A 113,092-nucleotide genomic window follows, 5' to 3' on the forward strand; every position below is an offset into this window, starting at 1 on the left:
GGGCCGAGGAGCAGGTGGGTGGAGAAGGTGGGCTCTGAGCTAGATCCCCAGGTGACTGGCTCTGGGCCAGAACCTTCCCTTGAGAACAGGTGTAGGTGTGTGTGTGTGTGTGTGTGTGTGTGTGTGTGTGTGTGTGTGTGTGTGTGTGTGTGTGTGTGTGTGTGTGTGTGTGTGTGTGTGTGTGTGTGTGTGTGTGTGTAGGTGATGGGAAAAAAACAAGAAAGGGATGATATTTGACCATGAACGAGATATGGAAACTTAGAAGAATCCACACTGAACCCCGGGGATGGGGAAAGATGGCTCCCCGTGGTTCTTTTAAAGAAGCAGGTGCTTTAGTGACACTGGTCTCCAGAGGCATCGCAGACATCCAGAATCAAGCTGCTGACCCGGTCACCTGTCCTCTGTCACAGATGGACAGACAGACACTTGAATGGGGGCTCTCCATCCTGAGACGAGCCCCTGGAGGCCCAGCACAGAGTCCCGAGCCTCCTCCATCACAGGCCACCCCTGGGCCACGCGAGGTACTGGCCCACATTGCGTGGGCACCTACGAATGGAGGGACCTTCTTTCCATCACACAGAGGATGAAGTGGGGGGCAGGGGGCCTTGAGGGTGGAGGGGAGGGCTCTGCAGAGAGGAGGGAGAGGACCCAGGACCCCTGTTCTAACCAAGGCTAGTCCCAGGTCACTTTGGGGAAGTTTGCAAGAGCAGACGGGAGACAGGACCAGGAGAGGTTGGCTGATGCCTGGGTGCTTGATTAAGAGCTCAAACCTACTAGCAGGAGGCCAGGAATGGAGTACCAGGAAGAAAGAAAGCTCAAGGCTACTGTCATGCTTGGCCTGGGAGGGCGCTGCTCTCAACACAAAGGGCTTCCCACTTCCCGATCTCTACCAGGAGAAAAGGAAATGTCAACAGTGTCTCCTGCTGGAAAGCTCTGGCATTACACTACTCACATTTTAAAACGACAAGAAAGGGAAATAGATTCTAGAATATCCAGAATATTCTAGAATAACACACTTCAACAATGCCTACTGTTTTTGATCCTGATTTAATCTTTTTTGTATGTGGCAGTATTTGCTCTTGAACTCAGGGCCTCATGTCCTTCCTTGACTTTTTCTGCTAAAGGCTGGTGCTCTATCACTTGAGTCTGCTACCTACTTTCCTGTTGTTGCTTTCATCGATTGAACGCTTATTATGGACCTGGTACTGTGCTTAGCATTTTTTAAAACTGTTTGCTAAGTACTTTCTCTAAGAATCTCATTTACTCATAGTTCCTATGAAATAGGAACTATTGTTAATTCACTTTTCCAAGTGGAAAAACAGAGGCAGGGAGATACATTTTTCTAAGGTTTGAGTTATTTGGTATCTAGTTTGACTTTCCAGACAAATCTCTCTGATTCAAAAGCCCATGTTCTAACCACATTCTTGGGGGGTGGGCATCATGTCCAGGGATGAAGGGGTTGCTTTCATGGTTTGTTGTTGTTGCTGTTGTCTTGTTTTTGTTTTTGTTTTTAATCTCCTGTATTTGGCTAGTGGAAAGTACCTAGAGCTCTGGGCTGAGAAAGATCCTGAGTGCTGTAATGAATTAGTGATGTCTGCCTGGAGCAGTATAAGGGTTGTGCATGTGTTTATGTCAAGTTAGGGGTGTTTGTTTGTTTGTTTTAAAATCTCTGGTCTAGTCAGATCTTTTGAACTTTACAAGAACAATCTATAATCTTTTTTTAAGTCAATCTATAATCTTTATAAGACCCTGAGAAAGGAATCAAGGCTCAATCTTCTAAGCTCTGTCTTTACTCATTCACTCAGTGACCTAAAAGGCATCTCCAGTTTATCATGTTCAGATATAAACTCTTCTTGACTGCACTCCCAAACCCATCTTCTCCACTAAGCCAGAGGCTCTCCTGGTCTTGTAGCTAGATAAAGGTTGTAAGTCTCATCTTCAACCCTCTCTTCTCAACACCCCACATCCAGTCTTGGTTCTACTTTTGAAATCATAGGCAGAACTCAACCACTTCTTATCATGGCTGCCACCTTATCGTCTTCTCTGTCACTACAGCAGGATGGGAAATTGTTACTCCCATTCTGCAAATGAGAAAAACTGAGGTTCACAATGGTACTGTCTATGATTGGGCCAAAGACACACAACAGAGCAGCTCTTTCCAAGCGGCACCCTGCCTTTGTCCTTCCCAACATACCCCTCAGATTCCCAGAGTTTCCCTCCCAGGCACAGATGAGGGCCAGGTAAGAAATGTGTCAATAGGCTGGGAAGGTGGCTCAGTGGTAGAGTGCTTGCCTTGCATGCATGAGACCCTGGATTCGATTCCTCAGCACCACGTAAGCAGAATAAGCCAGAAGTGGCGTTGTGGCTCAAGTGGTGGGACACTAGCCTTGAGCTGAAGAGCTCAGGGACAGCGCCCAGACCCAGAGTTCAGGCCCCTAACCAACAAAGACAAAAGAAAGAAAGGGGGGAGGGGGAGAAGGAGAAAGAAAGAAAGAAAGAAAGAAAGAAAGAAAGAAAGAAAGAAAGAAAGAAAGAAAGAAAGAAAGAAAGGAAGGAAGGAAGAAAGAAAGAAAGAAAGAAAGGAAAGAAAGAAAAGAAAGAAAGAAAGAAAAGAAAAGAAAGAGAGAGATGTGTCAAGGAAGCGGAAGAGGTGGTCTTCAAAGCCCTTTGGAAGACTCTCCAAAGACTAACCTGGTCCTATGGTCTCAGCCTGGATCACTTTCCCTCGGTATGTGGTTCCCCCTGGTGCTCAGCTTAGGTAATGCAGTTTGTGATCTAAGCTTTCTTTGAGAATGGTGGGTGGTGCTGGGACCTCTAGTGACCACCCGCTGGGTTGGACCCGCCCATTCCAGCTCTTGTACCCATTGGAGACAGGAGCTGCATCTGGTCAGGCCAGGCCTATGCTAATCCCTTCAGTTCACCCCTTCTTGTGGGAATCTAAATGGTTGCAGACTTCTTGAAAGCCTTCCTTACTAAAAACAAAAACAAAACAAATCAAGCCAGGAGCTGCTGGCTTACACCTATAATCTTAGCCACTCAGGAAGCTGAGATATAAGGAACTTGGTTCAAAACCAGCCCAGACAGATAAATCAGAGAGACTATTGTCTCCAATTAACCATCATAAAGCTGAAAGTGGAGGTGCAGTTCAAGAGATACAGTGCCAGCCTTGAGCAAAAAAAGCCAAGCAAGTCTGGTGCCAGTGAGTCATGCTTGTAATCCTAGCTACTCAGGAGACTGAGATCTGAGGGTAGCAGTTCAAAGCCAACCTGGGCAGGAAAGTCTATGAGATTCACCTCCAGTAAACTGCTCAAAAAAGCCAGAAGTGGCACTGTGATTCAAGTGGTAGAGTGGCAGCATTGAGGACAACGAAGCTCAGGAAGAGTTCCCAGGCCCAGAGTTCAAGCCCCAGGTCTGGCTCAAGAAAGAAAGAAAGGAAGAAAGGAAGAAAGAAAGAAAGAAAGAAAGAAAGAAAGAAAGAAAGAAAGAAAGAAAGAAAGAAAGAAAAAGAAAGGAAGGAAGGAAGGGAGAGAGAGAGAAAGAAAGAAAGAAAGAAGGAAGGAAGGAAAGAAAGAAAGAAAGAAAGCAGAGAAAGAAAGAAGGAAGGAAGGATAAGAAAGAAAAGCCAAACAAAAGCATGAGGGCCTGAATTCAATCCCCCACAGCTACAGGAACTGTCATAAAATACTCTTACCCATCTTTCAAGATGAGCCCACATATAGTAACAGGAAATCTCTCTGGAAAATGAGAATATGCTTTATTTTTATCCTTCATGGGATTTTTTCCTATATTTTCCAAATTTTCTACAGCATGTTTCACTTTTTCCACTGTAGTTTTATAAAGGAAAACATCATCATGAGACCCTTTCTATTGGATGTCCTGGCCCTTGTTATCCACCATGACGTGGTCTCTGTGTGACCCTGGTGCGTGTAAGAGTTGCCCACTGGTGTGCAGGTGTCCGCCGGAAGGCAGGGAGCTTCTGGACACTTGCTTTACCTAAGTGCTCAATAAAAGGGAGAGGGAGAGCAACACAGACACCTTTAGGAGTAGGAAGAGAGAAACCCCAAAGAAAGTGTGTAACCAAGATTCTTAGGCGGAGAGATCACACTTAAAATTTACCCAGGATCATGAGCCAGGTGCTGGTGGCTCACGCCTGTAATCCTAGCTACACAGGAGGCTGAGTTCTGAGCATAGCTGACCCAGGAAACTCCATGAGACTTTTTTTTTTTTTTTTTGTCAGTCATGGGTTGTGAATTCTTGGCCTGGGCTCTGTCCCTCAGCTCTTCAGCTCAAAAGGTAGGGCTCTACCACTTGAGCCACAGCATCATTTCCAGTTTTCTGGTGGTTTATGGGAGATAAGAGTCTCACAGACTTCCCTGCCTGGGCTGGCTTTGAACCGCAATCCTCAGATCTCAGCTTCCTGAGTAGCTAGCATGACAGGTGGGAGCCACCAATATCAGGCTTCCATGAGCCTCTTATCTTCAATAGACTACTCAAAAAAGCCAGAAGTAGAGCTGTGGCTCAAAGTGGTAGAGTGCACAGGCCCAGAGCTCAAGCACCATGACACATGCACAAACAAAAGTGGTAGAGCACTCACCTTGAGCAAAAGAAGCTCAGGGAAAATGCCCAGGCCCAGAGTTCAAGCCCCAGGACTGGCAAAATAAAAGAGAGAATGTGTTGAGGCCATACAGCAGATAGAACCCAATTCCTGGTTCTCACCATACATTGGCCAACCCAGAACTTCCAGAAAACATTCATTGAAATATAAATTAACACAACAGTGAGAAACCTCTATTGGTAAAACGTTTTTAAACTTGATGAGAGCAAAGGTTGAAGAGGCCCTTGGAAAAAGGATATTGTCCTGGGTTCCTGACCCGTCCAGCAGGCCAGGTAATTTGGTGGGGGATCCGAGGGGGCACCTCCTGAAAGAACCAAGGGGGGCGAGAGAGGATCGAGACCAAGCGCATTAAGAAAGACAGAGCCACTCTGAGTCGCGTCAAGGTCTGCTTTATTAAAGTGAGGCAGGGTTTATATACCCGAAGGGACAGGGGAAGGGAAAGAATGAAAAAAACTTTGCAGAAGCAAGGGTGAGGAGTCCCCGGGTCAGGGATGGGTCGTGCTTATCCTTTTGGCCGTTGTGCTCATCTTAAAGGTATCTCCTGTGATTTCTTTTATGGTTAGCCAGGCACCGTTTGCTTAGGGCTGGAGATAAGAGAAGTTTTATGGCTAGCCAGATGTAGTTTGTTATAGGAAGTTATCTAAATGTGCACCTGGGAATTTCCGAGAACGGCTACTTGTCAATTAGGTGTTTGAAAGAGGCCAGAGCATTCTCAGGCAGGTTTCGGGTCTCCAACAGGTTCCCCCAATGGAAATCCGGTAGGTGGGAAGTAAGTTGCAGGGTTTGTTAAATTTTAAAATGAATATGCCCTCTGACCTCACAGACACACATTTCTGTCTTATCTGCCCCAGAGAAACACACACCCAAGGATCAGATACTTTCTTCCTAGGGCATCTAACCAAGCTGAGAAACTGAAGACATTCTCCAACGTTAGTTGGAGAAGGATGAAGTAAAATGGGGTACATGGGAACCCCATGAACAGTGAAAAGTGCAGCCTCTGGGGCTGACCGGGGAAGTTCCATGTTTGTTGACTATAAGTAGGCAGCAGAGAATGATCAGCACACACACCTGGGGGGCCGGTTTCATCCCCAGCAGCAGCAAAATTACAGTCAGGAAGAGAGACGATGGCAGGATTTTCATAAAAACCCACACACAGACACTTACAGTATCATGTGTTTCCTGTGAACCAGAAATATCTTAATGTGTTGAACGGAAAATGTATTCATATGTTGCTTGTGCAATTAAAAAAGACATAAAAAGAAACAAGAGGAAGAGAAAAAAGAGAAGGGAGGAAGAGCTCATCACACAGTAGGTCCACAGCGCATAGTAGGTCCTCAAGAACAGAAGATCCAGCTTCTCTGAGATGCAGGCTTGAAGCAGGCAGCAGGGCCCCAGCTCCCGGGCAGCCAAGCCCAAGGTTTCCTGATAGCCTCTGCTTTCCCAGAAGGGCCCGTCTTGGGCTGGGCTGAGTCTGTCCCTGCATGCCTGCCCGACAACCAGAGCACCTGGAAACCACTGTCAAGTGCCTGGGGGCCTTCCCAGGCCATGGAGGAACAGATAAGGGTTTGGAAAGACTGCAGCTGTTCTGATGGGAAAGGGGGAGGAAGGGTTCCCGATGAGAATGGCCCTTCCCCTCCACTCCCACCAACTCTTCGCCATAATTGGAGTCCTCTACTCCAGGGCCTGCAAAGAATGGCCCACTCCACCCCACAGCCAACAGGCTGAGGACAGAAGCTGGCCCAAGGTCAGGGGATGAGCCAAGATAGGAAACCACCAGCTCTTTCCCAGATGGCCAGGGGCCTCTGAGCTCAAGTCCCAGCTTTCCCGTTCTCAAACTATGTGCCCTTAAGATCCCCTCTTGAATTGCTATTGAATTTACATGCCATAAAAGTCTCCTTTGGTGTGTAGGTGTTAGGTCTTGAACTCAGGGCCTCAGGCTCTCTCAGCATTTTCCACCACCAATGGTGTTCTATCACTTGAGCCACACCTCTATTTCTAGCTTTTTGCTGGTTAATAGGAGATAAAAGTCTCTTGGGTTTGTCCTCTAAGGCTAGTTTCAAACTGCAATCCTCCGATCTCAGCCTCCTGAGTAACTAGTAAGTAGGCATGAGCCACCGGTGGTTGGGCATTGTTCTGGCTTTTTTTATTTATGTTTATATTTTTGTGCCCGTCCTGGAGCTTGAATTTAGACCCTCATGTTCTTGCTCAGGTGTGGTTTGCTGTTGTTGTTTTGCTCAAGGCTGGCACTTTATCACTTGAGCTATCCCTACCTCTGCTTCCACAGTCCCCAACCTTTTAGAATCCATTTCTTCCATTCCTTTTCCTTCACCATCTCATATCCAAAGCAGCTGATTCCTAAATGGGTTTCTTCTCAAAATGCCCCAAACCTTTTCAGTCCTAGTTTCCTTCGGTGTTTACCTGTTTCCCTCGTCTCCTGCCTCTTTCAATGCCCATCCTCCAACCCTGCCGTACCCTTTGCCATCCAGGCATAGTCTTGCCCCTAACCAACGTTTGGCAGAGCTGGGGATCCAGCCCAGGGCCATACAATGCGAGGCAAGCTGTCTGTGGCTGTGCCATACCACCAGTAGACACGCATCACATTGCAGGCAGGAGAGAAGAAGCTGGGGGTCTTGTCCAGTAATGTAGTTCTAGTTCCCCTTAGACAGTACTCTGAAGTATTATTCTTTGGGTCAGCGAGAGACTGTAAAATCTTAGCCACGAAGAGAAAGCAGTACAGTGAAGTCATACTTTCAGAACAGATATTAAGATATTTAACTATGAGTCATATGCCAGGTGCAATTCAGTAAACGCTGAATTGTGGCTACTGTTGGAAAATGGAGAACAGAAAAGGAATAGGCCAGACTCGATCGTCAACAGGCATGCCAGCTAAGAGCCAGGGATAGAGCTGAGTTGTTTGAGATCTATGAGAATTGTTTGACTGAACCCCAGACATGAGAAGTTTGCTTTCAGACTAACATTTACTATATTTCAGTTCCTCAGGTATTAAAACTATATCAAAGAAGAAGGCAATTATGTGTCCAAAATTATTTCTAATTGTGATTAAGGACCACCAAAGAAGCTATTATACCAGGATACTTTATACTCCCCAAGTTCACATACTGGTAATTCCATCCTCAATACAACAGGGTTGGGTTTTTGTAAAATGTTATTGTTATTATAAAGGTGATGTACAGAGTTCTGGGTTACAGTTATATAAGTCAGGTCAAGAGTACATTTCTTTTTGGACAATGTCATCCCTTCCTTTGCTCTCTCCCAGTTTTTCCCTCCCATCCCTACCCACAAGTTGTTATCATTCATTTTCAACATACTGTCCAGTGAGAACCACCGCTGCATATGTTCACTCTGTCCCTCCACTTTGCCCCCTTTACCATCAAAAGACAGATAAATGCACAAACAAGACAAAAACAAAAATGACAGCAAAGAAAAAACTTCTTGTTTCCATTTCCTGGAGTTCATTTCAATAAGTATTGTTTTATGTGATCAGAGGCACACAGGTAATGTGCCTTTGTGTTCCTCTCCTAAGAGTATTCTCCTTTAATCTCGCTGTGAATGCCTAGAGTCCTGTATGATTTATCAAGTCTGAGTATATTTTAGATCTAGCTTCCTTATATGAGAAAAAACATGCACCATTTGTCTCTCTGAGCTTGGCTTACGTCACTTAACACGATTGGTTCTAGGTCCACCCATTCCCTGCAAATGATATAATATTCTTTCTAATGGCGGTGTAAAATTCTATTGTGTATAGACATCACATTTTTTTTGATCCACTCACCTATTACAGGGCATCTGGGCTGTTTTCATAAGTTGGCTATTGTAAGAAATGTAGCAATAAACATGGATGTGCAAGTAAGTATCCGGGCTTGTGATGTTTACAACAGTTTTTGAGATGCCTAATGGGAGACATTCGGGTTATAAGAGCTCTAGAGGGCTCAGAGTTCATCAGGAAAGGTTCGGCGCCACTTGAAAGAAAAGATTGAGCTTAATTAATCTTTTTTTTTGGGGGGGGGGTCCGGTTGTGGGGCCTGAACTCTGGGCCTGGGAGCTGTCCCTCAGCTCTTCAGCTCAAGGCTAGTGCTCTACCACTTGAGCCACAGCGCCACTTCCGGCTTTTTTCTTTTCTTTTCTTTTCTTTTCTTTTTTTGTTTATGTGGTGCTGAGGAATCTAATCCAGGGCCTCAAGCATGCAAGGCAAGCGCTGTACCACTGAGCCACCTTCCCAGCCCTAGCTTAATTAATCTTAGACTTTCCAGCCTCTACAACTGTGAGCAATATCCTTCCGTTGTCCATAAACTATTTAGTCTAAGTTATTCTGTTTCTTGAAGTACAAAACAGACTAACACAGAGATACACCTGGACATTGGAAGCAAGCCAAAGTCAAAGTCAAGGTTAAAGAAGCTTCCCGGGGAAAGTACTTAAGATCTGAGACATGAAGCAAAAAACAGGCCTTAGCTACAAGACTCAAGGGAAGGGAACTCCTGCTAGAGAGACCAGTGTTGGAAAAGGCATGGGGCAGGAGAAAGAACTGGAGCAGCTGCAGGACTCAGTATGGCTCAGCCCAGAGGCAGAGGGGAGCTGCGATGGGAGATGCTGGGAAGTGATCTGGAGCCTCACTGTGAGCAGAGCCTTTCATCCTAAGCCCCATTGGCCTTCAGAGGTTGGGATGCGGTTTATTCTAAATGGAAAATCTCAGCGATGGCAACAACAGATGTGAGTTCTCTGCTAGTGAAGGAAGGGGGTCCCCCTGCCCCTCCACTTACATACTTCTCAGCACCATTTACTTCTGCCTGACATCCCCACCTAAATGGAGGCAAGTGCTCCAGTGTTCAGGTGCTGGAGGTCTTTGTGTATCAGGGGGACCTCGAGATGGGGAATTTTCCTCTGCTTTGCCCTCAAACCATCTGGAGACTGAGTAGCAGAAGTCTTAAAACCACAAGCTTAGAGGACAGACAGAGCAGGGTCTAAAATGTCTACAGTCACTAAAACTACGTGTGTTACTTAAGGAAACTATAACTTCTGGGTTTCATCTGCTAAAAAGAAATAATATCCTATGCACAGAGTGATTATAAGGATTAAGGCCTGTAATTATGAGCTGCACTGTATTGTAATACACAGTATGATACATTGCCATCTTCTCTTTTTTTCCGTATTTATTTATTTATTTATTTGTGCCAGTCTAGGCACTGTCCCTGAGCTTTTTTGCTCACCGCTAGTGCTCTACTACTTGAGCCAAGCCCCTCTTCCAGCTTTTTTGGTGCTTAATTGGAGATAGAAGTCTCATGGACTTTCCTGCCTGCCTGGCTTTGAACTATGATCCTAGCTACTCAGCTAGGATTATAGGTGTGAGCTACCTGGTACCCAGCTCATATTGACTATTTTCAAGAAAGAGATACCAGCAGGCCAGGCACCAATGGCTCTGAAGAGTTGAAGTAACTCCATTTTGAGGCAGCGGCCATTCTGTCATTTATGTTAAATTATGAGTGACCCAAAGCAATCATAAATTCCAGGAACTGATCTATCTGTGTTGAAGTTAACCAGAGCTCGCATAAATCCCAAGGACAGAGTTATCTGTGGCCACAAACTCCCCTCACTTCACTGATAACCCTCTGCTGCCCTTTATTGCCCTAGCCCAAACCATCTGCTAACCTCCTGCCCTTCATTGCCCTGGCCCAAATGGTCTGATAACCCCCTATCATCCCTTATCGCCCTAGAATGTCCTGTTAACACATCTGGTTGCTGTAACTTTGTAGTTTTTGCCTTTATAAACCCTGTGAAATTTCAGCTCGGGGCTTCCTCCTAAGCTCCACTGAGTCGGTGTGTAGGAGGAGGCCCGAGCTGCAGCCCGCCTGAATAAAGCCTTGCTTTTGAAAGCCTTGCTATTGCATTTCGGAACCTCTGACTCTCGGTGGTGGTCTTGGTGGGGGTCCTGCAACGGGGGTACAACAGCTCATGCCTGTAATCCTAGCTACTCAGGAGGCCGCGATCTGAGGATTGCAGTACAAAGCCAGCCCAGACAGGAAAGTCCATGAGACTCTTAGCTCCATTAACCATCAGAAAACCTGAAATGGTGCTTGGCTCAAGTGGTAGAGCACTAGCCTTGAGCTGAAGAGCTCAGGGACAGTATCAGGCCCAGAGTTCAAGCCCCACAACTGACAAAAAAAAGGGGGGGGGCTGGGAAAGTGGCTCAGTGGTAGAGCGCTTGCCTTGCATGCCAGAGTCCCTGGGTTCAATTCCTCAGCACCACATAAGCAAAAAGAAAAAAGCCGGAGGTGGTGCTGTGGCTCAAGTGGTAGAGCTCTAGCCTTGAGCTGAAGAGCTGAGGGACAGTGCCCAGGCCCAGAGTTCAGGCCCCACAACCGGACCCAAAAAAAAAAAAAAGATACCTGCAGAGATCCGGTCATTTTTTTCCAGAATGGATTTCTCTTTTTTTTTGGTCGTGGGGTCTGAACTCTGGGCTGGGTGCTGTCCCTCAGTTCTTCAGCTCAAGGCTAGTGCTCTACCACCTGAGCCACAGCGTCACTTCCGGCTTTTTCTGCTTATGTGGTGCTGAGGAATCGAACCCAGGGCCTCATGCATGCAAAGCAAACATTCTACCACTGAGCCACCTTCCCAGCCCCCAGAATGGATTTCTTTTCAGTATTTCGGATGTCTGAAAGAAATTGGGGCCTTTGGCTGGAGACCTAAGTAGAGACTTGGCTGTGGTAGCGAGCTGTGACTTTTAAACTTGCTTTAATAAGCAAATTCTTCTAAAGGGTTTGCGAGGTTCAGCATGCCCAAGCGTGAAGTCTCAAAATGTCTTCTCAAGGCTGTTAACACCTGGACATACAGTTTCCTAACTTGGAATTAGGGGGTGAGGGAAGGGAGCAAGGTTGGAAAGCAAACAGGGCAGATTTTGTAAAATGGAGCCAGCTGCTGAGGTACAACCCACTGAGGTGAAGAGCTCTCTATCCCAACGGCCAAAGCATCCTGCCCCAGCTCCATGGGATTCCAAGTCTGAAAGAGATGCAGTTGCTGGCTGGTGAAAATTCAAATTTCCAGGGAGATCTCAAGACCTTAGCTTGACATCTCCCCACTAAGGCCTCATTCATTTTTCCTGGTTCTAAGAGAGCCTCTGGGAAGATATACTGGTTAGTTTGAAGGGACAGCACAAATTCCAAACCAGCCAGACATTTCCAGATATCTGGGCAAACTGAGAACAACGTTTAGATCCACTGCAGCTCTATAAAATGCTTCTTCGGGTTGTATAATAAATCGTCAGGAGTAGGGATGGGGAAAGTAGAGTAAATGAGGGCACCGATGTGATTAGAGTGCCTAGAGCATTGAGCAACCCCAAGGCTAGTTCCCTTTAACAACAGACACAGAGGGGCTGGGAAGGTGGCTCAGTGGTAGAGCGCTTGCCTTGCATGCCTGAGGCCCTGGGTTCGATTCCTCAGCACCACATAAGCAAAAAGAAAAAAGCTGGAAGTGTCGCTGTGGCTCAAGTGGTAGAGCGCTAGCCTTGAGCTGAAGAGCTGAGGGACAGCGCCCAGGCCCAGAGTTCAGCGAAGGCCTTGTCGGGATGTGGGAACTAGTAAGGGGCAGGGGAGGGAACCTGTGGTCAAAACACCCCCCTGGAAGGGGCTGGGAAGGTGGCTCAGTGGTAGAGTGCTTGCCTCACATGGGTGAGGCCTCAGGTTCGATTCCTCAGCACCACACAAACAGAAAAAGTCAGAAGTGGCGCTGTGGTCCAAGTGGTAGAGCGCTAGCCTTGAGCTGAAGAGCTGAGGGACAGTGCCCAGGCCCAGAGTTTAAGCCCCACGACTGGACCCAAAAACAAAACAAAAAAACCTTCCTGGACAAGTGTGAAAATAGAATACTGAGGCTTGCTGAGCTTGGTGAGGGAGAGTGATGGAGGAGGGGGGGCTAGTCCAGGTCCATTATGTGGACACATCAGTATGAAAGACCCTTGTACAACTCATCAATGCTGAAGAGAAAAAAGAAAAAAATGAGAGAAAGGAAGGGAGAAAGAGAATGAGAGGAAGGAAGGAAGAAAAGAGAAAAGAAAATAGCCAGGCACCAGTGGCTCACTCCTGTAATCCTAGCTACTCAAGAGGCTGAAATCTGAGGGTCACGGTTCAAAGCCAGCCCAGCAGGAAAGTCTATGAGACTCTTATCTCCAATAAACCACCAGAAAACCCGAAGTGGCCCTGTATTTCAAGTGGTAGAGCCCTATCTTTGAGCTGAAGAGCTCAGGGACAGTGGCCAAGCCCAGAGTCCAAGCCCCATGATGGAAAGAAAGAAAGAATGAGAGAGGGGGGGAGGGAGAGGGAGAGAGAGAGAGGGAGAGAAAAGGAGGGAGGGAGAGGGAGAGAGGGAAAGGGAGAGGAAGAGGCAAAGGAAGGAAGGAAGGAAGGAAGGAAGGAAGGAAGGAAGGAAGGAAGGAAGGAAGGAAGGAAGGAAGGAAGGAAAGGAGAAAAGACTTGCCTAAGAACAGATGGGATCTGAGCTGAGAAACTGCATTTTTAACAGGGTGAGGGGTCAACAGTCCCCATGCTAGGTGTCTTCCTCCTCCAAGGTCATGGTCACATCTGATAGTTAAGGACACCAGTGTGGCCCTGGTGTCAGATAGGCCAGGGTCTGAGACAGCTGGGCCAGCTCTGTCCATTGGCTGAGTTCCAGGCAGCAGTGTCTGTATCATAGAGGGGAGGCACACTTCCTCCAAGACCTACATAACTACCTAAAACAGAACTCAGCAATGGCAGCTGATGAAAGTAAATTGTCTGTGACAGATGTAATAGGTGAAGGGGAAAAAGAGGAAATGGAAGTCAGAATGACCTCAGGCGAAACTAACAGGACTGGTTCACCTTCCTGGATGTCTAAGAAAGACATGCATTACTTACCAGTATACTTTCAAGACTATTAACCCCAAAGAAGCCAGAAGCAATACACTCTAAGAGACTGCCCTGAGATCCAAAGGCTGCCTAATTTTATCAGAGGCCACCATAGGTGTGATGTCTACAGCTAATACTTTCCCTCACCAAATTTTCATTGTTAAAAAAAAATACTTAGCTTTGGGCCTTTCTCCACTCCTGAAACCTGCTCCCTTTTCTAGCTAGCATCCATAAAGGCTAAATAAGGCGCTGAGTCGCAGACCTCTCAGTCTTTACAGTCTGGGAAGTCCTGCATACATCATTTTAGAATAAAAATGGCTTTTCTCGTTGGAAAAGCAGTATGTATTCATGACTGAAACCCTTGGAAACCAAACGGAACCAATTGAGCCACCACTCTATTTCTGGCTTTTGTTGTTGTTGTTGTTGGTCATGGGACTTGAACTCTGGGCCTGGGCGCTGTCCCTCAGCTCTTCAAGCTCTACCCCTTGAGCCACAGCGCCTCTCCTGGTGTTCTGGTGGTTCATTGGAGATAAGAGTCTCACGGACCTTCCTGCCCGGGCTGGCTTTGAACCTCGATCCTCAGATCTCAGGATCTGAGTGTCTAGGATTACAGGCGTGAGCCACCGCGCCCGGTGGGTGTACACAGCCTTTTCACCGATTGGCGTACATTGTGCGCTGTGTGCAGCTTTGCGAGGAGCTTCAGGCTGGAGGGGGGGGACCGGAGGGAGCGGAGGAGCGGGGGCGAAGTCGGGGAGGAGGGAGGGGAGAAATCGGGCGGCCCCCCCCCCAAGTCAGCGAGAGGAGAAGTGAGGGGACAGAGGTCGGGGAGGAGGGGAGGGAAGGAGAAGAGCCAGGCAGCCCCCCCGCCCGCCCCCGCCGGGTTCTCGCGGGAACTGGAGGAGCCGGGAGGAGCCGGGAGGAGCGCGCGGCGCTCGGCTGGGGCCGGGCGCGGGCACCCGGGCGCGCGGGCGCCCAGCTCGCGTCCTCGCCCGGCCTGCGTCCAGGCCGCCCCTTCGTCCGGGAACACGCCGCTTTCCTGCTCCGCGTTACGGGCAAGCTCACGGGTCCCCCGCACCGGGCTAAACCCGACGGCGCGGGCCCCGCCCCGCTCGCGCCCCGCCCGCCCGGCCCCTCCGCCCCGAGCGCCGCCTCCCGGCCCGCGGGTGGCCCGAGCCGCCGCCGCCGGGGACCAGCGCCGGGCCGGGCGGGCTCCCCCCGGGGCTGAGATGTTGGGGCCCGGCCGCTGGGCGCCCCTGCTCCTGTGCCTGCTGCGGGCCACCGCAGGTGAGCGCGCGCCGCGGGGAGGGGAGGGCCGGGCCGGGGGACGCGGGCCGGGGGCCGGGGCCGGGGCGGACACGGGGACGGCGCCCGGCACCCAGGGAGCCCCGGCCCGCCCGCCCGGGCCCCGGGTCTGACCAGCCCACAGGGGGAGCGCATCCTTCCCGGGAGGCGGGCCCTGCGCCCCCCTTTCCGGGAATCGCGCCTAGCTCCGGACTCCAGGCCCGCCGAGGGGGCGCGGCCGTTCCCCAGGTGTCCCCAGCTCCGGCCTCGCAGGCCGAGGGATGGAGCCCGGCCGAGCCCCGACTCAGGCCCGAACTTAGTATCTCCAGTGGAGACCCTTCCCCTACCGCGGTCACCAATCCGGGGAGGAGCGGCCCCGGCCAAGCCGCGGGGGTCATCTTTCTTCCTGGTCTGAAAGAGCTGGAAACTTAGTTGGAGCAACCAAGGAAGGATCGGATCCCACACTTTGGAATCACTTCTTTGCGTCGGGAATCAGGGGCTGTGAAAGCTTTGCAGCCTAGCTATCCTGGGAGGTAGAGAGGCTCCTTTTTCAAAGGGGGAAACGGAGTCACAGACCATTGAAGGAGAGCTCAAGGAAAATAGCAGCGATGAGACGTCCGAGGAAGCAGGGCAACATGCTTGTGTCCAGGGTGCCTCCTGGGACCACGGTCTCCCTTAGCTCAGGACACAGAGCGTGTTCCTTTTCCAACCCCCTGGCACACGGTGGTCCACAGATGCTGTGGCCTAAAGTGACAAAAGAATGAGACTGAGCCGGCCCTGGAAAACTGACAGGAGGAAGGGGAGTAAAATGCTCAGAATTGGCAAGGCCCGGCCTGGATCTGAATTCTGAGTTTAGGATTCATTGGCTGAGAAGGGCCTCAGGATCTCTGGACCAGCCCTGAGTTCCAGCCTCATGATCTCTTCTTCCTCACAGGCAGTCCCCATCTAGCCCCTCCGCGGAACGTCACCCTGTTCTCCCAGGACTTCGGTGTGTACCTGACGTGGCTCCCAGGGCTTGGCAACCCCCAGAATGTGACCTATTTTGTGACCTTCCGAGGGTAAGGGGAGCCTCTGAGCTGGTGGGTGAGAGATGGAAGAAGTGGGGGTGGGGAGTGGAGGAGTGTGTTCAGGTGGCTAGCCTCCAGTGCTTCTCTGGGCCTATGCCAGGTGTGTAGAGAGAGGCTTCAGATAAAGGTTGGAGGTAGTGGGATCGATGTGGAGGAGTGTTGCAACCTGTTGCAACCTGGGACAGGGCAGTAATGGAGCCTGGATGGTGGAATTGAGATTTGGGGTGCCAGGGGACCTGTAGCCCTCCACCAGCTTCAGATCCCAAGGTTCCATTAACCAGGGTTTTTATTGCATTTCATATAGGGAAGTATGTGCAGACAGAAAGGCATAAGCAACCACATGTGACAGTATTTTGTATAAAAGTTACTTCCACATCCCAGAACTAGAGCTGCATAAACCTTAGTCTGCAGGTTCCCCAGGCAGTTTAGGGTAGAATTAGCCCACACCCAGGATTGAAATCTGAATTCCTGTTAAACCAGGACTGATTGACCTTCTCTGGAAACTCTTGGCATTCTGAGAGTGTGTTAGAAGGCCTTCCAAACCCCCAAGCCTTTCAGGTCTCACAGCTTGGCTTTTTGGGCGCTCACAGAGGAGACCACTCAGTGGTCTGCCAGGGATGGAGAAGCATTGGAGTGGGGCTTAGAAGGAACTGCAAGGAAATGCAAGACTTGAGTGCCCAGATGAAGTACTTGAAGTTGTTCCAGCCGATGCGTGAGAGCAGACATACAGCCAGGAGCTGGTACTTCCTCCTGCAGAGCCTGGAGACCTAGGCATGCTCCCATCATCCGGCTTTCCTTGGGGAGCTGGACAGGGTGTTGGGGGGGGGTCCTTCCCATTTAAGCCCAAGCAGTCGATAAATACTAGCCCAGAGAAATCTGAAATTGGTAGTACATGCTCCATCTTTCAAACATAGACGGGAATGGCCTAGAGTTCTTCAATAGAAAGGCAAGAGAACTGAGGCCAAAAGCTGGGAGGATCAACCTGGAGTTGGTGAAGGTAGGAACAGGAAGTGGGGTTAGAGCTCTCATGCTCTCAGACCTACCCGGGCCCAGGCACGTGCTGTGTCTGCCTCATTTCAGAGGGGAGGAAACAAGCCAGGCTTGACTTGTCCAAGAAAGCTAGTGATCGAGCCAGAAGAAGAACCCAAGTCTCTCTGATCCCAGCGTTTGTGCCCTTCCTGCCTGTAGGGTAAATTAAATAGGGAGGTTTAATTAGGTAGCTGATGAAAAGAACACCATGACGACATACTCAGGCAGGAAAAGAAGTTTATTTACCAAACTGCTGCCCCACTGTGCAAGGTGGAGAGCACCAGAAGGGACAACCCATTCCCAGGCCAGGACTTATCTAGGCCAGGGGTGTGAAGAGGTGTGGCCAGGTAGGGGATGTGATCTCAGAGCCTAGGGCCCTCCCCTGGTCTAATGGGAGGTGTGAAGGCCCAGGATGTGACCTTGGAGGAGGGGAAGGTGACTGCTTCTAGATATGCCAATTACCTAGGTAACTCAGATATTTGGCAGAGACTTATACAGGAGGAAGGGAGGCCAGGGCTCCTATGGCCCGTGGCAGACCTTACACTGCCTTACAATCAGGGAGATGACCAGAAAGATAGCTGCAGATACAGATTAGCAGATCTGCCGATGTGAGGTCTGGGCCCTGGCTCAGGAGAGCATTGCAAAGCAAGAACTGTATCCGGAGACAGCACATACCCATCATGAGTAGTCTTTAGTATTCTGTTCTCTTGCTTCCATTTTCTTCTTCAGCGACTCCCATCGTTTATATTGTTGTAAGGTGAGAAGCCATATTTTGAGAGGTTGAATCTTAGAGTCTTTATTAAAAGGCCGGCAACTTCATGGTAGACTCCTGTCTCAAAGACCAGCAGCCAGCAAATACACTTAACACTTACAAAACTATGCCCTGAAGGCCAGAGAGAAAGGAAAGAACAAAAGCAATACCAACAAACCAATTCAGCTCCAATGGAGAGTTGAATTGGGACATCATGGTGACTGGAGAAGAGACAGGTGACAGCAGACAGGACATGAACATGGCATAGCTTAATGACACCTGAGCTGGTCTGGGTCTAAATAGGGTCAGGTCAGGAGGCAGGGTCACAGGAAACTCCCAGTCCCAGGCACTGGACCACTGGACTGACAGGTTTAGTAACCTATCAGCCTAGTACCCATCCCTTCCTCCAGGGATTCAGGCACGTCCATCACGTGGGAGGGGGCTTTGCTTTCCCCCACCATGAAGACAAGATGCCAGACCCTCCCATTCACCAAGAGGCCAAGATGGCACTGGCCAGACCTGAACTCCCTGTTTTAATATCCTCTTTTTCTGTGTTCAATATTTGTCTTCCTCTCTCAAATCCCAGTTATGTATTTATTGTTTTATAAATGGAGTAGATTCCACTTTTGATTAAAAAAAAATTTCAGTGTTCAAGATTATTCAACATCCCCCTTAAAGTCTTTCTCTTGTGGTCATGGTTTGACTATGAACACACACATACACACACACACACACACACACACAACTCAAATGCAGAGACTCGGTGTGTTGTATATGCACTTGGTCACCATCTGGTAGCACTGTTTTGGGAGGTTCTAGAAACTTTAGGAGGTAACACCTAGCTGAAGGACGTAGGTCACTAGGGGGTGGGTCCTTGAGGGTATCTTGTCCCTGGCCATTTCCTGTCTCCCTCTATTTCCTGTCTTCATTGATAGTGGCAAAGCTCTTGCAGCCTGCCATACGATCCACTGCCATGATGCTCTGCCTCACAATAGGCCTAGAATTATTGAGCCAAGTGGCCATGGACTGCGCTCTCTGAAACAGTGGTCTGTAATAAATCCTTCTTCCTTTTTAGTTGATACAGTCAGATATCTGGTCACAGCGATGGGAAAGTAATCCAGTTATATGTTTTCCTTAATAGCTAGTCATTTCTAGCTGACAAGTTTACAACTGAGAAGGCCTACATTAAAATAGTAATAATAAGCTCCTTATTTACTTCAATTGTCCTGTTAAAAATCAACATTACTGGAAGGTGCCAGTGACTCATGGCTATAATCCCAGCTACTCAAGAGGCTGAGATCTGAGGATTTCAGTTCGAAGCTAGCCCAGGCAGGAAGATCCATGAGATTCTTATCTGCAGTTAACCACCAGAAAACCAGAAGTGCTGTTGTGGCTCAAAGTGGTAGAGCACTACTCTTTTTTTTTTTTTAGTTTTTATTTATTTTTTATTGTGAAAATACTGTACAGAGGGGTTACAATTACATGGGCAAGATAATGAGTACATTTCTTATCAAACATTGTAGCCTCCTCCTTTGTTTCCCCTTCTCATCCCTTCCCATCCTCCCTCCGCCCCCTACCTAATCCTCCCCGCCCCCCCCCCCCCCACCAAAGTTGTAAAGTTCCTTTTGGACATAAAGACTTGTACTTCTCATTGTTACAACAGGTCTCCCTGTATCCTTATTTAAACGACTTGTTTTTCCCCTTCCCCTCCACAAATTATACTGACTTGTTTTTCCCCTTCTCCTCCACAAATTATACCGACATCAAATACAGTGAAAGCAGGGGTTATACTGTGGGGGAGGGACATACAAAGCAACAAAGAAATAATCTTATAAATGCGTTAGAAACAATCTCATGAAAGATAGAGCACTACTCTTAAACACAAAAGCTTAGGGACAGTGCGCAGGCCCTGAGTTCAAGCTCCATGACAAGCAAAAAATCAACAGCCAAACAACAACAGAAATCAACATTACTAAGTTAAACTTCACATGGGGCAAAGTACTCCATTTCAGTCGTAAGAGATGAGTTTGGACAAGTGTATACAGCCATATAACCACCACCGTTATTAAAGTACAAAATATCTCCATTATGCTCGAAACTTCTTTCAGGCCAGTTTGTATTCAATCTCCTGATAGATCTAGACAGCCTTAGATCTGCTTTTTGACTGTTCCAGAATTTCATACAAATAGTACCCTTCATGTCTGGCTTCTTTCACTCACCTTGTGTTTCTGATATTTATTCACTTTGCTGTGAATTAGTTGTTTATTTTTGTTACTGAGTAGTATTTTATTGTATGACTAGATATACTATTATTTTATGTATTTTCCCATCATGGCTGTTTGGGTTGCTCTGAGTTTGTGTGTGTGTTTGTGTGTGTGTGTGTGTGTGTATGTGTGTGTGTTGGTTTGCTAGGGCTGTCATAAGCACTCTCTTCAAGACATGAATCTAAATGCAAATATATTCACCTTTCTCTCAACAGCTGCAAAGTTCTTAGCGCATTCCAGCTCTGACTCCTAAGTCCAAAGTCTCATCTAAATATTATCTACCAAGTGTGGGTGTAATTAGAGGTGTGACTCATCCTGAGGGAAAAATTATTCTTTATCAATGAATCCAAGAAACCAGACAAGGTTATGGTAGACATTCCTAGTTCCAAAAGGGGAAAACAGGAAAGAAGGAAAGAGAGGCAGGTTCCCAGGTCAATTCCAATCCTAACAAGGCAAATTCTGTTAGGTTTTAGGCAGAAGAATAGTCCTCTTGGCCAGATGTAGTGGGTCACACTTGTAATCCCCATACTTGGGAGAATGAGGCAAAAGGATCAAGAGTTTCAGGCCAGCTAGAGCTGAAATACTAAGCAAAACAAACAAACAAACAAACAAACCAAGAATAATCTTGTTTTGCTTACTCCTCTGTTCCCTGGGGTCATGAGGTAGCAGCCTGCCTACCCCTTTAACCTTTCTTTTTTTTCCAGTCTTGGGGTTTGACCTCATGGCCTGGGCACTGTCCCTGAACTTCTTTTGCTCAAGGCTAGCGCTCTGCCATTTGAACCACAGCACCACTTCTGGCTTTTTCTGCTTATGTGGTGCTGAGGAATTGAACCCAGGGCCTCATGCATGCAAGGCAAGCACTCTACCACTAAGCCGCATTCCCAGCCCTACCCTATGCTTAAGACACTGGGTAGCAGCAGCCAGGCTTTGGGTGACAGCAGTAACTGCTGATTTCTGAATCATCTTGGTGTCATTTTTACCTTTTTTTTGGGGGGGGGGCCGTCAGTTATGGGGCTTGAACTCAGGGCCTGGACACTGTCCCCAAGCTTTTTTGCTCAAGGCTAGTGCTCTACCACTTGAGCTACAGTACCACTTCTGGCCTTTTCTGAGTAGTTTATTGGCTCACTGACTTTCCTACTCCAGGCTGGCTTTGAACTGGGATCCTCAGACTCCAGCCTCCTTAGTAGTTAGGATTACAGGCGTGAGCCACCAGTGTCCACCCATTTTTACCTTTTTTTGAAGGACAGTGAATATTTCATAGCCAAATAGCTGTTGTGCCCTCTAACAGCTTTCCTTCCTTTTCTCTGGTCACCAGCCACTTTAGTCAATGCTGGAGGTGTTCCATCTTTAAGCTGGGCACCAGTGGCTCACACCTGTGATTCTAGCTACTCAGGAGGCTGAGAGCTAAGGTTTGTGGTTCAAAGCCAACCCAGGCAGGAAAGTCTGTGAGACTTTTTTTTTAATTAACCACACAAAAAAAAAAAAAAAAGAAAAGAAAAAAAATAAGGAAGTGGAACTGTAGAAGAAGCACCACTTTTGCATGAAAATGCTAAGAGACAGCAACCCAGGTCCTGAGTTCAGGCATGAGTAGAGGCACAAAAAAAGAAAAAAACAAAAAAAAAGTCATCTCTAGGGCTGGGAATGTGGCTTAGTGGTAGAGTGCTTGCCTAGCATGCATGAAGCCCTGGGTTCAATTCCTCAGTACCACATACACAAAAAAAGCTGGAAGTGGCACTGTGGTTCAAGTGGTAAAATGCTAGCCTTGAGCAAAAGAAGCTCAGGGACAGTACACAGGCCCTGAGTTCAAGCTTTAGGACTAGCAAAAAAAAAGAAAAGAAAGACAAGTAGGCGGGGAAGGAAGAAGGAAGGAAGGAAGAAAGAGAGGAAGGAAAGAAGGAAGGAAGGAAAAGGGAGAAGGGCATGGAATGTGGTTCAATTATAGAGTGCTTGCTTTGCATGCATGAAGCCCCAGGTTTGATTCCTTAGCACTATATAAGCAGAAAAAGCCGAAGTGGTGCTGTGGCTCAAGTGGTAGAGCGCTAGCCTTGAGCTGAAGAGCTGAGGGACAGCACTCAGGCCCAGAGTTCAGGCCCCACAACTGACAGAAAAAAAGGAAAGAAAGAAAGATAGATCTCATTTATTTAAAAAAAAAAAACAAAAAACTTCGTCTCTAGTTTCTATTGACATGACTGAATCCACGAGTTGCATCCAGGATATCTTTATCAAATGGTCTTCCAGCCATCGCCTTGCTGTTCTCTCCAGAGCACATTTCCCATTTTCTAAATTGTTTAATTTTGTTTTCAATTTAGATACACTAAGAGTATCCCAAATCTGGCAGGGCACTGGTGGCTCACACCTCTAATTCTAGCTACACAGGCGGCTGAGATCTAAGGATCACAGTTCAAAGCCAACCTAGGCAGGAAAGTCCATAAGACACTTTTTTTTTTTGGTCTGGTCGTAAGACACTTTTTTTTTTTTTGGTCTGGTCGTGGGGCCTGAACTCTGGGCCTGGGCATTGTCCCTCAACTCTTCAGCTCAAGGCTAGTGTTCTGCCACTTGAGCCACAGCACCACTTCTGGTTTTCTGGTGGTCATTTGGAGATAAGAATCTCATGGACTTTCCTGCCCGGGCTGGCTTTGAACCTTGATCCTCAGATCTCAGCCTCCTGATTAACTGGGATTACAGGCATGAGCCACTGGTACCTGCTTGGAAATGATCTGTGTTTCAATCTCTCTGAGCCATTTTTTTATTCCAGTCAACAATGTATAAGAGTTCTGGTTATCCCATCTACTCACCAACCTTTAATATTGTCAGTCCTTTGGGTTTTTTTATCCTTTCTAGTGAGTGTGTACTAGTATTTCATCATAGCTGTAGTTTGCCTTTCCAAAATGATCGATGGTGTTGAATATCTTCCTATGTGTTCATCTGCCATTCATGTGTCTGCTTTTGTTAAGTGGCTATGCTCATATTTTTTTCCACTCACTAAGTAGTTTTCTCATGATTGAATTGTAAGAGTTCTCTGTTTATTTTAGATACCAGTCCTTTAACAATGGATACATTGTGATGGTTAATCTTGATTGTCAACTTGATTCAATTGAGAGACACCCAGGAGATTAGTAAAGCACTTCTGTCTGAGAGGGCATTTCTGGAGAGGATAAGCCTGCTCTGAATGTGGGCAGCACCCTCTCCTGGGCTGGACAAGGCTAGACAGCACAGCTCCTCTGTTTCTCTGTCTTTCTCTTCTCTTCCTGTCCACCATGATGTGAGCTGCTCTGAACCTTTCTCTCTCTCTCTCTCTCTCTCTCTCTCTCTCATCTTCCTGACCACTGTGACATGAGCTATTCTCTACTGCTATGCCCTCCCCATCATGATAGACTGAAACTATGAACCGAATAAACCCTTCCTACTTGGAATCGTTTCAGAATTTATTTAGCTACATAAACTGAAAACCCAGTTGCAGTCGACACACATCTCACATAGTTGTTTTTTGATGGCACTGGCATTTGTACTCTGGGCCTTGCCCCTTGGCACTGGCATTTGTACTCTGGGCCTTGCCCCTTGCTAGGTAAGCACTCTTGCGTGAGCCATGCCTCCAGCCTTTTTTGCTTTAGGTTATGTTCTAAGTAGGATCCTTTTTTTGATTATGGACCTTGATCCTCCTGCCTGTCTCTTGCATAACTGAGATTATAGGTATGAGTCACATTCCTCAGTCATTGTGTGAAGTATCTTAAAATTTTCTCATTGTAGCTGGGTGCCAGTAGCTCATGCCTGTCAGTCTAGCTACTCAGGAGGCTGAGATCTGAGGATCGCAGTTCAAGGCCAGCCTGGGCAAGAAAGTCCGTGAGACTCTTATCTCCAATAAAAACCACCAAAAAACCAGAAGTAGTGCTGTGGCTCGAGCGGTACAGCACTTGCCTTGAGCTGAAGAACTGAGGGACAGCACCCAGGCCCAGAGTTCAAGACCAAAATAATTCTCATTATAATTGTGAATGTTTATTCCTGTAGTTTTCCTATATTTACTTTAGGAAGTAAGACCTGTTAAGGAAGCACATGCAAGTTAGAATTTTTCTATTCCTGTTGAATAGAACATCTTTAATATTGCTTTGGACTTTGAGGTCTATATTTTGTCTCTTGTTAATGTAACTACAGTTCCTTTTTTCTTTTTTTTTCTTTTTTTGGGGGGGGTCCAGTTGTGGGGCCTGAACTCTGGGCCTGGGCGCTGTCCCTCAGCTCATCAGCTCAAGGATAGCGCTCTACCACTTGAGCCACAGCGCCATTTCCGGCTTTTTTCTTTTTGTTTATGTGGTGCTGAGGAATCGAACCCAGGGCCTCAGGCATGCAAGGCAAGCGCTCTACCACTGAGCTACTTTCCCAGCCACTGGGGTGAATTTTACCAGCTCCTGAGTTGATCTAGTTGCTATGACTACTGCCTCTGGGCTCCTCCCATCAGGTCTAAGTTCCTGGGAGGCGGAGGTGGGGTGGGACCATAGCTGTCATGGATTGCTGATTCAAGGCTGACCAGATTTCATCAGGGATTGAAGTCATTGATCTGCATGGTCCGCTCCAGCAGCCACACAGTGCTCAGCATGGTACCTGGCGTACAGTAGGGGCCTTATCGATGCCTGAATGAGTAAACATATTGAAAATACTCACTGGAATAGTCGTGGCAGCTACCACTATAGAGGCCTCAGAGAGAGGCATTGAGCAAATGAGGGACAGAGCTAGGACTTCCAGACACATCTGTCTAGTTGTAAAACTGAGTTCCTGGCCAGCCATATTTTGCCACAGCGGATGTTTGGACTGGGGAGTGGGGGGCAGATGGACAGATGGACAGTGGGCTGGAGGAATGAGTGACCACATGTTTGGTAAATTCCTCTTCAATCCAGAAGTTGCATTCACAGTCCCCTGTTTTCCTGTCTCTCCCCCACCCCAGCCTCCTGACCCCCAAACGGTGGCGGAAAGTAGAGAGGTGCACGGGAACCAGGGGACTGCTGTGTCCCCTGATGTGCCTGAAGAGGCAGGACCTGTACAACAAGTTCAAGGGACGTGTGCAGGCTGTGTCTGCCAATGCCAAGTCTCCAAAAGTCGAGTCCAAGTACCTGGACTACCTGTTTGAAGGTAGGTATCTGTGGGGCAGGGACTGACAGAACCGCTCCTTACCCAGCAACTCTGCAAGGTGAGGCAGGGGCCTTCAGAGGAAAGAACAACAGGATCTAAACAAGAGATCCATTCAGTTGTCTTGCGTGTCCACAGAAACTGGAAAATTCCACACTTGCTGTCTGTCCAGAGTTGGGAGCCAGGGAAACTAGTAGCTGCTCAGTCCAAGAAGCAGGAGGCCTCAGAATGAGACATACAACAGACAGAGACAGAGATAGAATCGAAGAACAGGGGGAGGGGGGGAGGGAAGAAAGAAGGACGGGAGACTAGAGAGGCAGAGATCTGACATTAAAGGGCCTAAAAGTTTTCCGGAAAACCACAGTACAAGTTCAAGTTCTGAGGCAAAGGAACCTGCAGCAAATGCACCTGCTCAGGAACAGAGACCGAGAGTCGAAGAGCAAGTTTCCCTTTCTGCTTTCTCATCCATCTGGTCTCCGTCGCATGCTAGGGGTTCTCCACACACCGGTGCCCAGAGACGGGCTCACAGACTCGCTGTCCATGTCCCACTTCCCCAAAGCAGAGAGCACCTGTCCAGTGCAGCCCGGGCCCTCCCACCAGCCTCGGTGAGAAGGAACCAGGGACCAGCCACAGTCTGGAGCCAGATCTGCACAGCCCCTGACTTCACTCAGGGAGGATGAGGACTTCTAGTTCATAGAGGAAATGCAACAGAACCTCCTCCTGATAACAATTACCGTGTTCTGCTGAGCCCTTGCCATGACCCAGTGCTGTCCCAGTACCTCTTTTTTTGTTAGTATTATTTTGTGCCAGTATTTGGGCTTGGACCCAGGGCCTCACATTCTTGTTTAGCTTTTTTGTTTGAGGCTAACACTCTACCACTTGAGCCATGCCTCCACTTTTGGCTTTTTGGCAGTTAATTGGAGATGAGTTTCTTGGACTTTCCTGCCTGGGCTGACTTTGAACCTTTATCTTCAATTCTCAGTCTTCTGAGTAGCTAGGATTATAAGCGTGAGTCACTCGTGCCCAGCTCTCACATACATTTTGTTATTGTTGTTGTTGTTGTTATTGTTATTTATGCTGGTTCTGAGGCTTGAACTTTGGGCCTGGGCACTGTCTCTGAGCTTTTGTGCTCAAGGCTAACTCTACCACTTGGTTTTAGAGCCATTTCTGGCTTTCTGGTAGTAGTTGGACATAAGAGCTTCATGGACTTTCCTGCCTGGGTTGGCTTTGAACTATTATCAGATCTCAGCCTCCTGAATAGCTAGGACTACAGGTGTGAGCCACTGATGTCTGGCTACATACATATTCCTATATTTGTTAGAAATATTTTTCACTATACACTGTAGAAATTTGGGGAATAGGAGAAGGTAAAATTAAAGAGGGAAAAATATTGCCCAGGCCTACCTAGAAATAACATGTATAACCACTGGATGGGGATGGAGGTGTTTTATTTCTTAGCCTCACAGGGAATTTCTGAAGTTCATTTTGATCAACTCACTTGAAAAAACTAAAAAAAAATAAAGCAAGCCGGGCACCGGTGCTACTCAGAAGGCTGAAATCTAAGGATTGCAGTTCAAAGCTAGCCCAGACAGAAAAAGTCCCATGAGACTCTTATCTCCAATTAACCACCAGAAAACTGGAAGTGGCCCAAGAGAGTGCTAGCCTTGAACACAGAGTGGCTCAAGGACAGCACCCAGGCCCTGAGTTCTAGCACCACAACTGACCCCAAAATAAAAAGCAAAACTCACAGAAGCTTAGTAATGTGCCAGGATATACCATTAGTAAGTAATTGATGGGGGTAGTATGTGAGTCTGGGTCCTTCTGCGCTTAGGCTAGGCCAAGCAAGGAAAGGGTGGTCTGTAGGGGAGGATGAATAGTCAGTTGCCGACATAAAGGCTTAGCTCTATTACTGGCTGTCCAGGATTCTCTAAAATGTTTAAGGGTTTTTCCTTTTCTAAAGTGGGAATTGTGTGAGACTTACAGAAAATAGGTCCTTGGTTGCTCAGTAGGTGTTTGACAAATGCCAGCAATGCCTTCTCCCTTTTGAGAAAGCTGGGCAGAGGCAGGCAATGGAGACAGGGAGCTGACAGGTCCTGGTTCTGTTTCTATCAGTGGAGCTGGCTCCACCCACCCTTGTGTTCACCCGGATTGAGAAGATCCTGGTTGTCAACGCCACCTACCAGCTGCCCCCCTGCATGCCCCCCGTTGACCTGAAGTATGAGGTGGAATTCTGGGCAGAGGGCACCATAAACAAGGTAAGAAGCCCCTTTCCTGACCCCAGGCTCCGCCCCTTCTCCCCACCACTCTACCAAACCCCAGCACTCCTCACCTTCCCATGCATCCTACGTCCCATCTCCTGGCAGTCAACCCCTGATTATGCTCAATGAGACTGGCCTGTGAATCCCCCTTCCCCCGCATTCAACCAGAGACCAAACTCTGGACAGGTGGAAGCCATCCCACTTTATTTAAATATTATTGTTGGCCTCTTCTCATCCACTCAAATTTGTCTGAAATAATGTATGATAAGGTGCAAGAGACTGAGTTACCAGGTCACCAGGTTCATTACAGGAACCCCCAAAATACATACAAAGGCTTAGAAGCAAACCAAAAGAACCGAGAGATAAACAAATAACTTTCCATCCAGTTTCAGACCTGTTTCCAGTGTCACCTGTGTATGTGCCCGGATCTGTTTAAGGCAAAGGTTAGCTTACTCTTTCTCTGCAGTACTGGACAGCAGATGAACCAGACTTTTGACTCTGCTGTTGCATCACAAAGTGAGCCACAGAAGCCAGGCACCAGTGGCTCATTCCTATAATTCTAACTACTCAGAGTCTGAGATCTGAGGGTCCCAGTTCATAGCCAGCTCAGGCAGAAAAGTTCATGAGACTCCTATCTCCAGTAAACTACCAAAAAATCTGGACTCTGGCTTAAGAGGTTGAGAGCTAACCGTGAACAAAAGAAACTCAGGGACAGCACCCAGGTCCTGAGTTCAAACCCCAGGACCAACACACACACACACACACGCACGCACGCACGCACGCACGCACGCACACACGCACGCCACAAAAAATGTAGAAACCCACGGGCATCCCCAGATTGTTGCACAAAGTCAAGAGACAGGCCAGGTTCCATCCAGGGCTGTAGTTTACTAACCTCTACTACTGTTCTCATTCCTCCTTGAGCCCAACTTCCATACCCTGTGTTCCAATGTGGCTCCTGCTTTCCAGAACCTCCCACATACACGGAAACATCTTATGAAGCTTTATAACTATAAACCATTTTACAAATCAGTTAAAAATCAATTCTTAAAAAAGTACTTCACAAACACTTTAGACTATCACTGGCCAATATAAATAACTGATGAGCCCCCTATGTCATTTTAAATGCCTAAGTTTAACTGCTTAAAAGAGAACAGGTCAGCTGGATGCCATTGGTTCATACCTGTAATCTTAGCTACTCAGGAGGCTGAGATCTAAGGATCATAGTTCAAAGCCAACCTGAGCAGTTGAAAGTCCATGAGACTCTTACCTCCAACTAACCAGCAGAACAGTTGGAAATGGAGCTGTGGCTCAAGTGGTAGAGCACCAGGCTTGGGCAGAAAAGGTTAAGGGACAGTACCTAGGCTCTGAGAGCCAGTGTTCTTCCATCAAACAGAGCCCGTTTCTTTCTCCAGACCCTGTTCCCTGCCACCCTCTATGGCCAGCCAGTCCATATCCCTCTGAAGCCTACCTCTGGCAGACGCCACTGCCTCAGGGCCAGAACCATCTACACCACCAGTTCCAAGTACAGCCGCTTCTCTGAGACCCGCTGCCTCCTCCCGGAAGCCCCCGGTAGGTGCAGAGCGGAAGTGCTGCAGGCACTTCCCACAGACCACACAAGTCTCGTGAGGCAAAGGTTATAAGCAAGGTCACCGGTGGTCATGGCCTATAATCCTCACTACTCAGGAGGCTGAGATCTGAGGATCCCAGTTCAAAGCCAGCCTAGGTAGGAAATTCTATGAGACCTTTATGTCCGATTAACCACCGAAATGCCAGAGTAGAGCTGTGGCTCAAGTAGTAGAGTACTAGCCTTAAGGGCAAAAGCTAATGGACAGTGCCCAGGCCCTGAATGCAAGCCCAGTACTAGGGGAAAAAAGGGGAAAAGAACTGAATATAGAACTCTCACCTGGCTGAAAAATCCCATTTTTCCTCACTCACTGTGTGTTTTCAGAGTTTCATAACTTCTCTGAGCCTTGTTTTCCACAGTCTATAGGGTGGGCTTGTTTGTTTTGTTTTGTTTTGGGGCTTAACTCTGGGCCTGGGTGCTGTGCCTGAGCTCTTTTGCTCAAGGCTAGCACTCTACCACTTGAGTCACAGTGTCAGTTCCAACTTTTTCTGTGATTGATTGGCGATAAGTTCCTCATAGACTTTCCTGCTCAGGGTGGCTTTGAGCCACGATCCTCAAACTCAGCCTCCTGAGTAGCTGGGATTATAGGCATGAGCCACAGGCACCTGGCTGGATGGGCTTGTTCTTAAGTGGACCGAATAGGCGGATATCTTGGGAGCACTCAGTGCAGGATGACCGGGTACCATCACTACACCTACTGTGTCTGTCATCACTGTCCTCTTCTCTTCCCCAGGGATCGCCTGGGCAGTCCTGGGGCTGCCCTCACTCCTGCCTCTGCTGCTGCTAATTGCCATCGGGGGTATGATCTGGAGGAACGTCAAGGGGAACCCCTGGTTTAAGCAGGCGAGGATGCCTATGGCCCTGGTACGGCAAGTCAGAGGGAAAGGTGGGGAGGGGCAGATGGCAGGAAGTGGGACTGACTATCAAGTAGATGACCCAGATTGGATTATCACTTATCTTTTTTTTTTTTTTTTTTTTTTGGTCGGTCATGGGGCCTGAACTCTGGGTCTGGGCGCTGTCCCTCAGCTCTTCAGCTCAAGGCTAGCGCTCTACCACTTGAGCCACAGAGCCACTTCCGGCTTTTTTCTGCTTATGTGGTGCTGAGGAATCGAACCCAGGGTCTCATGCACGCAAGGCAAGTGCTCTACCACTGAGCCACCTTCCCAGCCCCCTATCACTTACCTTTGAGTCAAGATTTCCACCATTAGCAAAACAAAAGAAAAAAAATGAATCTGTCCCTGACTGACAAATGCCTTTACTTTCTGGTAATGATTTGTCACTGCCCCCAAGCGCAGGCCCAGGGCTGGGGCCCCAAGAGAGATGGCCAGAGGGGTGGAGGAGAGGTCTGGAGGGATGTTACTCTTTAACCGAGGCTGAGCCTTGCCCAGGGTAGCCTCCGGACAGCATGGCTCCCGTAGGATGGGGTCCAGCTGGGGGGAAGGAGTCCCAGCCACTGCGATGGGGCCCTGTCTTGGTGAGGACTTGGCACTGACACCTTCCCTTTCACCCCTCAGTGATGGTCCAAGGGCTTGGGGCTGGCTGGAGCCCCCCCTTTCCCCCCACCCCCTTGCAGTGGGCCAGCTCTGAAGTGCATGTATATAGTGGGTCCCTGGGTCCCCAGCAGGTCTACTCCCTTATTTGTGCTTTGGGGGTACGGGTAGGGGGTTGGGACACACATCCCAAAGAAACAGCTTACGCCTGAACCCTGTCTCAGGTCTGTTTCCAGGGAGCCCCTGACTCAAGGCATCAAGCACAGGAAGCCTGAACCCTCTCTGTTCTTCCCTTCCCTCCCCAAATCAGGACTTCTTGCGATACAGACACCCTGTGGTAACCTATCAGCCCAGTGAAGCAGAGTCACTGGATGACTTAATCCTCTGTCCCCCAAAGGAGCAGCTCAGGAGAGCCAAGCTGGCCCCTCCAGTCACAGCCCCCCACACCAGACAGGCAGGCTCAGGAGACAGCTCTGAGGACGAGGACACGGACGACAGTGACAGCTTCCATGCCTACCTTTCCTCACCCCTCTTCCTGGCCCAGAAGCTCCAGCCAGCAGGACCCTCAGTGGGGACCCGGACACCCCCAGCCCCAGGATCTCCTGCCCGGGATTCCTCACACGGGAGCAGCCCCAGCACTGGGGACTCCTCATTCTGGGAAGAGGCTGGGTCCTCCAGCTATCTGGCCAAGAAGGAGTCAGGCCAGGGGCTGGGTGGGGACAGGCATCAGGACTCATCGGAGGATTCTGGCTCTCCCAAAGAACCCCAGAAGGATGGCTTCTCCTGGTGGGCCACCTGGGGCTCCCCAGCCCCACAGCAGAGTCTGGTTCCTGGGGAGCCCCCGGTTTCTCTTCAGACATTCACCTTCTGCTGGGACAGTGGCCCCGAGATGGAAGAAGAGTGGGAAGAGGAGGAGGAAGAGGAGAGTGAGAGGGGATCAGAACCTGAAGACGGCAGCATGGAGGCCGAGCGCCTGCAGAGAGCCCAGCTCAAGAGAGGGGTGCCGGGGCATTACCTGGCCAGGTGAGCTAGCCATGGCCTCCTTCCTGATCTGGTGCTGCTGCCACACACACAGCCATACCCTCCACCGAGGCCTCGGAGGGTTTGTACAGCTCCCTGGCATTCTGCCTGGAGGCCGCAGAGCAGGAAAATGCCACTGGTTCCTGCGGCCAGTCCGTCCCCTTAGAAGCTGCAAGAAAGCTGTAGGTATGGATGGGCCCAAGTCAGCCCAGTGTCCCCGTGGTGACAGGTGAGGTCGGGCTCCTGGGAGGAGCTCCCGCAGGGGGCATGTCTGGGGCGGCAGGGCCTCATCTTCCCACTGAGCTCTCTGCCTCCTGGCTGAGTGATTGTAGACAGGCCCCAGAGGTGGAAGATAGGATAGAAAGCACTGTTTTTAATTCCAGACAAACCCAGGTTCAAACCCCAGCTCGGCTATTTCCCCTTCCTCGTTCTGTCGCTGTTTTGGTGCCTGCAGCTGCTGTGAGCGTCTTGGGTGTGAGCAGCACAGGCCTGCTGTGTCAGTGGGGCTGTCTGTGCGGTGGCTGGCAAGATCCCCCATCCATCCATACCCCACCTGTGACCCCTAAACCCAGAGTGGCTGAAAGCCCCCCCTTTGCTTCCACCCACCCACAGTGGGCTGAGCTGGGAAGCCAGAGTCCCCGCAAGGACAGCTTGGCCCCTCTCCTCCCACCCCCATGGGGCCCACCCCTCAAGGGGCTCACTTACTGATCCCCACAGGATCAGACTGCAGGGCCTGGCCTCCCTTTTGCATGGCACCTGGGGGTGCTTTGTTGATTGTTGAGCAGCATCTTTGGGGAGAGGTGACTGTGCTTTGCTCAGAGCACAGTGACTCACTCTCGGCCTCCACTGGCTTGCTTGGCTGCACAGTAGCAGAGCTGAGCTGTCACCCTCAGGCCTGAGGATTTTATCCTGAACAGTTGTAAGGGCCCTGCCCTTTACCCTGCCAGGACTTTGCTCTGCTATGCAGAAAATTAAAAAGGATCTTCACAGCCATTTCCTTCCAATAGTGTAGTTTTGAGGCTGAGCAGACAGCAAGACCCAATGCCTGTGGAGAAGTTTCTTAAGGATATCTGGTCCAAAAGTCCTCCAACCTGTTCCCAAAGGCCTCCGGTTTTGGTTGTGGGGTTGGGGCAAGGGGCATAGGGCCCTACCCCCCTCAGTCAGAGCCGCCTCACCCCAGCCTGCTCCATGCTCAGGGCCTTGCAGGTAAGATGCATTCCACTGCTAAAGAAGAAGCTAGCAGACTGCTTTAGTACTTGAACACCTGGCTCTTTTGTTTCAAGCGAAGAGGCTGAGGTTCAGAGTGACAAAGCCCTTCTCAAGGCCACCCAGCAACGCTGCCTTACTATGTGTCCCCAAGGGTGCACTTTGACCTCTGCTTAGCCAGGCCAACTCCTCCTGACCCTCTGGCCTCAACAACAAAGTCTGTAGGTGTCACCCAGGATTTCCAAGAGTCACTAAACTGGCAGGTGATCTTAACCACTACATCTGGAGTTCATGCTCACACAAGTACAGGTATACACGCTTCATGCACACAGGCATGCGCAATATAATAATGTATACCCTGACTGCTGAGCCCAGAGGAAGAAGAACAAGGGGAAAATGTGGCTGAGGAAGAAGAGGGCTGTGGCTCAGGGGTAGCTCTGGAAAATGTCCCCAAGCCCATTGTCCTTTCTAAGACCCAACCAAGCTGCTTGGGAAGGTGCTTTCTAAATGAAAAGTCACGGCTCTTAATTGCCACCCTGTTGTCTCGGGACTGAATACTCACTTCCTTTCTAATCTCTGCCTTATTATTTTTAAAGTATTTTTTTTGTACAAAATTTTTCTACTCTGAGCTTTTTAGCAATTTTCACTAATTCTATTTTTTTAAAGTGTGAAGTATGAGGGAAAAGGCCTGAAAATCAATCCAGTCTTTGCTCTTGTTTTCCCAGTGTTTACAAAGCCTTCTCCGTCTGCAGCAACTGGAACTGGGCGGGGGAGGGGGGGGGCGGAGAGGGTGCAAATGGAAGAACAGTGGATGAAAGTGACGGTGCCTTAGGTGGCATGTGTCCTCCAGAGTGCTGAGATTATATATTGTTCTTATATGCCTATATTTATGTCTGATCCTGCCATGTCATATTTATCATAAATATCGTATTTATCGGTACCCTAACACCTGTCTGTATGTTGGTCCAAAGTTGAAATAAAGAGCTCTATTTTTGTATAAAAAAAGGAAAACTAATGGAAACATGTATGCATTTGTCTTTTTAAAATCTCATCACCACACAGCTTAAGGCTGTCATAGTTTCAGGTGTTGGGAAAACAATGGAAGATGACACTGATCCAGATGCATTGTACACATTGTCATAAATATGTTCTCCAGGAACCACTTAATTCATGACCATAGACATGACGATAAAGAATTGTTTCAGCAAGGCAAAATTTACTTTTGTGAGGAAGGGCACACCATCCACCACAATCTGGCAAGCAAGCACACAGAGCAGGGGGGCTGCTCCCTTATTTCCTCTGCTCAGATTGGTTGAGCTCAGGTCCATAGCCTGCTCATGACTAGCTAGTTTGAATAGGGTAAAATGTAACATGATTTTGAAATAAGATTAACAGTTCACAGGTCATCTCAAAATATACCCACACCCTCCACTCTTTTTTGAACAGTCTGGGGCGTGTGGTAACTCCATCTTAAAAAGAAATCAGTCTGAGACAAAACCTTACATTTCAAGAATTCTTTCTTATCCCAAAGCAGTAATAAGAGCCATGCCACTGGGCCAAAACAGGAACTTTTTAAAAATTTTTTAATATATTTTTATTGTGAAAATACTGTACAGAGGGGTTACAATTACATGGGTAAGATAATGAGCACATTTCTTATCAAACATTGTAGCCTCCTGCTTTGTTTCCCCTTCCGGTCCCTTCGCATCCCCCCCCCCCATCCTCCCCCACCAAAGTTGGTTTTTCGACATAACGACTTGTACATATTGTTGCAATGGATCCTCCTGTATCCCTGTTTACAATTTGTTTTTTTCCAAAAAAAAATTGTTTTTTCCCTTCCCCTCCACATATACCAACATCATATATAGTGAAAGCAGAGGTTGTACCATGGGGGAGGGACATACAAGGCAACAAAGACATAATCTTATAAATATGTTAGAAACAATCGCATGAAAGATCTCTCTCTCTCTCTCTCTCTCTCTCTCTCTCTCTCTCTCTCTCTCTCTCTCTCTCTCTCTCTCTCTCTCTCTCTCTCTCTCTCTTTTTGTCAGTCGTGGGCTTGAGCTCTAGGCCTGGGAGCTGTCCCTCAGCTCTTCAGCTCAAGGCTCATGCTCTACCACTTGAGCCATCGCGTCACTTATAGGTTTCTGATGCTTTTTTTTTTTTTTCCAAAACAGGAACTTTTACGCAATACACTTTCGTAGAAAAGAGTTTTTCTCACAACATAAAAGGTTAAACTGAAACCTCTTTGTACAACTATTTAAAGATTTAAAGAAATAGGCAGGCACTGATGGCTCATGTCTGAAATCCTAGCTATTCAGAAGGCTGAGATCTGAGCCAGTCCAGGTAGCAAAGTCTACGACACTCTTATCTCCAATCGACTTTTTGGTAAAAAAAAAAAAAAAAAAAAAAAAGCCAGAAGTAGAGCTGTGGCTCAAATGGGAGAGCACTATCTTTGAGCAAAAAAGCAAAAGAAGCTTAGGGACAGTGCACAGGGCCTGAGTTCAAGTCCCAGGACCTATACAATTTAAAAAATTTTTAATGTTATTATAATAGTGATGTACAGAGGGGTTACTATTTCATAAGTCAGACCATGTGCACATTTCTCTTTGGACAATGTCACGCCTTTTTCATTCTCTTCCAGTTTTTATCTTCTACCCCCCACCCCCCACCCCCACCCATAAATTAATAGGTTCAACTGCTGCATTTGTTCACCTTTACCCCTCCCCCAAGACAGAAAAACAAGACAAAAAGAAAAAAAAAACAGCAACAAAGAAAAAGACCTCTTTTTTTAGACTTCTTTTTTCCATTTCCTGGAATTCATATTGATAAACATTATTTTATATGCTCAGAGGCACAGAAGCATTCCACCTTTGTGTTCTTCCCCTGAGACTATTCACCTTTGGTCTCGCTGGGTATGAATGCCTAGAGTCCTGTATAATTTATCATGTCCTGGTGTATTTAAATCTACCTTCTGAATGTGAGAGAAAGCATGTGCCATTGGTCTCTCTGAACTTGACTTACCTTACTTAACATTTGTCCTAGGTCCGTTCAAAAAAAAATTGTTTTGAACATGCAATAAATCCATGAATAAGGTGAGCTTACTGTACCTGCAGCTGAAATCAATCAAGCTGAATACACAAGAAAGGTGAGTGCCATGGGACCAGGCCTCCAGCATTATGCGGAAGGGAGACCAGCCCTGGCAATTCACTCAGTGGTAGTTATGGTCCACCGAAGCCCCTGAGTGGCTGGTCTTGTGACCCAGTCCTGTTCTACCAGCTCCCTCCTGGCAAATGACTTCCGGGCTCCAGCAGCATGTCCAGGAATACATGGTGACTGTCCAGGGCCTGAAATGGTCACCATTTGCAAATCCCTTTCCTTCCCTTCAGAAGTCTTCCCTTCTGGCTGAGTCCGGAACCAGGGCCTTTCTGCCTGTGATAGCATGTGGGTTATCTCCCAGCCTGGGGAACAGGATGGCCCAGTCTGCAGATGAGACAGGAACAGAGCCACTGCATGATGGGAAAAGGTAAGCCAGAAGCATCTCTCTGGTTTCCCTGCATGCTAGGTTTAAACCAGTGCTTTTGATTACTCAGAACCACTTCATAACCTCCAGTTCACAAGACAAAGAGAGCAAATGTTGCTGTTTGTGGCCAGGTTCAAGCATCTGCCACCTTGACCCAATATGCAGTAGGGCCTTTCCAGAAACCAGCGGAACTTACTCTCCTGGTGACCACCCCCTCCCACCTCACCTTTCATGCAGCCCAGCCTGTGCTCTGCCACCTGCTGGACAGAAGTGGAATGGCAGCACTGTTCTCTCAGCAGTCTTGCTGAGGGACTGGTTAAGTTCCGAAAGAGAACACCTCTTGTTTTTCCAGCTGGCTCCAGTACCTGGGCACTGGGAGGAAGTTTGGTATTGAACAAATGAACGAAGGAATGAGTGAATTGCATGAGCCAGTGGGCAGCTAGCTGCTGCTGACTTACACGCTGCATGATTGGAGACCCCAAATTCCTGTCTGACAGGGGTGATTTTCCTATATCACAGCATCTGCTCTGAGGGCAAATCCATGCTGCTCCATGGGCAAAACAGCAGGACAGGAAGAGGGAGACAACACAGAACTTTCATCCTGCCTTGTGATTGGATGTCCTGTGGTTTATCATTGCTGACATGATCCAGGACTGGCTTGGCCCATGGCTACTGTCTGGATCTTCCTTGAGCCCAGTCCTTTTGTGTACAAAGTGGAGATACTGTGATGAGGGTCAGGGTGCTTGTTTTGTTTATTTTAGAAAAGCAGACGATAGCTAGGCACCCGGTGGCTCATGACTGTAATCCTAGCTACTCAGGAGGCTGAGATCTGAAGATCACAGTTCAAAGCCAGCCTGGACAGAAACAGGAAGTGATGCTGTAACTCAAGGTAGTAGAGCACTAGCTTTGAGTGAAAGAGCTCAGGGACAGCACCCAGGCCTTGAGTTCAAGCCTCACAACCGACACAAAGAAAAAAAGAAAAGCAGACAAGAAGCTCTGTCTATATCTAAATGAATGACTTATTCCATGAGTCAGTTACGTAAAGATGCTACAGCTGAGGACGCTTCACCACTTGGCATGGGGCGAGAGCTTCACATAAATTGTCAAGAGTCAGCCTTGGGTTGTTTGGTGCTTTTTCTTTTTTCAATTTTTTTCTTACTGCTTCTTTAAATGGGTTAGGAGGAAAAGAGGTAGAATCACCAGGTTGGAACTCTTTTTTTCATGCCAGTTTGAACTCAAGGCCTAAAAATTGTCCCTGGGATTTTTTGCTCAAGGCTAGCACTCTACCATTTGAGCCACAGTGCTACTTCCACCTTTTTTGGTAACTAATTGGAGATAACTAATTAGTGAGAGTGCTTGCTTAGCATGCTTGAAGCCCTGGGTGCGATTCCTCAGTACAACATACACAGAAAAACCAGAAATGTTGCTGTGGCTCAAGTGGTAGAGAACTAGCCTTGAGCAAAAGAAGCTTGGGGACAGTGCCCAGGCCCTGAGTTCAAGTCTCAGGACTAGCAAAAAAAAATCTCATGGAATTTCCTACCCAGGATGGCTTCAACCCACAATCCTCAGATCTCAGCCTCCTGAGTAACTAGGATTACAGGCGTGAGCCACTGGCATTCAGCTAGAACTCTATCTTGATGGGCAAAATAGGATGAGGATAGACCACTTGCTCAAAGCCTCAGTTTTTTTAGACACTAAATGGACCAGTGGGGTGGCCAGATTCCAACAGGAGCTTAGAGCGCCCACACGCCCATCTCTGAGCCCCAGACCCCTCCATTACACACACACACACACACACACACACACACACACACACACACACACACACACACACGACCACCATCACCACTAATTCTAATCTACCCCGAGGTCTAGCTTGCAGGAGGCCATGTGCTACTTCTCATCCCCGGAATTTAGCTTCAGAAACCACTGTCAACTCTAGCTTCTAAGACAGGGGGAAAGACCTACTCAGGCCACCAGGAGTCAGATGCAAGGACTCACCTAGGCTTCTAAGCTGGCACCTGATTAACAGCTCAGGTCACTTAATCAGATGGCCGTTGGGTCAGATTCCAAAATGTCAGGTTCTCTGTGGTTGGCTAAAGATTCATCCTTGTTTCTCCCATGAGGAATGATCAAGGACTCCTCCAGCCTCGCCCACTGCTGGGAGGCCGTCCACAGACAGCCCTTCAGAGAACACCCCACTGCCTTCTGAGGTTCTTGCTTCTCCAGAGAAGGCTCTAGCATCCCTAGGTGTCCAGAGAAGGGGTCAGAACAGGTCCCCTTCCATAGATGGGGGATGATGTTTCCTCTGGGACTTCGGGCTTAGCCAGCTTCCCCAGCAACGCTCAGTCAGTCAGCAAATGCTGACGTGTTACTGAGCCAGAGGGCGGCTCACCGAAGACTTTCCTGAAGTGATTTTGAGGAGAGATCTGAAGAACGAGCTATACAGGAAAAGAGAATGGAACAGCTCATGCAAAGGCTCAGAGGTAAGCTAATATGTGTTGGATAGAATGATCCAATACCAAAATAAGAGCTTTTCCTGGCAGCCCAAGCTAGAATCAGGAAAGGATTCTGCCACTGTCCAGGCTCAGGCCACTTTCTCCCTGCTGAGACAAGAACATCACTTTTTTGGGGGGGGGAGGGGGGGCTGTCATGAGACTTGAACTCTAGGCCTGGGCGCTGTCTCTGTGTTCTTCAGCTCAAAACAAACACTCTACCACTTGAGCCACAGCACCACTTCCGGTTTTCTGGTGGTTAATTGGAAATAAGAATCTCATGGACTTTCCTGCCTGGGCTGGCTTTGAACTACGATCCTCAGATCTCAGCTTCCTGAGTAGCTAAGATCACAGGCGTGAGCCACCAGCACCCAGCAGAGCATCACTTTTTAGAGACCAGAGAATCTCCGCCACCAGTCACAGCCTCACGTTGAATCCCTCCAGCAATAGAGAGCTTCCTAAAGCCAAACCCGTCCTTGTGGGGAAAGCCATCTCCTCAAAGCAGAAATCTCTGCCCCCCCTTCCCCTCCTAACATTCCCCCTCCCCCGTGCTTCCACACAGCCCCTCCCCTACCCAGGATTTTGGCGTCTAGGGTGGCAATGCAGAAAGGGTCTAGGTTCTTCTCCATATAACAGCCTTCCAATTTTTCTCTCTACCTCAACCCAGATCTTTGGCCTTAAGCACCAGCAGAATTATCTTGGATGACATCAAGTGTGGGGCTGGATTTTAAAATGAGACTCTTAGGGGCTGTAGCTGTCAAGAGTGTGCATATTGTGGGAAGGAACCATGGCAGACGGCTCTGAAGGAGAGAGGGGTTGGCTATGGGAGCGGTAATGGCACTCCATGCGGGTGACAGGCTGTGCACCTCAGGAAAGGGCCCTTCTTGAATGTCTGTTTGATCAGTAATCTTGTATTTCCTCAATATAAAGTATTTCCTTTTTTTTTTTTTTTTCCTGTCCTGGGACTTGAACTCTGAGTCTAGGTGTTGTCCCTAAACTCCTTTTGCTCAAGGCTAGCACTCTACCACTTAAGCCACAGCACTACTTCTGGCTTTTTTTGTGGTTATTTGGAAATAAGAGACTTGTGGACTTTTCCTGCCTGTGCTGGCTTTGAACCACAATCCTCAGATCTCAGCCTCCTGAGTAGCTAGGATTACAGGCTGGAGCCACAGGCAACTGGCTTAAAGTATTTCTTGTAAGATGTCACAAAATGCAGATAAGCCAAGGGGAGAAAATAAACACCTGTAATTCAAACTGCCTCCCATCAGTGTTTTCGGAAACATCCTTGAGACTTTCTCTGCGTGGGTCGGTCGGTGTTTGCCGGAGCAGGCTTGGACAGCATGTGTGTGTGTGTGTGTGTGTGTGTGTGTGTGTGTGTGTGTGTGTGTGTGTGTGTGTGTGTGTGTGTGTGTGCGTGCGTGTGTGTGTGTGTGTGTGTGTGTGTGTGTGTGCGTGTGTGTGTGTGTGTCATCAGCTCCTGTTCCTTCCTTGTCCTTTTCTTCTTTTCTTAGCCCTGGGATTGAACACAGTGCTTCACACAAGCTAGGCAGGCGCTCTACTGGCTGAGCCACACCCCTCCCCAACCTTACCATAGATCATAAACTATGTTTCACCATCATTATTTTGAAACCTGCCTTTGTCTTGCTTTGGGTGAATATAATGTTATTTACTTAACCAAATTCTGTTGTTAGATTGCAACCTCTCCCAGATGCTAGGGAGGGAGGGAGATACAGATAGATAATGAATAATAGGTAGACTCATGGTAGATAACAGATAGGTAGGTAGGAAGGCTGGTCGACAGGCAGGCAGGCAGGCAGACAGACAGACAGACAGACAGGTAGGCAGATAGATAGATAGATAGATAGATAGATAGATAGATAGATAGATAGATAGATAGATAGATAGATAGATAGATAGATAGATAGATAGATAGATAGATAGATAGATAAGTAGATAGATAGATAGATAGATAGATAGATAGATAGATAGATAGATAGATAGATAGATAGATAGATAGATAGATAGATAAATTATAGATTATAGGTAAGTAGATAATAGATAATGATTGGTAGATGATAGGTAGGTAGTTCATAGATAGATGATAGGTAGGTAGACAGATACATAGATAATAGGTAGATAGACAGATGATAGATAATGGATAGATATATGACAAACAATGGATGGAAGGACAGACAGATGGGACTATTAAAAATTACTCTGGCACAGGCGGGGCAGGGGTTATAGCTCAAATGATAGAGCACTGGCCTAACAAGCATGAGGCCCTGAATCCAAATCCCAGTATCTCCACACACACAAAAGCAATGGATCAGATGTCTCCAAGTGGCAGCTCATGTCCGCACTTCCTTCATAAACTTAGGCCCTCATAGTAATTGTATGTCTACATCTTCCATCTTGTTCCTTCCTAGTGTCTCCCAGAAACCTAAGAATGGCTTCACTGTTCCACTGGTCCAGCTGGGTGGCAGCTGGCCCTCCTGGGCCAGCCACCCTGGTCCAGAGCTGGCTCCTCTCCCTGTATCTCCCTCCTTAGCGTTTTGTTACATGTAGTCTCCCTTTACCACCATGTCGTCTCCCTTTACCACCATGTCTCTAAACTCATCAAAGACCCTCTATCCCTCAGTGTCCATTCAGGAGCCCAGAAGTCTTCCCAGGCAAGGGACTTTAACACCTAAGAGTGGTTATGGGGATCCAGTGGGAACAAGGGGACATCCAGAGATTCTCCATAGCAGGAAGCTGTGCTCTCCTTCCAGAACTGGACACCTGACAGGACCAGGAAGATATTGGGGTACCTAGCAGAGGGGCCTCCAGCAGGAGGAGAGCCCCAAAGGAAGCCAAGCCTACACCCAAAGTGTAGAAAGGAGGTGAGAAATGCCTGCCTTCTCCAGCTCTCTGCCTCCAGGGTCCCAAGGCCCAACCTCTCAGGAAGCAACTGACAAAGGAGTCTGGGAGTTGTAGTTTTCTACATTATAGGAACTGCCTGGCATAGGCCCTACCCCAACTCCCCACCACCACCACTATCAGTAGTTTAGAGTTGGCCATTTGGTCAAATAAATTTTAGCAATGGCTCATTCCTGATAACACACTATTACAACACAGAAAGGAAAAATTTACACATGGATTCCGAGATATCATAGTCATCCAATAAACAACAACAACAACAAAAACAGCTGGGAATGGAACTTGATACAACCCACTTAGCAAGCAGGAACAGCGTTAGCCTGCTGTTGTACAGTAGAACCCTCCAAATGCATCCAAGGGCAGAGGGGGAAAACACAAACAGACAAAGTCAAGCACTGGTGGCTCACGCCTATTATCCTAGCAACTCAGGAGGCTGAGATCTGAGAATCAGTTCAAAGCCAGCCTGGACAGAAAAGTCTGTGAGACTCTTATCTCCAATTAACCAACAAAAAGCCAGAGGTAGAGGTGTGGTTCAAGTGGTAGAGTGCTAGCCTTGAACAAAAAAAAGCGAAGTGAAAGTGTGAGGCCCTAATACTAGGACAGAAAAAGAGAAAGAGAGAGGAAGGAAAGAAGAAAGGACCCCTGAAATTTGAGGTCCTTTTGCAGATCCCACCCCCAAGGCACAAGGTAAGAGTGACTGGATTTCTAATCTAGCAGGAGGGAGCTGTTTCCAAGTCCACTGTCTGGCCTGGGAGAGACAGTATCTGGGTACAAAGAGAAGTATCAGATACCCCATACGCCAAGATACACTCCAGCTTGTGACGCTCCCTTCCCTTGTCCATCCTAGTCCAGGGTAAATCCCCTGGGAATAGAACTCTTCAAGCAATCGCTGTGCACCTGCTGCAGGCCTTGATTTGGAGCCAGCTGCTCTCTGATAAGACTGTACATCATGGATGATTTCTGCCTTTTCTCCCTCTCAGCAAGCGCCTGGATCAACCACCCAAGAGTCTTGGGATGAATCAGTCACCAGAACCAGATAAACAAGCCAGCCTCCCTACCGCCACACACACACATACACACACCCCGCAATCCTGTTCGGCACCCAGGAAGGGAACTCCCTTGGATCCCACCCAGGACCTGGAATTCAGCACAGGGCCAGGCACCTTTGCACCCCTGCCCCCACGGGCCCAGGCCCTCCCAGCTCCTCCTTTCCCCCCCGCCCTGAGCCGGGTGGAGCCAGCTCCCAAGGCGGCAAGACTTGGCTCCACTCAGCACCAGGGGGGCCCAGAGCGGAGGCCCCAAGGGGCCCTGGAAGGAGCCAATGAGGACGCTACTGGCCATCCTGGCTGTGGGAACCCTGGCGGGTGAGTGTCCCCCAACTCCCCACGGTCAGACCTCACCACCCCAGGACCAGGGCTGTCTTCTCGCACCCCGGGCAGCCTCAGTTTCATTTTCTGCCCTGCACTGCTTGGACTAAGCTGGTTTATTTTGGAAGCAAAGATGGCTCAGTAGCTGGGGAGGAGGTGAGGGTGACTCGAACCCTGGTCTTCTCTCCACATCTGGTGTGTGTATGGCAGGGCGGAGATGTGGCCGGCGCTTTCATCTGGGTGCCAGATTGACACACCCCGGTGGGTAGAGAGGCTTCGCTCCCGGGAAGATGCACATCCTTTGCCCCTCCAAACCCTGATGATTCCAGCTGTACCCCATCTTCCGGTGCTTCTGATGGGAAGCAGGGGACGGGCTGGACGAAGCACCTCTGGAGGTCTCTGCAAGGATGGTGGGAAACTTTTCTTCCCAGAGCAGCCAGGGGCTCTGTGCTAATAACTCTGCGGTACCAGGGCCCTTCCCTGAACAGGATAAGGAGCATGGCTGTCAAATGTAGGAAGGGGGGCTTTGCTGGGCTTTATGTGAGACCCCAGTTACATCCCTGTGGTCTTGAGAAGTTGCTCAGGGAAACTCTCAGGAAGTCAGAGCACAGAGAAGGGGAGGCCCAGCCTCCACAGAGCTCTGGCCCCAGCGCAGGTGGAGGCCCATGTAGGGGCAGAGCTGCCCCTCTGCCGCTGTCCCCAACCAGTGCTGACTGGATCTTTCATATCCCTGAACACACATCATTCCCTGTGAAGGGCTGAAGCCCTCAGGGGCTGGTGCTGTGGGGAAGTCCCATAGCTCCTGGCCCTTAAGACCAGGGGGTTCAGGTTGCGGGGGCGCTGCACAGGAGGGGAGGCGGGAGGCTAAGGGTGGCTAACGGCTCCTACTCAGGCTCCGCCAGTGCGAGGCTGGGTGCCCAGCGCGCTGGCTTGTTTGTTTGCGTCTTTTTTTTTCCCTTCGCTTTCCTTGAGGGCTGATACATGGCTTTTCCAAGCAAATGTGAAACCTTGCCTTTTGCCATTTGTGAGTCGGCCAGACAGCCTGTCTGCCCAACAGCCTCTCGATTTCACAATGTAGACTTTCAACCAGGAAGTGCAGCAGTGAGACGCGGGAGACAGGGGAAGGGATGGATTTGGCAAGGGCAAGAAAGGAGGACTCCTGAGCCCCCATTACCCCTAAAAGAGGATAGACAGCCAGACAGCCAGGGGCTACCCACCCCACTTCCAAAAAGGCAAATGCAGCTCCTTCTTGTCTCCTCTTAATTCCTTTACTAGCCCCCCCCAAGCCTCAGCCCCTGCGCGTCCCCCCACCCAGCCTCCTCAGCCTGCCTACGACACTAGCCCCAGCTGGCTGCAGCCTGTAACCCACCCCAGAGCCCCCAGCCCACCCAGGACAGAGCCTTCTCTCAACCTCATCCTCTCTCCCACCCTCAAAGCCACCATTCAGGTATGCTGCCCACTGGTCTTGCTTCCTCAGATACAGACCCCATCCAGTACCTCAGACCTCTCCTCCACCCAGGCCTGCAGCCCAGGATCCACACGTGGTGGCAGTGAGCTCTCGGGGCTCAGCAACACAGCTGTCTCCTTGGGTAGAGGTAGTGAGAGACCCCCACGCTGTCCCCAATGCTCCCCTCAGGAGGCTCCAGGAATCCTAGATGTTAGATTTCCCAACCTGCCTGGCTAGACTGACCCAGATTCAGAGAAGGGGGTAGCCGTCAGTGTAGCCAGGGACTTGCTGCAGGGTTGGGGTGTTCCTGTATTCTGCCCAACCTCAGAGGTGCCCACCCAAGCCTAGGGACACACCCCCTGGTGCAGATACCAGTGATGAATGATAACGTGGTCCAGCCCCCTGCACCTGGCCTGCTGGGTGGTCGTGGCCTCTCTGGGGAGTATGCATGCATCAGGGGCACATGTACACACGAGGCCTCCAGGCCTTGATGTCACCGCATCTGCACCTGCTCCTTTCCCACGCCTGCCAGCCAGGCCGTTCAGAGCATGCTCAGAGCCAGCGGCAGCTCTGGCCACCATTTCCCTGCACAAGCCAAGCTGGGAGAGCAGAGGGAGGGCCTGCCAGAAGCCTGGGCCTCCGCTTCTCCTTCCTCCTCATAAGCTGTAGTAGATGGCAAAGGCCTAGGCCGGAGGAAGTAGCATGGACTGGCATGTGTTTTGTTTTGTTGTTTCTCTTTTTTGTTGGGTTTTTGGTCCTAGGGGTTGAATGCAGGGCCTCATGCAAGCTAAGCGCATGCTTTTCCACTGAGCTGCACCCCAGACTCTGTTGTTGTAAACTCCTAAAGGGCCATCTTCCCCTTCCCTTCTGAACCCTGTATCCCACCACCATCACCACCACCACTCCAGAGCTGCCCCCAAATCCTGCCCAGGCTAGAATCCAAACAGGATCCATCCTCCCTAAACAGAGACTCAGATCACTTGCATAAAGATGGTGGGGCTGGAGCTGGGGGGGGGGGGAGGGGGGGAGCAGCTCCCCTCCCACACAGTGGGCAGGGCAGAGACAACGTGTGTAGAGGACCTGTGACAGGCCGGGACCCTTCCCAGATGCTGCGTCCCTCCCCATAGCCCAGCAGGCACTGTGATGAACACTGCGGACCCTGTCCCAAGCCATCCCAGACAACAGGGCCTCCTGTGGACCTGTTTTCCCTAGCCATAAAACGGGAGCAACAGCAACCACATCTCATCAGGGGGTTAGGAGCCGTCAATGAGGTGGGAGGCTAGGGTCAGCTGATGCCTTTCCAAAGAGACAGCTACTGCTGCTCTTATGGTCTGTGGCCAGGTAAATCAAAGAACTCCAATGTCAGAGTGAGGACATTGAGCCAGGCACCACGGTGGCTCACACCTGGTATCCTAGCTACTCAGGAGGCTGAGATCTGAGGGCTTGTTGTTCAAAGCCAGCCTGGACAGGAAAGTCCATGAGACTCTTATCTCCAGTTAACTACCAAAAAGCCAGAAGTAGAACTGTAGCTCAAGTGGTAAAGCGCTAGCCTTGATCAAAAATGTTAAGGGACAGCACCCAGGCCCTGAGTTCAAGCCCCAGAACCAGCATGAGAATGAGAGAGAGAGAGACAGAGACAGAGACAGAGAGACAGAGAGAGAAGAATGAAGAGCTGTCTTCTTAAACAATTTCCACAAGGCTGCCTTGCCCATCTGTTGGCATCCTGCACCACCATGTGAACAGGTGCCCTGGCCTTCTGGAAAGACGTGGAGGAGGGCAAGCAGCAGCCCAGAGAGAGCTCACCAATGCATCTCTGCCAAAGTCCTTGACTTTGGGTTCCTTCTTAGACATTTCACTTGAAGATCTCAGATTCAGGATTCTAACCTCAGTGTTAAAAAGCAAACTAGAAAGCCAGCTGCCCGTGGTTCACGCCTGTAATCCCAGCTACTCAGAAGGCTGAGATATGAGGATCTAGGTTCATACCCAACCCAGCAGGAGAGTCCATGAGAATCTCATCTCCAATTAGCCAACACAAAGAGCTGGAGGTAGAAGTGTGGCTCAAAGGGTACAGCACCAGCTTAGGAAGAGCTCAAGTCCCTGAGTTCAAGCCCCAGTACTGGCCCAGAAAACAAAGTGATTGAGAGATAGATAACTCGTGAAGACAAGGAATTGAAATGTTTGGACCCCCACCCAAACACTGCTGGGGGAGTTTAAGACAGTGCAGCCATGTTGGGAAATAATTTGACAGTTTTTCAAAAAACTGAACATAAAGGATTGAGGCTACAGCCTGGGGATAGAGGCAGAAGAATCCCTCCCCAGCACTGTACCCAGTCAAGCTAAACACAGAGGTAACTGTACTCCGTCTGATCTAGACACACACCTAAGGAAAAGGGAAACGTGTTTTTCCCCTGCAAACTTTCTTCTCCACAGCGTTACAGATTTACTCACCATAGCAAAAAAATAAAATAAAATAAATGCAGAGACAACCCAAATGTCCACCAACTGATGGATAGATGCACATGAGATATCAATACAGTGGAATGTAATTCAGCCACGCAGAGGAGCTAGGTGTTGATCCTGCTACCCGTATGTATGAAGCTTGAAAACCTTACATGGAGTAAAAGAAGCCAACCCCAGAAGGAAGTCCACACTACGCAAATACCAAGTCCAGAATAGGCAAATCCGTAGAGACAGCTGGGGGCAGGAAGGGGTCTCCGAATGACCATGAGGTTTTGGGGGTGGTATGGATCTAATTCATGGGGGTTCAGGGGGGTGGCTGACAAGTGTGCGGGCAGCGAGCCCCGGAACCGACGCGTGGAGACCGTGACCTTCCTGCGTGTAACTGCAGCGCTAGTGCGTGTACCCCGCTCTAGTTGGCGGCTAAGGGCCGTGTCTGGGGCACATCTGCTGAGCACGCTCCCACCCTCCCGCAGCCCCCGGCACTGAAGACGGCCCGGCTCTCCTTCAGTACGTGAAATTCCAGTCCAGCAACTTTGAAAACATCCTAACGTGGGACAGCGGCCCGGAGACCCCCCCAGACACGACCTACAGCGTGGAATACAAGACGTAGGCTCCCGCCCCGCCCCGCCCTCCTGGCCCCGCCCCTCCCGGTCCCTCTCAATCTTCCAGGCCCCGCCCCTCCCAGCCACACCACGCCCCCTGGCCACGCCCTGCCCTCATGGCCACGCCCCTCCTGGCCACGCACAACCCTTCCTGTCTCCCTCCATCTTCCCGGCCCCGCCCCTCACGGCCCCGCCCCACCATCTAGGCCCCGCCCCCACAGGCCCCGCCCCACCCTCCTGGTGCTCCTCTCCAGCCCCAAAAAACCCCATACCCTCTGGCCGGCCCAGGCTACACAGCCCCTTCCAGGGGCAGTTTTGCCTCTCCTTTTTGGGTACCAGGGGGAGATAAAATCAGGATCTCTACCAGCAGCTGCCTGGGGCCCCACCTATCTAACCTGGGGCATTCAGGGAATCTCCTCAAGCCTCAATTTCCCCAGGTATAACACAAGGGAGTTTCCACATCCCAGAGTGGTCAAGTGAATTAAATGAGATGTAGTCAGTCTTTGAACAGAAAGCCCAACAAGAGCGAGAGGCCCGGAGTTCAAGCCCCAGTACCAACACACACACACACACTCACCACACGCACCTATGTTGAGTGCTAGTGGCGCACACCTGTAATCCTACCCACTCAGGAAGCTGAGATCTGAGGTTCAAAGTTCTAAGCCAGCCCAAGGCAAGCAAGTCAGTGAGACTCCTATCTCCAGTTAACCACAAAAAGCCAGAAGTGGAACAGTGGCTCAAGTGGTAGAGTTCCAGCCTTGAGCAAAGAAAAGGCTGAGCCATGCCCAGGGGTTGGAGGAGTGGCTCAGAGGGTAGACCACTAGTCAGTGAGCGAAAGTAGTCGTATGTACCTAGTTCAAGTCCTGGTCACCACCCTAGAAAAAAAAGACACAAGGCCGAGTTCAAGCCCCAGGTCTGGACCCAGGAGGCAGAACATTTAATATTAGTTGTGTGATCATCGTAATAAGACACAGGTCTGGCCCAGCTATTAATAATGGGGTGTGCTCCTCCCACTTGGCCTGCAGGTACGGAGAAAGCATGTGGCTGGCAAAGAAGGGGTGCCAGGGCATCACCCGCAAGTCCTGCAACCTGACCATGGAGACAGGCAACCTCACGGAGCTCTACTACGCCAAGGTGACAGCCGTGCGTCCTGGAGGTCAGCCAGCCACCAAGATCTCAGAGAGGTTCAGTTCCCTGCAGCACAGTGAGTGGGGAAGGGGAGAGGAAAGCTGTGTGTGTGTGTGTGTGTGTGTGTGTGTGTGTGTGTGTGTGTGTGTGTGTGTGTGTGTGTGTGTGTGTGTTTCTCCATCTTCACTCCAACCTCCCCAGTACAGACCATCTTCATCTGACCACATCCATCCTCCTAGCTCGGTGCCCCTCCCCCACGTATCCCTCCCCCTATAGCTCCCCCCCACTCCTGCTTACTTCCCTGAGGAAGCACCCCAGGGCTCTTCTCAACCTTCTCTTTCCTTGCTTGAAACTCCCCAGCACTTAAGCTCTCGAGTCTGACAAAGAAGATCCAACTCTGGGCCATGCCTGCCTGACCACTTCAGCAGGACACAGCCTATGTTCTACCCGGCACATTCAGCCTTCCTATCCCTGGGTCCTACCACCACCCTTTCAAAGAAATGTGGATGTGCACTATTTTTTAAAAATGGTGGGAAGCAGGGACTCACATCCTGCCATCCTAGCTACTCAGGAGGCAGAGACCTAGAGGATCAGCGTTTGAAGCCAGCCCCAGCAGAAAAGTTCAAGAGACTCCATCTCCAATTAAGCAGCAAAAAGTTGGGCTGGAGCCATAGCTCAAGTGGTAGAGCATCAGCTGTGAGCAAGAAAGCCAAAGGAGATTGAGAGGCCTTGGCTGAGTTGTTTTAAGTCCTGGAGGGTAGTGGGCTCTTGGGGGACTTTTAAAAGTTAGAAGCAGGGTGAGTGGGGTGTATGAAATTGAAATATTGAAATATTAAAATTGGATGTGAAAGCCGGGCGCTGGTGGCTCACGCCTGTAATCCTAGCTACTCAGGAGGCTGAGATCTGAGGATCGTGGTTCAAAGCCAGCCCGGGCAGGAGAGACCGTGAGACTCCTATCTCCAATAAACCATCAGAAAACCAGAAGTGGTGCTGTAGCTCAAGTGGTAGAGCACTCGCCTTGAGCTGAAGAGCTGAGGGACAGCGCCCAGGCCCAGAGTTCAAGCCCCACGACCGACAAAAAAATAAAAAATAAAATAAAATAAAATTGGATGTGAGGTTTAACTACATGTACTAAAACAGCCATCTCTCTCTCTCTCTCTCTCTCTCTCTCTCTCTCTCTCTCTCTCTCTCTCTCTCTCTCTCTCTCTCTCTCTCTCTCTCTCTCTCTCTCTCTTTTGGCCAGTGGTGGAACTCTGGGCCTGGGTGCTGTCCCTCAGCTCTTCAGCTCAAGGTTAGCGCTCTAAGCGCTTGAGCCACAGCACCACTTCCAGTTTTCTACTGGTTTATTGGAGATAAGAGTCTCATGGACTTTCCTGCCTGTACTGGCTTTGAACCGTGATCCTCAGATCTCAGCCTCCTGAGTAGCTAGGATTACAGGTGTGAGCCACTGGTGCCTGGCTTAACAGCCATCTCTTAATGCAAACTGAGACCAGGAAAGGTCACTTGGCTATTTGGAAAAGGCAGATTTTTTATGTTTTTGTTGTCGTTGTTGTTGCTGCTGCTGTTGTTGTTTCTAATACTGGAGCTTGAATTCAGTGCCTTACTCTCCTGCTTAGCTTATTTACTCATGGCTGGTGCCCTACCACTTAACCCATGCTTCTAGTCCAGCTTTTTGCTGGACTGAACCACCAGCACCTGGCTCTATTCTTTGTTTTCAAGACAGGATTGGCTTTGAACTGGTGATCCTCCTGCCTCTGCCTTTCGAGTGCTGGGATTATAGATGCTCACCAGTCTCGCTTCTGGGTGTTATTCAGGATCAGTAACCATCATTGACACCCCTAGAGCTGTCATTGCCAATAGACTAGCAGAGGGTTTTCCAGGGAATCCCAAGGTGGGGTGCAGGGACTGGGCAAGGCCAAGGTCATTACCAAGCAGGACACCTCCCCGGGCACCTCCCATCCACCATGCCTGCGGACCCCATGCAACATGACCGGTTGGCTGGAGCTGGCATTTGCAGGAGCAGGAGGAGGTAGAGGAGGAATCACCGCTGTCCAGCCAGCCAGCCTCAGGCCCATTCTGACTTTTTCTTCTCTCCTTTCTCTCTCTCTCTACCCACCCCCCCTTCCCAGCGACCATCAAACCACCAGATGTAACCTGTGTCCCCAAAGTGAGATCCATTCAGATGATCATCCACCCGACACCCACACCCATCCTGGCAGGAGATGGCCACCGCTTCACCCTAGAGGAGATCTTCCAGGACCTGTTCTACCGCCTGGAGCTCCGCGTCAACCACACCTACCAAATGGTAAATGTATGTTCTTTCCTCATCGGGGAAATCCCTTCCCTCTCAGATGGATCTGTGTTGCTTTAGAGAGGCCATGTGTTATTCTAACTAGAGCGTGTTCCTTGAAGGAAAGAGGGACTCAAACTCAACCTCCCTGTTCTAGGTTCACAGACATGGTAGTATACCAAAGGCTCTAACAAGTCCCACAAAGCCAAGGCTCCAACCAGTTTGATTTGTTTAATATAACTTTCTCAAATCTGTTTGGATAAAAGACCCCTTTTTGTGCCTAGTCTAACATCCTAGAGCTGCCTTTGATCATATCCTCAGGTATACACTTTAGAAAATGTTGGAATCTGTTTCTGTGAATGCAGTTCTGTTTGCTGGTTCTCCACTGTTTATGGGAACTGTCCACAGGGAGGATCTTAAGGTTTGGTAGGTGGTAATGAAGGGTGTAAGGCAAGAAAATACAATGGAATGATTTGCAAATTATATCTGTGACCTGGGAAAGTCAGTAGGATTCCCACCATTGATCCACAGTTCATTGTATGAATAGTGATTTGCTCCAGGAGCTTATAATCTAATGTTGGGGGGGGGGAATCAAAGCAAGAATTCAAAAAGCTAAGCTGGGCACCTGTGACTCACACCTGTAATCCTAGTTACTCAGGAGGCTGAGATCTGAGGACTTTCCTAGGCAGGAAAGTCCATGAAACTCTTATCTCCAATAAACCACCAGAAAATCAGAAGTGGCACTGTGGCTCAAGTGGTAGAGCGCTCGCCTTGAGCTGAAGAGCTGAGGGACAGGGCCCAGGCCCAGAGTTCAAGCCCCATGACCAACAAAAAAAAAGAAAAAGAAAAAGAATTCAAACAGCTAAAGGGAGAGGACAGTAAAGATTTTGTGAGGTAGGGGCTGGGCGCTTGTGGCTACTGCCTGCAATCCTAGCTTCTCAGGAGGATGAGGTTTGAGGATCACAGTTTCAGGCTAACCTGGGCAATGAAGTCTGTGAGACTCTTTTTATTTTTATTTTTATTTTTTTTGGGTCTGGTTGTGGGCCTGAACTCTGGGCCTGGGCGCTGTCCCTCAGCATTTCAGCTCAAGGCTAGCGCTCTACCACTTGAGCCACAGCGCCACTTCCGGCTTTTTTTTTCTGCTTATGTGGTGCTGAGGAATCAAACCCAGTCCCTCATGCATGCAAGGCAAGCGCTCTACCACTGAGCCACCTTCCCAGCCCTCTGTGAGATTCTTATCTCCAATTAACTGCCAAAAAGCCAGAAGTGGAGGCCATGGTTCAAGTAGCAGAGCACTAAAGTTGAATGAAAAAGCTAAGGAAGAGCGTGAGGCACTGAGTTCAAGCCCCAGTGCTGGTGCTCGCATGCGCGCGTGCACACACACACACACACACACACACACGCACACACACGCACACACACACACACACACACACACACAGATTTTCTTTTTTTTTTTTTTTTTGGGGGGGGGGTTCCGGTCGTGGGCCTGAACTCTGGGCCTGGGCGCTGTCCCTCAGCTCTTCAGCTCAAGGCTAGTGCTCTACCACTTGAGCCACAGCGCCACTTCCGGCTTTTTTCTTTTTGCTTATGTGGTGCTGAGGAATCGAACCCAGGGCCTCAGGCATGCAAGGCAAGCGCTCTACCACTGAGCCACCTTCCCAGCCCACAGATTTTCTTAAGATAGCACAAGTTGTCAGTTGAGCAAGAGCTAAAAGACTTGTAGAAAACTTTTGGGTACCAATCTCCACTTCTGAGGCATGCCAGGTAACATGTTATATCATATAACTCCTGTTATATCATTGCATCTTCTTTCTGCTATGAGGCAGGAGCTATCATCCCCATTTTCCAGATAAGAAATTAGAGGCACAGAGATGTTACTGACATTGTTCAGCAAATAATAGCCTAGACACAATTCAAATCTAGTTCTTTTCCTCCTCCACATAGGCTTACATTGTTCACTGTTGTAGTACCATGATATGAGAAAGAGAGAGAGAGAGAGAGAGAGAGAGAGAGAGAGAGAGAGAGAGAGAGAGAGAGAGAGAGAGAGAGAAAGAGAGAGATTGGGAAGGAGGAAGGAAAGGAAGAAAATCGAGGGTGATTTGGGGAAGCAAACTTTCCTACTTAGCTGGAACATGGAGCCACGGAAGGTAATTGTTTACAGGGTTTCAGACCACTGGTGCCAGAATGTACTGCTGAGACACCTATTTCAGACCCTGGGCTATCACATGTGTCCCCAGATACCAGACAGAAACCGCATAAAAGAAGGAGGGCTTACTTGGAAGTCATTGAGGGATTCCTAAAGAATATTTTAAAGCAGAGTAGCTTACATCATGGCAGCCAGGAAGCAGAAAAAAAGGAGACAGGAAGTGGCCAGGCCAAGGACATGCCCCCAGTGACCTATTTCTTCAACCAGGCCTTACCGCTTTGCGGTACTATCATCATACTATCACTCTTTCAGGGATTCATCCATTTATCACATCAGAATCCTCCCATCTAATAGTCCCTAGAAAACCCCATTCAGGCTCCAGGCACACCCAGAGGTACCCTGTACTAATCATCTCCAGGGTGTTTCTCAGCCCAATCAAGCTGGCAGTGAAGATGAACCACCACAGGCCCCTTCCAATCTACTCAGTTATATGTTGGGGGTGTGAGCTTGCGTTGTCTGATTGGTTTGATGGTACTGGAGATTGAACCCAGGGCCTCATACTTACAAGGCAAGTATTACATCACTTGAGCCACACATTGTCCCTAAATTTTAGTGAGCAACTTCAGGTCTTCTCATTCATGGTGAAGTTTGAAAAGGTCCCTTATAGAGGGGCTGGGGGAGACCAGCCTGCCAGAGACTGCATTGTAGAGCCACAGGTGGTGGACAGGAGAATTTTTATCTAATTCTGCGGTCATGGGGAGCGACTGGACAATGCTGAACAGGAAGCAGCCTTATCACAGCCACTTTGGGTAAATATTTTGTTTTTGATTATATATTTTATTAGTGACAATTTCTAATTTAACTCAGTTTGTAATCAGAGAGCATGCACCGCATGGTTTTCAACCTATTGAGTTTTGTTTTATGGCCCATATGGCCAGCCTGGGAGCGGGATCCATGGGTACTTGAAAGCACGTGTATTAGATGGTACTTGCTGAAGTACTCTATAAAGGTCAGTTTGGTAATAGTGGTTAACTGAGCTATTCTGACTTCCATGTCTTTCCTGATTTGATGGAGAGGCCTGTTGCTCTTTTAGCTTATGAGAGTTTTAAACTTTCCAACTACAATTGTGGATTTGCCTGTTCTCCCCTCCCCTTAATTCTGCCCATCTCCCTCCCTCCCTTCCTTCCTTCTTTCCTTCCTTTCTCTCTTCCTTCCTTCCCTCCTTCCCTCCCTTTTTCTTCCTTCCTTCCTTCCTTCCTTCCTTCCTTCCTTTCTTTCTTTCTTTCTTTCTTTCTTTCTTTCTTTCTCTCATTTCCTCCTTCCTTCCTTCCTTCCTTCCTTCTTTCCTTCCTTCCTTCCTTCCTCCCTTTACTCCTTTATTTTTGTGTGCTAGTACTGGGACTTGAACTCAGGACCACTCACGCTCACTTTGAATGAAAAAATTCAAGGCTGGAGATTTACCATTTAACCACACCTCCATTTCCAACTTCTGGGCCTGGGCACTGTCCCTCAGCAGTTCAGCTTAAGGCAAGCGCTCTACCACCTGAGCCACAGCACCACTTCCAGTTTTCTGATGGTTTATTGGAGATAAGAGTGTCATGGACTTTCCTGCCCTGGCTGGCTTTGAATGTGAGCCTCAGATCTCAGCCTCCTGAGTAGCTAGGATTACAGGTGTGAGCCACCAGCACCTGGCCACTTTAACTTCTTGAGGGTTCGTTCATTGGAGATAAGAGTCTCCAGATCTATCTGCTGGGACTAGTTTCAAACTTCAGTCCTCAGTTCATGAACTCCTGAGTAGCTAGGATTGCAGGCTTGGTGAGACTTCCAAACTTTCTAACTACAATTATGGTTTTGTCACTTTTTTCCTCCCTTAATTGTGTGCACTTTCATGCATTTTGAAAACTCTTCTTAAATATATGAATTTAAGATTGTATTGATTCCTGATAATTAGCCTTTGTTGAGCACAAAATGTCCCCTTTTTAAAGCTCTAATAATACTTTTCATATTGAAATCTACTTTATCTGATAATAACACAACTACTAAAGATTGTAAATGTTGTGGTATATTCTTATATCCATCTATTTTCAGTATCTGTCTTTATATGTTCAAATACATCTATGAAGACAATATTCTGATAGGATTTGCCCATTTTATTGAGAAATAATTCACATATTAGAAATTCACATATCCTTGTTTTTCTTTGGTTTTTGTTATGGAATGGATCAAACCCAGGGCTCACATGCTGGTCTACCAGCACTCTCCACCCACTGAGCTACACCCCAGCCTGAAATCATCTTTGCGTGTGTGTGTGTGTGTGTGCCAGTCCTGGGGCTTAAACTCACAGCCTAGGCACTGCCCCTCAATTTTTTTTCTTAAAACTAGTCTCTGCCACTTGAGCTGCAGCTCCACTTTCAGCTATATTGATGGTTAATTGGAGATAAGAGTCTCACAGACTTTCCTGACAAGGCCCTTGTTCAATCTCTACTACCACCACACAAAAAAGAAAGAAAGAAGGCAGGAAGGAAGGAAGGAAAGAAAAAGAGAGCGAGAAAGAAAGAGAAAAGAGTTTTGCTTGTCTTTTTGTGGTGTCTTAGCAGGCAATGAACTTGGTTGGTTGAACTCCTTTTGTTTTGTTTCACTTAGTATTGCTTTGGTTTTGTCTTTTGAAGCAGAGTCTTGCTATGTAGCCCAGGCTGGCCTCAAACTCACAATCCTCTTGCCTCAGCTACCCAAGTGCTGGGATTACATAGAGGTGCTACCATACCCAACTATGTCTTTTAAAGCTGTACCCAGACTGCTTGGAGACTGCCCAGCTCGTGCATACTTCAGCAGCCAGTCAGGGGTCTGGTCAGGGTTTAGCCCTAGAACGTGGGCCTCCATCTCTGTAGATCACTCCTGCCTCTGCTTTGCCCCTCATTTTCCTCCAGATTCTGTCCTCTGGTTAGTGAAGACATGGAAATTTCAGGGCTTCTCACTCAGCGTTAGCCTCCAACAAGGTATGAACTGGGGTCTGATTCAGGATAAAAAATGAAGTGAAACTGGTAGCTCACACCTGTAATCCTAGCTACTCAGGAGGCTGACGGTTCAAAGCCAGCCTGGGCAGGAAAGTCTGTGAGACTCTTATCTCCACTAAACCATCAGAAAACTGCAAGTGGCACTGTGACTCAAGTGATAGAGTGCTAGCTTTGAGCTGAAGAGCTGAGGCCCCGGGCCCAGAGTTCAAGCCCCACAACCAACAACAACAACAAAAAAAGATAAAGCAGGCTGCCTATTGCCGCTCCTTCCCTCTTGTCTCCCATCTGCCCACATCTTTGACTTTAATACTTTTAGGCAGTTGTTTTCTATCTGGCCACAGTTGGTAGCCATTCTTTGGGAGAGGGCTAGTCCAGAAGCTGAATGATGGAGCATCAGTTCTGGAAGGGAGGGAAGAGAGAGCAGGATGGGAAGTTGGGAGTGACCACATGGGATAACAAGATGGCGGCAGGAAAGCTTGGGGACAGGATTCTGACGCCTGGGTATCTCTCTTGAAATTCCATCACATGCTATTTGCCATGTGCAGTTTTGCTCATGTGACTCCCACCAAACAGTAAGCTGTAAAATCTATTCATAAGCTGTCTTTTTACAAAGTGTAGGAAGATGGGAGGAGGAGCAGGGAGCTCCTGGGGCTCGGTGGAGATCAGTACGTGAGAGGAAATTCTCTGGGTTCTCTGTTCCAATTCAGCACCTTGGAGGACAGCAGAGAGAGTATGAGTTCCTTGGCCTGACCCCTGAAACGGAGTTTCTCGGGACCATCATGATTTTGGTTCCCACCTGGTCCAAGGAGAGCGCCCCCTATGTGTGCAGAGTGAAGACACTGCCTGGTGAGTCGGCTGACTTTTCCTCCCAGGGACCACGGGGACACTTGTCAGCACTCAGAAAAGCCACGGAAGGGCGATCGGGTGTATCATTAAGGTCCACTGAGTTATCAGATTGATTTGGTGGAGTCCTCACCCTCTGGCCCAAGTATGAATTTTCCCTTCTCATCAGCTTTGTATCTTCCCTGGCAAATGCACCTTCATATTAACCCAAGAGATTCATCTTGGGCATTAATGCTTCAGTATCTTCTAAAGCCGAGGGAGATTAAGAACCATGGTAGGAATGGGAAAGTTCTGCAGCACTAAGCACTGTCTCATTTTGCAGAATAGGAGGCCCAGGTTCACAGTAGTTAAGGAACTGGCCCACAGTCACACAGAGGGTGTGGAATGGGGAGCGTGTTCCCTGCACTATGCTGCTATAGAATAGTTCCACCTGCTGGGGGAGACGTGCCACTGCTTCCTCTCTGTTAGTGATGGGGAGGCCAAAGCCATAGGAGGCAGCAGTGGTGGGGAGGGTGGGGGATGGAGGGAGAAGCAGTCCCCAGCTGGACCGCATGCTCACGCTCATGTCCACAGGTAGCACCTGTTCCAACCAGGCCACGTTTAGGACAGAGGTGACTTCGGGAGCTGGCTACTACGGGTGACCCTCAGGGACAAAGGGTTCCATCCATCAGCTATATTCAGAAACTCAATTCATCCGTTTCCCTGAGTCGGGAGGGCACTGGGTTCTTTGCCTGATTCCCAGGGCAGGCCTTGGCAGAGGAGCCCTGCCTGAGGGACACCGGGCCTGCCCTTCCCAGAGACGGGAACAGAACCTGGCAAGAGCGGTACCAGGGAAAGAAGCTGGCTCCGTGGGCAGTGAGCTGGAGCTGTACCTAGTCCTTGACTCTCTCCCTCGCCTGTACTAGACAAATCTTACCCTTCCCTGCCCATCCCTGCTCTGTCCTGTGTGGCAACCAGCAGGCAATTCCACGTTCTTCCCTCTAGTGGCATCTCTTCTGCTGTGAAGACGGGAATCTTTCTATGTAGTCCAGGCTGATCTCAAACTCATATTCCTCCTGCTGGGATTGTAGGTGTGTGCAACCATACCCGGCAAAACACTGTTTTTCCTTCTAAGATTGTAGCTATTTCTACATGAAGAACACTTCTTGATGAGTATTTCTTGCTGACATAAAGAAGGTACTTTATCCTTAAAAAAACAAAACATATTTAAAACAATTCCTACCACTTATTAAGTATTACTCTACTGCCAAGAAGCTAGGGGACAGCATCCAGTCTCTGAGTTCAAGCCCCAGGACTAGCTTGCACATGTACACACCTGCATACATGCATACACACACACACATACACACAACACACACACACAAAAGACAAAAGGTAGAGCAGAGAGGATCCTTAGGAGGGAGCATGCCTAGCACCTCTAATATTTCATACTCCTTACTCCTCTGCTGGCAATTTTTATGACGCCATCTTGCCTTCCCCTGGGTGAATGTAGAAGATCTATCAGGCTGAGGAATGTCTACGTTTCTGTCTTGTTCTGGTACAAGGAGTGGTGGTCCTCCACTAATGACATGCTTCTCCCAGGGGATCATGTGACAGGGGACAGGACATTGCCCAGCCTGGGAAGTTGACCTAGAGAGACTGAGGCAGGGGGCTCAAGGTGGGGGCTCTCAGATGCCCAGGGCTTGCTGGGTGGCTGCACACACTGGAGCTGGTGACAAAGTCCCCACACTGAGGCCACACGTGTTAAGAAGAGACTTGGAGGCTGAATCCCAAGGAGTGCAAACTCACTTTACCCAAGTCTGGAACCACATCTTCTTCCCCAAGCCCTTCACAAGTCTCAGTGGACTGCTGAGAGCATTCTACCAAGAACTGACTTCCCCTGACCCAGAGGTGCCACAGCAGGAGAAGTGTCATACCAAAGACCGACTTCCCTGTCCCAGAGATGCCAACCACAGATGCCTGGTCACTGAAGCTCTAGTCTCTAGTCTCCCCCTCCCTCACTGTTAGGAAGATGTCACCTTCCCAGACTCCTTTACTCCTGACACCCAGCCCCTGGCCTGGGTGGTAGAGAGGAAGGACAAGCCCTCACTTTGAACCCCTCCCCTCCCCCACCTCTGTCCCTGAAACAAGCAGGGACAGAGACCCCCAATCTTGTGCTCCCTGGCCATGCCCCTACCCCAGGAGATGGACAGATCCATCTCCATCCCATGTCTCGAATTCTTTGCCCCATTCTGAGTACCAGGACCCCGAAATTCCTTGGCTATGTAACCTGAGCCTACTTCCCACCCAGGCAGCCTTCTCTCTTGGTCCTTCCTTCTAAGGGTTGCAGTGGCTGTGTGTAAATCCTCAGCCCATAGTGAGACCCACCTGTGGCTGTTTGTGAGCGTGTGTCTATATGGACTAGGATAGCATGGTCATGGGCAGGGAGGGAGGGAGGCTGCAAGGCTAAGGGGCTATGAGGGTTTTCAGTGAACCTCTCTATTAAGTGTAGCCCAAGAGTGTCCATTACTGGGACAAAGCCCAGCATTGCCAGCCTCGTGTGTCCCTCTCTGGTCTCTTCCTTCCTTACTAGACTGGACTTGGACCTACTCCTTCTCGGGCGCCATCCTCTTCTCCATGGGCTTCCTCGTGGCTGTGCTCTGCTACCTGAGCTACAGATACGTTACCAAGCCACCTGCGCCTCCCAGCTCCCTGGTGAGTCACCTACCTGGAGTAGGAACAGGGCAGGGCCCCGAAGTTCCAGAGGATCTGAGGACCCCTGGGTCTCCAGATAAAAGGCTGCAACAGGCTGGGGTTGCACCATCCTTGCATTTCTTTCAGAGAAGTCAGAATTTCAGATTGTCATGTGAAAGCTCCCAGTTTCCAAACATTGGCAATTTGTGGTCAAACTCCTGTGTGAGCCATGCAATCCTATGGTATCCCCCTCTCCTAGACCCCACTCCATGACAGGTCAGTGCTGCCCACTTCTCTCCTAAAGCAGCCCAGGCCCCCTGAGCCCATGAGGCTCAGGTACTAGCAGCTCAATGTCAGTGATGGTGTCCAAGTCCACAGGAGCACAGTTGGGAAGGAGGGTCTTAAAGTTCTCTCTGCTTCCCCATGGAGGATGCCCCCTCCTATGTCAGCCTCAGAGAGCTTAGGACATGCCTTAAGGGGAGGACTATCACTGTCCCCACAGGATGTCCAGCGAGTCCTGACCTTCCAGCCTCTGCGCTTCATCCAGGAGCACGTGCTGATCCCTATCTCTGACCTCAGTGGCCCCAGCAGCCTGGTCCAGCCCATCCAGTACTCCCAGGTCATGGTCTCTGGCCCCAGGGAGCCCTCAGGAGCGACACAACTGCGTGGCCTGCCTGAGATGGCCTACTTGGGGCAGCCAGATGTCCCCATCCTCCGGCCTTCCAACCTCCCCTCTCCTCCAACATCCTCCCCTCCTCCATACACCCCAAAGGATACCCCTGAGGTCAGCCCCCCGTCCTATGCACCTCAGACCACCCCTGAAGCTAAAGCCCCTTTCTATGTTTCACAGCCCATCTCCAAGGTCCAGGCTCCCTCTTACACCCCCCAGGCCACTCTGGACCACTGGCCTGCCTCCTATGGGGTATGTGTGGGAGAGTCTGGCAATGACTCCCCCACTCGGACCCTTTCTAGTCCCAAGGCCAGAAAGATCAAACTGAAAGATCCACTCCAAAGAGAGATGCTGACAGGTAGCTGCCTGTCAGGAGACTTGTCTCTACAGGAAGTGACTTCCTTGGCCATGGAGGAACCCCAAGAAGTGAAATCACTTCCTCAGACTCTGGGGCTTTGCACGGACAGAGTCCCTGACCTGGATATGTTACACAGTGGGGATCCAGGGACATCCCCCTACCTAAAGGACCCGCTCTCCCTCCTCTCCTCAGTCCAGATCGAAGGCCACCCTGTCTCCCTCCCTTTGCACTCCCCTCCCCTCTCATGTTCCTCCTTGCACCAGGGCATAAGTCTGCTAGAGTCCCTGGTGTGCTCCAAGGAGGAGGGAGCAGCAGCCGAGGCCGGGGCCACGTGCCCTGGGGTCTCAGGGCTGGAGCAGCCCTTGGAGGTAGACTCACTTTTCAAAGATCTAGCCTTGACTGTGCAATGGGAGTCCTGAGGGTGGATGGGCCTTGGCTCCCTCTTGCCACCCCTGGCAGGCTCTCCTTGGCTGCCAGCCCCATGCCCAGCCATGGCACATGTGCTGTAGTCCAGCTCAGGAGAAAGCAGAGGAAGAGGACACAGGACCTGCCAGCGTACATTCCCAGGGATCTACAAGCATCAAGAGGATGCTAGTGGAGGAGCTGCATACCTGCATGTGCAAATGGCCTGGGCCAAAGAACCTGGCAGGGAATGGCAGACAGAGAGCAAGGAGAAATGCAGGGAACCCGTTGGAAAACCGAGAATGGCTCACCCCATGCCTGGTAATCTGGCTCAACTGAGAATTAGTGTTTCCCTCCTCTGGAGAAAGGAGGCTGAGCAGAACCAGGCCAAGCTGTGTGTCTGCCAAGGTGGGAAGTGGCACTGTGGCTGGCCTATAGGCAGGGACACCGCCAGCAGCTCACTCCCCATCAGAAATGAACCTGTGCCACGGTCCAGTGTCCCTCCTAGGCTGGAGGCTTCGCCCCACAACCAAGCCACAGACTGTGCAAGTTCTGCAGACAGGGCTGATGTCTCAGACCTATCCTGAGACTGGGATTTGAAAGGAACCCAGAGCCACGGAAGCCAAAGGAGGAGAGGTACGCACCTGGCAACTTGGGAAACAGCCTTAGTTAGGCTCAGTCCATCGGGGTTCAAATTCCAGCCTTGCCCCGTGCCAGCTGTGTGACTTCAAGCAAGGAAACCACTGCTCAGAGCCTCAGTGTCCACATCTGCCTGCTGGACCGCACAGGGGTCATGTGCAGAGGAGATTCGCGTCTGCGAACTACTTGTGCTGGGCAGATCCCAATAAATAGTAGCTGTTCGCTGTTGGGATTTTGTAATGTAACTAGGGGATAACCGGGGACATAAGGAGGGAAGGGCTTCTTATGGGGGGGGGGGAGTCCCTGGGTGGTGGATACCCTTGGTTGGGCACCCTCTGATCTCCCCCTTCCCCACCCCACACCTTCCCCACCCCGATATCTGAGAAATAGAATCACACTCGCGCTGCCTTGGTGTGAGGCTTCTGGGAACGCACAGCTCTTTCTTCCACACCCAGCTTCCACTTCCCCTTCTTTTCCCCTCCCTGGTCCCTTCCTGATGACAGGTGTTGGGTTCTTATCTGCGCGTAATTAATATTTAACGTCTCTTCAGGGTCACTGGCCTGCTTGCCCCGCCCACACACTGCAAGCAAGAGTACTCCCTGTCCCTTGGGGCACCCTTGGCCAAAGGTCAACTGTCTTCACCCTGTTGATCAGTGAGTGAGGAGCACACAGCAGCTGGGTAGATCCCCAGCCAGCCAGACCAGGGACTGCAGAGGTGCTCCGCCCGGCCATAAATGTCTCCTCCATTTCCGCAGGAGCGCACGGGGAGGGGGGCAGTTCTCAGAGGGCGGAGTCTGAATGTCTAAGGAGAGAGGGGGATGGCGCTGAGCCTGTGGCCCTCCTCACACTGGCCCTGGCACCTCAGAGGGGCTTCAAATCCCCCTTGAGGTTCCTCAGTCACCCCCTCACCAGTCACTACAGGCCTGCAGAAGGGCAGAGTCCAGCTAGAGAGCAAGCGTCCAAGTTTCCCCAGGGAGCCAGCTGGGGCTTTAACATTCCTGAGAGTCCTAGGCTCTGACTCCATTACCAGGAAGGCCCAAAGCCCTGCCCTGCCCCATCCCATCTAGAGAAAGGTCCATCTCCAAGGGGGCACCTGCCTGCCAGGATCGGGACCCCTTTAAACTCCGGGACCCCTAGTGAGTCCCTAGGTAACTAAACTAATTACATTTACTTTAACTCATTACATTTGTTTTAATTAATTCATCACTTTTATTTGAATCATTGAATTTATTTTGATTAAGTGAGTTTATTTTAACCAATTGATTTTCTTTCTTTCTTTCTTTTTGTCAACCATGGGGCTTGAACTCAGGGCCTAAGCACTGTCCTTGTGCTCTTTTGCTCAAGGCTAGCGCTCTACCACTTTGAGCCACAGTGCCACTTCCCATTTCCCAGTGGTTAATTGGAGATAAAAGTCTCACAGATTTTCCTGCCCGGGCTGGCTTTGAACCACAATCCTCAGATCTCAGCCTCCTGAGTAGCTAGGATTACAGGCATGAGCCACCAGTGCCTGGCCTAATCGATTTTATTTTCATTGACTGAATACATTTCTCATAATGGATCGATTAAAGCAACCCCTGGGAGAGACTAACAATAATAATAACAAAACGATTAATGATCACAGTATTAAGTAAAATGAGGGTTGCAGTGTGAGTGTAGATCTGATCACCCACAGCTACCATGTGACTGACGGGGTGGGTAACATATTCAGCCCAGATACACTGGCCAACAAGGTGACTGCATCTGGAGCTGGATGGAGCAACATGGTATGAATTTTTATCACACTACTCAGAACAGCACGCAACTTCCAGCTTATGAATTGCTTCCTTCTGGAATATTCCACTACATAATTTTGGAATGTCATTGGCTGAAGGTAGTGGAAAAGCAAAACAGTGACTAAGAAGGGGCCACTGTCGGTGTGTGTCAAGGGGTAGTAGTGTCGAGGGGCAGCCCCGGCTCCTGGTGGCTGGCCTCACCTTCCTTCCATCCATGTGAGGTCTTACTGTTGGTATTTCTCAAGGAAGGAAACTGTGGCTTGGAAAAGCCATGTACTGTCCTGGTGAAACTTGTCCCAGCATGAAAATCCCCTGGGGAGCTTCTGAACCTGTACCTTCCGGAACCCCAGCTAGCCCTGAGAAGCCTGTGGCTCCTGCAGCACCCATGCGTCTAACAAGCTCATTAAAAAAGCATCGCTATCTTTAGTTGTACAAACGAATTGGCATTCACCAAAGTAGTTTATGAATACAGTGTTTCTTGACCAATGCCGCCCCTTTCAAGCTCTTTTAGGGTTCCTCTCCAGCAAATGGAGGAAACACCACCTTCAAAGCAAGTGCCTCCCTCCACCGCCCCAACTCACATCTGTAGTGTGACCCCAGCACACCCCCTGGATGCCAAGGCTGGGGTGCCTGAGAATCTTGCCCTCCCGTGTCCAGGGCTCCAGGCACATACAGAGGGCTCCATCTGGAGCTGGACGGAGCAACATGGCGTGAGAGTTTATCACACTACTCAGAACAACATGCGACTTCCAGCTTATGAATTGCTTCCTTCTGGAATAGTCCATTGCATATTTTTGGAATGTGGTTGGCTGAAAGTAGTGGGGACCACATGGGAGAGCTAGACAGTGGGTAAGAAGGGACTGCACATTTCCACCCAGAGAATGGAGGCTAACTCCCGCAGGTTCTACCAGGCTAGAATCTTCTCTGTCCCTACCAAGTCTATGTACCAACTGGACAAGGGAACTATGACCCCTGTCTCCCTAGAGACTTGTCCCTGCTGCTTTCTCCACCCTGCCTCCTAGACAGTGGGGGTGGGGTGGGGGTGGAATAAACACTGAGACAGGGATGACCAAGGAGAGAAACAGCCATGCTTTCCCACCAGTGCTGACGCAAGGAGGGTGGGGTCACAGCTCTGAGATCTCAGCCCAGGGCTCTGCCCCTGTTTGAATTCAGGTTCCCCTCCCACCCATGGGACACAGAGGCAAGGGAAGCCTCGACCTGCAGGCATGAAGACAACAGCCCCTGGAATTAACTGGAGTATGAGAGCAGAAAACAACACTGAGCCAGGTCATTCTCCATTGCAGCCATCAGGGGGAGCTATTGGCAATGGACAGTTTGGTTGCTCTATGGAATAATGGCATGGAGGCTGGGTAGTTGTGGCCAAGCAAATCTGAAGAAAAAAAAAAAAAAGAGAGAGAGAGGAAAGGAAGAAAGAAGGAATTATAAACTGGGTACCTTGCCAGGATTTTTACACACTTTGACCACATTTGAATCCCACAAGCATTCTGCCAGTCAGATGGCTATGGCCTGAATGTTGGTGTCACTCCATTCTCCAGAATTGTGGGGAATCATTTTGTATTTTTACCTTTCCTGCTCCAGGCTAGTGCTCTACCACTTGAGTCAACCTCTACTTTCAGCTTTATGATGGTTAATTGGAGATAAGAACTAATTCTCGTAAGTAGCTAGGATTACAGGCATGAGTCACTGACACCCAGCCAGGCTAAGGTGCTTTGTTGGGGCAGCCAGAACAGAATAAAACCGTATTGATCCACCCATTCACTTATTTTCAAACAGAACCTAAATTGGGAATTCAGCTGTATGCCGGGGCCTATTCTTGGGGCTAGGAATCAAGGGAACAAGACAGGCAAGAAAGTTTCCTACTGTCTAAAAACTTGTCTCCAATTTACAGAAACTGAAACCCAGAAAGGATGTCAAGTTCCCTTCTCAGTCGTGAGTAGAGGAGCCAAGGTTGGAATCTAGGCCAAAGTTTTTATAACTCCAGGTCACCTCCCTCTGCTCAACTCTATGACGGAGGACTGAGGAACACAGGGAGCACCAAAGCTAAGAGGATGGGGTGAGAGGAGACCCTCAGTATTCCCAGAGTTGGGGAGTTACTACAAGAGTTCTCACTGAGCAAATATTTCCTATGTGAGAAGCTGTTTCTTCTATGGGGAGAATGCTGGGATTAAAGCCAGAGCCTTATACTTGCTTAGCAGATGCTCTATCACTTGAACTGTGCCTCCAGCCCTGTCTGCTTTTAGGTTGTTTTTTTTTCTTTCTTTCAAATAAGATCTTGCATTTTTGCCCAGGGATCCTTTCTCCTATCTATGCTACCTGTATGGCTGGAATGACCGGCATAAGCCAACCCACCCAGTCTGTTTGTCAAGATGGAGTCTCACTAACTTCTCCTCCCCAGGTTGGCCTTCAACTTTGATCCTCCTATCACTACCTCCCAAATAGCTGAAGTTAAAAGGGTGAGCCACCACGCCCAGCCTGGGAAGCTGAATGGCTTTTATTTGGATCTTTTCAATCTGACCATGAGGCAGACATTATTGCCCTCCGTGGACCGTACAGATCCTGAAACCAGAATGGTTAAGTGAGGTTGCTCTCGGTCATACAGCTAAGAGATGGTGAGACAGAGATGGAAGCCCTGGACAGTCTCATTTGACGATTCTTCTGTGCCATGTTGTTTATTATCCCCCCCCCCAGGCTGCCTCAGAGGGGTGGGGCCACAGGTCTGTTTAAATAGTTGGGGGGGCGGTTGGGAAGGTGGCTTAGTGGAAGAGTGCTTGCCTTGCATGCATGAGGCCCTGGGTTCAATTCCTCAGCACCACATAAGCAGAAAAAGCCAGAAGTGGCGCTGTGGCTCAAGTGGTAGAGCTCTAGCCTTGAGCTGAAGAGCTGAGGGACAGCGCCCAGGCCCAGAGTTCAGGCCCCCAATCAGCAAAAAAATAAATGAATATAAATAAATAAATAAATAAATAAATAAATATATAGTCAGGGGAGGGGGGAATGGAGCTCCCTTTATGTACAGACTCCCACCTAGCCCTCACAGTGAGTGTGTGAGTCCTAGGTAACTCTGCCCAGATGGGCCGATAGAAGATGGCAGGGGAGAGGGGCTGGGGGAGGGCAGGCTCACTGAGCTTCTGCCCCAAAGTGTGGCTAAGGGAGAGACAGAATCGTGGGCAGGAGCCTGAGCTTTGGGGTGAAGTGCTTGCTGGTGCTCACGCCTTCTCTTCAGGTACTGGGAAGAACAAGAACCAGAGGTGGCCGTCCCTGTGGCTCCAGGAGGAGCAGGTGAAGCAGCCACGCTCTCTGGACTAGAGCTGGGATAGCCTGGCACAGACCCCACTCATTCTCTGAGACCGAGCCTGGCATTCTTTCCTGATAGCTCCTCAACTCTTCTCTTGATCCTGTCCCAACATACAAAGCCATGGTAGGCTGGATGGCACAGGAACTGTTGGGGCGGTGGAGAGCAAACAAGCCAGCAATGGCCTGTGAGCACCAGAGGCTTATTTCCCGGCCACCATCTTCACAAAGGATCTGGAGCTGGAGAAGTCTATCACCTATCCCAGGGTGCCCAGCAGTGGGAGGGAGAGCTCAGACCAGAAATCCCACTGGAAAAGCCACCCGTGCCCACCTTGCACACACATTGCCTGAGGCGGAGCATTGGAGCTGGAGTCCGGTGCAAGGCTGGAACTGGGGGAGGAGCAGCCGCGGGGGTGGGGGCCGCTCCACCTGTCACTGCTGCCGGCCAGGACGGGACAGCACCCCCCCCCCCCAGCCATAGTTCCCATCCATTGTCACCACACTGTCTTGGCGTTGCTATATTTAAGACGGTGAAGCAGGCTCCAGGATCACATTCTTCACCCAGTCCTCACTGAGCAGGGAGCAGGAAGAGTCAGAGGACCCCTTCATTCTAGAAGCCTCTTCTCCTTTCTTCTCCGAGACACTTGAGTGGATCCAGCTGCTTTTGTGAGTCACCTTCAGGGATTGGGGTGAGGAGGGAAAGCTCAGAAAGCGAAATCTCAGCTTTCTGTGTGTGTGTGTGTGTGTGTGTGAGAGAGAGAGAGAGAGAGAGAGAGAGAGAGAGAGAGAGAGAGAGAGAGAGAGAGAGAGAGAGAGAGAGAGAGCCCAATCTTCATTGTGTTCCTGGGTTATCTGAGCTGAATCCTGTGTGATATGAAATTTCACCAAAAAAAAATGGCCCTTGGGGACATGCTACCACTGGCATTTCTGCCATCACCGGGCAGCCATCAGCAGGACTAGGGTGAGCTGGCAAGTCGAGCAGACTTGCAGCAAGCTGGGTAAGCCCTGCTTGGCCAACCTACTGTCCTGGGATTCTGAGGACTTCCCCAGCCCAGAGATTGACTGGCAGGAAACAGAAGCTCCACTGGGAAACTGAGGCTCTGCCTCACCTACCAGGGTCATGTCACCCTAGCCCCCAGGGTGCCAGGGAGCCACAGCTTGTTCTGGGCTACGTGGGATGCACCCGGGCTGCGGCCACCCTTCACAGCGACCCTGCCATCGACTCTTTGTAGGACTTGGCTGGCCACGACTCTCGATCTCCAGAAAAGGGGGAGAGGACTTCCTAGGGTGGGGGGAGAGGACTTCCTAGGGTGGGGGGCTTAGCAAAGGCTGGGGTGCTGACCCCCCCTCTTGGCAGGCCCACATGGAAACCTCAGCCTGTGGGAAAAGGGCAACAGAGGCCGCAAACTTGTCCTTGCTTAATCCCACACGCCAACTGGTGCTTTAAAAAGCATTGATGGCTCACCCTCTAAAGTGGGGGTCTGGCTGCTCCCAGCCTTGAGGCTGGGGACAAGCGCCAGGCAGCTCCGTTGTGCTAATCAGGATGGAGCACCCAGGGGCAGGGAGCCAGCACGGATGCCAGCCAATGCCAGCCAACGGCCAGCCTGGCTGCGGGAGCCACTGTGTCCCAGGACAGCAGAGCCTCGCCCTGCTCCAGCGAGGATGGAACCCACAAAGCCCTGTGCCATGAGGAGGAGAGGATGCAATGGGCGGGGCTGGCTATTCCTCAGGGTGTAGACGTAGCCTCTTCCATTGGGCAGCGTCAGAGTAAAGCTGGAGGGGTGACCGTTAGTGTCGCTGAGAGTCGGAAGAAACCCACAGAATCGGGGGCAGCCCTTGGTGTCCACTACTCTGTAGCAACCCACTCTCCTTCCTGTTGTTCTGAGTGGATGCCCAAAGGGATCCAACTTTCAGGACTCGGAAGGAATGAATGACCAGTAGTTTGGCCTCTAGCAGCCTGAGTCCCAAAAGCCCTATAACAGCCCTTCTGGGGACCAGAGGGCTCCCCACCTCACCATGGGCTTACAGAGAATTCCCCAAGGTGCTGCATTCCAAAGACAGTCTACATGTGTGCATAAACATACAGGTGCACACACACACATGCACACATATACGTATGTGCAAAACGTGTACATGTGTACAAGCACAGGTACACACATACATATGCACATACACATATACACATGTGTATATGTGTATGTGTATATGTATGGGTATACATGCAAGCTCACACATGTTTGCACATTCATGTGCAGCTATACACACCCGTGTGTATGTGCACCCAACATGCATATACGTGTGCACATGTATATACTCACATGTATGCACACTCGCATGTGTGTACACATGCATATACAGGCACACATGCACACATGCACACGCACATGCACACGCACATGCACACACCGCCACCTCTGGAGAGGCAGAGGTGTCATCTCTCCTCCTCTGTGCTCTCCCAGGCAGGAAGTCTGCCAGCCAGAATCCCCCACTAGAGGAGGTGAAAGCTATTTCGGGAACCCACCAAGTGTCCTGCAGCTTTGTCATCAGAAAGGGCACCCCCAAACCCAGCAGTGGCACTGAGGCCCCGGTCTCAGAAAGAACTGAGTGCAAACCCCACACACAGCCGCAAGCCCAGAGCCTCCCACACCCTCTGCTGGCCTCTCTGTCTCTGTAGTTCTCTCTGCCCCAGGTTGTGGGTCAACCTGGTCCAAGTCTCCTGGGCGTCTCAAGAAGCTCAGACCTGAGATTCAGGAATACAAAGGAGTGACTTGTGCTTCCATTAAAGAAAGTTCATGTGGCCCACTGTGTCCCCAACCCTGCCTGGCCTTGAGTAGGCACTTGACCTAGAGGTCAACAGAGCTGGGAGCTGAGTACAGCTCCCAGCCTATCATCCTAACTACACATCACAGTTCAAAGCCAGCCCAGGTAGGAAAGTCCATGAGACTCTTGTCTCCAATTAATCACCAGAAAACCAGAAGTGACACTGTGGCTCAAGTGGTAGAGCACTAGCCTTGAGCTGAAGAGCTGAGGGACAGCGCCCAGGCCCAGAATTCAAGCCCCACAAATGACAAAAACTAAAACAAACAAAAAAAGCAAAAGGGAGTGGAGGTGTGGCTTAAATAGCAAAGTGCCAGCCTTAAGCAAAAAAAATTCCAAAAAACAAGATCCTGAAGCCCTAAGTTCAAACCTAATATTGGGATAGATAGATAGATAGATAGATAGATAGATAGATAGATAGATAGATAGATAGATAGATAGGTAGATAGGTAGATAGATAGAAAAATAGGTGGATGGGTGGGTGGGTGGGTGGATGGATAGACAGATAAATAGTTGGCTGGGAGCATGGCTCAGTCTTAAAGCTTCTTCCTGGCATGCACAACCCTAGGTTCTATCCCAAGTACTGGGGGGAAAAGTCACATCTATCACATGCAAAGATCTGAAATAACTAGTAAGGGGAGGGTTTTTTGTTTCCGGAGTTCTTGTTTTTGTTTTTTGAATTTTGCTTGTTTGGTGCAGGTTTGGGGAACTGAACTCCGGGCCCAGGCACTGTCCCTGAGCTTTGTTGCTCAAGTTTGCATCTATCACTTTGAGCCACAGCACCTCTTCTGGCTTTTTTGGTACTTAATTGGAGATTAATTGGAGATTAATTAATTAATTAATTAATTAATTGGACTTCCCTGCCTGGGTTGGCTTCAAACTGTGAGCTTCAATCTCAGCCTCCTGCGTAGCTAGGATTGCAGGTACAGCAGCACACGGAGGGGTTTTCTGCACTTGTAAAGTGCAGATGAGAAGCATGCAAGGATCAGAGGAGAGAACGTTCTAGAGGAGCTGTCCCTCTTCATCTCCACCCTCTTAGGGAAATAATGCAGATGTCTGACACTTGTGTGCTACTTCGTAAGCACCAGGAGCTCACCTAACCTTTACGGCTGCCCTGGGCGGATAGCAGACTCATTTTACAGAGGAGAAAACCAGGTCCTGGAATCCAGGATCATACTCCTGTAAGCTAGGACGAAAGTGAGGCTGATGGATTCCATTTGCGGGACCAGCCCTGCGTCTCCACGCGTAACCCTGAACTCTCGAGCTAACTAATGTAGCATCCTCAGGTGGGGCTTGAAAGCGTAGCTGCAGTTAAGTGGCAGGGGCGGGGAGAGGCCCTGCCAGGAATGAAGCCCGGGGTGCAGGTCGGGGTCAGGGGTCGGCATATGCAAAGGAGAGTCCACCCTTGGACATCAGTGCTCAGTGCCTGGAAGCTAAGGCCAGGAGGGGATGGCCACACCCCAGACAGCATGGCCTGGCCAGGCTGGCTGCTGCCAGCAGTGGCTGGCAGGAAGGATCTGCTCCTGAACAGGGAGGGGGAAGGGGGGGTCACTTCCTTAGATGCAGAGGCACTGGGGAGGGGGTGGAGAAGCCAGGCTCAGCACAGACAGGTGTTCTCTCTCTCCAGCCTCGGCTTCTCTGTGTGCTCCCTAGAGAGAACCCCTCCCCTCAAAACCCTCCCAGAGACAGCGTGGGAGAGGCACCCGATGGGATGACCGTGTACCCTGGTCTTGCCAGGTTGTTGTCTTGCAGCCATGACTCTGCCCCACGGCCCTGGAAGCGCTGGGGAGTCCCAGGCCCCCCAGACCATGCAGGTCTACAGGCTGGAACACCGGCAGGAGGAAGAGCAGAAGGAGGAGCGGCAGCAGAGCCTGCACATGGGCTCCTCTGTGCGGAGGAGGACCTTCCGAAGCAGGTGGGAGCACGGAGGGCCCCCTCCTTCGTGCCCCATTGTGTGGGAGGAGGCCCAGCTCAGCCCTCTGGAGACCCCTGTCTGACGGGGAGGAATCACCCCCAGCCTCAGGAGGGAGGCACGGGTTTGCTCCCTGGAGGCCTCAGTTTGAGGCCTCCGGTTCCCTGTCAAGCAGCGCAGCCCTATAATCTCAGCCAGACCCCCTCTACCCGCCATAACAACCCCTTCTCTTGAGCAGTGAGGAAGAACATCAGTTCAGTGCCGCCGACTACGCCCTGGCCGCCGCCCTGGCCCTCACAGCCTCCTCTGAGAGGTCCTGGTAAGTCATCTGGCCGACTCAGGAGGAGGCCCCTTCCTGCCTCACAGCTGGGCTCCCATGGGAGCTTAAAGAACTTGCTGGAAGTTACACATGGAGGGAAAGTAGTCAGGTAGGAGTGTAAGCCCAGAACTGTCTCCCCGCAAAGCTTACACACCCGTCCTCTGGGAGCATTGTCCCCAAGGGGCCAACACCATCAGCCATGCAGGAAGGGCTGGAGGAGAGAGGAAGCCAGAAGCAGGCCACAGAGACAGGACTTCTGAGTAGGGCTCCAGAGAGACCGTGGCTGGATGTAGGAAAGACCCTGGGTTGGGGTCCCTGAATCAGGGTCCTGTGACAAGTCAGTCGTGATATGAGTCACTGAGCCTCAGTTCCCTGCCTGACCACTTCTTGTTGTTGTTGTTTGTAGTAGGGCTTGAACTCAGGACTTGGGCGCTGTCCCTGAGCTCTTTTGCTCAAGGCTAGTGTTCTACCACTTAAGCCACAGCACCACTTGCAGTTTTCTGGGGTTAATTGGAGGTAAGAGTCTCATGGATGGGCTGGGAAGGTGGCTCAGTGGTAGAGCGCTTGCCTTGCATGCATGAGGCCCTGGGTTCGATTCCTCACACCACATAAGCAAAAAGAAAAAAGCCAGAAGTGGCGCTGTGGCTCAAGTGGTAGAGCGCTAGCCTTCAGCTGAAGAGCTGAGGGACAGCGCCCAGGCCCAGAGTTCAGGCCCCATGACTAGAACCAAAATAAATAAATAAATAAATAGATAAAATAAAAAAATCTCACGGACTTTCCTGCCCAGGCTGGCTTCAAATAGCAATCCTCAGATCTCAGCCTCCTGAGTAGCTAGGATTACAGGTGTGAGCCACTGGTGCCTGGTGCCTGACCACTTTCATAAGAAAACAGGCCCCCAAAGGCTGGCAGAGGAGCCCTGCAAATTCTCCCAATAACCAAGCCTATGTTAGGCACCCACTGTAGGCAGACCCTTTCCAGGTACCTGGACACAAATCAGTGTTTATCCTCAGAAAGTGTAGGGCACCAGTGGCTCACACCTGTAATCCTAGCTACTCGGGAGCCTGAGATGGGAGGATTGTGGTTCAAAGCCAACCCCCAGAGTAGGAAAGTTTGTGAGATTCTTCAATTAACCAACAAAAAGCTAGAAATGAAGCTGTGGTTCAAGTGGTAGAGTGCCAATCTTGTACAGAAAAAGCTAAGAGAACCAGGCACTGGTGGCTCTTGTCTATAATCCTAGCTACGCAAGAGGCTGAGATCTGAGAATCATGGTTCAAAGCCCTCCCAGGCAGGAACGTCTGGGAGGCTTTTATCTCCAATAAAGCACTCCGAAAACTGGAAGTGGCACTGTGGCTCAAGTGGTAGAGCGCTCGCCTTGAGCTGAAGAGCTGAGGGACAGCGCCCAGGCAGAGTTGGGCATGGGATGGAGGTGGCCAGGCCACCCCAGGCCATGTTGGAATTCCCGTGGCCTCTGCTGTGGCAGGGAAGGTCAACTGAGGCGGGAAGCTGTGGATCTAGAGGAGCGCGGACAGAAGCGGATAGGCTTTGGCAACGACCTGGAGAGGACGGAGGTCAGCTGCCTGCGGACCCAGCGGCTGCTGCGCCAGAGCCGGGACTGGAAGGCACTGCGGAGGCAGGTGGGTGCGCCGGGGAGCCCCCACAGCCCCCTTCCCCAGGGGCATCCAGGAAAGGACCTGGGCTCTGTGAGTGAATCCTGGCACCCTGACCCTTTCTAGCTGTGTGAGCTGGGCCAGGTGACTCGCTGTTCCTGAGCTTTAGCTTCAACCAATCTGTCACTCAGATTGGTGGTCACAGCTCTCAGGGGAGGTGGAGGCTATTCCTGCTGACCATTGCAAATCTCAAGTCAGACCTCTCCCCCTCCCCCAGATCCTACTTCCCTGGGTGTTTCAATAAGTATTTCCCACATTTCTCAATACTGATCATTCTCATCACAACCCGATGGGAGTGAAGCAATCACTATCATCATCCCCATCTTCCAGGTAAGAACACTGAGGCTCTCCTTTGATCCCACAGCCAGCTAATAAGTAGCTGAGCCAGACCTGACTCCTAGGCCAGAGCCTGAGTCCTAGAGCCTATGCTCTGTCCACTTGGCCACACTGTCTCCCAGCCAGTGAGGACAGGCCCACACAGTCTGACTCCAGAGTCTCCGTCTTAGAGCTAAGGCAGGAAGAGGAGGTCCTGGCTCATAGGCTGTTCCTGCCTCCAGACAGAGGAGAAGGTTCGGGAGGCCAAGGAGCTGATCGAGCTGTGTTCTGGCCGGGGCCCCTGGTTCTGGATCCCGCTGCGCTCACACGCTGTCTGGGAGCACACCACAGTCCTGCTGACCTGCACCGTGCAGGGCTCTCCGCCACCCCAGGCCACCTGGTAAGATGCTCAGTGGGAGGCAGGGTCCCAGCCCTGCCCCTGGTGCTCCACATCTGAGTTCCTTACAGCACAGTAAAGTCACAGGCCCACAGACCCTAAACTGCGCCTACCCCACCCCCAGCCCCATAGAGCAACAGCTGCCGGGGAGCCTCAGGCCCTGGGTTATTCTTAGCCACCTCCCTGCCAGCTTGGGGCTGGAAGACAGAGCCAGCCCTTGTTTAAAAAACAGCATGCCGCTGGCAGGAGAAGCAGCTGCTGTGAGCTGCGCCTCTCTGGAGTCAGGGGATGCTGGCAGAGGCAGGACGGGGGCCACGGGATGGGAGAGGAGGTGGAGAGCATGGAGCCCCACTGGAAGAAGGGGCTAGGGCAAAGAGCCTGTGTCTCAGGCCTCGCTTGCTTTCCACTAACTCAACCCATGGTCTCAGGCGGGAGTCTGAACTGGTCCTGCCTCAGTTTCCTATTCTGTAGAATGAATGAGTCCAGGACCTTCTATTCAGGTTGCAGGGGATTAGGATTTAACTTCAAAATGACAGGCTCTCAGAACTTGTGCTGGGAAAGAACCAGGTATAGAGGTACATGCCTGTAATCCCAGCACCTGAGAGGTTGAGGTAGGAGAATTTATACATTAAGGTCAGCCTGGACTACAGAATGAAGCTGTGACTCAAATAAGATAAGAGGGAGGGAGGGAGGGAGAGGGATGGAGGAGGGCAGGTGGGCAGGCAGGCAAGCAGATGGCCTCTCCTGGTATGTGTCTACAGCAGAGCCCTAGACTTTCCTAGCTCTAGCTGGGGGCGCCCCTGAGCAGGTGTGGTAGAGAGGGGCGTGGCCACACCCTGATGGAGACTATTCTCCTCTTAGTAGAACCAGTGTTGGCCAATCTCCCCTGGCCTAGGGCCCATTGCCTGGCACCTTGAGGAAGGAGGAAGGGGTTCCCACAAATATTTACTAGGAGTGTCACCAGCCTAGCCCTTGACTCAGGCACTAGAGATGCGGGAATGAAGCAAACAAGGAGAAGCCTGGAGAAGCATGGACACAGAGAAAGATATTCACAGTCACGTATTTAAAATCAAAGAGGAGATAGAGGGAAGGAAGTGGAGGATCCAGGGAGGCTTCTTGGAGGAAGTGACACCACAGGAGTCAGATCTTGATGGTGAGCAGCCCATTCATGGTCTTAACAGGAACGAGAAAACAAGTGCACAGGTAGGTAAGAACACAGAGGGGAAAGCGGCTCTCGGACTTGGACCTGGACCACTTGTCCCTTATGAGCCTCTGGGCCACTTACGAAAGGAGACTCTTAGCCCCATTTCACAGGTGGGACTACCGAGGCTCAGGGAGCTTGTATGGTTTGTCTAAGGTCACCCAGCCCATGGGAACCAGGATTTAAAAACTCAGGGTTCCTGCCTCCAAGCCCACAGTGCTTCACTGGCCCAAAGAGCAGAAAGTGACTGGCACTGGTGTTTGTTCACGGAAGTGAGCCTGGCACCATGTAGGGTTCTGGGTTTCCGTGGGGACCAAGGCAGTCCCTACATATAAGTGGCCCAGTGGGAAGACAGCTTCCAACACGGGCCAGGGCTAAGTGGGAGTCAAAGGCTCAGCTGTCCAGCCCTGCGGCCAAGCCCAGCCAGCCCTGGCACAGACACCCACATCTAAATCACTCATGGAAGTCTCCTGGGAAGGGCACTGGTTTTCACCTCTGCCAACATCGACGAGATCACGTCAATGAAGCCAAGCGTTCCTGAAGCAGGGGGAAGCCAAGGCCAGGCCCCTCCAACCCCAGCCACTCAGGTAGCACCCTGCTCCCCAGCTTGGGACTGGCTTCCTACCACCACCTGCAGCAGGGCCAGGCAGCGTCCTGGGTTTGGATTCCAGATAGAGATGAAGCGCTAGGTCCAGAGGAAGATCCCAGATTCCCAAACCGAGTGTGCTCAGGTAGCAACTATTGAGCACTTACTGGATGCAGTCCTCTCAGCACACAGACCTCACTGCAGCTAGGCGAAGTGGAAGTGCTCGGCTGGATCACTGGGGATTGGAGACACTGAGAGGGACCCAGAGAGAGGCTCAGAGTTGGGGCCCAGCTGGATGGAAGGAGCTGGCAGCACCCCTGCCTGGTCCAGGGTCAGAAGCAAGGTAAAGTTTCCCAGGCACATCCAAGGTGGCCCCTGGGAAATTGGTCTGTAAGAAATCCCAGTCTGCAGGGGCTCCGCCCAGCCCCAGGCCTCACAAGGGAGGGTCACTGTGTAGCCACATAAATGGCCACAAATCTAACTGACACCTATTAGAAGCTACCTCTCAGCCAACCACCCTTAAAAAATAAAAAGTATAATATCATCGGGCACTAGTGGCTCACCTTATAATCCTAACTAATCAGGAAGCTGAGATCTGAGGATTGTGGATCAAAGCCAGCCTGAGAAGGAAACTCCCTAAGACTCTAATCTCCAATAAACTACAAAAAAGCCGCAAGTGGAGCTGTGGCTTAAGTGACAGAGCCCCAGCCTTGAGAAAAAAAAAAAATGCTCAGGGACACAGCCCAGGCCCTGAGTTCAATCCGTAGGACTGGCACAAAAATAAACTCAAACCTCAAAAATATATGCGAGAGACTGGGAAGGTAGCTCAGTGGTAGAGCGCTTGCCTTGCATGCATGAGGCCCTGGGTTCGATTCCTCAGCACCACATAAGCAAAAAGAAAAAAGCCGGAAGTGGAGCTGTGGCTTAAGTGGTAGAGCGCTAGCCTTGAGCAAAAAAAAACAAAAACAAAAACAAAAAAATGTTCAGGGACACAGCCCAGGCCCCGAGTTCAAGCCCTAGGACTGGCACAAAAATAAACATCAAAAATATATGCGAGGAGGTGAGGGGTAGACTGAGATAAATTTAGCTAAATAATCTTAAAACCTCCCTTCCGTGATTTTTATAGGGCCTCTCTGAGCCAGGTTCCACCCCTTCCCAACCACTCCAGTTGTCTTCTTGAATGTTCTATTACGGGATGTGCTCAGGACTTTCCAGCCACATATGGGCTGACCGCAGACAGGAGCTGAGGCCCTGTCTGCAGGGCAGGATGAGGCTGGAGGCTCGGTGGGAGGTCCCGCCCAGGCCAGCCTAGGGTGTCTGGAATGTTCTTGACAGGTGTAGGATGAGGGCCCTATCCCTGTCCCTCCCCAGACCTAGGTGAGCTGGAAAGATGGGGTGCCCATTTGGGGCACTGCCCTCCCCACAAGCAACTCAGGGCCCCTTGGGCTGTGTGGGTGTGGCCCTGTTTGGTAACCCTGGAGACAAACAGGGAGCAGAGGATCCAGATCCAAGGATGGAAGCGCCCTGACACTGGAGCACCCTCTACTGGCAATGGAAGGTATACCCGGCTCTCCAGCCTCAACCACGAGCACTGGGGCAGAGAGACATACTCTCAAAGTCACTTTCTTTTTTTTTTTTTTTTAGTCCAGTCGTGGGCCTGAACTCTGGGCCAGGATGCTGTCCCTCAGCTCTTCAGCTCAAAGCTAGTGCTCTACCACTTGAGCCACAGCGCCACTTCCAGGTTGTTTTTTTTTTGCTTATGTGGTGCTGAGGAATCGAACCCATGGCCTCAAGCATGCAAGGCAATCGCTCTACCATTGAGCCACCTTCCCAGCCCTCAAAGTCACTTTCTGAGACTCCCTTCCATGGTCTCCAGCTGCAGGGTGGGGTCCCAGCCTGCCTCTGGACAGGGGCAACATGCAAATGAGTCAGCATAGCAGCCAGATGACGCCCACCCTGTGTGCTGCCGACAGTGCTTAGTGGGCTCCAGCCTGGGGAAGAGCAGGCAAGCTGAGGCTGGAATCCAGGCCCGAGACTCCACACCCTTCCTGCTCAGCCGCTGACCGCCATAGCCGTGTGTCTCCACAGGTACAAGGATGATGTGCGGATTGACCTTCGCCTCTTCCCCCCTGGAAAGTTCCGGATCATCAACAACTATGGATTGCTGACACTGGAGATTAGGAGGTGAGGCTGGGAAGCAGAAGGGAATCAGGACCACCAGGCCAGCACCCCCAGATCAGAGTGGACCCTGAACTCTTCCGCCCTTCCTCCAAGCTATTCCCTTAAGTGAATCTGAGTGGGACCCAGGAAATGCTGTTACACACACACACACACACACACACACACACAGCCTTGAAATACATGATTAGAAATTGGAACTCAGACTAGCAGGAAGGATAGAATGCTGAGCAAGGCATGCTGGGAAAGAGAAGAGCCACACAAGGCATGCTGGGAAAGAGAAGAGCCACACACTTATACACATGGTGAGTACATGCATGTACCCGCACACACAAGGGAAGCTGGTGGCAGGGACAGTTCTCTCTTTCAGGAGATGGTGTGAGTCTTGGTGGGGATTTGGAAGGAAGAGGAGAGTGTGGAGAGGCCACAGGGGAAGGTACAGCACAATCCTTCCCCCTTGTTTCTCCCTGGGGCCAAACCCTGTGCCAGTGCCTTACAGCCAGAAGGAAACCAGGGCCTTGTGCATAGACCCCTTTGGTTGCCATGGAGATGAGCTAGAAGGGATGGGTGTGGGGCTGAGTGAATGCCCTATAGTAGAAACAGGTTTGGGACCAGGGCTGTAGCTCAGTGGCAGAGCACCTGCCTGAGTTGGATCTCCGGCATCACCCCCCAATGTTTGATGAATCAAACATTCAGTGAAGTGGCATAGCTAGTGTGAAGTGGAGCCTGGACTTGACTAGAGCTGTGTCTGGAATTTTCTATCACTCCAACTGACACAAGCCTCAGGTTTGAGCAGGATTTGGGGCAGGTGGACATAAACACCCTAGCACAGGAGGCTAATGCAAGGAGGTGTTCAGTCAGAGAGAACAAATGGGGCTGAGGAGCCTCAAGGGGGGGGGGAGGTGGCCGAGGAGCAAGAAGCCCCCTCCCCCACCATGTGACCAGACAGCCAAATGGGCACCTCCTACCACCTGCACTGTTTATCACCAAGATGGCTTGGGAAGGGAGCTGGCCAGAACTTCCACTAGGCACATAACGGAGTGGTCAGGCTTGTGGTGAGACCCAGGCCTGAGCCTAACACCTGGGCGTGAGGCCTGGCTCTGGCATAGACTAGCAGCATGCCCTGGCAAATCAAGTCTGTGTGTGAGGAAGAGAAAGAGGAGGAAGCTGGGGAGGGGGGGGAGGAGGGGAGAGGAGGGGAGGAATGGATGAATTCTGACACCAGGCAGGGGGAAGGGGCTTGTCACCTTGAAGCTGGACTGAATTCTAGTTGCTGTGTGATTCTGGGCGAGTTGCTTCACCTCTGTGATCCTCTAGAATCCCTAACAATAATGCCAGGTGGGACATGATATTCTCAAAGCACTTCCCTCCCCCACCCCAGCTGGTTTAGGCTGCTGTTATATCTTGCATTATTTTTCCCCCAGAGGATCTCAAAGCAGAGTTCTCTAAAGATACAGGACTTTAAGCTGGGCACCGGCAGCTCACACCTGTAATCCTAGCTACTCAGGAGGCTGAGATCTGAGGATCGTGGTTCAAAGCCAGCCTAGACAGGAAAGTCCATGAGACTCTTATCTCCAATTAACCACCAGAAAACCGGAAGTGGTGCTGTGGCTCAAGTGGTAGAGTGCTAGCCTTGAGCTGAAGAGCTGAAGGACAGCGCCCAGGCCCAGAGTTCAAGCCCCACAACTGACAAAAAGAAAAAGAAAAAAAAGATACAGGGCTTTTCCGGGCTCGTACCCAGGCTCTCCCCCTTGTACCAGGAAACTGCCTTTCTGCCCAGCCATTCCCACACACAGGGGGCGTCTGGGTTTCCCACGCCACCCAGCGCCTTGGGAGGACAGCTCCCTCTGTCCTTTCCAGATGCACCGTGGAGGACTCAGCCACCTACACCGTGAAGGTGAAGAATGCCTACGGCCAGGCCTCCTCCTTTGCCAAAGTCCTGGTCCGCAGTAAGTGTACCCGCACCCAGCAGGCCAGACCTGGCCACAGCACACTCACAACAGGCAGGTGAGGACTTGAGTCTGTGCTCAGAGGCAAGGAAGGACCCAGCTCAGGGGGTCTGGGCTGAGATAGGGGACCAGGATGGCCATAGAGACTCTTGCTCCTCTGAAAGCCTTTGGAGCAAGTGAGAGTCTCCTCCCTCAGACTAGCCTGGGCAGCAGAGCCGGCAGAGGGAGGCGGGAACCACTGCCCAGAGATGAGTCTGAAACAAGCAGGAAGAGAGAGGAGAAGACTGGCCTTTCCTGAGCAATCGCTCCGTGTCACTCCACGCTCTGTCTGCAGGGGCATGACAGGCATGGATCGGGTGCCTACGTTTGGGTGAACTGGGATCAATGGATCAGAAAGAGGGGACTTTCCTCTGAGTGGATGCAGCCCCCTCCCGCTCCCCACAGACACCTCTGTGCAGGCCACAACCTAGACAACTATCCAAGGCGACCTTGGGGACCGTCTCCAGGAACATACCCCTCGGGTGTGACTCTACACCCAGCTGAGGGCCCCCAGGGACAAAGGCCATGCGTTCCCCACTCATCAGATGCTCCACTACCCTCTTGCCTTCTGGTGTGTATGGAACTCCTAGAACTATCCCTGTGGACATCTGAAGTCACAGCCCACAGCAGGCGGAGACGTGGCCATCAGCCAGGCCTGGCTCTGCTCCAGCTGGCTGCGTGAGCCTGAGCAGGCCATCCCAACTTTCTGAACTGTGGGTTCCTCATCTGTACAGGTGGTGAGCCTGCTATACTGCTGGGTGCTAATTAAATGAGATAAAGAGAAAGCAGGCCCTTGGAGAAGATAACTCCCCATACTCAACTCCAAGGCCAGGATGGGGCAGAGACTCTCTCTCTCTCTCTCTCTCTCTCTCTCTCTCTCTCTCTCTCTCTCTCTCTCTCTCTCTCTCTCTCTCTCTCTCTCTCTCTCTCTCTCTCTTCCAGCCTGGCTGTATTCCAGCCCCACCCTCCCTACCTCCGATGGCCCTTGTTAAACTCTGCTCTATTCCCCAAATAGCTCTTGAGAGGCAACTGTCCTCACAGCCAGGCCAGGTTCTTGATGTCAAAATTTGAGCTGCCCCAGAGCTCTGTGCCAGAGCCAAGCCCAAGGTCATACACAGGCCCTGCAACGCTCTGTCCATCCATCCTTCCCTCCCTTCATCCCAATCCCCATCCTTCCCACCATCAGAGCCAATGCTCCATGGACCAGTCAGCCATCCTCCCTCTAGCAGATTCCCTGTCCCCAGCATCACTCAGTACCACTCCCATCCCCATCTAATCGTATCTCCATGGCAACCACGGGACTGGTTGCAGCTCCACTGCTGGGGTGCTGCCCAGGGCTGCTTCCTGACCCCTCAGAACCTTGCTCAGGAAGAACCATTCCCTGGGTTTAGCTGGGTGACTCTGCCTCAGTTTCCCCATCAATATGAAAAGTTACCTATGGTACTGCAGTGCAAGGTAAGCACTCTGTGTGACAGCTGTTCTTACCTGTGCCTGGGGCTCCTGTTCTCGTCTCCTGTAAGCTATCAGACAGCTTCGGTGGCTGATCCCACCAGCAAACCCAGAGTCTCTGACCAGGCTGGGAAAATAGTATGTGATCCTGGTGGTGAGCTGGGACTAAGGAAGAAAAAAAGCACTTATTGAGCACCTACTATCTATCAGCCTCTGGCTGAGGGCTTTGTTCATTGGAGTCATGGATAGACCAGAACTTAACCCATACCCAAGGTTCTGTGCCCCCAAATCTAGTAGAAGGGCTGGTGCTGAGCCTTCACTAACTCCACTTGCTTTGGATTTTCAGCTTACCTGGGGAAGGATGCGGGCTTCGATTCAGAGATCTTTAAAAGTAAGTGGGCAGGGGAGGAACGGGCCAATGGGAGGAGGGCTCCTAGGCAGCTCCGGCCCCATAGCCCTTCCCAGATGGTGTCATGAGGTGCTGTCCACTTAGGGACATCACTTGTGAGCTGCTGACTTGCAGACTTACGCCTGAGCTGCACCAGCCATTGGGTGTCCTTAGAATAGAACTGGGCTAGGAAGACAAAGCCAAAGGGACAATGGGCTTGACCTTCGGGCAGTTCCCCTTTGGGGCTTCTGTGGTTTACACCTGGATGAGCTCTTCCCCCTCCCAAGGCCTGGATCCCCTTTCCTGGTCCAAAAACCCCTTTGGGAATTGCCAGTCTTGCCCTATGGGGAGGCCTCAGGGGAGGCCCAGGCTGGAGTCTCAGGCTTCGACCCTGAATTTCTGTCCCTACCCCAGGATCCATGTTTGGCCCCACGGTGGAATTCACATCAGTGCTGAAGCCCGTCTTCGCCCGAGAGAAGGAGCCCTTCTGCCTGTCCTGTTTGTTCTCTGAGGATGTGTCAGACGCGGAGACGAGCATCCAGTGGCTCCGAGATGGTGAGATGGTGGCCTTGCCCCCGGCCTTCAAAAGCACCTCCCTTTAAAGCACAACTCCAAGCCAGGGAGGGACCAGAGCCCCTAGGAAAGACATGGAGCCCACCCAAAGGAGGTCACCAGCCAACCACAGGGCACCGAGCATTGGACTGGGGTCAGGCCCAGCCAGGGCATGTCCTAAAGGAGGCAGAGACAGCTCCCAGCATGATTGTGGCCACCACCAGGGGAGGGTCTGTTCAGGCCGCAGTGGCCACACTGATGATGGCATTGAACCCGAGGCCGAGGCTGCAAGGCAGGACAGCACACACGGCCACACAGGCCCTGTGGCTAACGCAGGAGTTTCTCAGACTCAGCTAGCAGGAAGACAAGGCAAAGAACTGCCTAGAGGATCCAAGGGATGTCACAGGAAAGGGCTGGCGCGGGACACACAGCGAAGGCAAGAAGAAGTGGCCTGGCCAAGGAGAAGGAGGGCTGGTCCGGCTCTATCCGTCGTGACCAGGCCTGCAGCCAAAAGACAAGGAGTACAACTCCTCCCACCTCCCCGCCTCCCCCCCCGCCCCGCGGGTGGCTGCACCTGCTGGGGGCAGGCAGTGGCACAAGAGGTCAACAGGAGCCTGAGAAACAGCTGCAGTGACCAGGCTGAGATGGCTCTCCAGACCTGTAGATCGTCCAGAATTAAGTGCTGACAGGAGGAGGAGCGTCGGGGTGGGACGGACAGAATGGACAGCTCTGGGGTGGCGCAGGCCACCAATGCCCCACCCCAGGGACCTCAGTTTCTCAGCTGGCCTCTTAGCCAGGCCTCACTGAGACCCCCTGACTCTCTCAACAAGATTCCAGCCCCTTACTGACCCCCAACAAGACCCACTTGCTTCACTGAGTTTCTCTCCTCCGCCCTCTGAACCCCAAGCCTCCTTACGGAACCCCTGGTCTACCATGAGCCCTGGGACCTCACACGGGACCCCATCAGTCTTCCTCAATGAACCCCCAGTTTCTCACCTCACCAACCATTTCCCTAAACCCTCTCTCCCCGCTTCAGGCCGACCCCCCTTCCCCAGGCCTGTCCCTTCCTCCAGCTTTCTCCCAGAAGAATTACCCAGGAAGCCCCCCCCACCCCACCTGGCCTGGGTCCATGCTGAGCCCCAGGTGGCAGCCATAGCAGCCCTCTCCGTGTCCAGCGCAGAACTCCAGATGCGGCCAAGATCACCCACAAACCACACTGACCCCCCTCCCGCCCTGCACAGGCCGGTTGTTGAGGTCCTCCGCTCTTCGGCAAATCCTCTACGCAGACCGCCAGGCGTCCCTGAAGGTGTCCTGGGCCTATAAGGAGGACGAGGGGTTCTACAGGGTGCGCGTGGCCACGCCCTCTGGGAACCAGGAGCAGAGCACCTATGTGTTTGTGAGAGGTGAGGGGGGAGATAGGGAGGGGAGGGCGGTACTTTCTGTGGGGCCTCCTACCCTCAGGACCTGTCCTCAGCTATCAGATGAGATTGTGGGTAAGAGTCTCTCTAAAGACTCCCATAACGCCCCCAAAGGACATGTCCCAAGGGAATGGAAGGCCACCTGTGGGGGCTGAAGGACTCTGGTCATTGGGTGAATTCTGCCTCTTGGCTTTTTTTTTTTTTTTTGCCAGTTCTGGGATTTGAACTCAGGGCCTGGGTGCTGTCCCTGAGCTTCTTTTGCTCAAGGCTAGCACTCTACCACTTGAGTCACAGCACCACTTCCAGCTTATTCTGTGTATGTGGTACTGAGGAATTGAATTCAAGGCTTCATGCATGCTAGGCAAGCACTCTACCACTAAGCCACATTCTCAGCCCTGCCTCTTGGCCTCTGAACCCATCCGTGTTCTAATCTTGGTTTGATGGCTTCACTAAGCTGGGTGACTTTGAACACATCGCTTTACCTCGGTGACTCAGTTTCCCCATCTACAAAGTGGAGATTGCTCTGGGGCTCTTTAGGTGCTTGGTATAAAATGGGGCCCAAATGAATAGAATCCCCAAGCTTTTTCTGTTGGGAGGCAGGTGTATGGCTATTAATCAGGCCCTAGTACTTGAGGTCAAGTTGAGTCCCTCATCCTCCAAGAGGGCTGGGAGGGGCGGGGAATATTGGGCAGAAGCTGAGGGGGAGGGGGAGCCAGGTTCCCCAGCAGCTCCAGGCTGAGGAATATCCTCCCACCCCATCCTGGGTTTCAGATGCTGCAGCTGAGAAGCCAGGAGCCCCAGGCTCCCCACTCAATGTCCAGTGCCTGGATGTGAACCGAGACTGCCTCCTACTGACCTGGACCCCGCCCAGCGACACGCGGGGCAGCCCTATCACCAGCTACACCATCGAGCTGTGAGTCTGGCCCTGGGGTGGCAGATCCCTCAGGATAGAATGCTGTGTGGCCGTGGGGACCTGAGGGATGGCCACAGGAAAGGGGGCGGGGGGGCGTGCCTGGGCTCCATGGCCCTGCAAGTTCCAAGAGAGGCAGTGAGCCTTGTGTCGGTGGGCAGTGGGAAGCCACGCCTCTCCACGGGACAGGACAGGCTTTGAATTGGCCGACTTTAATTAGCTGGGCAGGCAGTGGCCCTACAGAGCTCAGACTGGGAAGGCACGAAGCATGGGCGGGGCTGACCACCAGGGCCTGTCTCTCACAGGTGCCAGGGTGACACTGAGGAGTGGCTGTCCTGCCATGAGGCCCCCGGGGGGACGTGTCGGTGTCCAATCCAAGGCCTCGTGGAAGGCCAGCGCTACCGATTCCGTGTGAGGGCGGTCAGCAGGGCCGGCAGCAGCCTCCCCTCCAAAGCCTCGGAAGCCGTGGTCACGTGTGCCCCTGACGCTCTCCGGGGCAGCACAGGTGAGAGCAGAGGCCCTGAAGAGACAGGCTAGGGCAGCGGTCTGAGCATGCTCAGAACCACCTCACTCAGAAGACAGGGGGCTGGACCCCATTCTAAGGAGGGGGGTGGGGACTCATACCCCCACCCTTAGGAAGCCCTAAGAAACATAACCCAGCCCCCAGGAAGTCATCGCCTGATGGAGGTGGCACCATCCTGTCCTAGGAACCCCTAGCCTGATGGAGATCACTAACACCGCACAGAGAACTGTGGGAACACAGCACTTTTCGGGGGCTTGGGTTGGCCCCAACTCCGTTATACACATGGACATGGTTCTTCCTCTCTGTCCGCATCTGCTCCAACAGAGAGAGCCTCTCTCAGGACTTGAGAGCAGCAGAGCCCCACTTTGTACGCCCCAGAAAGCTGGGCCAGAGGCCACCTGCCTGAAGCCACATGGCAAGAGGGCAGGGCCAGGGCTGGTAGGGCAGGACACTGAACCCCCTGCACCTCCCTCCTTTCCCCCCAGAAATCCCCTTTGACCTGGGCAGCAAGATCACCGTCAGCACAGAGGACTTTGAAGGTAAGTGGGACCCAGAGCCTCCCTTCCACACCAGCCCCTTCACAGCTCTAGAACTGGAGGGCACAGGCAGACAAGCAGAGAAGCGGTCCATGCTCCAGGTGTGGGGAGGTGAGGGTCACCGGGTGCTGGGGTCACCATGACCATCTGGCTGTGGGGTTCGTGGAGAAGGCGGCCAGCAAGGAAAACCTCAGTTGAGCGTCCAGGGAGCAGAGCTCTGGTCCCAGCTCAGCCTGGCCTTGCTGCTGCATACCCTGGGGTGAGTCCCTGCCCTGCTCCAGGCCCAGTTCCTCCTCTGTGGATCAGGGGTCCCGAGGACCCACCCACCCACCTCAGCCCTGGTGACTGGTTCCAGATGCCGTGACCATCCCCTCACCCCCAACCAATGTCCACGCAAGTGAGATCCGAGAGGCCTATGCAGTTCTGAGCTGGGAGGAGCCGAGGCCCCGTGGCAAAGCCCCACTGACGTACACCCTGGAGAAGGTACCAGAACCCCAGAACCCTGAGGGATCCTGAGCAATAGACTCTTCTGGGACGCAGGGGGTGGAAAATACAGGGTGCTGAGAAGCCCCCCGGGGGCCTCCAGAGAAGAGGGCATTCCTGGAAGGGCCTGAGCAGTGGCTCCACCCAGAGGCAGGTAGAAGGATAAAATGACCTTTGGCGTGGTGACCTCCAACCTGAGAGCCAGGCTCTCTACCGCCAAGCCACGCCCACAGCCCAACTCCTGTCATATCTGGATGGCAGTCCCCGAGTCTTGATAGAAAATGCACAGCATGGCCAGGTGCCAGTGGCTCACACCTGTAATCCTAGCTACTCAGGAGGCTGAGATCTGAGGATCGCAGTTCAAAGCCAGCCCGGGCAGGAAAGACCGTGAGACTCCTATCTCCAATAAACCACCAGAAAACCAGAAGTGGCGCTGTGGCTCAAGTGGTAGAACACTCTCCTTGAGCTGAAGAGCTGAGGGACAGCGCCCAGGCCCAGAGTTCAAGCCCCGCAACTGACCAAAAAAAAAAAAAGAAAGAAAGAAAGAAAGAAAGAAAGAAAGAAAATGCACAGCGTGGAGAGGTGCTGTGGAGTACCCCCTGCCCAAGGCGAGGGTGTCAGGTCTCACAGTGGCTCAGGGCCTGTTTGGGAGGCCAATTGGGGTCACAGGACATGTCCAGAACTAGGAAGAGGCTCTCAACTAGGAGTTGGGGCTCTGTACCATGGATCCAAGGCAAAGAGGCAAAGGCAGAGTAGAAGAAAGTATGGGTTCAAGTTAAAATTGGCTAAGTTGGGCACTAGTGGATATACACCTATACTGATACTCAGGAGACTAAGATCTGAGGATCATGGTTTGAAGCCAGCCCAGGTAGGAGAGTCATGAGACTTCAATTAATTACCAAAAAGCCAGAAGTAGAACTGTGGCTCAAGTGGTAGAGTCCCATCCTAGACAGCACAATGCCCTGAGTTCAAGCTCCAGGCCAGTACACCCACCCCCCCCACCCCACCCCCCACACACACAGAGGGAAAGTTCGAATCCTGGCTTCTGCTGTGTGATCCCAAGCCAGTTTCCCAACTTCTCTGAGCCCTTAGTTCCTTCCATCCCACTATCCTCTTGCAGTCAGTCATAGGTAGCGGCACCTGGGAAGCCATCAGCCCAGAAACCCCTGTGAAGTCGCCACGGTTCGCCCTTCTAGACCTGGAGAAGGGGAAGTCGTATGTCTTCAGAGTGCGAGCTGTGAACCAGTATGGCATGAGCGACCCCTCGGAGCCCAGCCATCCCGTCTCCCTGAAGGGCGGGCCAGGTACCAGGCAATGTGGGGACTGGGGCAGGAAGCGGCTTGGGCCAAGTTGTCATCCCAGGTTGTTGGGGAGGGAGCAAGCCCTCTTCCTTATCTTGATTCCTTCTACCAGTCATGAAGCTGAAAAGCAGTAAGATATATGGCATCAGAAATCATATTTCTTAGCTGGATGCCAGTGGCTCACGCCTGTAATCCTAACTGCTCAGGAGGCTGAGGTCTGAGGATGATGGTTCAAAGCCAGCCACACCAAAAACATTCTAGGAATGAAGCTCAAGTGGTAAGAGTGCTAGCCTTGAGCATCAAAGTCAGGGACAGTGCTCAGGCTCTGAGTTCAAGCCCCAGGACTGGCACCAAACAACAACAACAAAAAGATAATCATACTATTTCTCTGGAAAGTGAGCTAAGGGATGTATGCCCATTATTCCCAGATCAACAGCTCACAGGTGACACTGCCTGAGCCCAGCCCAGGAGCTCAGTGTGCCTAAGAGTCCTTCATTTCTAAGGGTCACTGAGCAGCTCCCCTGATTCCTCCCACCAGGGACACCATGCTCAGCACCTGGCCTCCTGTTTCTGCCTCCATACATCAATGCGCCTTTCGCAATGTATGTTCAGGCCATCAGTAGAGCTTTGAATTCTACCTGTAAACATTAGCACTGTCTTGCAAACATTCCCCCAGGTCATGAACTCTTCTGAAATTCGTCATTTCCAGATCTTTGGGCCACTATTTGCCATAGCTCCTCTCTGCTCAAGCTCTTTGCCCGAGGTAGAAGCCAGTCCCCTGGGCCCATGAGCTCCCTGAAGGGCCTCCCCCCCACCCAGCCTCTCCCTTCCACATAGCTGTCCTTGCCACTGCGTTCCTCAAACTCAGGGGCCAGTCTCAGTGACAGGACCCTCCTGAGCTCAAGACATCAAATCCATTTCTCAGTTTGTGTATCTTGGGCCAGGACAATGTCTGGCTCAGAGCAGGCTTTAGTGAATACTGTGTTTATGTTGGATAGACGCTGCATTCAGCCCTTTCCTTATCAACTCTGAACTCTGAACCACTAGAACACAAAAGAGGTATCCAAAGGGAAAGGAAAGGAAGGCTCTAGAATTTGGGGGAGAGAAGGCAGGACTACAGGTAATGCCTGCAGAGAGGTGTGAGTTGAAGGCGTGAGTTAGGCAGGACCTTTAGGGGTAACAGAAAGAGTGGATTGAAAGAAAGAAGACTGGAGAAATCCCACATCTGGGACAAAGGGAAGACAAGGGTCACCAATGGATGTATAAAGAGTTTGATAAGCAAAAAGAACGAGAAAGATCATGGCACCTGCCATCCATCCACCCAATCAATCATCCTCTACCCATTCATCTATCTGTCCTTCTGGCTATATATCATCCACCCACCTACCCATCCATCCAAACATGGACATCCATCCTTCCAACCTCCATCTATTCTTCCATCTATCCATCCATATTCATCCACCCATCCATTTAAACACCATCCATCCTTCCATCCATCCATCCATTATTCACCCACCTACCCACCCATCTGTCCAAACACCATCTCTCCTTCCAACCATCCATCCATCCACTCATCTATCCATTATCCATCCACTCAAACACCATCCATCCTTCCAACTATTCATTATCCATCCATCTAAGAAAACATGGCAGCCCCAACTCAAGAATCTTACTCTTGGGGAGCAGAGAAGTGAAGAAAGAACTTTCAACAAAAAAAAAGAAAAATCAAAGTTTTTTTAATATGTTAAAACTGAGGAAAGCTAATTTAAATGGTGGGGAGGGGTGGAGAGAGAGAGATTGATTTGTACAGATGAATGGGCAAGGGCTTTGGTTCTGGTGTAAGCAAGCAGCTCCTCTCAGAGGTGAAGCAAGGACATTTAGAACAGGAGTCTCCATGTACTTCTGGGCCCAGGCAAACTCAAAACCCACAGGCAGGTCTGGGATGCAGACACTGCCTCTGACAGCGGTGGGACTCCTCCCTGCCCCTTCCCACACTCCTCCCACCCGCAGCCGGTCAAACCATAACAGGGCATCCTCTCTCTCTCTCTCTGCCCTCATTTCTGTTTTTTAGCTACTCTCCCTCCTCCAGCTCAAGTTCAAGCTTTCCGGGACACGCAGACGTCTGTGTGTCTGGCCTGGAAGCCCGTGGATGGAGGCTCGGAGCTCCTGGGTTATTACATTTACTCCCGGGAGGCAGGCTCATCTGAGTGGCACACGGTGAACAACAAACCCATCCAGGACACCAAGTAAGTCCAACTCACCCCCATCCTGTGCCAGGATGTCCCTCCACAAAGGAGAGGCCACTGTGATATGAAATCCTGAGTTTAGGATACCCAGAAGGAACCTTGGTACCGAGAATTCAAGTATCTTGCCCAAAGTCCCAGCGCTAGGAAGTGGAGCCACAAGATGGTTTCTGCTCTGGCGAACACTAGGAGGCACTGTTGTCTGGGGAGAGAGGGGGCCACCTGCTGGCAGGAGCCTCTGGTAGCACAAGACTTGTCACAGGAAGATGCAGATAAGGAGAAGGGAGGGAGAGGGAGGTCTACAACTGAGGACGATGCTGCCAGATGTGGTGGTACATGCCTGTAATCTCAGCTACGCAAGAGGCAGGAGGATTACAAGTTCAGGCTAGCTTGGACGGAAGCTAGTGAGACCTAACACAAAAACAAAAGAAAAATAAAAGAACTGGACACGTGGCTCAAGTGGTAGAGCACTTACCAAGCGTGTGCCTGAGGCCCTGGGTTCGATCTCCAGTACAAAGGAAGGAAGGAAGGAAGGAAGGAAGGAAGGAAGGAAGGAAGGAAGGAAGGAAGGAAGGAAGGAAGGAAGGAAGGAAGGAAGGAAGGAAGGAAGGAAGACAGACAAAAAAATGGAGGGAGGACAATTTGCCCTTTCAGGGTCTTTTTTAAAGGACTGCATTTGTGCAGATAACAATCACGTCTTCTTTTTCAAAGTCAAGGCCCAAAGTCCTGAAGATGTCCGGTATAGCCCGGGTCAGGGATTGGCTGCCTTGGCCTCTGGCTGGCACCTCTTGGGTGCACTTGAGCTTGACAGTGGTTTCTGGGGGAGCAGGCCTTCCTTCTAGCCTAGACATTCCCAGTGTGCCATTTCAGGCTTTGCTGGGGGGGGGGGAGGGTAAGCAAGGGGAGGCATGTTTTAGGGGAAGAACTGGCCCCAAAGCCTTGCCTTCAAGGTTGTTCTAGATTGTTCTAGAAGGTTCAGGAAGTCTCCAGATGTTTGGTGGTCCCTGAAGACTTGCACTTCCCTCTCTCAGGTTCATGGTTCCGGGGCTGAACACGGGAAAGGAGTATGAGTTTTGCATTCGGTCGGTCAGCGAGGCCGGGGTGGGCGAGAGCTCAGCCCCCACGGAGGCCGTGAGGGTCAAGCAGGCTCTAGGTGAGTCCCAGGCCGGTCCACTGGACACTCAAGGCAGCCTGGGCCGGGTGGGAGCCAGAACAGAGAGGCCACATCGTTAGAGGGTCAATGGGGCCAAAGCCCAAGGAGGGGAACTACAGTTGGCCTGACTACCTTCTTCTCTGGGAGGAAGTGACAATGTCCTGGGGTCACGGGGAGGACCAGTCCTGAATGGTTCTCAGGAAGTCCCAGGGAGGCAGAGCGATGCCGCTGGCTCAGGTGGGGCCCTACCTGGATCAGAACGGGCACCCCTAGGGGACCTGCCACCTCCCTCAGTGGCGCCACCAAGAGGCGTGGCTGCCTCACGCCCCTCCTCCACAGCCATCCCGTCGGCCCCCCGCGACTTCGCGCTCCTGCACTGCGGGAAGAATGACATGGTCATCGGGTGGAAGCCCCCCCGGCGCCGTGGGGGCGGCAAGATCCTGGGCTACTTCCTGGACCAGCATGACTCCCAGGAGCTGCACTGGTGCCCGGTCAGCCTGCAGCCCATCCCAAGCCGGGTCTGCAGGGTGAGGCTCCATGGAATTGTGCCAGGGGAGGCTGGAGGCACCGCTGGAGGCTCTGGGTCTGAGGGAGGCCTTAGGATTCTATTCTACACGTGGACAGCCCTGTTTAAACCCTTCCAGTGTGTGTGGAGGTGGGGGGGGGTCTCTCCCTCTTCCTTCCCCAGCCCCAGGACCTTCGCTGTCTGCCTTTCTCTTTTATTCTTTTTTTTTGGGGGGGGGGGGAAGGGAGGGTCAGTCATGGGGCTTGAACTCTGGGTGTGGGCGCTGTCCCTCAGCTCTTTAGTTCAAGACAAGCGCTCTACCACTTGAGCCACAGCGCCACTTCCAGTTTTCTGTTGTTTTTTTGGAGATTAGAGTCTCATAGACTTTCTTCCCCAGGCTGGCTTTGAACCAAGATCCTTAGATCTCAACATCCTGAGTAGCTAGGATTACAGGCGTAAGCCACTGGCACTGGCTTTATTGTTTTTGTTTTTTTTAATGCCAGGTCCTGGGGCTTGAAATCAGGACCTGGGCGCTGTCCCTGAGCTTTTATGCTCAAAGGTCTAGTGCTCTCCCTCTTGAGCCACAGCTCCAACTTCCAGCTTTTTGCTGGTTAATTGGAAATAAGAGTCTCTTGGAATTTGTTTCCTGCCCAGGCTGGCTTCGAACCTCGCTCCTCAGATCTCAGCCTCCTGAGTAGCTAAGGTGATAGGCTTGAGCCACAGAGTTGAACCCACCTCACAGCCTGTCTCTCTGCCCCTACCAGATCAGCAACCTTCATGAAGGCCACTTCTATGAGTTCCGGGCCCGGGCCGTCAACTGGGCTGGTGTTGGTGAACTGTCTGCACCCAGCAGCCTGTTTGAATGCAAGGAGTGGACGATGCCCCAGCCAGGTGGGAGCCCTGCAAGGCTGGTGTTCTGTACCAGGCTCCCCGCTGGAACCCAAAGCACACGTGCTACCACACCCTGTGCATCCGGGCTTTCTCTCCTGGCTAGACCTACACACACACACACACACACACACACACACACACACACACACACACACACACACACACACACATGCACACACGATACATGCACACACGCACGCACGCACACACACACACACACACACACACACACACACACAAGATAAGGGATCCAGCTTTAGTCTGGTCATCCTTGAATTATGATCCTCCTACCTCTGCCTCCTGAGTAGCTGGGATTACAAGTGTGAGCCACCATGCCAGTTCAGAGGCAAACAACATCGCCATCTTACAAGAACTGTCAGGACTGAGGCATGGCTCAAGGAGTAGAGCATCTGCCTCACGGTGTAGATCTGAGTTCAAGCCTCAGAACTGCAGATGAGGAGATGAGGAGTCCAGAACATGGAGGCTGAGAACTCACCTTGAGTCCCTGTCACCAGCAAGGACGATGGGCCCTGAGCCCTGGTGGTAGCTCTCGAGGCCCGGCCTTGGTGCCGACCCCAGATGCTGAAATGAGATGCGGCCTGGGGTGGGCCTGGGAAAGGCCAGGGAACCTTCCCAGCAGCGCTGAGCACATTTTGAAGAGTTAACCCTGCGGACGCCTTGGGCTGCGCTGTGTTATGGAGCCAAGGCTGGGGGGGCCTCCACTGCGCCCCGCAGAGGCGTTTCCAGGCTGGACGGTGACTGGCTGGCAGGTGATTGGCCAGCTTGCTGCCCGACCGCCAGGCTCGCTGCCGGCATGTGCAGCTGGCTGGCTGGCTCCTGCCTGGCTCCTACCACACATCCCTGCCCCATCTCTCTTCCCCCAGGGCCCCCATACGACGTGCGGGTGTCCGAGGTGCGGGCTACCTCCCTGATGCTGCAGTGGGAGCCCCCGCTTTACACGGGCGCTGGACCAGTCACGGGCTACCGCATCAGTGTTCAGGAGGAAGGCTCTGAGGAATGGAAGCCCGTGACCCCAGATCCCATTTCTGACACCCACCTGAGGGTGAGTTCCCGCCCCTTCACCCCCTTACCAGCCCAGAGCCTTCCCTGCCACTGAACACCCAAGCTAGAGCAACCCTCAGAGAGCACTTCCCTAACCTAATGGCAACAGAGGACCAGAAAGGGAGAGTGGTCTACCCAGGGTCACACAGTAAGTGGTTAGTAGGCCTGGCTGGCTGATAGCCTTACACTAGGTGCCCCCCCATAAACAACGAGGTGTTTATCCCACCCAGTTTTATTAGCATTTGAATACACATATCCCTTTACCCAGAAATTCTGCTTCTAGTATGGATGAAGTGTAGGGAAGCAATAAGCACATGTGTAAAGACCTGGGGCAGTGATGTCCACTGTAGTACGTGGTTTATGAACTGCAGGGGTGGCTGCAGTTTACACATTGACCAGTAGGGGGGGCTGCTGGGATAAATCACAATGCATCCTGTGCTGGGTGACACAGAGGCAGACAGTGTCATGCATGGGAATATTATCAAGAATACACTAGGAAGCCAGGCGCCAGTGGCTCACATGTGTGTAGTCCTAGCTATCTGGGAGGCTGAGATCTGGGGCCCATGATTCAAAACCATTCCAGGCAGACAAATCTGTGAGCCTCTCATCTCCAGTGAAGCACCAAAAAGCCGGGGTATGACTCAAGTAGTAAAGCACCAATCTTGAATGAGAAAGCTAAATAAGAGCACAAGGCCCTGAGTTTCATCCCTGATACTGGCAGAGAAAGGAGGACATGGAGGAAGAGGAGGAAGTAGAGAAGGAAGTAAAGGAGGAAGACGAGGAGGAAGAGGTGGAGGAGGAAGAAGAGTTGTTAGGGAAGGTCTAAGGGAAAAGTCAAAGATGACTGCAGGTCTGGTTTCCAGCTCTGGACAGAAGGCCATAACCATAGAGGGCAGGGACAGGAGAGGATTCCCTTGCTGAAAGTAGGAGGATGAGTTAAACTTCAAGCAGGTTCCAGGTGCCAGTGTCCAGGAGCTCAAGAAGGATGGCAGGCCCATGGAGCCCCTGGAATTCAGGATGTATGCTTTGCCTGCTTCCTCCATCCTCCATCCCTCCCCTTCCCCACCCCCCCCGGCCTCCGCAGCTGAGCCTCTTCAGGCCCCCTGTGCTCTGGCCAGGGTTCCAGGAGGAAGCATCTTGGTTGATCTCAGGTTTTGCTCTTGCTCTCCCCCAGGTGTCTAACCTGCAGCCTGGAAAGACGTACATGTTCCAGGTCCAGGCCATGAATTCAGCTGGGCTGGGACAACCATCGATGCCCACTGACCCTGTGCTCCTGGAGGACAAGCCAGGTAGGGCGGCCTGGCAGAGAGTGCCAGCATCCACCCCTGCGCTGTGTTCTTGAGGATGGGCAAAGCTTTTGGCAGGATGGGGAGGGGACATGGGTGCCGGTGGCTCACGCCTGTAATCCTAGCTACTCAGGAGGCTGAGATCTCAGGATCATGGGGCAGGAAAGTCTGTGAGACTCTTATCTCCAATAAGCCACCAGAAAACCAGAAGTGGAGCAGTGGCCCAGTGGTAGAGCACTTGAGTCGTGCAAAAAAGAGCTCAGGGACAGCACCCAGGCCCTGAGTTCAAGCCCCACAACTGACCAAAGCAAACAAAAACCATGGTACTCCAGTGGACAGGGTCATTCTAACCAGGGCAGTCGGGGAGGGACTCTGGAAGGAGGTGACATGTGAGCAGAGGAGGGGCCAGCCCCTCCTCTTGGGAGCCACTGCGTGACCAGCCAACCACGAGTGTTGTGATCTTCAGGAGCAGTGTCAGACTCTGGAGGGTTATTAATGACAGATCTCTGAATCTCCTCCTCAGATGCTCAGGAGATCGAGGTCGGCGTGGATGAGGAGGGCCGCATCTACTTGGCCTTTGAAGCCCCTGAAGCCCCTGACTCCTCAGAGTTCCTGTGGGCCAAAGATTACCAGGGCCCGCCGGCCCCTCAGAGAGTGGAAATCGAGGACGAAGTGAGCAAGTAAGTGAGGAGGGGAGGAGGGGCGATGGCCCGGAGCCTGGCAGAGCTGGTGGGGGGGTCCACATGGCCGGGCTCACAGACTGGAGGAGGCAAGGGAAGGAAGGGTGTGTTTCAGGGCCTAAAATAGTGGTGTGTGTGTGTGTGTGTGTGTGTGTGTGTGTGTGTGTGTGTGTGTGTGTGTGTGTGTGTGTGTGTGTGTGTGTGTGTGTGTGTGTGTGTGTGTGTGTGTGTGTGTGTGTGTGTGTGTGTGTGTGTGTGTGTGTGTGTGTGTGTGTGTGTGTGTGTGTGTGTGTGTGTTCCTGGGGCCTGAACTCTGGGCCTGGGCGCTGTCCCTCAGCTCTTCAGCTCAAGGCTAGAGCTCCACCACTTGATCCACAGCACCACTTCTGGCTTTTCCTGCTTATGTGGTGCTGAGGAATCGAACCCAGGGCATGTGAGGCAAGTGCTCTACCACTGAGCCACCTTCCCAGCCCCTGTCCCTTAGCTTTTTCACTCAAAGATGGTGCTCTTTGTCTTGTGCCACAGCTCCACTTCTGGCTTTTGCTGGTTAATGGGAGATCAGAGTCTCACAGACTTTCTTGCCTGGGCTGGCTTCAAACTGCAGTCCTCAGGTCTCAGCCTCCTGAGTAGCTAGGACGACAGGCGTGAGCTGTGGTTCTCTGCCGGTAGAGTCTCCCAGGGCGGCAGCTCCAGCTCCTGCTAGATGGAGCTGAAGCAGGGCAGTATTTGGCAGGGGCCTCCAGGGCCTCTGCTCCAACCTCTCATCCACAAGGAAACCAAATCCAGAAAGCACATTAGTGACACTCAGGCTAGAGCCCTGACCAGGAGGAAGACAAGGCAGCAGGGCAGCGGGCAGAGCCAGGCAATGGGCCTTTCGATGGTGCCAGGCCAAAGGAGAGCCCAAGGGGGATCTCCAGACCCCACTTGGCTGGGGTCTGGAAAGGGGGTACAGATGGCCTGAGCCAAGGGAATTCCCCAGGTCCCAGGCCTGCATTGCCTAAGGCTCGCGCGTGCGCGCACACACACACACACACTCACACGCAGCATTGCTCTCCTCTTCTGCCAGGTCCAAGGTCATCCTGAAGGAGCCTGACCTTCAGGATCTGGGCATCTACTCAGTGGTAGTCACGGATGCGGATGAAGACACGTCAGCAAGCCACATGCTGACAGAGGAAGGTACGGTCCTTGTTCCCCACCACTCCCCAGGGAGACGTCCCAAGCCCCAGTCCCAACACAGATGTCCCTAGAAGGCCGGCAAGGGACCGCAAAGATATACAACCGCCCTTGCATGCCACCCCTTCCTCTCACTTGACCAGTCAATAGATACCTCCTGGGCACCTGCTCTGGCCATGCACGGCTCCTTGCACTGACCCAGGCCCTGGGAGCCACAGTGATGAATTCCCTAGGCAAACGTCGCTGCACAGCAGAATCTGCATTCTTCTTGTCTCTCTTTTGTGTTTCCACTTTGGGCAAAAGGCAAAGGTTCCAGAATCCATGTTATTTCCTTCTATAACCTAAGAAGAAGAGCGCAAGGGTGGTCATGAGTCACAGAGGGCGGTGGCTTTGAGGCTGGGGGCTGAGGATAGGAGGGCTGAGGATAGGAGGGGTGAGGATGGGAGGGGTGAGGGTAGGAGGGATGAGGGTAGGAGGGGTGAGGATGGGAGGGGTGAGGGTAGGAGGGGTGAGGATAGGAGGGGTGAGGATAGGAGGGGTGAGGATAGGAGGGCTGAGGATAGGAGGGGTGAGGGTGGAGGCTACAGGGCGTCCACATTTGTGGACTGGACTGGTGGTAGCTGAGGAGATCCCCCCCCCATGCCCACCGCCTCCCCTGCTCAGCGCCCTCGAGTGCCTTTAATTCTGCCAAGAAGCAAATGCCAGCGAGGCCTGGGCTCCAACGCCATGTCCTCAGCACTGGGAGCTCACATCTCCTCTCAGACCTGTTTCCTCCTCTGTGCAGGGTCGTTTTTTGGTGCCAGTACTGGGGCTTGAACTCAGGGCCTGGGTGCCATCTCTTAGCTTTTTTTTTTTTTGCTCAAGGCTAGTCCTCCACTACTTGAGCCACAGCTCCACAAAGGCTTTCTGGTGGTTCGTTGGAGACAAGAGTCTCATGGACTTTCCTGCCCGGGCTAGCTTTGAACCACAGTCCTCTGATCTCAGCCTCCTGAGTAGCTAGGATTACAGGGGTGAGCCACCAGCACCCCAGCTTCCCCTTCTGTACAGGGGGATTCGAAGCTCCGTCCGCCCTGTCTGAAACAATATTGTTGTCCGATACAATTCAGTGATCCTGTGCACACTGAAGTTATCCACAAAACTGGCGGTGTTTGGGGGACCATCGTGGGGGCCGGGGCGGCAGGGAGGACTTGCCATGAACCCAGGTTGTCCTGCTAAAGATTCTGGGGTTTCTAAAGCCACAGGAGGCCTGGGCTCTGACCCCGCAGTACACATTTACTAGCGCTTACTGAGTACTAGGCGTTCGTGTAGGTCCAACCAGCGCTCAGCTCAGCAGGAGAGACAAATCCCAGGCACAGAGGCAGCCAGCTGTGGAGGCTGTGCGGGGCTGGCCAGGCTGAAGGGCTGGGCTCAGGAGGGCAGGTGGGGCGGCACGGAGCCTGGCACGTGGTGCGGGCTCCCCGGGGAGCTGGGAGAAGCCAGCACTACCAGCATGGTCTCCTTAGTGCCCAGCTCAAAGCCCTCTGTGCTCAGCCCCTGTGCAGCACGCGCCCCCAGGCTGCGGGGGAAGGGGAATGGAGGATCTCTTGGGACTGCACAGCACAGGACCCTGAGATGGCTCCCGTGGATCCCTGATGTGTCATTGTCTGTTTCCTGCCCCTTCCTGCCTAGAGCTGAACAAGCTGAAGAAGCTGAGCCACGAGATCAGAAACCCAGGTGAGCAGCCAGGTGGCAGCCCCATGGCCTGAGCAGAGCTGACTCACGTGGAGAGCGGGGAAACACCGGGGGGGGGGGCCCACAAACAGAGGCAGCAGGAGGGGGGAAGGAAGCACAAGGTGCGGTCCCTCATCTCCATCACCATCATCACCATCACCACCATCATCACCATCATCACCATCACACCCTCATCACCATTACCATCACCACCATCATTATCACCATCACCATCACCACCATCATCACTATCACCATCATCACCATTATCACCACCATTACCAGCACCTCCAGCAGCATCAAGATCTTAGCTCATCCAAACCTCTGCTTCCCTCCTTTGGCTCTGGGTGATGGAGTCCTGGAGCCAGTGTCACAAACGTGACCAAGAGCTTTTCAACCCCCCAGTGCCCAGGCCACGCCTACAAATCAGAGTCACTGGAGGTGGGGTCGGACACCAGTGTTTCCCCACATCCCCCAGGATGCAGTGCCCAGCCGGGCTGGGGACCAAAGGCCCACAGCCTCTGAAGAGGAAATGCTTTTCTGAGATGAAATAGAACCGAAGTGAGCACACAGAAAGCGTTCCTCATGCCCCCAGCCCGGTCCAGCTTCCTCCAAGCCTGTCACACTTCCAATGCCAGCCCGGGGTCCAAGGGGGCCTAGCCAGAAGCAGAGAAGGGTGAGGGCTCCCCACTCATTCCCTCCCTGTCCTGTGCCTCCCAGTGATCAAACTCATCTCCGGCTGGAACGTGGACGTCCTGGAGCAAGGAGAGGTGCGGCTCTGGCTGGAAGTGGAAGCGCTGACCCCGGAGGCTGAGCTGCACCTCATCTTCAACGAGAAGGAGATCTGCAGCTCCCCGGTAAGCGGCGTGCGCTGGCTTTGATTTCCCGGTCCCTGGTTGTCTCGGGAATGTTACTTCAGGAATGGCTATGTGCTCTGGCTGTCCCCACAGCATGGCTGGGCCGTGGACACTGGGCTTGTACTGCAAGGCGGGTAGGAGGCTGGGATCTCGGATGCTACCCAATGCAGGGAGATTTCTACCACCAAAGGATATTCCATGCTTCCAGCATCTTCCTAATGTCCCATCAGACATCCTCAAGATGGGAAAACTGCATTCACACTCACAGTTATCTAAGCCTAGGTTAGCCCTGGTGACTCACGCCTGTCATCCTAGCTGCTCAGGAGGCTGAGAGCTGAGGGGGAGGTCAGGTTCAGTGCCAGTCCAGACAGGAGAGCCTGTGACTCTTATCTCTAATTCACCAGCAAGCCAGGACGTAGGGGTGTGGCTCAAGGGATAGAGCACCAGTTTTGAGTGTTAAAGCTAAGGAACAGTGCCCAGGCCCTGAGTTTAAACCCCATTACCAACACATACACCACACACACACACACACACACACACACACACGCACGCACGCACGCACGCACGCACGCATGCGCGCGCGCCCTCCCACTTCAGGATCCTCTGGATGGGAACATTACAAAGGACCCTGGGGCTTTTCTCCCCAGAACCGCAAGATCAATTTTGACCGTGAGAAGGGGCTGGTGGAGGTTATCATCCAGCACTTGTCTGAGGAGGACAAAGGATCATACACAGCACAGCTCCAAGATGGAAAAGCCAAAAACCAGATCACCCTGGCCCTGGTGGATGATGGTCAGCCTCACCTGACTCTGTCCCCCTCCCCTCCCCTTCTCGAGCGAGCAAGAGCCCTCACCCCCCAGCTCTGGGGGGCCCGCTGAGCGTGACCCTCCTTCTGTTCACCCCTCTGGGGTCCTGCCTTTATACCTCTCCCACCCTGTGTGTTCACAGATTTTGACAAACTCCTGAGGAAGGCAGATGCCAAGAGAAGAGACTGGAAGAGAAAGCAAGGTAAGAGCTGCTGGTGTGGAGCTCACAAGCTTAGGCCTTGGAGAGTCTCCCCTGCAAGTCCACACCCAGCTCTCCCCTTCCTCCATCCCTGGCCTCAGATATGTCTGAGGGACCAGCAGTCATTAGCAGCCTCCTCCTAGGTTGGCATCCCCAGGCTGACCACTAGGGGGCGCCTGACTAAACCCGGATGCCTGGGCTGTTTGTGCGCCTGCAGGACCCTATTTCCAGGAGCTGTTGCAGTGGCAGATCACAGAGGACTGCCAAGTGCTGCTGACCTGCAAGGTACGTCTTACCCACCTCTGTCCCTAGGGCCCCGGGGCATCTGTATGCTGAGGAGCCCTGCCACACTGTGCTCCATGCAGACTAGTAACCTTTTTTTTTTTTCCTTCCTGGGGCTTGAACTCAGAGCCTGAACACTGTCCCTGAGCTTCTTTTGCTCAAGGCTAGCACTCTACCACTTGAGCCACAGCACCACTTCTGGCTTTTTCTGTTGATGTGGTACTGAGGAATGGAACCCAGGGCTTCATCCATGCTAGGCAAGCACTCTACCACTAAGCCACATTCCCAGCCCCCAGTAACATTTTATTTCATCTGGCTCATCATGATCTGGGGTACAGGTGTTATTTATGTATGAAAAAGTATATAAAGAAGCTGGCTGCCGGTGGCTCACGCCTACAATCCTAGCTACTCAAGAGGCTGAGATCTGGGGATCATGGTTCAAAGTCAGCCAGGGCAGGAAAGTCTGTGAGACTCTTATCTCCACTAAACTACCAAAAAAAAAAAAAAAAAAAAGTGGTAGAGCACTAACCATGAGCAAAAGAAGCTCAAGAACAGTGCCCAGGCCCTGAATTCAAGCCCCAGGACCAGTATTTAAAAAAATGTCTACACATAAAGAAACAGCTCAAGACAATAAGGTTAAAGGTTTTAACCAAGCTGGCCTGACTCCAAAGTCTTAAATGCTTTGCAGCCTTTTTTTTTTCTTTTTGCCAGTCCTCAGGGCCTGGGCACTGTCCCTGAGTTTCTTTTGCTTAAGGCTAGCGCTCTACCACTTGAACCACAGTGCCACTTCTGGCTTTTTCTGTGTATGTGATACTAAGGAATCAAACCCAGGGCTTCATGCATGCAAGGCAAGCACTCTACCACTAAGCCACATTCCCAGCCCCTGTAGCCTTTTTTGATACCTGGGAAAGAACAGCATGGGCAGGGCTTTTCCAGAAACACATTCATTCAGTAAATCAAAGCACCTACCATGTGCCAGGTCTTCTGCAAAGCACCCGCCCTACGAGAATGGAGAGGAGGTCTCCTCAGCTTCGGGAGCCTGTGGTCAATGCAGAATGGTTAGAAAGCAGCCTGCCTTGTTCTTGGTTAGACATATGCAGGAAACTGATTCATCACCTTGGGGTGGGGGTGGGGTGGCGTCCTGCAGAGAGCTTCTGGGAAGACTTTCTGGAGGAGGTAACATCTCAGTCCCTAAGAAGCTTAGGCATTTGCGAGGAAAATAGGGAAGGGACTGAGAGGGAAAGGAAAGGCCATTGACCAAAAGTTCAGAATCTGGAGGCCAGCAGAGACCTAGGGTGTAAGGAAGGGACCCTCTGGTCTTGGCTCCAGTACGTGAGTGTCTGTGCGTGCTTTGTATGTGAGGAAGTAGTGCTCATACATAATCACCTTCTAGGAGCTGAAAGAGAAAGTCCCCGGGGGCCTGTCATCCTAGCTACTCAGGCAGCTGAGATCTGAGGATCATGGTTCAAAGCCAGCCGGGGCAGGAAAGTCCATGAGACTCTTATCCCCTTAACCACCAGAGAAACGGAAGTGGTGCTGTGGCTCAAGTGGTAGAGCGCTTGCCTTGAGCTGAAGAGCTCAGGGACAGCACCCAGGCCCAGAGTTCAGGCCCCACCACAGACAAAAGAAAAAAGAGAGAGAGAAAGTCGGCTGGGGTCCCCTCACACCCCACCTTCCTCAGGTGACCAACACCAAGAAGGAGACTCGCTTCCAGTGGCTCTTCCAGAAGAAAGAGGCTCCAGACGGCCAATACGACCCGCAGGCCGGGACGGGACTTCTCCAAATTGAGCAGGTGAGTGTTGCTGAGGCTCCGGGGTGCCAGGATGAGCACCGGGTGGAGTCCGCAGCTCTGCGACAAGGGGGGGCAAGTGAGGCATCACCCAGGGCTGGCGTTTACGGGGCACCAAAAACTCCATCGAGGTAACTAAAGTTGATGGTGCAGTATTCTGTGTGTGTGTGTGTGTGTGTGTGTGTGTGTGTGTGTGTATGTGCACACACAGGCATATGACAGTATTGGGACTTGAACTCAAGGCCTGAGAGCCATTCCTTAGCTTGTTTTTGCTAAGGTTGGTGTCCTAACATCTAAGCCACAGCTCCACTTATCATTTTTTGGTGACAGAGATAAGAATCTCAGATTTAGGGGCTGGGAAGGTGGCTCAGTGGTAGAGCGCTTGCCTTGCATACATGAGGCCCTGGGTTCGATTCCTCAGCCCCACATAAGCAAAAAGTAAAAAGCCGGAAGTGGTGCTGTGGCTCAGGTGGTAGAGCGCTAGCCTTGAGCTGAAAAAGCTGAGGGACAGTGTCCAGGCCCAGAGTTCAGTCCCCAAGATCGGACCAAAAAAAAAAAAAAAAAAAGAATCTCAGATTTTTCAGCCCAAACTGACTTCAAATCATGATCCTCAGATCTCAGCCTCCTGAGTAGCTAGGATTACAAGTGTGAGCCACCAGCACCCAGCAGTGCAATGTTTTTAAAAATTAAAATACCAAAACCAAATTGTCATCAGTAACAACAGAACCAGGATTACTGATTTTTTTTTCCTTTTGCTTGGGTGCCAGGCCACCGCCCTTGCTGTGCAGCATGGGGCTGGTCACTGTCCCGCTCTGATCTCAGCTTTCAACCACTTCCTCAATGATTCTCCCTACCCACAGTCTAAGGCTGAGGATGGAAAAGATGTCTCCGAGTGAGGCAGCCCAGAGGAGTATAAACTGAGGCCCAAGGAGAGAAGGGTCTTGTGTGTGTCCACACAGAGTTGGGGGCAAGCCTGGAAACCCCGCTGCCTGACTGCTGCCCAGCCATCCTGGAACCCGTGCAGACACTGCCGTCTCCCCTCCTTCTTTCCAGATGTCCAGGGAGCACCAGGGAACTTACAGGGCGGTGGTTTCGGATGATCGAGGGGAGGATGACACCGTATTGGACCTCACTGGCGAAGGTGGGAGCCGGCCGTGCCCGTGAGGGTCCCGGCCAGCTGTGCGGGATCACAGTGCAGCTGGACACTGTGAGATATGACCTGTGACCTAAGATCCCTGGGATCCCCGTGTCACCCGAGGGAACGAGTCACAGAGAGGGGCCGTGACCGCCCTGGTTTGCACAGCAAATCAGTCGCAGGGGCCTGGTATGTGTGATGCCACAGCAAGCCCAGCCTTGGAGCCCAGGAACCAGAATACTACTGTCCTCTGAAGGAGGCCCAGGCTGCGCATGAGGCCGGCTGGCTTGGCCTACAAGGGTATTGTCAGGTTAGGTGTGGTGTGGTGGTTCAATCCCATAATCCTAGCTACTTGGGAGGCAGAGATCAGGGCTGGGGGCGGGGTGGGGGGGGTGCAGTTTGCAGCTAGCCCAAGCAGAAAATGTCTGGAGAATCCATCTGAACCAATGGCTGGGCGCCTGTTGCCCCAGTCATGAGGAAAGCACAGAGGCTGGGCACCGTCATCTCCTAAGAACAAACAGGGGCTCACAGCCCAGGCTAGCTCATGTGACAAAACCACACTGGAGGCACAGCTCCATTGCTAGAGGGGAGGGTAGAGTGTCTACCTAGCAACACCAGGCCCTGAGTTTGAACCCCAGTACTACAGGAAGAAAGAGAAGAGAGAGTGAAGAAAGAAAGAAAGAAAGAAAGAAAGAAAGAAAGAAAGAAAGAAAGAAAGAAAGAAAGAAAGAAAGAAAGAAAGAAAGAAAGAAAGAAAGAGAAGGAGAGAGGGAGGGAAGGAGGGAGGGAAGGAGGGAGGGAAAGACAAGAAAGTTGTTAGGTGGTTCTATCTGTCCTGGACTCATGGAGGCCCCTGGGCCCCCTCTATCCACATCACCTCAGAGCCCCCCCCCCACTCCCAGACTGTCCTACAGAGTTTCCTGTTCCTGAGAGCAGCTCTGTGCACCACCATGCTTTTCCAAGGCAGCCCCCACCCCCAGGATAAATCTTAGGGGCTCCCCGCCCAGCTGACCATGCTTTGTCTCCCCCCCAGCCCTGGATGCCGTCTTCACCGAGCTGGGCAGAATCAGTGGTGAGTGAGCCAGCCTGCAGCTTTGCCTGGCCCCGCCCCCGCCCCCCCATGCCAAAGAGCCTAGTGGGTTGGGAGACTCCCACCAGCCCCGTCTGGAGTTAGTGTCCAACCTCCAAGCTGGGTGAGAAGCCCCTGCCTCCCCACGGAGCCCTGACCCCACCACCATCACCCCCAGAGCAATAGAAAGAAGGCTGGCCCCAATGCACGCCCCCTTCTGTGCCTCCCCCAGCCCTCTCTGCAACCCCACTGAAAATCCAGGGCACTGAGGAGGGCATCCGGCTCTTCAGCAAGGTCAAGTACTACAACGTGGACTACATGAAGACCACCTGGTTCCACAAGTAGGTCGGTCTGGCCCCAGGGCCCTAGCCTGGCTAGTTGGAGCCCAGAATCTGCCTCTTGGAGGCCTCCCTCCCCCTGCCAACCCCTCCCACCAGGCTCAGTTGGCACTGATGAGGGCGGGACTCTGGTCCTGCTGTCCTCACCTGTGGTAGAGATAGGAATCAGCAGTCCCTGAAGGGCTTTCCTCAGGGAAGATGGAGATTCTGGTGGTAGGGCCATTCTTCTAGAATGGTCCTGGTCCCCAAGCAACAGCATCTGGGAGCTGGTGGATTGAGGGATGCAAGAATAAGGAAGAACCAATCACGTAGGTGATGCTGCCATCGGGGGCCTCTGCAGCCTTTGCAAACCTGTGCAGCCAGGCGTCAGGGAAAGGAACAGACAGGCGTGTGGAGATGGTGACAAAAATTCAGGGCTTGATAGCAAGAGAGAGAAGGTTTCCACAGAGCTAAGTCACCCCCAGACAGTTTAAGAGCAGAACTGCTCTAATGTTTCTCATCACGTGCATGCCTCAGCCTCGTGGAGCAGACATTACTGCACACGTTCTCTAGAGAGTGCCAGGCTGACTTAGTCACAAAAGAATAAGGGCCAAGGTGCAATGGAATTTCAGGACAGTAGAGCTCTTTCGCTTTCAAGGGTTTCCAAACCCTGTGGCAAACAGGCTCAGGACACTGGGGACACAGGCTGGGAGACCTCAGGAATGAAATTGAAGTAAAGAAGGGGGAGAGTATACATTGCCTTGGTTTCTAAAGGAATAAAAAACAACCTGGGAAGGTTTAAGATGAGAGTAAAGAGGCGAGAAAATAGCTCCTGAGGTGTCATTCTCAGCATCAGCCAGCTTGCACATAGATGATTTCCCAGAGATTTGTTAAATAAGGAATGAGAAGTTGATTGATGAATGAATGATTGGCTCATGAATGAAGGGTAAATGAATGAGTGATTGAATGATGAGTGACTGATAGATGAATAATTGGCTAATGGATGATAGAATGATTGCTTGATGGCGAATGGTTGGCTGATGAATGAATGATTGAGTGATGGTACATGGGGGAGAATGAACAAATGGGTTGAATGATAGATGAGTGGTTGGATGAATGGATGGTGGGATTATGAATGGCGAAGCAGGTAGATCTGAGTGAATATCTAGTGAATGGTCTCCGCCTTTATCCCAAGGCCTTGGGGCCAGCCCCTTGAGTTGGGGCCCGGGCAGGGCAGGCTGGGCCGCAGCCAGCTACCCTAGGCCCCACTCTGCCCTCACACTTAGGGAGAAGCGCCTGGAGAGTGGCGATCGGGTTAGGGCGGGCACCACCCTGGATGAGATCTGGCTCCACATCCTGGACCCCAAGGACTCCGACAAGGGCAAATACACCCTAGAAATCACTGCTGGGAAGGAAGCCCGGCAGCTCTCGGCGGATCTTTCAGGTCAAGGTGAGCTGACAGCTAGTCTCTTGGCCCAGAAATCTGTTTAGAAAACTCCATAGGGATAGGCCCTGGTGGCTCATACCTGTCATCCTAGCTACTCGGGAAACTGAGATGAGGAGGATTGCTTTTCAGGGTCAGACTGAGCAAAAAGTTCATGAGACCTTATCTCAACCCATACAAAGCCCACATCTGTCCTCCCAGCTGTGCGGGGGGAGGGAATTGGGAGGATCATGGGTCCAGCAAACACATTCACAAGACGTCATCTCTGTAGAAGAAACTGGGGGAGGCATAAAATAGAAGAATCATGGCCCAGGCATGAACTGAGGGGAAAAAAAGAAAAAGATAAAGAAAAAGCAGACCCCTATCTCAAAAATAACCAATGCACACCAGGTGCCAGTGCCTCACACCTGTCATCCTAGCTACTCAGGAGGCTGAGATCTGAGGATCGCAGTTCAAAGCCATCCTGCGCAGGAAAGTCCATGACTCTCTTATCACCTATAAACCACCAGAAAAACGGAAGTGGTGCTGTGGCTCAAGTGGTAGAATGCTAGCCTTGAACTGAGGGACAGCACCCAGACCCAGAGTTCTAGCCCCATGACTGACAATAATCATAATCATAATCATAATCACCAATGCAACATTGAGCTGAAGTTGTGGCTTAGCAGCAGAACACCTGCCTAGCAACTGCAAAGCGCTGAGTTCAAATCCCAGTACAACACCACCACCACCACCATATGACACTGGATGTAGTAGCACACACATGTAATCCCAGCATTCAGGAGGAAAAAGGTCAACAAATTTGAAGACAGCCTAGTAGTGAGACCCTGTCTCAAAAAAAAAAAAAAAATTCTAAAAAGAAAGAAAATCACATTGTCTTTATAAAGACTCCCCCAAATCCTGACACTGCCGCAAGGCAATACAGCAATGGGAAGGAGAATGGAGGAGAGTAGGTGCCAAGCCCTGTCCCTGGGGGTTACCCTGCAGAGGCCCTGATGCACACGTTCCCTTCTGACCTTCTTGTAGCTTTTGATGACGCCCTAGCTGAACACCAGAGACTGAAGTAAGCTCCCCCCCCACCTTTCTGAGTGTGAATTGTGGGTTCCCCCGGGGTGTGGTGTGAACTGTGCTCTGGCCCCTCCTAGGAGCCCCCAACAAGCTCCACTTTCCCTCCCCCTCCTCCCCTCTCCCACAGGGAGCCCCACAATGGAACCCCTCAATCTTGTTCCTGTTTCTGTTTTCCAGGGCCTTGGCCATCATCGAGAAGAGTAAGTCCCTGACCTTTCTATTGCTTTTGCTCCTGACTTTGCACACGCTTTCCCGGAACTCTGGAAGGCTCTGGAGAGGCCTGAGCATCAGCCCTGTGAAGACAACAGAGGCACAAGGAGCCGAAAGAGTCCTGAGGCTGTGGGCTGGACGTGCCCCGTCCGGGTGTGGTGCTGAGCAGACACCTTGGCGGGCCAGGAAGGCAGGGGCCTGGGACGGTGACACAGGGCTGGCCTTCCTAAGAGGGCTGTGGGAAGGGGACCGTTTAAAACAGAAGCTGCCTGATCTAGTCCAGGGGCAACCCTGAGCCCAGAGGGACAGAGGAACCACCTCTGAGCTGCCAGGGTCGCCGCTGCACCTGCTCTCACCGCGAGCCAGCATGGATGGCCCAGGGCTGGGTGTCTGGCCAGCCGTGGGAAGTAAGGATTCAATGAGAGCCGGAGCCCCAGAGCTCTGCCAGCCTGCCCCTGTGGAAGGAGCCTGGACAGGAGCCACCAGCACGGGGATGTCTGCGCACTTCCTGTGTGGTGCCAGTGTCCCCAGTGTCCCCGGGAGTTGAGTTCAGGACCGCCATCCAGCCCTGGAGGGGTGTGAGCGGCCACAGCACAGAGCCCCTCCATAGATCAGCCAGTTCAGTGCACTGACGCAGCCAGAGAACAGCGTAGGCCCTGATCCCGCTAGCCATCTATGCCCAGCCCAGATGACCCCTCCGTCCCGTCCTGCCATGTCATTAGACAGGACACCCCATCCAGGACTCCCATAGACACAATCTGAAGCCACCAGCCTGGGAATCAGGCCGTGGAGAACACACAGTTCCCCCAGCCGCGGAGGACTGGTGACAACATCTGCCCTCCACCCCCCACCCCCCCCCTTACCTCGCCTCCCTGCCATCTGTGGGACGCAGCCCCTGCGTCAGGCTCTTCGCACTTCCTCCCCTCCCACAGCCCTCCCTGCAGCCTAAGGAACACATTTGGCTTTCCGCTCCATGAGTTACAGTCACAGGCTCATCCTCCCACCCACAGTGGCCTCTGAGTCTCTCCTTGACTCCAAAGACCCGAGTCCCATTTTTCCTGACCTCCTCTCGGTCCACTCCCTTAGTAGATTGGCCACACACTTGTGGGAATGTTGCCAGTTTAAGTTCAGAGCAATCTCGTCTACCTTCTTTGTTGAGGTACCTCTCCAGGTACCACAATCATAATGACCTAAAAGCAGAAACATACTACCTTTCATATCTTCTACCCAAGAACATGAGGGAGAGCTTTAAAGATTTCCACCCAAAATAATGAAGCCTTGCTTTCAAATAACCCTCCACACTGAGCTGGGTGTTGTAGCACACACCTGTAATCCCAGCTACTCAAGAGGCAGAGATGGGGAGGATCAGGGTCCTGCGCCAGCCTAGACAAAAGTTAGCTAGGTTGACCCTATCTCAAAAGCAAGTCAAGTATGGTGGTACATGCATATAATCTCTCCTAGGTAGGAGGTGGAGAAAGGAGAATTGTGGTTCTAGGGCAACCCAGGGTCCCTATCTGAAAAAAATTAAAACAAAAAGGACTGGGGCATGGCTCAATTGTTCGAGCACTTGCTTAGAAATCCTCAGTACTGCTGGCCACCAGTGGCTCACACCTGTAATCCTAGCTACTCAGGGAGCTGAGATCTGAGGATCATAGTTCAAAGCCAGCCAGGACAGAAACATCCATGAGACTCTTATCTCCAATTAGCCACCAGAAAACTGGAAGTGGCACTGTGGCTCAAGTGGTAGAGCGCTAGCCTTGAGCTGAAGAGCACAGGGACAGTGCCTAGGCCCAGAGTTCAAGCCCCACAACTGGCAAAAAGAAAAGAAAAGAAATCCTTGGTACTGCCAAATAACTTAAGTACTACTCAGCTCTCAGTAAATCTGCAGCTGGCAGAACGTTCACCACTGGGGTCTCTTGTTTCTTTCCAGATCGTGCCAAGGTGGTACGGGGCCTGCCGGACGTGGCCACCATCATGGAAGACAAGGTACTGACCCTCCTGGCCCTCGGCCTGTAGATCCACACTTGTGTTCTCCCGGGGAATCCATCCCAGATCACCACCAAACAGTGTCACACAGTGGACTGAAGAACCAGCGGTGGCTGAGGGGCCAGAGACTGAGCCCGCCACAGTCAGCTGACTGACCACAGCTCACTGACAACGTAGAGGTGAATGTGAGCCACTGAGCCTGTTGTCAGCACCACGTGGTGCTCAAATGGCTCTGCCCCATCTCTAGAGAGCCCTGGGTGTCACCAACTGCCATCTGTGACCAATTTCTACAGGAGGCCAACTGAATCCCTGAAAGCCCTTCCAGGGCCAAAATTATGTAGATCTAGTGTTTCCCTCCCCCCCACCCCAAAAAATCACAGCAACAAACTAGGCATGGTAGTGCATGCCTGTAATCCCAGCTGAGGCTGGAGGGTCCTGAGTTCCAGGACAGCTTGGGCTGAGTACAAAAACTCTACCAGCTACCCGTATGTAAGGTGCTATTCCACAAACAGGTTTTAGCTAAGGATTGAGCCCCCCAGTAGTTAGAGGATTTATTCAAGGCTGAGACTCATGGCCAGGCAATCTAATTCCAGATCCTGTGTTCATTATAGTACAGTGCCCAGTGTTAGAACACTTCCAAAGACTTTCAAATACAATTCATAAGTCTTCGTACTAAAGCCATATTCTCTCTCTCTCTCTCTCTCTCTCTCTCTCTCTCTCTCTCTCTCTCTCTCTCTCTCTCTCTCTCTCTCTCTCTCTCTCTCTCTCTCTCTCTCAGTCATCATGGGGCTTGAACTCTGGGCCTGGGCGCTGTCCCTGCTCTCTTCAGCTCAAGGCTAGCACTTTACCACTTGAGCCACAGCACCACTTCCAGTGTTCTAGGGGTTTATTGGAGATAAGAGTCTCACGGATGTTCCTTGCCGGGGCTGGCTTTGAACCGTGATCCTCAGATCTCTGCCTCCTGAGTAGCTAAGATTGCAGATGTGAGCCTTAAAGCCCGGCCTTAAAGCCATATGATCTTACTTGCTGGTAAAAATCACAATGCCATGTACCTTAAAAAGCAAGTAAGCAAAATACAGGCCATTTTGAGCCAGCTACTTCCCAGACAAAGAAGGGCCTAAAATTCTAACCAGTCTGTTTGGCTGTAGAAAGGTTGACGATGGAGAGGGCGAGGTGGCAATAAAATGCCTGTGCCTTTTATGGATTCAATAAAACACACACAATGAATTTGCCCCAGGGAGCTGCGTGTATTAAGAGCTCTCTAAGAGCATAATGGTGAATGTCAAGTTCAAGTTACAAAGCCACAAGACCGTTCTCTTCCTGTCCATTTGCAACAGACCCTGTGCCTGACCTGCGTCATCTCAGGAGACCCTGCCCCGGAAATCTCTTGGCTAAAGAATGATCAGCCTGTCACCTTCCACGACCGTTACCGCATGGAGGTGAAGGGGACAGAGGTCACCATCACCATCGAGAGGGTCACCAGCGAGGACAGCGGGCGGTACGGCGTCTTCGTCAAGAACAAATATGGCTCTGAGACGGGCCAGGTCACCATCAGTGTGTTCAAACATGGAGACGAGCCCAAAGAGCTGAAGAAGAAGTGACGGACGAGTCTAGACACAGCCTGAGATCCAGCGGGCATGAACCAGCAGAGCCAACCAAGGGGGTCACAGCCTGGCACAGGCCACAGGGGAGGGAGGGAAGGAGGAAAGGAAGGGGGGAGGGAGGGAGGGAGGGGTCCAGGGTGGAACCCAACACAGGAGGTAGAGAGGAAAGGACACAGCAAAGGAAAGAAGCAAAGATCTCCCTGGGGTCCTGAGAGGCCCCAGGATGGCGGGCAAGCACCAGACTTGGAGCAGGAAAACTTGAAGACCTTGTGTTTGTCATCTCTCAAACGGGCATCTGTACTCATGCTACAGGTTCATTGGTGAAAATCCCAGCCATTAGCTGACATCCTCCACCACAGACCACTTTACTCTGCAGGGTGGGGGCACTTGGCCGCTCTTTTTCGGTCACCACAACTGTAGATGGGGTTGAGATTCCATATACTAAAGGCCACACACCCCAACTCCACCTAGAACTTCCCAAGCCCAGCTGGCAGCAGTGCCAAGATCGGTGGGCCCTGCCATCAACCAGCCATCACATTTCTCTACTTATTTCGACCCACCTAAGTTCAACCCTCACTGGGAGTTCAGCACATGCCAAGCTGAGAACAGGGCTGAGAACAGGCTCACTAACTCCTGAGACCCAATCACAGATGGGAGAATGCTTCCCCTCCCCCAGGCCCCGCCCAGAAGGAAGTCTCAGTCCAATAGGGAGGGCAGCCTGGGCTGGTAACCACAGGACAGCATACGGGAAATAATAATGAGAGGACAAGGATTAGGAAGTAGAGTGGCACCATGGTGCTGGGGGCTAGGGGTGGGCTTTTTATTTACAAAAAACGAAAACTCTCCAACAATAGGCAGAATTGATATTAGGCTCTGAAAAGTGAATCCAGATTTGCCTTGAAGATGAGAGAGGGATAGGGGAGGAGAGGAGCATGCTGGCAGCAGAGGGGAGGAGAGGAGCATGCTGGGAGCAGAGGGGAGGAGCAGGTGCGGCCCCCTGGGTGACCTTGCCAGGTATGGAGCCTGATGTGGCACAGGCACTGGTTGGCTTTGCTTGATGGATCTCAGCACAGAGCTGGGCATTTCTTTGCCCTCGTTTCCTTCTTTAATAAATAAATAAATAACATGGACAGGGTAACATGGGAGTTATAAAAATTGCTGTGAAAGCTTAGGAAATCCTAAAGGAGAAAATAAAAAACATCTGTGCTCCCAATCACCAGTAGGGACCACTTGCCTCTGACTTCTGAAATGACTTCCAAATCAAAAGATAAAACCACATCCCACTCACCAGCTACTTGCACATTGGGCTTGGTGGCTTCCTGCCAGCTCCCAGTGGCTCCCATTCCACCTCTGCTGAGGGGGAGGTGGGAAGGGGAGGGGGCAGGAGTCCTGGCATGAGTTCAGGGCACCATGAAGGTCTTAAAGACAAAGACTCCTGGGTTTCAAACGCCCTCCTGCCACCCAGTGGCCAGGGAGTTTACAAAATGCTTTCCCTTTTCCTGAGCTATAGTTCCCCATCTATAAAACAAGCATGTGAGATGATGATAAGCTCTCTCAACTGACAGCTACCATTTTTATTACTTCCCACAACTCTATATGCTTTTCCCTTCCCATGAAGATGTGGTATACAATAAAAGACTCCATCCACCGGAAACCAGTGGCTCATGCTGATGATACTCGTTCCTCAGGAGGCTGAGATCTGAGGACTGCAGTTCAAAGCCAGCCCAGGCAGGAATGTCCATGAGACTAACGAACCACCTAAAAGCCAGATATGGAGGTATGGCTCAAGTGGTAGAGCACAGCCTTGAACAAAAAAGCACCCAGAGACAGCACCTAAGGCCCTGAGTTCAAGCCCCAGGGACAACTGGTGGCTCTTTTCCCAATGTCAATGAAAAACGTCCCGCGTCTTCTCTGTCTGGGATGGAACATGGTGAGAGCGCCCCCTGTTGGCACAGCTTGTGTTTATACTCAGCCCAGCATGGGTTTGGGGATGCTTCTGGATGAGGTGGCAGTTTAAG

At 51.5% G+C, this 113,092-nt stretch overlaps 3 protein-coding genes across 7 annotated transcripts; all 3 read left to right on the forward strand.

Annotated features, from left to right (window-relative positions):
* Positions 1-14,660: 14,660 nt before the first annotated feature.
* Ifnlr1 (interferon lambda receptor 1) lies at positions 14,661-33,611 on the forward strand. Of its 2 annotated transcripts, none has more exons than XM_070037630.1 (7): positions 14,661-14,787; positions 15,719-15,842; positions 24,829-25,013; positions 27,123-27,265; positions 28,684-28,840; positions 29,629-29,759; positions 30,696-33,611. In XM_070037630.1, exons 1-7 carry the CDS (start codon positions 14,730-14,732, stop codon positions 31,410-31,412), a joined length of 1,515 nt encoding a protein of 504 aa, XP_069893731.1. In that variant the 5' UTR covers positions 14,661-14,729; the 3' UTR covers positions 31,413-33,611. The 2 variants fall into 2 exon arrangements, with proteins under 2 accessions (XP_069893731.1, XP_069893733.1); XM_070037632.1 differs by having other exon boundaries at positions 30,783-33,611.
* A 9,195-nt stretch (positions 33,612-42,806) lies between these two features.
* Positions 42,807-61,815, forward strand: Il22ra1 (interleukin 22 receptor subunit alpha 1). Of its 4 annotated transcripts, none has more exons than XM_070036987.1 (8): positions 42,807-42,909; positions 47,293-47,425; positions 48,447-48,625; positions 49,793-49,840; positions 50,679-50,860; positions 56,710-56,848; positions 59,418-59,539; positions 60,021-61,815. In XM_070036987.1, exons 1-8 carry the CDS (start codon positions 42,867-42,869, stop codon positions 60,963-60,965), a joined length of 1,791 nt encoding a protein of 596 aa, XP_069893088.1. In that variant the 5' UTR covers positions 42,807-42,866; the 3' UTR covers positions 60,966-61,815. The 4 variants fall into 4 exon arrangements, with proteins under 4 accessions (XP_069893088.1, XP_069893089.1, XP_069893090.1 ...); XM_070036988.1 differs by having other exon boundaries at positions 50,679-50,854; XM_070036989.1 differs by lacking the exon at positions 49,793-49,840.
* Positions 61,816-67,247: 5,432 nt separating this feature from the next.
* Positions 67,248-111,147, forward strand: Myom3 (myomesin 3). The gene is made up of 37 exons (XM_070037633.1): positions 67,248-67,334; positions 71,223-71,400; positions 71,636-71,716; positions 73,197-73,350; positions 73,941-74,098; positions 77,971-78,066; positions 79,921-80,009; positions 81,844-81,888; positions 82,300-82,440; positions 83,679-83,840; positions 84,627-84,768; positions 85,071-85,270; positions 85,774-85,827; positions 86,180-86,307; positions 87,428-87,611; positions 89,680-89,854; positions 90,883-91,004; positions 91,344-91,531; positions 92,274-92,400; positions 93,285-93,463; positions 94,637-94,751; positions 95,272-95,428; positions 96,495-96,604; positions 98,270-98,314; positions 99,032-99,168; positions 99,816-99,960; positions 100,117-100,176; positions 100,391-100,458; positions 102,137-102,247; positions 103,298-103,385; positions 104,413-104,451; positions 104,681-104,789; positions 106,052-106,215; positions 107,233-107,269; positions 107,452-107,474; positions 109,415-109,470; positions 110,808-111,147. Exons 2-37 carry the CDS (start codon positions 71,240-71,242, stop codon positions 111,069-111,071), a joined length of 4,314 nt encoding a protein of 1,437 aa, XP_069893734.1. The 5' UTR covers positions 67,248-67,334; positions 71,223-71,239; the 3' UTR covers positions 111,072-111,147.
* Positions 111,148-113,092: the final 1,945 nt, after the last annotated feature.

The sequence above is a fragment of the Dipodomys merriami genome, unplaced genomic scaffold (genome assembly GCF_024711535.1).
Source record: "Dipodomys merriami isolate MVZ:Mamm:240054 unplaced genomic scaffold, mDipMer1.0.p SCAF_28, whole genome shotgun sequence".
In the NCBI taxonomy this organism is placed as follows: domain Eukaryota; kingdom Metazoa; phylum Chordata; class Mammalia; order Rodentia; family Heteromyidae; genus Dipodomys; species Dipodomys merriami.

Coding starts and splice junctions, on each gene's coding strand:
- Il22ra1 (XM_070036987.1), top strand. CDS start 42,867: ATGAGGACGCTACTGGCCATCCTGGCTGTGGGAACCCTGGCGG. Junction 42,910..47,292: donor GGCTGTGGGAACCCTGGCGG/GTGAGTGTCCCC, acceptor ACCCTCCCGCAG/CCCCCGGCACTGAAGACGGC. Junction 47,426..48,446: donor TACAGCGTGGAATACAAGAC/GTAGGCTCCCGC, acceptor CTTGGCCTGCAG/GTACGGAGAAAGCATGTGGC.
- Ifnlr1 (XM_070037630.1), top strand. CDS start 14,730: ATGTTGGGGCCCGGCCGCTGGGCGCCCCTGCTCCTGTGCCTGCTGCGG. Junction 14,788..15,718: donor CCTGCTGCGGGCCACCGCAG/GTGAGCGCGCGC, acceptor TCTTCCTCACAG/GCAGTCCCCATCTAGCCCCT. Junction 28,841..29,628: donor CCTCCTCCCGGAAGCCCCCG/GTAGGTGCAGAG, acceptor TCTCTTCCCCAG/GGATCGCCTGGGCAGTCCTG.
- Myom3 (XM_070037633.1), top strand. CDS start 71,240: ATGACTCTGCCCCACGGCCCTGGAAGCGCTGGGGAGTCCCAGGCCCCC. Junction 94,752..95,271: donor GCTCCTGGAGGACAAGCCAG/GTAGGGCGGCCT, acceptor TCTCCTCCTCAG/ATGCTCAGGAGATCGAGGTC. Junction 103,386..104,412: donor ATTGGACCTCACTGGCGAAG/GTGGGAGCCGGC, acceptor TCTCCCCCCCAG/CCCTGGATGCCGTCTTCACC.